At 42.1% G+C, this 121,896-nt stretch overlaps 1 protein-coding gene across 16 annotated transcripts; it reads left to right on the forward strand.

Moving 5' to 3' along the window:
* Nucleotides 1-67,872: 67,872 nt before the first annotated feature.
* On the forward strand, nucleotides 67,873-118,647 carry LOC148012971 (tRNA (Ile)-lysidine synthase). Of its 16 annotated transcripts, none has more exons than XM_087667745.1 (6): nucleotides 67,873-68,674; nucleotides 68,825-68,971; nucleotides 97,807-98,072; nucleotides 103,754-103,873; nucleotides 115,241-115,372; nucleotides 115,537-118,647. In XM_087667745.1, the coding sequence occupies exons 1-3, from the start codon at nucleotides 67,949-67,951 to the stop codon at nucleotides 98,065-98,067; spliced, it is 1,134 nt and encodes a 377-aa protein (XP_087523871.1). In that variant the 5' UTR covers nucleotides 67,873-67,948; the 3' UTR covers nucleotides 98,068-98,072; nucleotides 103,754-103,873; nucleotides 115,241-115,372; nucleotides 115,537-118,647. The 16 variants fall into 16 exon arrangements, with proteins under 16 accessions (XP_087523871.1, XP_087523879.1, XP_087523880.1 ...); XM_087667753.1 differs by having other exon boundaries at nucleotides 115,241-115,321; nucleotides 116,028-118,647; XM_087667754.1 differs by lacking the exon at nucleotides 115,241-115,372 and having other exon boundaries at nucleotides 116,028-118,647.
* Nucleotides 118,648-121,896: the final 3,249 nt, after the last annotated feature.

Genomic DNA, 121,896 nt, shown 5'->3' on the forward strand with positions numbered 1-121,896 from the left:
TGACTCATTCACATAGACTCTAGACTAGAAAGATTGAATATAAAGCTTGAGTAGTCATACTGATAGAGCTTCCACAGCATGAATGTGCCAAAAAGGGCCGCTACTAAAGATGAATATGCTTGATAAAGAATGAGGTGATGAAGAACTAGTACTGAAGACTAAGATGCCTCCGCTAATGTTGTAAATGATGTTCAAAAATTGAGGCTTACCAAGGGAAAATGATGGTAGTCAGAAGGATCAAGGAGAGATCCACTAAAGAAGAAATCATGAAATGGGGCGGAGGTAGAGGCCACAGATGTGGATGGTACTTCAGGTCTTCAAATGGCCTGTTGCAAGAACCTGCAAGATATCATGTGCTCTCCCTAAGGGGTGTGTCTAACATGTACATGTGCAAGTGCAATTTGGAGATGCATCGAAGTGTTGTCCCACACTTGAGGACCCAATTGGTGAACTATTATTATGTAGTGCAAAACTCAAGGTGATAGGTTGTCTGAGTAAGCCCAGGATGTCCTACCCTTGATGAGCCCTAAGATTGTGTAGTGAGGGAAGGACTAAGGGGTGAGATGCGGAGCTAGCTGATTGAAGCCACTAGATGCATCCAACTTAAGGACCCCTAGGTGCAATGAAATGTGAGTGCACCTAACTAATCATGGGTCTTTGCTCTCTTTTATTTTCTATTCTTTCCTGTTTTTTCATTCTTCTTCTTCTTTTGTTTTTTTTTCTCGTTTTAAAAAAATCATTTCTTCATGTGAATGTATAAGTGATTCACTTTGTAGGGAGTGGTAGTGAAAGACACGTTTTGCTCAAAAGATATGGCTTAAAAAAAGTGCAGAGATCACCCATTGATCTGCTATCCACCATATCCTCAAGTAAGGCTATACAATAAGACAAAATTAGTATTGCTTGAAGAGGAAGTCTTGCCATAGCAATGTGTCAAACCCTGTGTTGATGTCAAAGAATAAGAGTGGCAGGCCATCCTCATAAGGAATCAGTGGCTACTATATGAGCTTCACTACCAGGTGGACATAATTGCAAGTGACTATGAAGACCGGATCTAGGCATTTTGAGTATAGTTTAAGGAAACTATCAAATGAGGGTAGGAGGTCATGCAACTGAAAGTGATAGATTCTACTCTCATGCGGAGCATTGATATTGGGAATTTTGGGAAAGCTATGTTTGCCATGCTTCACAACATCATATTCTCTTCCATACCTTCTGGGATAAGGGCGAGGGAGCATATTTGTCTTCTCATTTGAGTAGCAAAAGGTAGAATGGGCCATTTCATTTGCTTCAAGGATAGGGCATCTCCATTCCAGTTGAAGCTTCCACACATTGCGTGGCTTCTCAGTGAGATATATCCTCTTATTCTTCTCCTTGGGAATCTTGCAAGCCACTTTCAAGGCCGACCTATCCTCTTTGTTCAACCATTTCTTGGCAATCTTCTCTCCCACTTTAATAAGCTTTTGTAAGAAGACACAAAGAAAACTAGGCTGAAGGGGAAGATGAAGGTAGGGTAGACAACCACCAAGTGTAAAAGTTGGGGTTATACTCCAATTCCTTAAAGACATCAAGGTCAAATGGGGGCAGAGCCAAACCACACAAATAAGTGGTAATATCGGTGAGTAGATAGGGGCCAACAAAGCGACTAGCCACATGGAGTTCCTCCTTGAGAAGAAACTTATTAAACAATGGATGGTGCTGCTGGTTGGATGGCACCTTGAGGTCACGAGCCAAAATGATGGCATGGAGTTAAACATGCAAATGATATGTAGGATTAGCCCAAAGGTTACTAATGGCACACCATTGCTCAGTAGTTTTCATAAGGCGACTACCAACACAAGTGATGTCAAGCCGATGGCACCATACTAGGTGTGTAAGAAAGGGCAAGAAGTGGTGTATTTGGCCGTAAGGTTCGCAATTGCAGTGGCATAATCACATTTGGTCACTAGAGCATAAGAAGAGATGAAACGGGAGGACTGCCCTTTACGCACAGTCATTCCGAATAATAGTTGCCCCCCGTCTTACCGCAACTATTGGCACGGAGTTAGTCGGGGCTTCTTCTTTAAGTTTTGTCACCGAGACACTTTTGAGGAAGAGTCTTGGCATACTCATCCTACATCAAGAGACTTTTGTAGAAGAGATGCTCATGCTCCTCCCACGTGGGATTCCATCGAGTAGCAAGTTCAAGCGTCTCAGTATTGGTAAGTGGTCAAGGTCAATCATAGTAAACAATTTCACAAAAGTAGTGAACATAGAGCCAAATTGGAGTAACCAACTAACTCGAAGGAGGTGTCCTTTGTGGCCAAGTTCATTGCCATACCGGGCTAAGAGAGCAATAGGTGAGCAAAGGTTATAAACTAGAAGGGGGAGGAGGGGCAGTGGAACTAGTTTGAAGATGAGGTAGAATCGGTTCTCCACGTTCATGTTGAAGTTGGAATTGGGTTGCCTAATCCAATTGGTGGACTAGTCGTGAGGGGTTTTCATCAGAGAGGCAGATGACGTAGATGAGGCTAAGGCAAGTGGTTGTGGGAAGAAGGTCAATAGGTGAATCTGGAACAAAATGAAGATGGGAAGTTAGTGGAACGTAGTAGAAGTGACTCCTTAGGCAGTGGGCAGGCAAGTGGGGAGAAGGGGGTGGAGAGTCGATCACAATACAAGATGGCAAGGTGGGGAGTGGAAACGGATGAGAAGCTCACGGATGGTAAGTTGAGCACTTGGAGTAGCCAAGAGCATTTGAGAACAAATCCCTAGGAGAAATGATGGATAAACATTTAGATCATTTGGGAATCCAAATGGAGGCATTACCTTTGTGATAGCCTTGGGCCTCCAAGAGAGCACAAGCCATCTAACACGAGGAAAGTTTGGGCTTGGGAAGAGTCTTACAACATCGAATTGGCCACCTATGCAATGGCTTTGAGGGTGGAGAAACTGGTGATGGAACTAGTAATGGGAGGCGAGGCCACCACTGGAAGTGAGTAGATTTCTGCAAGTGTGGGGTTTGAGGCTCAATTAACAAGAGTAACACGGTGATGGTGGGCATGGAGCAAGGGCATGGAGCAATTGACGAAATAAGGAGTTGCTGATTTGAGAAGGGGTGGGATGAGGAGGTGGCATTTGCCTTGCAGAAAGATCCTTAGATGACTGAAAGCAGAAAAAACATGGGCACCTAAAAATTGCAATACATAGTTGATGGTGCATGGAACTTGATACTAAAAAGATCGACCCAAGAGAAGGTACTTACCCACATCCTTGCGGTTTGGAAGAATGTAAAAAAGAAGAGGTATGCTCTCAGTTGCAACAATAAGAAAAAACTTACATTTACCCAATAGTGAGTAAGGTTGGCCACCATAGGGATGAAGTGTAGTGTGAGTGGGTGTTAAGGTGGGTTGGCCCAAATCCATCTAGAGGTTATATGGAAGGGTGCTGAAATTAGAACCTTCATCAATGAGAGAGTGAGTATAGTGACTTGCTTGGTAGCAGTCAATTGGATTTGAAGGAAGGCAGAGGGAGTGACAATGTCATCCTCAAGGTCAATTAAAGAGATGGAAATAGCTTGTACATGGAAAAATGAATAGGAGCTTTGTGTGGGGATAGGTGAAGCCAATTGATGAGTATTAGCCTATTGCTCAAGTCGCTCATACCATGTATGTTCAGCCACCATGACCGCATTGACAGGAACATCAGGAAGGTGCATGAGACATTTATGCAAGTAATGTCTTGGGGGGTAATACCTCTTAATGTGGTTGCCTTGAAGTGGCCAATGCCTTCCCCCTCTAGGGTTTCAAGCTCAACATAGCCCGTCCTGCTAATTTGACGAACGCGATACAGTCCTAGGCTGTGAAGTTTCTATTCTTGTTTATGACCCTTAAGAGAATACAAGAGCACTAGGTCACCTTTTCCAAAGGAATGCTATTGCATGAAAGGTGAGAAGGATCGAAGCTTGGACATGAGAGCTATGGCGGGAGAGCAAGAGCAAGAAAGAGAGAGAAAAGAAATGAAAACTCCAACAACCACACTGTGTGGGCAGGCCTTCCTTTATTCAAACTGTCACTAAAAGAATAAAGAATAAGTGACTGTGACGGACACCCACCACCTATAGTGTGTAGTGGTGGGTACTATCAGTGTAGTAATACACATGCGGCAGAGGCGCCTTTACCCCCAACAACCTCCCACTTAAAGGCAATTCTGCCCCAGTGAGAGAGAGAAAACAGAAAAGATAGTACAACATGTACACATGTACAACAAGATGAGGAAAAAGACATCATCTCATCCAATGCACATCAATCTCTTGAGGTAGGCAAAGTGCTCAATAGTGAGGCTCTTCGTGAGTAAGTCTGCAAGATTCTGCTCAATCGGAATCTTGACAAGGTCAACAGACCTGTCCTCAATGACCTCGCGAATGAAGTGATACCTCATCTCAATATGTTTCGTCTTTGCATGGAAGACCAGATTCTTGGCCAACTAAATGGCACTTATAGAATCCGAATGCAGTGTAGGCATAGCATCTGTCATACCAAGGTCTACAATCAAACGGCCTAACCAGATAGCCTCCTTGCAAGCCTCTATCGTTGCAATATACTCGGCCTCTGTAGTAGAAAGAGCCGTACACTTCTGCGCCCTGGACATCCAAGAGATAGCCCCTCCAGTATAAGTGAACACATAGCCAGAAGTGGACTTCCTACTATCTGCACGTCCTATAAATCAGAGTCAGTGTACCCCACGACTCTTGTATCTTGGCTGCCATAACAAATACACATATTTGCTATGCCCTTCAGGTACCTCATGATACCCTTCATGGCATCCCAATGTTTATTGCCAGGTGTAGCCATATAATGTGCCACAACCCCAACTGCAAAAGCAATATCTGGACGGGTGGCTATCATGGCATACATAAGACTACCCATGGCTGTGATCCATAGGGAATCTTGGCCATCTTGGCCCTCTGCTCATCTGTCTGCGGACAATCGGCCTGTGAAAGCTTCACATGAGAAGGTAATGGACAGCCAATAGGCTTAACATCCTGCATGCAGAAGCGCTCAAGGACTTAATGAATGTAGAGTAGTCCCTGAGATCTATCGCGCATAATGTGCATACCAAGTATATGAGAGGCATATCCCAGATCTTTCATCTCAAAGCTCTTCTTGAGCTGAGCCTTAAGAGCATCTAGCTCCTCATGATCTGTCCCTGCTGGAAGCATGTCGTCCACATAGAGTACCAAAATCAATAAAGAACCATCACGAGATTTCTTCGCGTACAAGTACGGATCCATAGCACTGCGGCTGTAGCCTTGTGACGGCATGAATGCATCAAACTTATGGTACCATTCCCTAGGTGCCTATTTCAAGACATATAGACTCTTCCTTAGTTTGCACACTAGGTGTTCCCTGCCAGGGTCTACAAAGCCCTTAGGCTGCTCCAAGTAAATCTCGTCATGCAAGTCCCCATGTAAAAAATCAGTCTTGACATCCATCTGGTACAAGTCCAGGTCAAGCTATGCAACCAAGGCCAAGACTAAGCGTAGGGTGGTCATCTTGACCATAGGAGAAAAGACTTCATCAAAGTCAACACCATGCTCCTTCTTAAGACCCTTAGCAACCAATCGAGACTTGTATGCTGGCTTGGGGTGTCCAGGGGTACTTTTCAATTTGTACACCCACTTGCATGGCAAAGCCTTCTTACCCTGAGGCAAGGAAACCAAATCCCAAGTCTGATTCTTATGCAATGAGTCAAGCTCAGACTACATAGCCCTCTCCCAAGAGTGACAATCACCTCGGCACATAACCTCATCAAAAGTGAGAGGCTCTCTTGCATTTGTAACCAGTACATAATCCATAGAGGGCGCAAAACGGTCAGGAGGTTGTCTATCTCTAGTAGAACACCTCAAGCCAGGCTCTACTGCCTGGCCGACATCCTATCTAACATCAGCCTATCTAACATCTGGGCCATGAGCTGGTGATGTTGCACGCTGTCTAGCTGGCCATGGAGCAGGCTGAACAGGAGCAGGTGGCTCCTCCTGAAAGATAACTCTGCATACCTCAACCACTTTTTCTGGTTGCATATGCATTTTGTCCTCATGCAAGATGACATCATGGATGCGGATCACTTTCCACGCCTGCAGATCCCATAGACGGTAACCCATCTCTCCTGCATCTCCATAGCCAATGAAAATGCATTTGACACTCTTAAGATCCAGCATATTGCGTTTGTCCTTGGGCACATAGTAGAAGTCCTCACAGCCAAAGACACGCAAATGATCATAAGAGGGGGGTTTGCCTGCCCATACCTCCCGTGCAACCTAAAAGTCAATGCCACTGCTAGGCGACGTGTTAATGAGATGCACTGTAGTAGTAACTGCCTCAGCCCAAAAATGCTGCAGTAAGCCAGCCTAGCTAAGCATGCTACGGAACCTTTCCTAAATGGTCATGTTCATGCGCTCAACCATACCATTCTGAGGTGGGGTGTAAGGGGCGGTCAACTGACACTTAATACCCCACTCATCACAAAACTGCTCAAAAGCACGTGATACATACTCACCCCCATTATCTGACCTTAGGCATTTGAGCCTTTTCCCATACTGGTTCTCTACCAATACAAGCCAACGCTGAAATGTGTCTAAGATATCGGATTTTCTCTTTATGGGATAAGCCCAAACCTTACGTGAGTAATCATCTATGGAAGTAACAAAGTACTTTGCCCCACCAAGTGACTGATAGGGCATGGGCCCACATACATCTGAGTGCACAAGAGCCAAGGGCTCACCCATGCGTTTCTTACCACACTTTTTATGCGCATTTCTAATCTGCCTGCCATACAAACAATGATCATAAGAATCAAAATGTGAAGAGTCGAAAAGGAGAAGATACTGCAAAGCACGGAGCATTTTCATTCCTTTAAGAGACATATGCCCCAAACGAGCACACCAAAGGGATACACGGGGAATAGAACCCACAGACAAAACATGATCCAATGTAGCTCCAAATACAAGTAAGGGATAGAGGCTGCTAGACTTGGCACCTCTTGCAAGTACAAGTCTACCACGAGTTATCTTCCATGCAGAGTCCCCAAAAGACACAAAATACCCTGCATCATCAAGCTGTCCAATTGACATAAGGCTATGAGTCAAAGCACATACATGACGTACATCATGCAAAACAAAAGAGCTACCAGAAGGAAATTGCAGCCTAACATCTCCAATGCCCACAATGTCAAGAGACCTGTCATCACCAAAGGCACACAGAATGAGACATAGTACAATAGGTATGAAAAAAATCTCTATAGGGTGTCACATGAAATTATGCACTCAAATCCAAGAGCCAGCACTCATATACATAGAGAATATCTCAGAAATCTATAAGGCATCGCATGAAGAAGCTGCAAGTATGTAATCGTCATCTGAATTAGTGGCATGCGTGACATTAACCTCTTCTATCTTCACACTAGACTTTCCAGGTACAATACTGCGCTCAGAAGACTTTTCTTACACTTTATCTTTTCTCTTTTCCTTACGCTTACCATCGCGCATTTTATGGCACTGCAGCCTAATATGTCCTGATTTCCCATAATAATGACAAGTAAGATCAGACTTCCATCCACGGGACTTACTGCAACCACGTGACTTGGACCTCAACTTCTGAGAGTCCCTGCCCTTATGATCATTATCATGCTTGCCATTTCTGCCACCTCTAACGGTCAATGCATGTGAAGAGCAGGAAGCATCATTGTTTCTCTTGTTGATTTCCTCAGTCAATATAGCACTCTCAACATCTTTGACTTTCAGCCCATCAAGCTTGCTCGTGCATATGGTGGTACGGAATACATCCCATGATTCAGGAAGGGTCCCAAGCAGAAATAACGGGTGCAAGTTATCGTTGAACTCAATACCCTGTGACAACAGAATCTGTGACGCTGGACTCTGTTGCGCATAAAGCTCCTGAATTTTCTCCTATAAGTCCCATGCACTCTAACTCTCATCTTCAACAACATTATGATGGACCTCTTCTGAGAGTGACAAAATAATGGTAGACTTGCATAGTTCATCAACTTCCATCCAAACATCATCATCCATATCCTCAAGTTTGACACCCTTGAAACCCAAGAGTTTAATCTGCAATTTCTGGACCAAAACCTGCCATATTTGGGACTTTCAATACCCATAGTTGGTACCATCCAACTTGGCAATGTTAAAGAGAGCTGTGTCTTTTAGATGACGAGCCATACTATCCCAAATCAATGCAAAAAGGCAAAATTGCAAGTTGCTGTAATTATCAGAAAATGCACTAAAACCACTGCTAAAACTAGCTAAAAGAGTAGATTTTACCAAGAGAAGCACCTATCCACCAAATATGACCAAGATAACATCAAATAGTAAGCATTACCCTCAAATAAGTGCTCAAAAACTACAAAATTCAACTTGCTGTAATAAATGACAGATTTCAATAAATGAGAGCTAGTTGTGCCAGAATCGGATCCCAAGTCAATCATATACTGCCAAGACCATAACCAACATCATGCGGGCATAACATAAGCATATCACAGTCAATAAGCATGAATCCAACACCCAAACATGTCATGAGATATCTCCCAGTGAGTAGGCACACCTCCCAGTCAACGGAGCAAAGTGTGCCTGCCACTACCAAGACTTGACACAAGTAGGTGTCAGCTCACAAGGAAAGGGACCCAAGTCAAAGAGTCAGCTCATAAGCATCGGAAGGAACCAAGACATATGAACCATGCATCATCCCAAAGGGTAAGAAATCCCAAATAGTCTCAAAAGCTCAAATAGCATAGACCGCTTGCTCAATGTTTGTCAAGCATCCAAAGATGCTCCCACTAGTACAAAATCCATAAATATCAAGCAAAAAAGCTTGAACAAAGCATGTACAAACACCAGTGACAAGTGTCCAAGATCAAGCATCAATGATACATCCCGAACATGTAGGTGGTAGAGCATCCATACGTAGCATCCATAGACATGAAGTATATCCCAAAATAAACTTTGGCAAGCCAATAAATAGCCCAAGTAATCTTCGAGAGTCAAAGTTAATCCAAGACAAAGCTCCAGTAGCAAGTGGCTCCAAACAATGTAACTAGCATGCATAGATGACATAACCCGTAATGGCGGTCAAGGCGATCAAGCATAGACCAAAGCATGCCATAAGTGCATCAAAGACGGAGCATCCAAATTCTTTCCAAAATCTAAGCTCAAGCTCAATCAATGATCCAGAGTGTAAGCCAAGCTCAAAGTCGGTCCCCAAATGTCAATACATCACTATGTATGCCCGAAACATAGCCCAAATAGCATAGGCATAACCAAGCATGAGTTAAATAGCTTCAGCCCAAGTGTGTACAGCAGAGATTCATTGTGCAAAACTAAATATTTTAGCATCAAAATCAGCTCTAAAATTGTGGCAAATCAATAGGCATGCATCCCCGAATCAATAGGCATCAACCGGGACCAACAACTGAGCATCAAATAGCAATGTCGGCCAAGCATAAACATCAAATGTCACTGTAGCACTATTATAAACTACCTATGGATTGTTATGACAGTCCCAAAACAGTGCCAAATTAGACCCAAGTCAATGTCAGTGTTCAAGGCTTCAATACCAAGCTCTAAGCATGTGTATAGGCATTAAATGAGACCCTTTTGAAGTGCCCAATGGCCTGGGGAAGAAGCTAGAGATGAAAAGTGTGGGGCTACTGTCAAGAACATGCTAAAAACTGGTGCATTTTCTCCTGTAGATGTTGTTGAACCACATGGGCTTAATGAGGTGGAAGGGGGGCTCAAATGGATGCCAAGGGTGGCCTACAATAGGCCTTAACAAACCTCAATAAACCAAGTGGAGAGAGAGAGCTTCAAACCTCCATGGGAAAGCTCAACAATGGCTGTCATGTTTCCTACAACCTATGAACTGAATTAAACCCTCAAAAGAATGCTTGAATACCTCTGAATGAAGGGCCTGAAGGTGCCTCAATAGGCCAGGAGAAAGCTCGGGAAGCTGGGGAGTGACGGGAGCTCAAGGGAATCGCCTATGGCTGCCGGGATGGAGATCCAATGCGAGTAGGGAGTCAATGGGAAGCTGAGAATGCCACGAGCCAAGCTCAAGAGTCGGGAAGCCAATCTTTGATACGAGTCAATGGGAAGCTGAGAATGCCACGAGCCAAGCTCAAGAGTCGGGAAGCCAATCTTTGATACCAATCAAAAGGTGAGAAGGATCGAATCTTACACGTGAGAGCTATGGCAGGAGAGCAAGAGCAAGAAAGAAAGAGACAAGAAATGGGAACTCCAACAACCATGCTGTGTGGTCGGGCCTTCCTTTATTCAAACTGTTACTAAAAGAATAAAGAATAAGTGACTGTGACGGGCACCCGCCACCTGTAGTATGCAATGGTGGGTACTATCAGTGTAGTAATACATGGGCAGCTAGGCAGAGGCGCCTTTACCCCCAACATTGCACATGTCTATCAAACCAAGCCTTGCATCGATGCTTTTTTAGCAAGGAGGGCATGTGTGGCCAAAAGGCTGTCAAGATTGTGGGAGAGAAGGAAGGAGTCTCGCTTGAAGCTTTCTTGCTTGCACAATGGGGGAAGACACACAAGGGTGGAGGCTGAAAACAGTTTTCCTCTTCTTAGTTGTGTAAGCCAAAAGAACTCAAGTACAAAGAAATAGAAGAACCCTCTATATGGGTCTCAAACCAAACTCAACTAACTAAGGTGGCATACTAACTGAGCCACGAACTAGAGTAGATAAGGATAGCTATCATGTAGCTATTATTCATGGGCGGTGTACCAACCGCATCTGCAACTGACAAGTCGGTGACATAAATACACAACGGTCACCCTGGCGTATCACGAGTGGAGCTCGATATCTCAACACTCCCCCTCGAGCTCAATCCCAATTCCGGCACACCAAGCAGGTCTCTGAACTTGCGCAGCTTCTCTGCGCCCAATGCCTTCGTGAATATGTCAGCTACCTGATCCTCTGTGCTGACATAAACTAGATCAATAAGACCTAGTAAAACCCTCTCTCGCACATAGTGATAATGCACCTCAATGTGCTTTGTTCTAGCATGATAGACTGGGTTATTTGCCAAGTGTATACTACTCATGTTGTCACAATAAATGACAACTGGTCCATCTGTAGACTGATGCATATCATAAAGTAGCTTATGCAACCAAGCTACCTCACATGCAGCCATTGCTGCACCCCTGTACTCAGCCTCTGTGCTCGACAAGGCAACTGTAGGCTGTTTCTTGCTGCTCCAAGTGACTGCAGCACTCCCAAAAGAGAACACATATCCACTGGTAGATCGTCTATCAGAAATACTACCAGCCCAATCAGCATCAGTGTATCCATGCAACTGTATCTGAACCCCAGTCTCATAAAATAGTCCATACTGCAATGTGGACTTCACATACCTGAGTATGCGTCTAGCCGCATCCAAATGTGGTTTCCTTGGAGCCTGCATAAACTGACTTACCAATCCAACAGCATAGCTCAAATCTGGCCTGGTAATAGTCATATAAATCAAACTTCCTACTATGCGTCTGTACATAGTAGGGTCTTCTAGAAGCTCACCTGCATCTGTGCTCAGCTTCACATTCTGCTCCAAAGGAACTGAAATAGGCTTACAACCTGTCATCCCATATTTGGACAGCATGTCCAATCCATATTGCCTCTGCAAGAGCTGTATCCCACTTGGTGATCTAATCACCTCAATGCCCAAGAAATAACGCAGCTCTCCCAAATCCTTCATCTCAAACTTCTGCTTCAATAGCATTTTCACATGAAGGATATCTACATCACTGTCACCTGTCATAATCAAATCATCAACATAAATGACAAGTGGCATAATACCTTTCTCTGTTTTTCTCACATAAAGTGAGAAATCTGCCTTGGAAATCTGAAAGCCAATACTGACAAGATATTGTCCTATCTTGTCAGACCATGCTCTAGGTGCTTGCTTCAAGCCATACAAGGCTTTCTTCAACCTGCAAACAAACTCAGGATGAACAGCATGCACATAACCTGGTGGCTGCTCCATATATACCTCTTCTTGCAAATCACCATGCAAGAAGGCATTCTTTACATCCATCTGATGTAAAGACCATCCCTTTGATGCAGCCATAGCAATGACTGCTCTTACGGTTGCCATCCTTGCAACCGGACTGAATGTTTCTTCATAGTCAATGCCATATGTTTGTGCATACCCCTTGACTACTAATCTTGCCTTGTATCTGTTCACAGAACCATCAGCATTGTGCTTCACCTTATAAACCCACTTACAGCCAATTGCATTCTTACCTTTAGGCAAAGGTACTAACTCCCATGTAGCATTTGCTTCCAATGCATCCATTTCTTCATCCATGGCTTTCTCCCATTTTTCTTTTCTCATGGCTTGCTCAAAAGATGTGGGTTCTGGTTCCTGTATCACTTTGACCATATATGCATAGTGAATGGCTGTAAATCCATCATATTTCAGCCTATCCACAGGATACCTAGCTCTCGTAGACCTGCGCAAAGTAGGTTCACTCCCAGGTGCTCTCAAAACATCCCTGGTCTTCCTTACTCCAGGTGTAACAATAGAAGGAATACCCAACTCATCATCAATGCTCTGTTCTGAGCCACTGGATTCACCATCCACATAAGAGTGACCTACATTCACATCAAACATGGACTGATCAACCTTCTCTTTTCCTTTTCGTGATACCTGCATACCACTATCTGCATTACTTTGAGAAGATTCTCCTGATCTCAATCTGCCTGTCCATGGTGAAGAATGTGAACCACTACTAGAGGACGCTCCAGGTCCACTAATATTTTGTGACTGATGCTGTGAATTCTGTGCAGCATTACCATTTTGTGCATCTACATCATCAATCACATTTACTGGTTTATACCAGCTACTCATCTCATCAAAAACAACATCTCTGCTCACTGTAAACTTAAGAGTAGAAGGGTTATAGCATCTATACCCTTTTTGCTGCAGAGAGTAACCAATAAAGATGCACTTCTCAGCTTTTGGATCCAACTTGGATCTCAACTCATCTGGCACATGTACATAGGCAATGCAACCAAAAATTTTTAAATGAGAAATATGTGGTTTCCTACCAGTATACCTCTCCTCTGGAGTCATTCCATGTATTGCTGCAGTGGGAGTCCTGTTCATTATGTAGACTGCTGTAGCAACTGCTTCAGCCCAATAAAAATCTGGCAAGTCTTTTTCATTGAGCATGGCACGAGATACCTCTCCAATATGTCTGTTTTTTCTTTCTGCAATTCCATTTTGTTGTGGGGTATGACTACATGAATATTGCTGCTTTATGCCATGCTCCTGCAGGAACCTTGCAAACTCATTTGAGAGGTACTCTCCCCCTCCATCTGACCTTAGGCATTTTATCTGCAAGCCTGTTTCTTTTTCAACCATAGCTTTAAGAGTTTTGAAATGCCCAAAAACTTCACTTTTCTTTTTCATAAAATACACCCAAACTTTTCTGCTATAGTCATCAATAAAACTGACAAAATAATGACAGCCTCCAAGAGATGCAGCTTTAGTTGTCCACACATCAGAGTGGATTAATTCCAATGGCTTCTTACTCTCTTGAACATGTCTAGGAAATGGTTTCCTTGCCTGTTTTCCAAACTGACAGGCTTCACATACCTTATGCATTTCTGCAACCTTGAATTTGGGCAATCCTGCAACAATATTTTGGGCCTGCATTGATTTAAGTCGCTGTACATTAACATGACCAATGCGTTTATGCCAGATATCAATATCTGCAACTACACCGGTCCCATGTGCAAACATTGCTGCACTCAATTCAGACATGTCTGCATCCAATGTAAACATTCTGCCCTTCTTCTTTCCTTTTGCTATCAAGCGACCTTTATTTTTCATATCCTCAACAAAGCATCCATGAGGATTAAATCTGACCTGCAAGCCCTGTTCAACCATTTGACCAACAGAAACCAGATTCTTGGTGATATTCGGGACATGAAATACATCGGACAGGTATTTCTTTTTCCCATCCTGCATAGACAAGGGAATTTTTCCAATCTGCACAATAGGATGTGCAGTATCATCACCAGTCTCCACAAATCCTGGTTTTTCCATTTTCCTTGCATCCTCCATCCATTCTGCATGACCTGTCATGTGGTTTGATGCACCTGAGTCAACATACCATACATCATTGCTTTCTTCTGCACTTGTCACAGAATTGTTCATGTGCTGCACCATAAACAGATGCTCATTTCTGTCATCACCCTGTCTACTAGAGGATGCATAATTTCCTTGTTGCAGTTTTCCATTCATGATGTCATTCTGCTTTTTATAGCAGTCTTTAGCCATATGACCCATTTTACCACAGTAGTAGCATTCAACATTACTGTTTGCATTTTGACCTCTTTGCCATCCACCACGACCTCTTTGGCTCCCCCTGCCTCTAGAGTTACCACGTCCTCCTCCATAGGACTGGTTTTCTTGAGTTTGCTGCATATTCTGATTTCTACCACGGCCTCCAAATCGGCCTCCTCTACCTCTGCCTCTACCTCTTCCAGCATTTGAGTAGAAGACAGCTTCTTTTGAAGTTCCTCCTGAAGAAGATGCACCACCATTTCTTTGCTCCTCAGAAATTAGAAGAGCAATCAGCTCCTCAAAATCAGGAAATCTTTCACGAACTGAAATGGATGTCCGAAACTGTGCATAATCCTTTCCTAGACCATTCAAGGTCACAGAAACTAAATCATCATCTTCCACTGGCGACCCAATGGAAGCAAGTGCATCTGCAATCTTCTTCACCTTCATGTGGTAGTCATTGATGCTCATATTTTCTCTTTGCACATTATGCAACTCTTGCTTGAGCTGCATTTTCCTGGCTTGCGTATTTGTGCTATACATTTTTGACAAAGTATCCCATGCCTCCTTTGGCGTACTTGCATCCTGAATATGCACAATCATAGAGTCTGAAATACTGATAGACAGCCAGTACATAACTTTCATGGCTCTCTCATGCCATGCTTTGAATGCCTGCATTTGCTGTTGATTGGGAACATCAGGAAGAACTGGTTCTTCTTCATTTCCTGCAACAAATTCCCAATATCCTTTTCCCATAAGGAAATTCGTCATTCTAAACTTCCATGCCTGGAAGTTGTTCTTGTCAAGCTTTTCAGTGACAATCTGTGAAAGAGAATCAGAGGCCATTACAGAATACTGCAAAAAATTCTGTCACTGCAAAAAACACAGCTTCACCCTCACAAGGGCAAATCTGCAAAACTGGCGAAAGTGGTATTTGACCACACAGTCACTTCCTAGTGACGATTTTGCATAAACAGGAACCAAGGATGATTCTGAAACTCCCAATGTCTCTGCGCACAAGCATACGATGCAATTTCTACAGTAACTTTTCACCGACCTGTAGAACAGTGGCTGCACAGCATAAACCTGAGCCTTTTCCTGAGTGCGTGCAGAAAACTTCCGTCTGCAAAATAGGCCCCGAAATGGCCTCAAATCAAAAAAACAAGGTCGCCAAGGGCTAAAGCCCTGTCCCGTAGCATATACTGCCCTCTTGCTTCACCGCGAAGGGCGTCTCAACCTGAGACAATGCACTCTTGCAATTTCCAGCTGTGCTACCTGCAGAGATCTGCTCCCAAAACAGAAAATGAAAGCAACACTGCTCCTCTTACCAGAACACCGCGAGCTTGGCTTGCTTTCTTGAGCTCCTTACCACGAACAAGGCTCTGATACCATGTCAAGATTGTGGGAGAGAAGGAAGGAGTCTCGCTTGAAGCTTTCTTGCTTGCACAATGGGGGAAGACACACAAGGGTGGAGGCTGAAAACAGTTTTCCTCTTCTTAGTTGTGTAAGCCAAAAGAACTCAAGTACAAAGAAATAGAAGAACCCTCTATATGGGTCTCAAACCAAACTCAACTAACTAAGGTGGCATACTAACTGAGCCACGAACTAGAGTAGATAAGGATAGCTATCATGTAGCTATTATTCATGGGCGGTGTACCAACCGCATCTGCAACTGACAAGTCGGTGACATAAATACACAACGGTCACCCTGGCGTATCACGAGTGGAGCTCGATATCTCAACAAAGGCAAGTTTCACTAAGGCATTCCAACTCCACAAGGCGGTTGGTGCAAGCAGGAGTGCCATCCCAACACTCCTATATTGCAATGTGAAGATTGGGAATGAGAAACGCAACTGGCATAATAGCACCAATGCCATAGGTGAGTTGGAATGGAGTCTGGCCAATTGCAGTCTTGAAAGTTGTGTGATAAGCCCAAAGCCCATGGGGATGTGAGACATATGGCTAGCCATATAATGCTGCTTTTCTTTACGCACAACCACGAAGAAGTCGAAAACAAGGTAGAGCGGGACTTGATGGTCAACAAAGAAGGTAAAAGACATAATCAGAAGATAATGCCGAAACTTCTTTACAAAAAATAGCATGGCTAAACCTTCTCTCTCCATTGTCGAATAATTCATTTCTGTATATGTGAGTTGTCTGCTGGGAAAGCTCACATGATAATCTAAGTTGTGTTCACTAGGCTGGCACAACACTGCTCCTACATCGAACTTGGAAGCGTCAATAGTCTGAGGCTCGTAGAATTGATGCAGTGGTTGGAGCCTTTTTCAACTACTCCCCGAAAACCCTAATTGGCCAACGGTCCAAAGTCTACTCGGCCCATTCGAGTGACGCACTCAGCCCCATTGACCAACTCGACCCTCGACCCAAGACCCGATTCAGCCCTCGGCCTGTCCGAGCGACCCCGTTCGAATGATAAGACTCAGCCCTCGGCCCACAAAAAGTTGGCCCTTGGACCAATGTGATCGGCGGTCCGAATCACCCACTCGGCCCTTGCAATTCGAACCAGCTGGGCAAAGTGTGAATTTGTCTCAAATTTTCATAAATTTGACCTGACTCAGCTAGAACTCAGCAGCGCAAACCGTTGCAAGTCCTCTTGACGCTCAGAACTTGATTCTGGCGCACGGAATAGACAAAATAGTAAGGCGCAGCACTTAGCAGCTTGAGTAGGCTGTCGCGAGACCTAGAGACCTAGAGGCAACCCGCTGAGCCATAAAACCCTGATTGGACCAAAAAATGAGCAAGGCAACGTAACAGAAAAACCCTAAACCCTGTCAAGATGGCCAGAGAATTGATCGACAAAGCCGATTAGGCCCAAAACAAAGCGAGAGTGCGTAAGACGCTTAGAGATTATTTGCCATACTCACCTAGAATTTTCGCACTTGAAGTACACTTAAGGAAAACTGAAAGCCTGATTGAGCACAAGTGCACTGGAAAGAACACACACACTGAGTGGAGATAAATCAAGAATTGTATTTAATAATTCAAGGAACTCACTTAGATAAACCACTCAAGGAACTCACCAATAGGAGAAGACCCAAAGACGTAGCCAAACCATCAACACGCGAAGTAGGACCAAGCAAGCAGTGCCAACAAAGTGGATTTAACAAACCTACTCAACCTGATCAATAGCTTGGTGGAGCACGAGAACTCAACTATGGCAGAAGAAAGCTCATCAGACCGCAGGTCTAACGAGGAACTCGACTTAGGCATCTTCCCAGAGGCTATTCAGTAGCTAGTCAATAGCTACGATGCGCACGCCCGGTATGAGCACCATAGCAGGACAACAAATGCTATCATCGCAGACTTAGAAGAAGAGAGAAAGCTAGCCCACAAGGCATTGCAAAGCATAGTCGAATACAATAGAGACCATCAGGCTAGCAGTCAAAAGCAAAGCATGGAGTTGCATGAGGTGCAGCGGGTGCTGAACTTAGCCGGTAGAAACCGAATGGATCACGAGAGAGCCCTAGAAGGAGACTTAATGCTGAGCGAGCTTCTCATGAAGCAATTGCTAAATAACACCGCAGTAGCATAGCAAAGTGCTCCAGCATTGGCGACATCATTGCTGGAAGGATTAGGAGCAACCCAAGGCTCTAAGAGCCAGTCTAAAATCCCAATAGTCGCAAAGCAGATCGACAAGTACCAACCCCACGACGATCCATACAACTTTGTAGAGCAGTTTGAGCAAGTCTGCCCACGGCCTCAGCGAGACTTAACTCAGCGCTCTCAAGCATTCGAGCTCTGCTTAGGTGACAAGGGTAGGCCTTGGTATACAATCTTAGATGCCGTAGAGTGAGCCAACTTCAATGCCCTCAAGAATCTCTTCATCAAGGGATTTAACGAGCCTGGATACTCCGACAATCTACTAGTACGACTAACGAATGTCAAGCAAAAAGAGAAGGAGGACATTCGCGATTACGTAGCCCGTGTGAGGAGTCTCTTCAAGAGAATCCCTACAGGCGAATGATCGACTAAAAGAGCAGTTTCAACTGTATTCATCAGCAAAATTCAAAACGAGGAATTGTATAAGGCTTTGGCAAGCAACTCGAGCTTGCAGCGAGACGTGCTAGCTAGGGTTTTTGAGGAAGCCATCAGAGTTGATGATCAGCTGAAAGAGTGGAGCTCCAAGAGCTCAAACTCAAAAGAAACCAACTCATGAAGTTCAGAGAGAGCGTTAGCCTCTAGTGAACAATCAGTCCCATCATCCCAAGATAAGGGGAAAGCCACTGAGACAAACCAAGACTTGGCTGATGTCAAGATGGAGATAGCCAAGCTGCAAGACATGTTGAGACGACCAACGTCCCCACACGTCCAATGCGTGTACTGTGGCAAAAACTACTTGCTAGCCGAGTGTCAAGAACCTAGGTCGAGACCTTGCACTAATTGTAGTAGGTTCTGTCATGACATCGTGCATTGCAGATTGCCGAGAAGACTTCCGTACTCGCAACCATACGGCCAGCCTTACCTAGCAAACAAGCCACATCCACTCTTCGGAAGGGGAGCCCCATTGGCCGAGTGTCAAGACCCTAGGTTGAGACCTTGTACTAATTGCGGTAGGTTCGGTCATGACGTCGCGCATTGCAGATTGCCGAAAAGACTTCCGTACTCGCAACCATATGGCCAGTCTTACCTAGCGAACAAGCTACAGCCACTCTTCGAAAGGGGAGCCCCATTTTCCCTTCCTGCTCCTAACGACATTAAGCCGGTTGTTCCTAGGATGGACATAAACCCTATAGGCATACCTAGACCGCCTGGTCCCTACGTGACCCATCCACTCAGTGACGCTCCAGTCCACTACGTGGAAGAGCCAAATGAGGAAGAGACTTACGTATACCCTTACGTCCCTCACGATGATGAGGGCAACATAGTCCTTATGGACCATCGACCAATACCGACGATGGCATTAGGGAGAGGACAAGGTAGAGGCCTAGGAGGGCAGACGTAGGATCCAATCATCTGTTGGACTTGTGGTCACCCAGGTCATGTCTCATCACATTGCCCTGAGAGGGAGCAGCAGAACAGAGACAAAGCTGACCTAAGGTGCGTTGAGTGTGGAATCACCCATCTCTTCGTCGATTGCCCAAAGCGAAAACCTTCTTCAAGTTCAGCCAACATACCATCTATCCCATTGGGACTGTTTGGTGTCGAGAACCTCGATGGGGAGGCCACACCTATCCCATTGCGGGTCATGTCCCATGCCCAGACGAAGTAAGCCAACATATCACTGCTAGGACCTAGCAACCTCGATATAGCCTTGACAGGGAAGAAGAGTCGCAGAAAGAAGAGGTCGGAAGCTAAGATTGCACTGAAAGCTGAGAGTGCTACAACTCTACCTGTTGGAAAGAAGGTCACGGACGCAGAGGTAGAAACTTCAGCCCCTAAGACGGCTGAAAAGGAAAGTGCCAAGGTAGGGGAATACCTGCATCCGAAGCACCAACTAGAGGCCATAGAGAAAGTGAAGGACTAGGTGAAAGAGGCCCAAGAGCACTTAAGGGACGCTGAGCCCATCCTAGAGGACAAGATCGATGATCTCCCCAGCATAAGCATGCTAGTCTCACCCCCTCGACCAAAGTTAGGAGATGCGACCGCACCACAAGCAGCACCGCTTAGGCCAAGCCTTGATGCTGCAGGCCAGCAAATCAGTCATCACGACCATTGGCCAAAACAATCTAGTTTAGGAGAGAGACAAGCAACCAACGACCTCCTTACCATGCTAGTGACCACCCCTGTGATTTTAAGCTTGGGAGACCTGCTTAAGCAACATCCCACTCTATAACAAGACTTGAAGCAGTGAGTTGAGGGGTCACGAGAACAAGCTGCTGATCTGCACAACCATGATGTAGAAACAAAAATATCGAGTCTAACATTGCACTCTGTGCCAAAATCCTTACACGTTAATGCTTTCTGGGAAGGCATCGAGATGCATGTAGTATTATCGGTCCTAGCCCCAGGTGATATGATGAGAAAGGGGATCGTAAACATGGGAGCTGGGGTTAGTGTGCTGAGCCATGCAGTACTTCAGACATGGGAAAACCCACCTATCGAGACCGCTCAGTTTAATGTCACATTAGCAAACGGCATGAGAGTGAAGCCATTCGGGGTACTTAAGAACTGGCCAATGAAAATCACAGGTGTCGAGTTCTCTGTCGACTTTATAGTCATGAAGGGAGTGGACTACGATATCCTATTAGGCCGACCCTGGATGTGCAATGCCAGAGTTATCAAAGATTGGGATAATGGCTTGATCTTCCTAGGCAACAGAACGGAAGCTGCGAGGGTAGAGATGGACACTTGAAAGACCTCACCGGTCGACTTAGATGCCATCTCTGTGATGCTCAAAGGTAACGCTCAAGTCAAGAAGTCTTATGGACCCTTGACCAAGTATATCCCATGCCCAGAGGATGAGTGAGATTGGATGCACGTCCTTGCTACAATTGACCTACCATTCTCAGATCATGAGGCATATGAGCAAGCCATCAAGATGATGGGCGAGTCTAACGACACACCCTCCGTACCAGTTTGCATGATGGCAGAAACCCTTCGTGGGAGACCTAATCCTGTCACCTTCCAAGTGCCAAACAACAAAAGAGAGCTCCAGGAGATTCTGGAATACTTAATGGACAAGCTAGCTGACAATCTAGTAGCAAACTTCAAACCACTCCAGGATCTCTTAGATGAATCCAAGTGGTAATGGACTAAGGTGCATGACTTAAACCTCATGTACAACTGAGCCCTAATCCCTGATCAACGATAAGAGATATACCAAGCCCTAGGAGACGACGAGCAGTCTGACGTAGAGGACTCTAATGAGGAGAACGAAGATTGCCAATCCTTGAGTGATGAAAGAGAGGGTAAGATAGATACCATAGAATACGACACTGAGGGCATGAAATAAAACAAATACGGGCATACTCCAAGCCACAGAAAAAGAGTGTCTTCAAGATAGAGCGAGGAGTCATGCGCATGGATTGTGATCACGCCTGGTTAGAACACGTAGGAGCCATAGACTTTGAGCAAGTAGGCCTAGCCCAACCGGGAACGACACCAGTGCTTTGGACAGAATCACCATCTGAACTGCGACCACCAGGGGAGACCACCTCTTCTAGCGAAGATGCGGAGTTTGACTCTAAGTCAGAGGTAAGTTCAGATAGCGACCCAAAAATACCTAGGCTGCCCAAGACCCGACGCACCAAGGGGGACCTACCCATCCACTTGAGGCGCAGACTATTGAAACAAGAAAGGGTGAAACAATCTAGGGACACACAAACAAACGAATAGCGAAAACCGCGGGACCTCCCTAAAAGATTTACGAAATTCAAGAAAGGAGATAGGGTAGTGATCCTGTTGGATGCCAAATGGCAAGGGAAAATGAGCAAACCAATCGAGGGACCAGCCAAGGTCAAGGAGGTGAACCTAGCCCAGGAAGGGGAGACACCCCAACCAACCTTCATTGCCGATGACTTGACTGAGGAAGAAGAAACGAGTCTTGTCGCTCTCTTACGAGAGTACGTAGACGTATTCATTTGGTCCTTGGAAAAGCTCAAAGGGGTAGATCCAAGTGTAGTGACTCATAATATACCCATGACACCAGACACAATGCCAGTGAAGCAATGGCCGTACCCAATGAATCCAAAACACGCTCATGCTGTCAAGGAAGAGATTGATAAGCTGATGAGAGCGGGATTCATTTATGAAATTGAGCACACGGACTGGGTATCACCCATAGTTATCATGATGAAGAAAAACAAAAAAATTAGAGTGTGTGTCAATTACAAGAAGGTGAACGTTGCTACTAAGAGGGACAATTACCCATTGCCATACACCAAGCACATGCTTGAAAGAGTGGTGGGCAAGGAGGCCTACAGTTTTCTAGATGGCTTCTCAGGATACAATCAGGTGCAAGTGCATCCTGCCGACATGCATAAGATTGCCTTCGCCACTGAGTGGGGCATCTTTGCGTACATAGTCATGCCTTTCGGGTTGACTAATGCCCCTACCACTTTCCAACACCTCATCTGCACCATATTTAAAGACATGCTTCGCAAAGAGTTGGAAGTCTTTGTTGATGACCTCTGCGTTCACTCAACCTGGATGGAACACTTAGACAAACTCCAAGTAATCTTTGAGCGGTGTCGCCTATATCGTCTCTCCTTGAACCCCTTAAAATACCAGTTTTGGGTGAAGCATGGATGTATCCTAGGCCACGTGGTGTCAAAGAACGGATTGCCACTAACTTCTCGAAAGTTAGGGTTATTGTTGACCTTCCACCCCCAATCAACTATAAGGGAGTCCAATGCTTCTTAGGCTATATGGGATACTATCAGTGGTTTGTGCTGAACTACGCGTTGATGGCCAGACCTTTATACAAGCTGTTGATTGTCTTTGAATGGACTGAAGCATACCAACGAGCATATGCAGAGTTCAAGAAGGCTCTAACCACAACACCAATTCTACGAGCCCCAGATTGGACCATTACCTTCCACATGCATATCGATACTTCTAAATTTGTTGTGGAGGCAGTGTTGTGCCAACCTGGCGAACACAACCTAGACTATCCACTAAGCTTTGCTAGCAAACAAATCACTGAGACGGAAATGAACTACTCGACGATAGAAAGAGAGGACTTGGCCATGGTGTTTGCTGTGAAGAAGTTCCGACATTATCTATTGGCTATACCCTTTACCTTTTTCATGGACCATCAAGCCTTGCTATATCTAGTAAATAAACATTGCGCTACAGGACACATAGCTCAATGGCTCCTTCTACTTTTGGAGTTTGACTTCTCTGTGGTTGTATGGAAGGAAAAACAGCACTACATGGCTGACCATATGTCACGCATCCCCACAGGAGAAGCCGCTGGAGAAGGCATTGCCGATGAATTACCAAACGCCCATCTCTTTAACCTTTCGAGCGAGAGATTTATTCAAGGCCGATCTAATGCCATATTGGGCAGATGACATAGTCCAAGTGCTTGAGATCGGACTACCTGAGCGACCAATAGAAAAGGTAAGACTTAGGCAACTCATTCTCAAGATCCAACCCTACCAGTTGATAGCACGCCAACTATATCGCCTAGGGCAAGATGGATTGCTGCGCAGATGCATGTGCGAGCATGAGATGCACAACGTGCTCTCAGAGGCACACAACGAAATTGTTGGTGGACACTTTAGCAAAGACACGACGGTCCACAAGGTGTTCCAGTCTCAACTATGATAGCCAATGTTGTTTCATGATGCAACACGATTTGTTAAGCATTGTGATGAGTGTCAGTGGACAAAGGTCCCGATTTGCAAGGATCAAATAAAGTTGACCCCAATCATTGCACGATAACCCTTTGAAAAATGGGGGAATCGACTTCATAGGACCCATCAGTCCTGCTGCACAGTATTTGTAGGCCACATACATCATTGTGGCCATAGACTACCTAATAAAATGGGCAGAGGCAAGAGCAACACAAAAGAACAATGCTCGAACGACTTCCAAGTTCTTGTGGGAGCAAGTAATCTCACGATTCAGCTGCCCCATCGAACTAGTTAGTGACCAAGACACACACTTCATCAATGAAGTGATAGCGCATCTCCTATCCACGTTCCTAATTATCCATCGAAAATCCTCTCCATACTACCCTCAAGCAAACGGCCAAGCAGAATCCACGAATAAGATTCTTGTCAATGTCCTGACCAAGGTAGTCTCTGCCTCGTGCAACAATTGGGATAACAAGCTGATGGCAGCCTTGTGGGCTTACCGCACAACTTATAAAATGGTTGTCGAGACGAGACCCCCTTTAGGTTGACCTACAGAATCGAAGCAATTCTCCCTATAGAATTCTTTGTGCCTAGCCTGAGAATAGCACTTCAGGAATGATGGGAAGGAAAGGAGACATGGACGCAACGCCTAGTTGAACTCAACTCGCCTTCTAGCCACTCATGCGCTTATATGTGAGAAGGCACGATGCAAGAGCTGGTTTGACAAGCACGTCAAGCAGTGCGACTTCGAACAGGGCGACTTAGTGCTCCTATACTGAGTTAAGGGGCATAAGCAAAAAATGAAGTTTAGAGGTCTTGGACCTTTCAAAGTTCATGCAATCAGTCGAACGAGCAACGTCGAGCTCGAGACTCTAGACGGCGAGGGAATAGGCTTCTTCAATGGAAGTCGTGTCAAGAAGTACTACCCTCGTACGCATCCTTTGCATGAGCCACCAATGTTGGAACCGCCTATCAAAGTACAAGTAGCCACAATCACTGAGATCAATGATGAGGATGAGGAAGCCGTAGAGCCGGCATACCTGCACATCACGGTCACTGCCAAGAGAACATGCGCCTTCAATGCCTTAATCGACGAGGGAGCAGACTTCAATGTCTTAACTCATGATCATTGGACCCAACTTGGCAAACCACCATTACCACCCACTAATGCCAAATTAAGCCCATACGGGGGCCGCTCATATGCACTTCTCGGCAAGTGCAGAGCTTCCATTTCTATCGAGTCTGAGATTGTACCAATGATCTTCTACATATTGCCAAACGCCAAAGACGCAGGCACAAAGTCGCTGCTAGGGCGAACCTTCAAAAAGCAAACTCATTGCAATGTTGATTATTAGTTGCAGCACATCCACCTCGCCATAGGCAATGTTCGCATTGTTACAGCTTTCAACAAGGGCTGCGCGACCTCATCACAGTCCACAAGGCCACCGGTAGAAGTATTAGCAGCCAAATCTAAGGAGGGGGGTAGTGCTCGGCCACCACCCACCAATTCTCAAGAACCGCTACTCATAGCAGCAAAAGATAAGGCCCAATAGCCTAGGTTTCAATGGAAGCCTAAGCAGCTGGAACTGCCGCCTAGGAGTCGACGCGCACATCCTCATAAGACCCGAAACTCTAAACCTAGGAAACCAAGGCGTAGTCACAAAAATCGACGCATGATCAAGAAAAGATGGGCCCCTAAATCCCTCTTGCACGTGCAAGGCTACTATGAGGAAAATGCCTAGATATGGATCCCTAAAGCCCACACGGCCAAAGGTACCACTCGTACGCCGCCCTCAAGCTTGATCACCCCAAGTCCCATAGAACCTCAAAACCATAAGCCGCAGTGCTTTCCAGACCCACATCCATCAAGCTCATCCACCCACATGCCCAAGAGAGTCGAACAAGCCTATCGGCCCAAACGACAGACATCGTCACATGAGTCATCACCCGATAGAGCCAATCCGACTACCCTGATCCCTTCTGAAGGCAGCAGTCTATCGAATATCGCTGCTACTTCCCCAACCCTAATCCAAGAGATCCAACCACAATCTCAAGAACACCCGCAACTGCAACTATTCATTGTCAAAGGCTCTAGTGCTATCAAACCCCAACCACCAGCACATCTTAAACCCTCCTATGAGCGAAAATCATTTTTGACATTGGCCTTAGATCTAGCCGAAGATACGGGGGATGACGTGGTTCATTACATTAGACAACTAGATGCCACTTTTAGAGAGCTAGCTCTGAGCTACGACCGCTTGGACTTGCGCTTGTTGCCTGAACCCTTTGCAATCGAAGTTCATACGATGCCTTGTTCTTGGGAGACGTTTGAACTTGCCTTCGCAAAAGCAGCTTACTCCGCTTGCTGAATTGCTCAACAGTGAGATCTCCAAAGAGCAAGCCCTCAAACAACGCCTCATCACGTCATATGATCAGCGAACCACTTCTACCATCACTAACCAAGAAATTGCAGAATTATCAAAACTTGATGATACTGAATCTCCGTCCTTGAGGCACTAGTATACTCTTAGGTTGCAATGGGAAGTTGAAGGGTGCCAAGTCATAACAAATGCTGAGCAGCGCCAGGCAATCAAAGCAGCGGAGTACGACCCCACTTACGTCGTGCCAACCTCGTATAGAATGTTAACCACTCTTCGTGGCCGACCCATGGAAGAGCACATCAAAGAAAACCCTTGCCTCGATCACCTATTGACTGAGAAAGAGTTACATATTTCTAGTCGCATCGCTTCCGGTGACTTTCTAACAGATGTTCTCACTTACATCACACACGTGGGCATTCGATCTTTTGATCTAGACCGCGAAGCTCAGTTAGAGTACAACCCCGATTTCTACACTTGGTTCCTACACCGGTAACTCCTAGACCCATTGCAGAATGCCCTTGACCTCCTAACCTTCAATCCTAGGAAGGATTCTTCTCGAGTTGGAAGGGGAGGGGGATGAGGTGAATCAAATTAAAACTAAGGAAAATCAAGCAAAATGCATAAACACGTAAACAACGAGCGAGGTAGGAAAAATGGCACAAGAACTTTGAAATAAAGGGCAAAAAGTTAAAGTCTAAAGGGAAGATTCTACATTGGATTGGATTTTAATGCTTTCATTCAATAAACATATAGAGTCTTTCTTTTCCAACAAATTATGACTTTTCCAGCATATTATTATTTTGATAGCACTAATCAAAACTTGGGATCATGACAGGAACAAAAGATGTCGCAGCAAGACCGCACCCACCGACTTCTGTTCACGAAGGAGGAAAGAACGCAATACCGCATCACCCTTGAAAACTGTGCCTACAACTAGCTTAAGTTCCAAACCATTCATAACATAGAGGGTGTGGTGGCCAAGGAGGAAGCGGTCAAGAGAGTCATCGAGCAGTGCAACCTCACCAAGTACCTTGAGAAATTTGTGCAAGAGCCTGACCACATGAAGTGTGTGGAGTTTCTCAGGACATACGACTCTGACTAAGAGTGTGGCACCGTGACGGTGAAAAGGGGAGAAAATGCTAAACAGGTGCAGGTTCACTTAAACCCAGCCTTGGTGGAGAAGGCATTGGGATTGGAGCCAAAGATAGAGAAAAAGCATAAGAGGGATGTTTATGCCATGCTGAAAATGAAAAGGGAGGATGTGCTAACTAATGACGGCATCAGCATCCAAGACATTCCTGATGTGGAAGCCAGACTACAAGCGAAGCTAGTGCACGCGCTCTTCTCTAGCCAGCGCTACAACTCCTTAATGCATCAAATCAGCGTGCTTGTGCTGGAGAATATATCAGCTCACACCTTGGATGAAGTGGACTGGAACAGATATGTACACAAAACCATTGACCAGGCGGCTAAAGCACTAGCTTTAGGAAGTACACCAACAAGTGGGGAGTCCCCAGCTTCCAAGGCCACAGAAAGAAAAAAGGCCTCATTCATTGGCTATGGAAGCATTTTGATTGCGCTCATCCAGGAGGCAGTGAAGGAGACACAAGGTGCAGAAGAAGGAGAAGGACAAATGCCTGACAGGTCACCCCCTCACAAGGACCAAGAGAGGTCCATTGACAGGACCGAGAATGATGAGAAAGGGCAGGAACAAGAAGAAAAATCGAGCAAAAAGCAGACCAAGAAACCTAAGAAAAAGATGGCACAAAAGAAAAAGAAGCAGGATGAAGGCTGCAAGAAGGAGAAAGAGGATTTGGAGATGGCAAAAAGAGAATCCCTCAAGGAGGCCGAGGAGAGGGAGAAGAAGAAGAAACAGGAAGAAGAAAAGGCAAATGAAGAAGTCAACAAGGCTAAAAAGGTGTTGAAAAAGGAGGCCGAGGAGAGAAAGAGGAAAGAAAAGGAAAAAAAAGAGAAATTGGAGGAAGAGTGCAGGAAAACTAAAGAAGAAAGGCAAAGAAGAGTTGCTGAGGAAGAAGAGGAACTGAGAAGGAATGAGGAGGAGGACTTGGTCAAAGCTACATGCTGGTCAATCGAGCAGCAAACCAGGGCCAATGATCTGGGAGCCTTGAGCCCGCTGAGGGAAGAAGGGCCTGGTTCCAGCATGCAGGTACCAGAAATCACACCGCCCGCCGTTGTTCCTTGAAGGTAAAGGCAAGGCCCTTATCCACCCTATCCCTACCCTCATGGTGCCTCCCATCGAACCAACCACCCTCACCCCTAGCATCCCCACCAGTGCAGATGTCTCCAACTTCGTGACATGGATGCGATATTTTATTAATAAAGAAATGGCCTAGGGAAAGAGCACGAAGACCATAGCCACAGGGCAAAAGAGACCAGCCATAGATGCTGAGTCGAGACAGGACCAGAAACGTCAAAAAGTGGAGGCCTCGACCACTCCAATCCACACAATAGTGACGCCACCGGCCAATTACAATGAGTACGTCACTGAGCTGCTCTCCCAACTGGAGAGGACTAAGGAGGAAAAGAAGATAGCTGTGGGCTGAGTTGGTGGCGGAAAAGGAGTCAGTAGCTACCTCGAAAAGATCTGCATAATAGCCATACAGCAAAGAGAGATCTTTGATCTCAAACAGGAATTGAAGGCCAAGGAGGACATGGAGGAGAGCTATAAGCAGCGGGCTGGAGGATGAAAATCGGGAATTGGTGCAGATGTAGAGAGAGTATAAGCTCCTCCTGATGCAACATGGGAAATTGGAGGCAAAAACTATCAACATCGAGCAAATGATGGAGGAATTGAATGCCAAAGAAGAAGAGAGAAAGTAGGAGATGGAGCAGCAGCAAAAGGAGATCGATGATCAAATACACTTGGGAAAGAAAGAGCAAGAGAACATGAGCACGGAACTGAAAGACCAAGAGCGGAAGCTCATAACGCTGGTATAGAAGCAGGGAGAGAGCATGGAAGGGATGAATAAGAAAGTAGAGGAATGGGCAGTGCAAAACGAAAAAAGGGTGAAGACACTGGCACGGCGCCTCGCTCTGGTAGAGAAAGAAAAGATCCTCGCAGAGAGTAAAGCAGAAGCCGTCCAGACAGCCTTCAGTGCCCAGCAAAAGGCCTTCATTAATACACTAATGGACACCACCTGCCCAGAATAAGGAGAGTCATTAGAGGTAGTACAGAAAAAACTCAGTATCGCACACAGAGCTCTGCACGCAAGGCTGTAGATGCCACCCCAACCTGTGGAGGTTAGGCTGAGCCTAGAAGAGCAACGAAAGTACCTACTACTGGTCGGTCTAACCCCCCAGGAAATTGATGCAATGGGCTTTGAAGAAGGAACACAACAAAGAGACCGGCAAGGGGAGGAGGCTGAGCTTGAATTTGATATGGGAAGATTCAGAGAAGAGGTGATCCCACAACCCCCCTCGCTGCATTCCTAAGAGCAACAACAGGTTGATCCATCTGCAGAGAGACAAGCCGCGCTCAGGGAAAGATAGAGAAAGTTAGTCGAAGAAACCATGAAGCAACTAAGGGCCAAGCCAATTGTGCAGCCGTCCGCACCCCTTCCACTGTGCCCTGATGACATTCCCATTGGATTCCACGCAAAGCTGGTAGTTTGGAAGCGGTAGGAAAGAGAAAAAGGCACATTCACCTTCAGCTTCCTCATGCCCAATAGCCTGCGGAGGGTCTTACTGCTCAAGGTGATGGAGGAGGTGATCGCGATTGGTAGCCGACTAGGACAGAAGTGGCTAGAGGAAAGGGAGAAGACCCCCACTCTTTGGGGAAATGAAGAAGTTGAGTTTTTGCAAAACAAAGTGTTTGAAGTACCACATACTGTACAGGGCTATAACTGCCAACCCCTATGGAGAAGGTGGGTGTGCGACATCAGCATGCTCGCCTGGATGGCTTTTTGCAACACCCTGCCCTACGAGAGGAACAACCCCATGTTCATGGCGTACCCTCGTAGGGTAGGTATGGATTTTGATGCCACCCTCCATGGGCGTTATGATTTTCCTATCATCTACAACTCTAATGTTGTCTCCTTCTAACATGCCCTCCTCTTCAACTCGGAAAGCTTGGATGACTCCATGATGCGTTTCCTCACAGATTTCTCTTCATGCCCCGATCCAGCTTCCGTAACTACATGTACTTATCCTAGGTTACTTAAATTATTACTTAAGCAAGACCCGACTCCACAAGAACGTGGCATGCCTCCCCTTTTTTTTGATCCTAACGCCATTGACAGCTGTGCCATGGCGCGTTTGATGATGAGGGCTAGCCTCCTCCCCTCTTTTTGCATAGCTCTCCTAGAAGACATGAACAAATTGATAGCTCATTCACTAGATGCAATCATCCTTTCCTCTCCACCACCTCCCTCCACGTCTGCATGAATTTGAAAGGATACATGCAAAGCTATCAATTTTTTAGCAAATCCATCTGACTCCCTTCTCCGCCTAATTCAGACAATGAGAATTAGGCACTGGCTGTCATTCTACTAGTCTAATACTATTATTTAAAAAAACAAAAAAAAACAAAAAAAGAAGAAAGAAAGAAAAAGAAAAGCATGAAAGGAAAAGCAAGAAGAACATTACACACGGAATGGACAAAATAACTCACTTGCAGAAGCACTTAGCACCACATAAAGCATGATCACTGCACCTAGGGGTCCTCAAGTTAGGCGTGCCCGGTGGCTTCAGTCGGCTGGCTCCGCTCCTAATCCCCTACCCCTTTTTGCTTCCCCACTTCACACTTAGGGCCCATCAAGGGCAACATGCCTAAGGAGGTAACACTCACCTAAGCTACTTGCACTGCACCTCCCTTTGCACGAATGGGATCCTCAAGTGTGGGACATCACCCAGGCTAGCCTGTGGTTAGACCCAACTCCCCATTCCACTAGCATGAGCACAATGCACTACACAATAAGGTAGACACCCCCCTTAGGTAGAGCATCGCACCTTTTCCTTTCAGGCATCACAAAGGCGACAAACCACCGACTTCGGAGGCCCCCGTCATCCACTTGCTATCAATTTGGCTTCTCCAACAAACATCATTACCAAGCTTCCACAAGCACCCGAGTTTACATGTGGCCCTACCCTCATACGACTACTTTGCCAACTGCCTATCAAACCCCAACAGCAGCCAAAAGTGCCATGGGACTGGCACCCGTCTCGGAGGGGGTAATGTTAACCCCAAGTCAAGAAGGCGAAAAAATGAATGAAAAAGCGGAAAAAGGATGGAAAAAGAGCAAAGACATGCAGGTGGCCTCTAAAGCTAAGCTGGGGCCAAAAGCATAGTTTTAAATGAAAGGCGCCTCAAAAAGCTCCAAAAACTCGTGTAAAAGAGCGCCAGGCTCCCTCCTGTGCCAATTGTAAAATATTAGACAGGTGTAGACTAGAGGCATAATGCTAGAAGAGGAAATAGAGAAAGGACCTTGCCACAACGGCAGATCATGTAAAAAAGGGATGGGTACCCATGGGATTTTAGGGCTTGTATATAAAGTTTAAAAAGTGAATGGAAGTTCATTTTTTGGTGTGTGGCTAACAAGAGTTCTCGTCTTCTCTTCTCCTTGCTTGTGTGTGCTCTTGAGAGAGGGAGTATGAGAGTGTGAGAGAGTGAGTGTGTGGGAGTGAGGGATCAAGAGGGTGAAGCTCTTCACCATCTCCTCTTCTCTTCTTCTCTTCTCTTCTCTTCTCTTTTCTCGCGTATGCGGCTATGGTGGATGGAGCTTGGAGATGGAGGATGCTTGAGCTAGCATCTAGGATCGTGGAGCTACCGGTGTGTGTGAGAGAGGAGGCAACTCATATCAACATCAAGGTAAGCTCACTGCACTCGAAGGATCGATGGCGCGTCTAGTAGGTGAGAGATAGCCATTAGAGCTCGCTTGAAATGCCTGAAACAATAAGTGGTCCATGGGTCTTGGCGGTTGAGTGTGAGCTCATGCTACAGAGAAGAAGTAGAACGTGGAATGCAAAGATAAAGGAAAGAATGAACAACACTAGAAAAGGAGATCGAGTGCCTAACAGAAGAAAAAGAGGACCTTGCACAAAAATGGAAAAGGTAGGAGTCGATGATATTGGCCCTATCACAAAGCCAAAGCGAGGGCTTGGAAGAGATGAAAAAGAAGGCAAGAGAATGAATCTTCCCCTTTCCAACCCCAACAAAGGGAGTATAGCACACACATAGGTGATCAACATCTCATTGCACATACATATAAAGCACCCCCCAACCAATTGTTGTGACTTCTATGACTCTCCTACACTCCAAGGATTGGCCCCAGGATTATGCGCTGTCTCAACATAAAACACAATCGTAAAAATGTATACTCTTTTGATAAAGTGTTCCAAGTGATAATTTTATTTCCTCACTTAATCAATCCCCAAAGAAAATCATACTAACATGTAGCTCAAGGATCCTCACACTCTCATCATTGGTCGACAATTTTAGCAACCAATTACAATGCATCCAAGAAACTTCCTCTTTCTTGATACCATGTATAAGAATGCAAATGCAAGTGTAATGCCATATAGTGCTCAAACAAACTAACCACAAATCACTCAACGTGTCGTGTGAAAACCATTCTTTCAATGATTTTCCTTTCTAATGTATTGTTGTGTTGTTTAAAAATAACACTAGACTAATCTATGTTATTGTCCCTTTAGAAATATTAAATGAACCATATATGCTTCGTTTCAATGCATAAACACTTACATTTCTATGTAAAATTCTTGGCATTTCAACTTCTTTATGTATTCATTTGTTATATAGGGTATTTCCTATGTTTCACGATATTTTTCCCATAAAAACACCCTCAAAATGACCATTTTAATATACAAATGGGTGTAGACTCAAACCAGCCTCATGCTCTATAATGACTATATACTCACGAACCTTCCCCTAATTTTTAGTAAATTTTCTCACCCTTAACTTAAAATTTTTACTAAAAATCCCATTTGAATGATTTTTCACCATTTATTTAACATTGATTACTATTTTTTAATTTTCAAATTTATGAATCTTATGTGGATTATGATTCAATATTACATTCAATATAACTCCATAGAAATATCTTTGAACCATAAAAAATCCATAAAATTATCATTTTTCTATTAACTCCTGCATTGCACTGCATTGCAGGTTTTACGATTTCAATTTTCATTATGCAAATTGCTAAAAATTAATGATTATTCTATAATTACAAACACATTCGTGCATGTTCAATCATTTCCAATCATTTTTCATCACAAGAACAAAAGATTCGTCATAAAAAGTCAATAAAAGACCGCTTACTCTACAATTTGTATATAGACACATTGTATTTAAAAAACGAGAAGTTGCTAATGCCTTTTTACAGCTATTGATGCCTCCTTTATGCTTCCTTGTTCCATTTTTCTCGCATCTCACTCACGGACTGTCATCCATTCCCCCTCATCCTCTTAGCCTATATGAACCATGTTTATGGCGAGAGAGATTGAAATCTAAAATTCTCTTGTATTGCATCAAATCTTGCGTAGTTTGGAGCGATGGGGGTGTGGAAATTCAACATCTTAGCCCTAGGAGGAGGGAGGATGATTCCAGTAGTCACAAACCTCAAACTTTTAAATCAAATTGAGGGGTCGGTGAAAAAATGGTTCCTCCCTTCTTCCCCCACCCCCCCCCCTCTCCCCTCTGCATCATGTTTCTTGTGTTTTGGCTCTTCTTAATCTACATTACTTACTCAATCTTTAACATAATTAGTTTACTTTCTTGTGTCACACTCTCCTGCAAGTGGCTTCGATCTGGCGAAGAGACAAACGACCTTGGATTCATGATTCGAATGGATGGGTGACTTTCTAGCATTGAAATCTATTAACCCTAGACTTTGTCACTTGCTTTTTGGCTTCTAGATCAGGTAGCTGCTTCATAATGTCAAACCTTATGACTATTAAATGGGGGGTCAAACGGACTTCAATCGACGAACGGACACTTACATTGGATTTCCAATGTTAAAATATATCTAGATAAACTCCATCTCCTTGATCTGTGATCATTCTATTTTTTACCTAAAACACCTCTTTTATAGATCTTGGACCACTTTTGCACTCTAAAATTCAACTCTCATTGGCAACCATGGGATAAGACAACTCATCCCATTGAACCCATGAACTAATTTGCACAAATATAAACCATCAAGAGTATTTAGCTACTTCAAATAAAATGAGAATAAAATACACAATAGAGCACAACACAACCCTCACCCTACCCCTTGATTAAAATTTAAGATATGAATTCCATAAGGGATAGGCCCAACATAGTTTGACAAATATCCAAAGCTAGTCGCTAACAAACTACTCCAACATAGATTGGCTAAAAAGAACTATCAAAGGAGTTATCCTAAGTAGTGGTCTGACCTGCTTACTTGACCTAGGATCGTTGGACTAGGAACTCCTACTAGGTGAGAACTCCTATAGCCTAAGCTATTGAAAACAATATATTTTTTATTTTACTACATTTTTTACTTCAATAGTTTATACTTGGACATGTAAAAAGAAGGGATCTCAGTGTATTGTGACCCAAGGAGAACAGGGCATCGCTCTTAGGTCCAGTCTCTCGGTACCCAATCTACCAAGCTCTCGCGAGGCAATACAATTTTTCTTTTTTGTTCCCGTTCACTTTTATTTTTGCTCCAACCATCCTTACTTCCTTTTCCGCAAAATGCCACCCCAAGTAGACAAGGCATCGGTCCTGGGTTATCCTAGGAATATACCAGGCCTTCACAAGGCAATGAACATCTCCTCTTTCTTTCTTCCTTTTCTTAATTTAGGGGTTAGAATCCATGTTTACATGCCTCCATATTATATATATTTAAGATATATTCATTGTTTTTCCTCTTTTATTTGGCATGCTTTCCTATTTGTCTCACAACTAATAGGGATTCTTAGAAATAGTTGCCTAGCAGGCTAGTAGAATAGGGTCACTAGGACTACCCTCTAAAATAGCTCTTAAAGTGTCTGATAATATATTTACAAGAGGTGAACAACTGCTCAAACCTCCCCAAATACATCTAACAGAACCCTGGAACCTCATGCCTTGAATGTCGGTCCCCAACAAAAGAAAAATGCCCCACATATATATACACATACAACCTAAAGGAAAAGAACTTGTAAAGGAAGGATATCACCTCGACTTAGTCAGAAGAAGCTTTTGTGTAGCAAGAGGCTCTCTCCAAGTGTCGAATCTATTTGGTGTAGCACTAAAATAAAACCCATTAAGTGCACCCGTACTAAATAAACAAATGGCCCTCTTGGCCTAATGAGATAAGCCATTTCACTACAAAATAAATAGCCCTCTTGACCTAACGAAATGTAACCATAAAGCACACCATTCAACAATCTACTACTAAAAGCAAACCCTTGGTCCCCACAAAAATCCTACTGAAGCATCAAGCTAGACCAAGGGGATGGCCATTCAGGCCCTACACTAAATGCATTAAATTGTTAGCTAGCCCCCTACATAAATAGCAAGGGGTGTCCAATGAATATGCCATTGAACGATCTGATGTGTCCATGATAGGATAGGAAGATGATCAATCGCTACCTGGCTCATAATCCATACTAACCATTGGCAACCAAAACATGCTATGTTAGCAAGCACTCCCCATGGTAGCCCTGGACTAATATTAGGAGGTAATTGTAAAAGCCCTGCAGGACGATAGTTAAGAAAGACATCTTCAACAAATGCATAATTGGCCAGGGAGTTTGCAAAGCGATTCCACTATCGGGGAATCAATTGGCAAGTCACTGCCTCAAAAATCTCAAGGGTGTCCAAGGTTCCATGATGGCGTACCCTTAGAATGGAATTCCTCACACTATAGGTCCCATTCAATTGGTTGATCACTAACTGAGAGTCCTCTTTCACCAATAATCGGCAAATACCACTGTGTCTAGCTAGATTCAGTCCCATAGGCAAGGCCTTGTATTCCACCATGTTATTTGTAAAAGCACTGCCTAAATACACCCATTTTTTAAACCACTTGACGATGGGGGTTATTTTATGAAAACCCCTACACTTGTATGCTTAGTAGGTCCTCGAGAAACTCCATCAAAATATAATGTATAAACCACCATTTTGTTGATGTAACCTGCTATGGAAATCAATCTATTCAACTTATTCGTACTTATGATAATCAAAATCTAATCGAGAGAGGGGGTGTAAGACATGTACAATCACTCCTTCCTCACTAAACTCTATAAGGACACTAGGAAGAACCCTTTGACAATGATGGCAATCGACACAAATATCCCACATGAAAGAGCCATCTTGCCGCTCAATAATGTGATAACTCTTACTCCACCAAATCACTTTGCCTTGGTGGTAACACTACTCTAAATATGGATGCTTAAGATAAGAAATGACTTTTTCCATCCAATATTCTTGGTACCCTTTGCAAATTTAAGCTAAATCCTGAAGGACTTGCAAAGGCACCAAGTCCAACATCTGTCCCTATACATAATAGGGCTTTAGTTTGTTGAAATTTACTTTAATCTTGAACCCTACCCCTTGTGAATTTGCTAAAGGGTTGTAGAGCCATTCCCACTTGGGTTCTAACTTGCCTAGGAATAGCTCACGACATGTAACATAATATAGGACTAATTGCCCCTTGGAAAATTTGTACTTCTTAGCTTGAAGGTCATGAAGCTCTTTCATTCTCTTCTTTCCTACTTCTTGATGTAACAAAGCTTGCAATTGAATCTTGTCAAGATGTGCAAGGGAAGTTAGCCTTTCTTGCAATGCTTCCTCTTCACCCAAAGAATGGTTTAGAGCAAACCTTACTATATGTAGTTTAATCTCCAAAGATAAAGCACACTCTTCTCCATATACTAATTTAAAAGGGATGTGGCATGTAGCTCTTTTGAATGTCATATTATAAGCCTAAACAACCACATAAAACTTCCTATCCCAATCACGTTTACCTTTGGATACAATCTTGGGATAAAATCCCCACATAGTGCTTATTGGTACTCTCTATATGTCCACTTCAATTCTTCTATCAAAGCCTCAATCATTTTATTCAAAAAAAGTGTCCCACAATCATACACAAAGCTCCTTAGGTTGACCAAAATGGCAAACAATTTGTTCCAAAATAAACTAGCCATTTCCTTGGCATTATCCTTCATTGCAGTGTGGACTTGAGACCACTTCGTGAAATCGTCTATTGCTATAATGATATAATGCTTTCGTGTAGTTGATGAAGGATGTATAGGTCCAATGAAATCGATGCCCCACTTCTCAAATGGTAGTATAGCCATGATAGGAGTCAGTGGATGCTTTCTATTCTCTCTATTGTCATTTCTCTGACATGTATCACATCTCTTGATATACACAAATGCATCCTGAAAAATGGATGGCCGCCAAAAAAATGCCCTCCACAAGTGGAGTCATGACACTCTTCCAAGATAAATGAAACCTCGTTAGGCATGACATATCGGTGATAAACATCATCAACCCCTTGTAGATACAGTGTTCTTGCAATCAAGGCAAATTTCAAGGCTTCCTGCCTAATTTTCCTCTTTTCAGCATTCCACAAAGTGGCTCCAACCTCTCCTATGGATAGATAGTGCATTATGGTAGCATACCAGGATGAAATGGAGGCCATATCAATTTTGAATAGACCCTCAAGGTCACTACCTTCAGCCAAGACTTCCTTTGACTCTGTGAAATCAACAAGACATTCAACGATGCCCTACAACTTCAGCGGCTTACTCCTAATTTTCATAGTCAAACTCTTGCAAAGTGATCAGCCACTTCACTCTAGGAAGTCAAGCGGCTGCATCTTATTCATCAATAGCCTCAGTCCCTCTTCATTTGTATAAAATACTATCTTTTCATAGAGGATGTAGTGCCTGAATATCTTTGTTACAAATACTATCCCAAGGCACAATTTCTCCATGTAGGTATAATTAATCTCGGACACTCCCAATTTGTGACTGGCAAATGCAATTGGATGATACTGCTTCTCCTCCCAAATCAGAGCTAAATAGTAGTTAATATTATATATGCTGAAAAAATATAAAATATATCATCCCTTTTAGGTACTTTCAAGATTGGCGCTTTTGACAATTTCTACTGCACATCCTCAAAGAATACTTGACACGGATCACTCCAAACAAATAGACAGAAAACAAGAGATTCGTCATGGCAATGTCCCCTTAGCTAGTGAATTAATAAATTGTCGATAATATCTGGTTGACGATAGAAAGCTATGCACTTCTTTAGGAGTACATGGTGCATATATCGGTCATCGTATGCGCGTGTAGTGAGCATCAAAAGGTTCCCAAGAACAAAATAACTCTACTTTTTACACAAAAACCAATGAAGAAAGCTTGCACGACGTGAACAAGAGACCAATTGGGTGCAATCTCCCCCCATGCCTTGTGTGAGCGCTCCACAAAGCATGTATTTTATATATTATTCATCTTCAAGCTCAAGAAATAGCCAAATTTACAAAATAGCACGCTTTAGCTTTTGTGTTTACTTTTGTGCCACTAAAGAATTAAAGCTATTGGGCGCCCAAGAAGTCAGGCGGTACCCAAATACAATGTCCAATACAAATATTTAAATCATGCGCCCATGCGCATACAAAAATAATAAATAAATATCAAGCGCTTTGATAAATAAGCGCGTCAAAATATGGATGCCATGCCTAAGATACGCGCCCATCAAAAATTGATGATAATTTGAATACACACTATCCTCCAATGCTTCCCAATGCCACCGCTGCTTGCTCTACACATCAACTGAAGCATTCACAATTGTTAGAAAAATAATACAATTAAACCGACAAAAGTGAATACCTAGTAGTCTTCAACTACAAAAATAAATTGGTTAGAAATCAATCCTAACCTTAATTTATTACGAGTGCGCACTCTAAACTCATAAACTTTTATTAATTTAAATATGTATTTTGCGGAATCACCCAACACATTAAATTAACAAAACGCCCGAAAAGGATAGGTGTCCCCATCGACTTTTCGCACAAAGAATCCACTTTGTGTATGAGCCCCGATAATAAAATTTTACGAAATCCACCGCAAAACCTCACGAAATCCACCGTGGAATATGCCTCATGGCATCAATAACCACATGGAACAACAACAATCCATAGGACATTTTCTTGCATTGAGAGCAATGTAGAGCTACCTCTACTGCTCAAAATATTTTCTCAAAATAATTAGTTGTCTCTTCCTTGTAGTGGATGCCCCTAGTCATTAATAAAGACTTTTTAGCTCCTCTAGGAAGATATCACCGAAAGTTTTATCAGTCGTACGTTGCCAAGAACATGGTGCATTTCATAATTCAAAATCCATAACATGATATGCAAAGGTGCCAAATACAGTGATAAATGTAGTTTTCAAATTATCTTTCTCTACAAGAGCCAGTTGGTTATAACCAACAAAGCAATTCGTAAACAAATAGATACCCCTACCCACTAACTGATCTAGAATCTAATCAATAAATGGTAGTGAATAGTAATCTTTGATCATCTATTTATTAAGATCCCTAAAATCTACACAAAGCTAGATTTGATTATTTTTATTTTTCTTGATAACTATACTGGCGAATACCACTTCGTGTATTGTACAGAAAATATCAGGCTAGCCTTTTGCAATTTTTGTAGCTTCTCAAATAGTTTGTCCCTTAGCTCAAAAGGCACATACCTCACTTATTGTTGAATAGGATGGCTACTTTCCCTTAGGGGAATAGTATACACAACCCAGACTAGGAGGAATACCCCTGAGCTCATTATAGCTCCAAGCAAAAATATCATGGAATTCTTAGATCAAGAACACGCAGTCCTTCCTTTCTTCTAGGCTAAGCATAGATCCTAATTTAATTAGTCGTGGCTCATCCAATGTATCGAGATCTAGCTCAATTACATCCACATTTTTTATTTTGTCTTGAGCTTCTGTCGACTCATTCATAGTCACTTGGTAGACATCTTCTACAATGGACCCCACTCTTGATTCATTGCTCATTGACAAAGTCTCATTGCTAGAAGGATCCTCTAATGCATCTAATTCTATCAAAGATAAGTGTACTCTCTCGCTTTGAGGAGATTTAGGATATGCATCCACTATTACGCATCTAACACCTCTACCAAAAATCAGACGACTAGTGTGTATATCAACTTGACAGTTGGATTGCAAGATCCATGGCCTTTCTAATAATACTTGATAGCTTGGCCACTTTACAAGGCCACTTTACAAACCTAATAATCCTAAAGTCCAAAATGCATTCCACATTAGCAATAGTCACATGGACTTTGGTAATGCAACCTTTCGGTTGCCTTAAATTATCATTAGCCCATTTGGAGAATTGAAGAGGCATCCTTTTGGATTTCCAGTCCCAGCTTTCCATCTATTTTGAACTCATAATGTTGATAAAGGATCATGTATCCACAATGATATGATCCACTAATATGCTATCAACATATGATGCCACTCTTGGACAATGCTTCTCAACATGTTCAAATGAGTCATCTTCCACATGGGCTATTCCCAAGGATTAGATGATATACCTAGTGTGAAGGATCTTCTTAAACTCTTTATGCACTCTTGGAGATAACTTGGTAGATTGTAGGAGATTCACATCAAGCTTTACCTCACAAAGAGCATTGGCTAAGTCAGATTCATGATAATTAGCAATGGTCTTCTTTTCCCGCTAGACCATTCTTTCTCTTGGTCATTGAATAGGCCTAGGTACCTCTTTCTTGGTTTTTATCTTCTTATTTGCGAGCTCCTCATTGGAGTTAGCTTTGCCATTAGCAGCTTTTACAGGATTGACTTCCACATTAGGGTTAAGAACTTGCATCCCTTATTATCCTGTTAAGGGTTTGCCTAAATAAGCTTTACATTATCCCTATCGCCTTATTTAACCTTTCGTCCTCTTGTAATGGCTTGTAAATTGGAAGCCTTAGTGATGTTGACACACACATCTTTGATAAGGCTGACACCACTACCACTAGACAGCTCTTCTACAATAGCTTTTCCTCTCTATAATATTTGCTCTGGTCCCTCATCCTGCTGAAGGTTATTTCCTTGTGCTTGATGATTAATTGGACATGGCTGCTTATCCCCTTGTTGAAGAGAGTTGATCAGCAAGTACTAGCTAGATGGCCGGACTTTCCACATATGTTGCATTTGGTGGTAGGGTAGTTTATCAGAAAGTGCTAACCATCACACCACTTACAGCTAAATCTTAATGGACCACCCTCTTCAAGTCATTGACTTCCTATCAAGTTTTGCTACTTCTTTAGGAAATTAACATCTATGGCTATTTGTCTATACTATTTGGTCATCATATCACTATAATGTTTCGTCATGTCCTTGACTTCTCCAAGAACATTTGATGCACTAAACTCATACCCACGATCATTTTCTTACTGTTTAGTAGGCCTAACCACTTGATTAGGGATCCAGTTGATTAGTTGGCATGACATTAAAGTTCATCATTTGGCTTCCATTATTTATTGGAACCATTTAGTTAGCCATCGGCATAGCAACATTAGGAGGAGCTAATGAAATCTCCAAAACTGGCTTAAAAAAGTAACTTACTTTTTTCATGCCACCCTATTCTAGAAGTTTCCATAGCTTTTTAGGATATTTATAAAAAATAATATTCAAAATATCAAAAATAGGCCAAATTTATCCAAAAATCTAATATTTTTGAACCATCCATGCCATGAACACTAGCACTTATGAATGAATATAAAAAGAGGACTATGTTTTGCATGTGCTTTATGTTAGAACGATGCATCATCCTAGGACTAATCCTTGGGGTGTAGGAGAGCTATAGTGGGGCCATAGCAATCAGCTAGGGGTGGCCCCTATGTACGTGATACAAGGTACTAGTCATTGTTATGTTTGGACACTCCAATTGCTTGGAATCGAGAAGGGAAACACATTGGACTATGATTTAGAAATAGTATCTATAAATGCATTCTTTGGTTAAATTAGTTCATAGTGTCTTCATGCTCTTGGCCGTGAGGCATGGGGTTTTTTCAGTGAGTTTAGGAGGCCTGGCTAGAGCCTTAGAGCCAGTGTCTTTTGGTCCTGACACTCAAATGAGCTTTCACCCTCTCCTTTCTATTCTAGTGTTGATATTACCTCAATAGTTTGGGGGCACTATGTGTCATAGAATGTGGGTACCAAATGGCGTTTCTCAACTTCCTCATTAGGGATGAGTCTCTTAAAAGGTCATTTATGTGGTCACTATATTGCCCATTGAGGTATTCTTGATTTTCCCATGATAGTGGGTATTCTAAGAATCCCTCAAATTTCATAGGTAGGATTCCAACATTAGCCTAGGCATACACTCGAATAAGGAACATGATTTTGTCACTCAATTCTTCAAGGTAGGTAGTCACTATTTGATTTTCATTTTGGGCAATTTCTAGTACAATGTCCTTTAATTCTCTCAGCCTCAAGTTAGGTTTCAACTAAGGTGGAGGCTTTGGTCAACTTGAGAGTTGCTAACTCACTTGAGCTTGTTGGTTTTGTGCTAGTACCACCCTAATCTAAGGCATTAGGAGTATGCTCCTTGGAAAAATTGGTGGGTTTAGTTGCAACTAGGAAGTATGATTGTTGTGTTTCCATATATTAATGGAAAGTAGTAATTACAGAGTTAGTGGGTTTGGTATTGGTAGCATTTGAGGGCAACTACTATTCTAGATTGTGGGTTTTTTTGGAAGGACTCGTGGGGTTAAGGGGTTCATGTGTATCTTTGGTCCCTTTGTGGACGTGTCTTTAAGGACTCGGGTTCTTCCCTTTGGAGTCTCTTTAAGGGTCTCTTCAAGAGGTATGGGCTCTTGGCTTAGATATTTAGGCTTATTACTCCTTTCTCCACTATCATTGTGAGGGAAGGTCATGGGCAATTCACTTGGCTTTGCATCATTAAATGAAGGAGTGGGTTGTGCTAGGGCAAAATCAAGAGATAGATTAGGTTTTGTGTCACACTACTATGGATTAAACCACTTGAAAAAGGTTAGGATTGTATTGAAGTGAAGCATAGATGTAGAGGCGACAACCGGCAAGACCCACGGACCGCTTATTGTTCAAGCATTTCAAGCAAGCACTAATGGCTATTTCGCACATAGTCAATGCGCTATCCCTCTCTACGAGTGTAGTGAGCTTACCTTGATGCCCGATTGAGTTGCTTCCTCTCTCAAGCACTCTGGGCCGATAACTCCACAATTTGTGATGCAAGCTCAAGCATCCTCAAGCCTCTTCCTCCAAGCTCCATCCTCCATAGCCATGTGTGAGATGAGAGAAGAGAAGAGAGGAGAAGGAGGAAGGCTTCTCCTCCAAGATCCCTCACCCTCACACACTCACTCCCTCACACTCCCTCCCTCAAGCACTCACAAGCAAGCAAGAGAAGAGAAGAAGAGAAGAAGAAGAGAGTCCACTTTGCCACACACCAAAGAATGAGCTTTCATTCACTTTTTGAACTTTATATATAAAACCCTAAATCCCTTTTGGGTGGTCATCCCCTCATCCCATTTTTCTTACATGGCCGAGCATGGCCTAGGTCCTTTTTCCCATTGTCCTCCTTTCTTTTTAGCTTAGTCCTACCACATGTTCATCGTTACAAATTGCATAGGAGGGAGCTTGGCACACTTTTACAGAGGTTTTGGCTACGCCTTTATATTTAAAGGTGCGCCTTCTTGCTTTTGGTTTCTTGCGGCTTCCATGGTTGCATCTTATACTCTTGGTGGGCCCACTCTCTTGTAGGGTGCCTTTTCCTTTTTTTTGCCTTGCACTTTTTCTCTTGATGCCTCGTTTTTCGCTTCCTTCACTTTGCAGTAAACATTACCCCCCTCCTAGTTGAGTGCCAGTCCCATGGCACTACTAGGTGGTGAGTCAGACAGTGTTGCAGGGGTAGCTAGGTGTCTTTTGGAGTTTGTATACAAGCCGAGTTAGAAGGTGTATTGGAGGGATTTATGGAGTTGGAAGGCCCTTGAGTTGGATATGAGCCCTGGTGTTGGAGGGATTTATGGACATATGGAGGGATTTATGGAATTGAAAGGCCCTTACATTGGATATGATCCCTAGTGTTGGAGGGATTTATGGAACTGAAAGGCCCTTGACTTTGGAATGAGCCCTAGTGCTAGAGGAATTTATGGAGCTGAAAGGCCCTTGTGTTTGGAATGAGCCTTGGTGCTGGAGGGATTTATGGACTTGCAATTGAAGATAAAGTTGGACAAATCCCTGCATGGAGAGAGGCTAATGGATGGATCCATTTTTAAAATTGAATATGGTGTTAGATGGATCCGTCTCCTAGCCCTCTGCGGTTGCCTTCTCTTGCGCTATTCCAAATGAGCTTCTTCATTCGCTTTTTGATTGGGGCTGCCTTAGTGTGCCCCTACTTTGTTTTGCCGACATGGTGACATTATCGCATAAGATGGGGAGTGCATTGCATGGATGATGGGGTCTCTGGAGTTGGTGGTTGGGGCCTCTGTTTGTACTTGAAAAGAAAAGAAGGTGCACTACCTAGGGGTGTGTTCCATTGTCATGTGATGCATTGTTCTCATGCTAGTGGAATTGGAAGCAAGCCTAGGTATTGTCCCTCACTTGAGGACTTAGTTTGTGCATAAGGGAGGTGCGGTGCTTGTAGCTTAGGATGACATGTCTAACCATAGGCGAGCGTTACCTCCCTAGGTGTGTCCTGCCCTTGATGTGCCCTAAGCGTGAAGTGGGGAAGCAAAATATGGCTAGGGGATTAGGGATGGGGCCAGCTGACCGAGGCCACCGGACGCACCTAACTTGAGAACCTCTAGGTGCAGTGACTATGATCTATGTGCAACTTGCAGTTTTTGCGTGGTATTTCTTCCCTTTTTTTTTCTTATTTCTCTTTTTTTTTTAATAAATAGTTTCTTGACTTTGATGAGGTAGTACAAGATGGAGGATTCATTCTTTGGGTTCGTGGGCGTGGGATGGGGAGGTTGGGGGCTTTAATGATTTACTACGGAAGTGCCTACTTAGCATATACCCTTTTTGGCCTATTCTAACATGGAGAGGGGTGGTGGACAAGAATGGATGTCTACAATTGGTGAATTGGCTGTTGTTCATGTCCTCAAGGAGGGCCGTGCAAAAGGATGGGAGTAAAGCAACATGCAGCATTAGTTGAGTCATGGTGCACCCATCTATTCCCACATTAATGTCAAAAAAGAGAGGCGGAATATGGTACTCTGTTGGTGCAGGGAGTTGCCTAAGGAGAGTCCTAAGTAATCTAATATAATTACATGTTGTTACAAAGGCGGGGTTTGGACAAAAGGAGAATTCCATCAAGCAATGGGCCATGGAGTCCCATAGATCTTGTTCTAAGAAGGTGAGTGCTTCCTCTGGTTTTGTGGCATCGATGTTATAGATCTTTGGAAAGTCGTATCGGCCATGGATGTTAGGGTCAAAATCTACTCCCATCCTCTGAGGATATGGTAGATAGGTCGAGTCATTCTATTTGAAGGGTAGGGAGCCACAAAATGACATCCATGTGTCCATGTTGTCGTTCCAGACTCTTCTCCTCCACTTAGGTTGTGATTCGTAGCCTTTCACCATGTGGGGTACCTCCTCAACCTTGTTTTCCCAGTAATTTGAGGATTATGTCCCCCAAGCCGTTGGATTTTTCTCTCTTTCAGCAAGCCATCGGTCACCTAGCCTTCTTCCCATGGTGATTACTTCCGTTACTGCTTCAGTGGATAGTGCTTTGCTCAAGGGTGGTGGGTAATCGGAAGGTGAAATCGAAGGGTCAGTGGCGATTTTCCCACTGCTTCCACACTGATAGCTCCATATTCTAGTTCATGGGTAAGTAGTCCCTTTTTAGTGGGATGGGCGGCTGTGGAATTGCAAGTAGTTGTGCTTGAGCTCTTTTGCATGCTTGATCCAACATTCTGGCCCTCTTCTTTTTCGCTTCTGTCTTCCTTTTCACTATGGCATCTTGTTCTTGAGGAGGCTTTGGTTATGGTGAGAGGGGTGGTGGAATCCACTCCTCATCCCGTTGCATTCCTTCATGGCTTGACCCTACCCGACAAGGCTCAAGGGTTGATGTGGTTGGTTCTTATGCAAGATGTTTTGCTAGCACATGGGTCAAGAGGAATTGTGACTTTTAGATGTAAACTATTTGTGTGTTAATGCCCATTAACTACCCATGATGGTCTAATGAGGTTGTTTCTTTTTATTTAGTCCCAATAGCACTAGTTTTGAAATGGTGGCACAAATTACGCTTGTTCTCAAGGCATTATTTGCATCAACAATATTGAGGATCCTTTAAAAGCTACAATGGACTTTTTGTCAAGCGTATGACAGTAAACCAAGCTCTCTTTGTCTCCAAACAAGGTGAATATGGAGTCAAATTGTGGGGTCTCTAGGCATAAGGCTCAACTAGTTGCAATGACTAAGAACATTTTTAGCTCATTCGATTGCAAACAATCCATAGGCTAATGTTGACCTTCCATGTAAGGAAGTGAAAGACATCATTACATGGTGCTTCTAGAGGAGTAACAATGATAAGGAACACACCTTGGCAGGAGGAAGATGCAATGACCTAAACATATGCCCTTGAGATGTCTACTTGGACTGTAACCAAGACTCAAGAGTGCCAAATTTGTTCCTTATTTATCATAGGCCTAAGTGGATCATGAAGCTCTCTTAGCCTATGGATTGTGGTTAGCAATCACACAAGCTTCAAGTGCATGGCATTTGATGAGTACATGAATTACTCAAGTAGTGTCCCAATGTAGCCCCTATCTCATCATTGTGAGGAGTCCCAAGTCGAGCACCTTGATGCGAAACAAACTCCCTTGACTATCATATAAGCCCGAATGGGGCAACCAAAATGGACCTCTCATGCATCCTTATGGGGATTTAGTGGCATGCAACTTGAGGCATGTAGCCTAAGGAATGCATTACAAACAATGTGGTAGTGTTGCAATTGTTAAATCAAGCATTCAACCCTTTTCAACTACCCTAGTGAGCTACCAACACTTTCAACTAGATATGTAGCAATTATCCTCAAGGTGGCTCAAGTGCCTTGATCTGAAGTGGCAATGTTGGTTGGTGATGTAAGACTCTTGTCCCACTTAATAGATATAATATGCTTCTTGCATCATGGAGGTGATCTACAAGTAGCTTGGTGGATAGCTCTAGTAAATGTTTGTGCTTAGCTTCAACTATGTTAGTGTTAGCCTAGGTGACTTGAGATTAGAATGATCATATTCAACCACATATAATTATTTTCACTCCTTGATTAGATGTGTCATCAACTCAAGGAATTCTATTTGTGTCCAGTAGAGCTCACCTATGTGAAACTACTCAATGTCATTGAGACACTTCTCACCATTAGGCCACTTGCTTGGGCTCTAACCATGAGACATCTTGTTATGCTCTAACTAGTGACCCTAAGACTAGGTAACGGACTTTGTAAATGATCTAGAGCACCTTGAGGTGTATCATGGCTCAAGTTGCCCTAATTTATGGTCCTTAAGAGATTGGATTCCTTCGTTGGGTTGTTAGCATTTAGACATGGACCAACCCTAGGAGATCACATGAACTCTCAAGATAAGGTGGGACTTTTGAGAAAATGTTGAAGGTATCATGGATATAGCACAATCACATCACATTATGAAAGACATGCCTTGTGCCCTTGTAATTTCAATCTCCAAATGGGCAAGAAAAATGCAAGGAGTGGAGTTCTCTAGTCATAGTTAGGAAAATTAGCAAGTGGTTCTCAAGCTTATCTCCTCTCAAGGTGATCTCATGTGACACCCAATCGTGTAGGTTCAAAGTCATGATGACATGGCCAATTGTGGATCCAGGTGATTATAATTGTGGCAACAATTGAATTGGCATCAATGGCTAAGAATGGTCATTGGGTTTGACTTCACTACAAGGGATATTGGCTTCGAAAAATAGAATAGACCTAGCACAACCTAAAGCAAAAAACATGAGAAATTCACCCTAGGCTTATGAGTCAAGGTTTGGGTTGGGGTATCAAAGGTGGAGCTAATGAGACCAGACATAGCAAAAGCATCATCCCTTACTTCAAATAATATTGGCATCCATGAAGTAGTTGGACACTATTATTGGAGCAATATGACCATCTTTAAGCCAAAGTAGTATGTTTCAAACAAAAATGAGTCTTGCTTCTTCTTGGCTACCTACTATGAATATTCATAAGGAGGCTTTTGACATGTTCGCACTAAGGATCCAAGGGGGTGGTTGAGAGGCTTAAGAGATTTTAAAAGAAATTTAATGAATGGGTTTGAGGTGTCAGTTGTGTGGACAAAGCATTGCCACTCACTTGAGTTTAACCTCCTACTTTGATGTAGCTTGACTTGATGGCCCATTGGCCTAATGGTCAAGCATTGAAAAGGAGCCATTGAGCAACTTATAATGGCCAAATGGTGGCCTAGACATGTGTGGAGGTGGCAAGGAAGGTTTCTAATTGAATCAATAGTGCCCCACTTTTTTGTTTTGGTTTTTTCCTTTTAAAAGGTAACATTTTAAAAATATATATTTAGAATTCAACCAACCATGTGGTGAATTGTGAGCTCAATTTGATCTCCTAGTTGAATTGGATTGATTGTGCCTTCAAATGCCTCTTTTACTTGAATGCTTCTCCCTAGATGCATTTGAAGGCCCTTGCTCAATCCTAATTAAGGCAATATGCCTACATTCTTGGGCTCTTGTTTGCATGTTGTTTGTGTTTGATTCCTCCTAGAGAGGCCACCTCCAATACTACCAAGTGCAACATTGAAAATCCATGCTTGAATGCCATGATTCACTCACATGCGATTGTTAAATTCGATTGCTTTGCCACATTTGAAAACTTTTATTTAAAATGCTAATATAACAAAGTGAAGCTTGAGTGCTTTCTTTATCAAATTTTTTTCTCAATTGCCAAAGGCATGCTCAAATCCACAAAGTACACTTGAGTGATTTGGATTCCAAGGGGCCATTGGCCCAATTCTCATCTAAATAAGCTGATGCAAAACAAGTAAGTTGATGTGCAAAGCAGTCGAATGCTATCGTATAGCGGTCAAGTCAACAACATCATATAGTGCCTTATCATAGCCATGATGAGCAATATGCTACCGGCTAATGCCTTATCATAGCCAAGTTGAAATTGATGAGCATCTTTATAAGGCACTTTGGACCTACAAAACTACGTATAAGTTAACAATGCAAAATACATCATTCAGCTTGGTTTATGAACCAACACTATCTTTCCTATCAGTGAAGAGCTCTCTACTCTACGAGTAGCTCTCCCGTTAAGGTTAGAAGTAGATAAATCATTGAAACGCAAGATTTTACAATTAGTGAAGTTAGATGAGGAGCAACTATTAGCTTAACAAAGTTTAGAAACAATAAAAAAACATCGCAAAGTTTGTCATGATAAAAAAATCAAAGTATGATAGTATAAAGAGTATGATTTAGTTTTACTTTAAGGCATCCGCTATTACAAATTCGATGGGAAGCTTAAAATTTGTTGTTTATGACCTTTTAAGGTTATTAAGGTTTCTAATAATGGATCTATAGGTGTGTAAGTTATTAATGCCAAAAATGATATTTTTAGGGTTAATGTTTGAGAGCGGAATTTAGGTGACGGGAAGTGCTTAAAAATAGCTAAAAAATTATGAATATCAAGGGAAAAATATTCACTGTCAAAGGCGGCGGCTCGATCTAAGACGATTTTAAGCGCCAAAGTGCTTTAAAGGCGCCCGAGTGACACTTGTTGATTTTTCATAATTTTTCAAACAGTCGTGCGGGTTGACACGAGCTACTGGCCAATGCGGGATGCTAAGCTGGACGCCCAGGATTTTTCAGAGCTCAATTCCGAGTCCGGACGGGGAAATGGCCAAGAAACCGGTCAAGATGCGAAGAGGTGGACAAAATTTGGCCAAAATGGGCAAGTGACCCTTGGGAGCCCAAAATTTAAATGTAGCATGACATTTCACATGAAAGAAGATGCATGAAATCGTGGAGAAGGCGTGAGCAGGAGGGCGCCGATTTTTGCGCCCTCTTGTTGATCATGCTTCTCCCTGGCTGTGAGCAACCCCCCCCAATGATCATGGGCATTCATTTCCCTCTGGATGCAGACTCTATCGCCGCCCTTTGCTCGCGCAATGATGCCCTCTTTGGAGAATTCTGATTTCAGTCTTTCTCTCTCCTCCCTCTCTCTCTTCTAAAGGCAAGTTCATATGGGGAGAAGAAGGAAGAAGAAAGAATGGTGGAGGCTTGTCCGGCATGGATCGGATTGCTCCACGGGCTGGAAATGGTGATTCGTGATTGTGCTGGACATGAAGTGCTGCTGGTTTCCAAATCTACAGCCATGGACATGAAACCCGAAACACGCAAATAAGCGGTAATTTAAAATTTTCAAAGGAAATTTGAGCATTGATGGGTTTTGATGGATGAAATGTTGTTATGTGGGATAAAAATTGTTCATGATACTGTTTTCTATGAGTTCTTGCTGGTCATGATCAAAAAATCAGAAAAATATGCATTTTGTGGTTCAAAATAATATGTTAAAACACGAAAAACATGAAAAAACAAAGGAAAATGAGGGTTTTTGGCATAAAAATGGGAAAGTGAATAGGAACATCAACTAAACTTTCATTTTTCTGCAAGAAGGAACTAAGGGCCATAGCCCATAACCTGTTCTTAATTTTCAGCAATTAAATAATGCATAAAAATAAGGGAAAATACAAGAAAATGGTGGAAAAACCCTAAAAAATAGGGAAAAAATACATTTTGGGTTCCGAAAAATAAGGATAAATAAGAGCAATGTTTGTGAATGCTTGTGGGGCCTGAAGCATGAGGATTTGCCTCAGTTCAACCCCACCTTCTTGTTCTAGTGTGTCTTTTTCTGTTTTTTCCACATAAAATGATGGTGAAATACCCTATAAATCTATCCAACGATGCAATACTTAAACGGGGAAGGGTAGAGAAGTTGAAATATGTCTAAATGCCGTGTGAAATGATGGGAAAGTTGCTGATTTCTATGCATAGCATTTAGGACGGATGATAATTAAAATTAAGAGCTTAGTAGCACGAGGATCACCTCGGTGCTAGGCCCATGCAACGAAGCACGAACGGTAGTTGGAAACCATTAAAAGAATGATTTGCACTTGTGCACGATACTGTTTTGCTAAATGTTTGAGCACTAGGCATCCACCAAATGCATAGAGCATGAAAAGAATTTAAAAGTGTCAGTGATCAGCTCCTGGACATGCATTGCAATTGGTTTATGAGGACACGACCTACGATGAGAGGCAGTGAGGTACCCATGTTGTAGGATAGTCGTGGGATCCTAAAGGGGAAAACAAGTGAGGACAATGGTACATTCCTGGACACGCTTATTTGGTACCTTGAGCGACGTTTGTGCGAAATGTCTAAATGTTGAGCGACGCATTGAGGGACCAATCCCCAAGGTGTAGGAGAGTCGCAGAGGGTTGACGGCATTTAGCTGTAGGAGGAACCCCATGTGTATGTGATTCGAGCCTTTTGGCTATGTGAAAGGGACTCCCTCTGAGGAGTAATATTGGGTTAGGATCAGTTGGACTACAACGTATTACAAACGCAATGTTTAGGAAGGCAGAGATTTTGATAGACGCTCCTGGCCGCGAGGCCGAGGGGTTGTCTTGTGCATAGTGACGAGGTCCGGCTAGTGCATGAGCCAGTGCCGGCCCGTTTTTAGGTCCATCAGTGGTGCGTCTGCCGGGAGCCGCTTAAAAGTGGCGGTTCTCGAATCCTGGTTGTTTAAGGACCAACTAGCAGTTTATGCCAGAGGATACTGAGATTGATCCGTTATTTATTGATAAGCATCGTCTAGCAGAAATCCAAAAGCAAGAAAGAGACGAAAGAGCTAGGCGACGTGCTGAAATTTTTAGGAGATATTCCCCTAAGCGTAGCGGTGCTGAACCCTTACGAGGGAGTGGATCTAGTGGTCTTAGGACCACAAGCAGTAAGTTAGGAGAAGGCGGAAGCTCTAGTGCTCCCCTTCCTTCTATAAGCCAGTCCACGTCAAGTACGGGAAGTGTAACCCCACCGTCCCCTATTCCTAGTGCAAATCCAATCCTCGTCATGGCGCAGCCTATTGCAATTCCAGCAGGAACGACGGATTTGCCGGCTCTAGGTTACCCGCTACCCATTTTTTATGGGTTAGTTGAGGAAGATGCGGAACTCCACATTAGGGAGTTTCAAAAGCTGATGTTTAACTGTCGCATTCAAGAGGAAGGACATTTGATGATGTTCTTCAATATGACTCTCAAAGGAAGAGCCGCTATATGGTATCATGGTTTAGAAGCCGGAACCATATTGAACATTGATGCATTTTATGGAGCTTTTCGAAGGGAGTTTGCCCCTGAAAGGGGTGGGCAATATTGGTTGCGTGTACTCAACGTGACCCGCCAAGAACCACACGAAGATATTGTGCTTATGCGAAGAAGATAAAAGAGGTTTTCCGTAAGTTGGACACCTCTATCCCTATCCGCGCAGCTGCCCAATTGCAATATTTCCTACATGGTTTGGACTTTAATATCCAATTGCAGTTGAGTAGTGTTCCCTTGGGGGATATAGATACTGCCATTACACGAGCACAAGAGGTGGAATCCCGACTACAAGCAGCCTATGCTTCTCGCGGCAATTCGAATATGGGTTTAGTATTGGGAAACAATGTGGCAATGACCAATGGCAGTAGTGGTCAAGGGATAGCGATGGCTAATCCTAATGGGAGAGGGCACATGATGCAGAATGTCCCTTTATTACCAGCTCCCCCTAGCATGTCGATGCCTGCGGGCAGTCAAATGGCTCCAAGTAGTGGAGGCCATGCGGTCAATTCTAACACCATGCCTGTAGCTCAACAGCCTGTGCCTAATCGAATTGTTAGGCCGATTGAACGACATGGTAATGACCAAGGCTATGAGTCGAGTTCTTCCAATGTTCTTGGCGAGGTTAAGGACATGATGAAGCATTATACCGACATGATTACGGAGCAGTATCGACAAATAGCTGTTGATGTCAACTTCCTAAAAAAACAACAAAATTTGATAGGAAGTAGATACCCGGAGGAGGGTGCACCTTCGAGGTTTAGTTGCAAATGGTGTGGTGGGCAGCACTATCCAAGGAATTGCCCAAATGTTAAGTGCGACATTTGTGGAAAATCTGGCCATTTAGCAGCTACTTGCTGGAGTAAGATCAGTTCCCTCCAGCGAGGAAGTCGGCAACCAGGGCCTGTTAATCATTGTGCCCAAGGAAATGACTCCCAGCCAAAAAATGGGCCTAAATAAATACTTCAACGACCAAAGACTACAGTGGAGGAGCTACCAAGTGGTAGTGGGGTTAGTTTGATTGAGGCTGTACGCGTTAATGATGCTGAAACCTCTAATCTGCGAGCTGTTCTTACAAGAGGTCAAAAGGGTAGAGGAGCCGACAGGGATAAGCCTGTCGACGGAAACCCTAAACAAGGCGACAAAGGAACGCAAGTTTTGGATCCTGCCATGGAAGGGGGACCTTTGAAGCCCGTGGAAAGTAAAGCCGATAAGGAACCACCAAAGAAGAAGGTGAAAGTTAAGAAAGAGGCAATAAAGCCGGTTCAGCGACCTAAAGAGCGGATGGTTTGGCGTGAAAAGCGAGCTCTATCGAACTATCATGAATTCGATTTGGCAAGCTCTCTTTGCGAAGTCAAGCCGGATGTGAATCTTTTACAGCTTATTAAGCTTTCCCCAGGAGTACGTAAGGAATTTAGAAAGATCCTACGTACCGGGTATATTGTAGAACCTTTGGGTATTGCGCGAGTTGGTGATGACTGGTTCGAGCATGCTGAGAAGCATTGCCCAAGGGTTGCAGCCTATGTCGATGGGATATTAGTAGATTATGCCATTGTCGACACGGGATCGTCTGTTAACATTATGAGTTCTGAACTGATGGAAAGGTTGGGTCTTGCGATTCAGAAAGATACCTCCACAATTCTCAGAATGGCAGATGATAGTTTGAGACAGCCAGAAGGCTGCATTACTAAGGTCCATGTCACTGTTGCAAATGTAGAATGCATGTTGGACTTTAGGGTGATTCGTTTTGCAGGGCGGCCAAGTTACCAAGTACTACTTGGACGACCTTGGATCTTGCAAGTAGACTGCCAAGTGGATATACCTGCCGGTCGACTGATATTCGGCAGAGGTGCCCAGCGTGTGGTGGTTGATGCTTATCCTGAGTCCCCGCAGAGTGAGAGAGCTCCTCTATCTTCTACAGAATTGGAGACATTAGAAGATTTATCTGGCAGTGAGACATCATCGAGTGATGAGTCCAAAGAGGGATCCACCACGGAGGACATCTATCAGATCACTTTGAATGAGCCGATAGAGGGCCAAGATCGTATAAGAGATGCAGATGTCATCGAGCTAGACCTTGGTACTCTTGGTGATTCACGGCCAATCAAATTAGGTTCTATGCTCAGCACAGCAGAAAGGGAGGACTATGTGGCCTTGATCCAGGAATTCCGTGATATTTTTGCCTAGAGTTATGATGAGTTGAGAGGCATTCCTCCTAGCCTTGCTGTTCATACAATTCCGTTGAAAGAGGGCAGTCGTCCTGTACAGCAGAAAGTAAGGCGTATGCCTTTCGAATTGAGGGACGGCCTGTTTGAAGAGTTACAGAAGCTTCGAGAAGCGGGTTTGATTTTTCCTGTGCAACACACGGAATGGTGTTCGCCAGTTGTGATTAGAAAGAAGAAGAATAATCAGATCCGTTTATGTGTAGACTTTAGGGAGCTGAATAAGCACACAGTTAAGGACTATTACCCGTTGCCATTTATTGACCAGATTTTGGATCAATTAGCGGGTAGGGAGATATATTCGTTTATGGATTGCTTTGCAGGATATAACCAAATGGCAATTGCAGAAGAGGATAAGTTGAAAACAACTTTCATCACTGTATTTGGTACTTTTGCGTACCATGTGATGGCCTTTGGTTTATGCAATGCGCCTGGTTCGTGGCAACGAACAGCAGATAAGACATTCGGTGACATATCCCCTGAAGAGTTGAAGGTGTTTATTGATGACTTAGGGGCTGCCACCGTGAGAGCAAGGCAGTTGATCATTTTAAGAAAATGCTTTGAGCGCTGTAGACAATTTTGCATCGCCCTAAACCCACGGAAGTGTGTTTTTAGAGTACCTTATGGGCTATTGCTGGGTCATGTGGTCAGTTCGGTAGGAATTGCGACAGACCCCGAGAAGGTCAAAGTTATAGTTGCCATGGGTCCACCACGCACTCCGAAAGAGGTTCATAGCTTTCTGTCTTCGGTTGGTTACTACCGTAGATTCATCAACGCCTTAGCAGAAAGAACGTTGCCACTTACAAATTTATTGTCCTTTAGCTGTTCGTTTGTATGGGGTGACCCTTGTAAGGTAGCATTCGAGGATGTGAAACAAGAGCTAGCAAGAGCGCCCGTTTTAAAAGCACCTAAAAGAGGTGAGGTGTTCTATATATTCTCAGCAGCCACCATGTATAGTATCAGCTGCTGTTTAGCCCAAATTTGGGAAGAGAAGTGGTACCACCCGATTGCTTTTGCTAGTCGGAAGCTGGGGGTATCCGAAATCAATTACACCTACATGGAGAAGCTGTGTCTGGCAATGGTCTTTGGGACCAAGAAGTTCAGGCATTACATTCTCTATGAGAAAGTCGTGCTTTATACGAAGGCGGAGGGACTTTGACTATTGATGAATAAGTTACAGCCGCCTGATCGTTTAGCGAAGTGGTTAATCACTTTGCAGGAATTTGATTATGAAATCAAGAGTAAGCCACCAAGGTTGCAAGGCATCGTGGAATGTCTTGTGGACTTTGGGGAGCCGAAAGAATCTGTGGCTGAAGGTAGTGATATGGAGTGGTTATTTAAAATAGATACGACATCTATTCCCTCCTGGTATGCTGCAATAACGCATTATTTATCAACGGGAGAGGTGGGATCCGAATTATCTAAGGCTGAGAAAAGGAAAATTAAGCAGCAAGCGTTAAAGTTTGCATTGATCGCAGGTACATTATATCGGCAAGGGGTTGATGACATCTATCGCCGGTGTGTGATGCCTGACGAGGTGCCATTCATTTTGGAAGAGTGCCATGATTCTGCTTGCGGTGGCCATTTTGCTGGACGGCTTACAGCACAGAAGGCTTTAAGAGCAGGTTATTGGTGGCCTGCCATCTTCTAGGATGTGTTTGCGTATGTTAAGCGATGCGATATTTGCCAACGACATGATAGTCAAGAGAATAGGAAACGACCACTCACCCCTATTATGGCGATACTTCCATTTGAGAAGTGGGGAATAGACTTTGTGGGTCCTATTACTCCGTCATCGACTACGCAAAAGCGGTACATCATTGTAGCAACTGACTACTTCACAAAGTGGTCAGAAGCACGTGCAACAAGGAAAGATGATGCTAAAGAAACTGCTAGTTTCCTTTTAGAGCAGATAATATGCCAGTTTGGTCCAACGAAAGAATTAGTGTCGGACCGCGGAACCCATTTCCTAAATAAGGTGATCAAAGGTTTGACAGAGTTGTGGCACATCAAGCATAACAAGACAACCCGATATAATCCGCAAGCCAATGGGCAAGTCGAAAGCACCAACAAGCAGCTTGTGGGCATCCTGTCCAAAATTGTTTCAGAAAAGAAACGGGATTGGGATAAAAAGTTATACGTGGCAGTGTGGGCTTATAATACGACTTTCAAACGAGCCACTGGCCATACCCCGTTCAAGTTAGTATATGGGGAGGAGTGTGTTTTGCCTTTAGAAATTGAGCTGCCGACTATTCGGTTTGCCATCAATCATTCTTTGAGCGGTGAAGATGCACTTTTTGAGCGCTTGACGACACTGGCACATTTAGATGAGCTTAAGTTGCAGAGCTTATTGCACCAAGAAGTGGCAAAGCGCCGAATGAAGCAGCTACATGACCTCAAAGCCAAGAAATACACCTTCAAGAAAGGACAGCTTGTTCTGTATTATGACGCACGACGAGAATTATTCCCAGGCAAGCTAGAACCCAAATGGAATGGGCCCTATAGGATCGTTAGAATAGGAAAGAATAATTCTACAGTGTTGTTAGCTGACCTTGAGGGGATAGAATTTAAAAATAAGGTTAATCTTAATAAGATTAAACCTTATTACTTCTGATTGTACTAATGCTATGACTGCCTTGCAGGTCTAGGCAAGATCGATCAAACATCTGCAAGGAAATCGTGATAGAGGTTGATGGGTCGTCTGATCCCTTATTTAGAACACCCATATTTAGAACAGAGGTATCATCAGGGGAAGCTCATTTGGTGGAGCAAAGGATACAAGGTGATTGAGCAAGAAGGCGGGACATTTATTTGGGAAATCAAGGTCTTCTGCCATTACTGCCTACAAATTTTGACGAGCATCCCTGTTGAATTCAATGATGATGGAGGGATGGAGCCTACAGTCCACCCGTTGAATATGCTGAATTTCGATTACCATAATTACGAGTAGAGTTCAGGATGGCGGGATATGTAAACCCTTTATGGACGTACACATTGTACTTTGATGGGGCGTCCAGGGGTGCATGTAAAAAAGGAAGTGTAAGAGTTGTCATCCGAGACCCCCGACGACGCATTGTCATGAAGTTAGCTGCTTATCTCGGGGCGAATTTTACTAATAATATGGCCGAATACAAAGCCCTGATCATGGGTTTGAATATTGCAAAGAAGGGTGGTATCCGCCAGTTGTTGGTAAAAGGGGACTCTCAGTTGGTTTTAAATCAACTCAATGGGACGTACATGGTACGAAACCCCATCCTTTGTATGTACCATCATACTGCCATAGCCCTGCTAGACGAATTCGATAGAGTGTCTTTTCAGCTGATTCCACGGAATTGGAATCAGTTTGCCGATTCATTGGCTAATTTTGCGTATGAAGAAGACCTCTTCTTTAATTGTGGCCCTTGTCCCGATATATCTATTGATGATGAGACAGGACCTGGTTGCTTGTGGGGTATGCTTTCTGAACATGCCCTCTTTGGCAGACGATGGTTGATCTGGGTGATGCAGAGGGTAAGCGAGACTCATCTGCCTTTATTATCTTGGACCCACAGACTGGTTAGACGACATGTGATGCGAACACCTCTTGCGATATATGCAGGGAGGATAGGTCATAATTTAATGCACTTAGTATAGGGCTACGAGCCTCTATTCCCCTGGGAATAGTATGCTTTGATGTCTATCATGGTTGTTCCCAGGTGGATGTTCTACATAGTATTGTTTTATTTCATTAGGCCAAGAGGGCCGATTCAGTTTTATAGCAAAGTCATGTCTGATTTCATTAGGCCAAGAGGGCCATTTCCCTGTCTAGTGCAGGAACGTTTAATTGGGTTTTTGTTTTAGTATTGTGCTGGACAGATTTCGTGGTTAGTGGAATTTGGTGGAGCCTGGAGGAGCCTTTGCTGCGATGGAAGCTTCTTGTGGTCAATCCAGGTGATATTTCTCCTTTACGACTACCTTTCCTTCCTGTTATATGTGTATTTGTACTTGTCGAGGGGACACATTTTTGTTGGGGACCGGCAACCAAGGCATGAAGTCCCAGGTTTAGGCTAAGTATGTTTGAGGGAGGTCGGAGTAGTCATTGCCTCCTGTAAAGACATTGTTAGACATTGAAAGACCTGTTTGAGAAGGAAGTCCTAGTGGCCCTGTTCTGCCAGCCTGCTAGGCAGCCGTCCTAGGCGTTCTTGTTAGTAGTGAGGCAGTTAGAGAAGCCTGCTAGAAGATAATAATAATGATGCCAAGAAATCCTGAATATCCTAAAAGATGAATATAAATACGAAGGTGTGTAAAAAGGGGTTCTAACCCCTCTCAAAGAAAAGCAAAGAAAAGAAATGAAATGAAAATATATAAGCCGTTGCTCATTGCCTTGCGAAGGCCTGGTAGGCTCCTGGGGACGAGTCAGACCCGGGGCCGATACCTTGTCTTCCTAGGGGTGGCTTCTTGCTGGATAAATAATACCAAAACAAGGAAGGGTGGAGCGAAAATAAAAGTGAGCGTTAGAAAAGGATTAAGTGTCGCCTTGCGAGGGCTTGGTAGGTTCTTGGGTGCCGAGACAGGTCCTGAGACCGATGCCCTGTTCTCCTTGGGTCACTACGCTCAGCTCCCTCCTTTTTACATGCCCAAGTATGTTCATCCAATACAAACCCCAAAAGAAGACATGTACTGGAAGAAAGTACACTTTGATCAGGCTATAGGAGTCCTCGCCTTGTAGGAGCTCCTAGTTGTGTTGTCTTTAGTTGGTCAGTAGTTCCGACTACCACTTAGGGCAACCTCTTTGACAGTTCTTTTTAGTTTGGCTGTGTTGGAGCAGCTGGTTAGTGACTCGCTTCGGATCTTCTATTAAATGATGCTAGGCCTACTCCTTGTGGATGTTATGCATTGGTTCTGCCAGGGGTAGGGGGAGCATTGTGCTGAGTTTTATGATGATAATTGTTTTGTATCAGTTTGATGCTTCTTTGGTTGTTTATGTGCAGATATGTTCGTAGATTCGACGGGCTGTGTCGCCCTATCCCGTGGTCGCCAATGAGAGCGGAATTAGGTGACGGGAAGTGCTTAAAAATAGCTAAAAATTATGAATATCAAGGGAAAAATATTCACTGTCAAAGGCGGCGGCTCGATCTAGGACGATTTTAAGCGCCAAAGTGCTTTAAAGGCGCCCGAGTGACACTTGTTGATTTTTCATAATTTTTCAGATAGTCGTGCGGGTTGACACGAGCTACTGGCCAATGCGGGATGCTAAGCCGGACGCCCAGGATTTTTCAGAGCTCGATTCCGAGTCCGGACGGGGAAATGGCCAAGAAACCGGTCAAGATGCGAAGAGGTGGACAAAATTTGGCCAAAATGGGCAAGTGACCCTTGGGAGCCCAAAATTTAAATGTAGCATGACATTTCACATGAAAGAAGATGCATGAAATCGTGGAGAAGGCGTGAGCAGGAGGGCGCCGATTTTTGCGCCCTCTTGTTGATCATGCTTCTCCCTGGCTGTGAGCAACCCCCCCCAATGATCATGGGCATTCATTTCCCTCTGGATGCAGACTCTATCGCCGCCCTTTGCTCGCGCAATGATGCCCTCTTTGGAGAATTCTGATTTCAGTCTTTCTCTCTCCTCCCTCTCTCTCTTCTAAAGGCAAGTTCATGTGGGGAGAAGAAGGAAGAAGAAAGAATGGTGGAGGCTTGTCCGGCATGGATCGGATTGCTCCACGGGCTGGAAATGGTGATTCGTGATTGTGCTGGACATGAAGTGCTGCTGGTTTCCAAATCTACAGCCATGGACATGAAACCTGAAACACGCAAATAAGCGGTAATTTAAAATTTTCAAAGGAAATTTGAGCATTGAGGGGTTTTGATGGATGAAATGTTGTTCATGTGGGATAAAAATTGTTCATGATACTGTTTTCTATGAGTTCTTGCTGGTCATGATCAAAAAATCAGAAAAATATGCATTTTGTGGTTCAAAATAATATGTTAAAACACGAAAAACATGAAAAAACAAAGGAAAATGAGGGTTTTTGGCATAAAAATGGGAAAGTGAATAGGAACATCAACTAAACTTTCATTTTTCTGCAAGAAGGAACTAAGGGCCACAGCCCATAACCTGTTCTTAATTTTCAGCAATTAAATAATGCATAAAAATAAGGGAAAATACAAGAAAATGGTGGAAAAACCCTAAAAAATAGGGAAAATTTACATTTTGGGTTCCGAAAAATAAGGATAAATAAGAGAAATGTTTGTGAATGCTTGTGGGGCCTGAAGCATAAGGATTTGCCTCAGTTCAACCCCACCTTCTTGTTCTAGTGTGTCTTTTTCTGTTTTTTCCACATAAAATGATGGTGAAATACCCTATAAATCTATCCAACGATGCAATACTTAACGGGGAAGGGTAGAGAAGTTGAAATATGTCTAAATGCCGTGTGAAATGATGGGAAAGTTGCTGATTTCTATGCATAGCATTTAGGACGGATGATAATTAAAATTAAGAGCTTAGTAGCACGAGGATCACCTCGGTGCTAGGCCCATGCAACGAAGCACGAACGGTAGTTGGAAACCTTTAAAAGAATGATTTGCACTTGTGCACGATACTGTTTTGCTAAATGTTTGAGCACTAGGCATCCACCAAATGCATAGAGCATGAAAAGAATTTAAAAGTATCAGTGATCAGCTCCTGGACATGCATTGCAATTGGTTTATGAGGACACGACCTACGATGAGAGGCAGTGAGGTACCCATGTTGTAGGATAGTCGTGGGATCCTAAAGGGGAAAACAAGTGAGGACAATGGTACATTCCTGGACACGCTTATTTGGTACCTTGAGCGACGTTTGTGCGAAATGTCTAAATGTTGAGCGACGCATCGAGGGGCCAATCCCCAAGGTGTAGGAGAGTCGCAGAGGGTTGACGGCATTCAGCTGTAGGAGGAACCCCATGTGTATGTGATTCGAGCCTTTTGGCTATGTGAAAGGGACTCCCTCTGAGGAGTAATATTGGGTTAGGATCAGTTGGACTACAACGTATTACAAACGCAATGTTTAGGAAGGCATAGATTTTGATAGACGCTCCTGGCCACGAGGCCGAGGGGTTGTCTTGTGCATAGTGACGAGGTCCGGCTAGTGCATGAGCTAGTGCCGGCCCGTTTTTAGGTCCATCAATGTTATATGACTTAAATAGTTTGTGATTTAGAATTAGCAAGCTATACTTATATTAGTGATAACCCTTGACTAATTTGACTTTTGGACTTCTTCTTCTTTTTTTAGGGGGGGTTCTTAATGGAATGCAAGTATGGATTTTTTGGGATGGAAATGGCTAGCATGGCAATCATGGGCAACATGGCTATAATGGATAGCATGGGATAAATACACCATATGCTATGTATGGGCAGTAAGGTATGTATGGACATCATGGAATGTACAAACAGCAAGGGTTTCATAGGTAGGAAGGCCCTCATGATATGCATGACAAGATTATTCTCACTAAGTACAATGGGCAATGTCCCTCACCATCAGACTTGGAAGAATGGATGTCCAAGTTGGAGTCCTACTTCAATATTTATCCCTGTCGAGGAGTGATGCATGTTTTGGTACTTATTTTGTGGTTATTTTTTTATTACAATATCATCCACCATTTAGTTGTAGACCTTGTTAGTGGCATCCTTATGTATGCATGCATGCATGGTTAGGTGATCCTTTTAGTGTTGTGGACTAGTGATAATTAAGCTCAGATAAGCATATGGCTATGTATGAGAGACTAGAAACAAGGTGAAGATGCATGATGCTCTATAAGGGAATAGTATAGCTGAAGAAAGCTCAGGATAGGAAGGCACATCAAGATTATGACGTGGGCATTTTTTTAATAAATTATTTATTAAAGTCTAACTTGTTAACAATGTAGTGTTGTCTCTAATTTGTATGTAGTTTTGCTATCATTTTCATTTGGGAGCTATTGAATGCTTATACCAACAATCCTTTGGAGTTGCAATGTTAGCATCCATATATAGGTCGTTTCATACCCAACTTAAATCATTGTTCTTTTGCAATTAAAAAAAAGAAACTTCTAATGTGATTATCTAGAATTATTTGGCATTCAAACATCAAATATTATCACAAAACCAAAAGAAAACATAATCGAAAGGCCATGTAAGTAACATAATTAAGACTATATGGGGTTCTACCCACATGGGATGGGACATTAGCACTAGGAAGTGATATTAGGGGATGGTGTGTGTGTATGACTTGGTGGATTTCAATGTATATGTGATTGATTGGGAATCCAATAAGGTTTAATCCCATATATTTGTTACTTTATTTGGCAATGTAAGGTAGCTGAGAGTACAAGGTTCTCTCTAGAAAACTTTGACGAATAGTGGGGTGATGAGAGTTGTTGACCTGGTGGGTATGTTTCTTTGCATTGGCCTAGGGAAGGTGATTGATATCGTGTGCTAGCAAAATTGTTAAGCTAAGATGCTTAAATACTCAACTTATGATTCTCTCTTAATCTTCTATTAATATCCTCTGAGTAAAGATACAAAAGTAAATAAAAATACATAAATTTATTTGGGGTGGGATATTTTGAGATGGAGAATAAATATATATACTCTTTTGTATCTACAAGGATAAGAAAGAAACAGTTCAAAGAAAGAGAAAAAAACACAAACAAGAAAGATTGGAGTTAGGGACCATTTGTTGATTGTTCTAGTAGGACATGGAGGGTTAGAAGTTAAACCATAGGAGTCCCATTTGGTATTGTGGTATTAGCTTGTCTTGTATGGGTTCTTTGATAGGCATTGTACTTATCAATGATGCTATTTCTAAACATTATTTCTAGTAGGAAAGTAGTGTGGCACTTTATTGCCTAGAGGGATTATTGTTACTTAGAGGCCCTAGAACACTTTCTAGTTGGTAAGTTCCATACATTGGATGATGCTATTTTATACACTATAGTGGGGAGAATGTGTAAGGGGAGTGCTAAATTGCACTAGTTTATACAACTCACAAATACATCTATCTATTTCATTTACTTATTTACAACAAATATATAGTGAGTTTTTTCTATCCTTTTCAAAGTCTACTAGGATTTGTTGTGATGTTTAGCAAATCTTGTAGTTGTGCTTACGAGAACATTTCACATTTAAGTGGGGGTAATTATATTTTCTTTATGAAGATGCGTAGTAATGCTTGTGGTAATAGTGCCACTAATGCTAGATGTTTATTGTAACTATATTCGTGAGGACACTTCACAATTAATTAGGGGGGAATAATAACCTAATAATGCCAAAAAGAAATGAAAATTTCCAAACAAATTTGTATCTACTTGATGCATAGGTTGTACTATGGCCGATGGCGTCAACATGAGTACCTTTGCTTGGGCCTCTAGGGGGTGCAATGTGTAAGAGTATGTACAGAGGCTTTTGGCATCCATTACTATTGTGTTGGTACACTAACATGGGGTTTTTTATGGGTGTGGTCTTTCAGGAGCTAGTTCACAATAATTATTATCGCAAGGTGCATGTTGATTATGGGGTATGGGTGCTGACTATGCCTCCTTGGAGCAAAAAGTCATTATCACACAAGTGTCTACAAATTGGAGGTGGATATGCTTGTCAACATAATTGACATGGCAGTTGGTGATAAAGTTGAATGTGCAATCTAGGAGGCCTTTGGTGCCAATGCCCTCGATGTTCGAAAGAATATAGAAGAGGAGCAGGATACTCTTAGTCTCAATAGTGACCATCAATTTGCACTTGGCTAGCAAGGAATAAGGGCATCCTCCATATGGGTTCAACTTTGCATCATTGGGCTACAATTGTGGTTGCCTAAATTGCTCCAACAATAATAGTAAGGATAGACGTTGCAATTGGAGTCCTCATTTATTAGTGCATCAACATAAGGGTTCTAGTTGCAATGAGGCAAAGACAAAGATATGCAATCAGGATAATAGGCTCATCATCCATTTCTAGACTACTAATAGTAATAGCTTTGACATGGATGGTGGTGGGGAATGTTTCAGATGGTAGTAAGGAAAGATAGTGTTATATTGCTCAAATGCTTGTAGAAAGTTTATTCTATTCGCAAGGGGCTCTTTGGATTCACCATGGGTGGTTCATACGAGGGATGACCTAGTGAATAGTATTTCTTTATCTTGTTGCCATTGAAATGGCCAATGGCCGACCACAGTTTCTAGCTCAACATTTCTTGTCCTTCACAGATGTGAAATGGTCTAAGGCCTCTTAATTTAAACTTTTGCTTATGATCTTTAATTGAATGGAGTAAAACAAGGTTCCCCTAATTGAAGGATCTTTGTTTGACATGCTTGTCAAACCAGGCCTTATGTCAAGCTTTTTTTGCAAGTAGGAAAGGAGTAGCTAGTAATCGAGTTTCTATTAAATGCTCAAGCTCTTTGAGGTAATGTTGCCATGCCTTAGTGCCTTCCCATCATTCTTCAACAGCGATTCATAGACTAGGGATCAAAACTTCTACTGACATGATGACATTAGTGCCATAGGTAATGCTTGGTATGTAGTAGTCTTATAAGCTATGTGATAGGGCCAAAAAGTTGCCATGAATTTGTGATCCCAATCTCAGCATCATTGTGATCCTAATCTGAGTGTGATATTGAGATGGTTTTTTTAAGTCACTAATAAGAACTTTGTTTGTAGCCTCAGCTTGGGCAACTGAAGGTAATATGAACTAGACTTTCTATGGATAACCAAGAACATGGATAGGAGGTGCTAAATTACTTTGTTAATGAAGTGGCTCCCTTGATCACTAACGATCTTGATGGGGCATCCAAAGCATGAAATCACTTGCTTCCAGATAAATCGAGCATTGGTTCTTGCATTACTTCTTCACCTAGCCTCTGCCCATTTAGTCATGTATATTGTGGCCACGATAATGTATCGAGCCTGCAAATATTGACAACTTGACTAATAGGTTCTATGAAGTTGATACCCCAGTTCTTGAAAGGTTGGTGGGCAATCACCAATGTGAGTTTCATTTTATCCTTTCTGATTGGTAGCTTTGTCCATCGGCACATCATAGTGTATTTGACAAATTGCATGGCATTATTGGCATCATGTGTGATGCCCTCATGGATTGGAGGGTCATTGGCATTTATATTTGATGGATGATTCACGAGAGGTTGGTTCTTATCATCGGGTGTAGGGCCATGGTAGAAAATAAGGCTACTTGCATCAATTGCCTCGTACATAGGGAAGGGGTTCACAGGCACTTTCTTAGAATAAACACTAGTAGCTTGGAAAGGCCAATAGTTTGTCTTGGTGGAATAGAGAGTCAAGTAGGGATGACATCATCTAGATGGATATCAGCTGGGCCAAATGTTTGTGGTAGGCTATAAACATATGTAGAACATTGAGATAGTTAGTATGGAATGGATGCAAATGAGAATATTGCTATGTAGATGAGTAATTATGATATAATGTTGAGTCCAATTTGTAAGTGTTTAGTTGAGAGCTAGGAATACATCCACACCATCCACATCTAGTTGTGCATTTAGGTCCACATGTGCCTGCACCCATGTCTTGCTTTGGTAAATAAAAGGAGTTGGAGGAATATAAGGAAAGCAACATCTAGTAGCGGTGGGGCAAATGGGATGAAGAAAGACATGATCTGCTCAACGGTACAAGAAGCATCCATAAAGGTCGATGCTAGTTCATGGACACACACATGTTTTTGTCCAAAACAAATGAATGACCAAGTAGCGAAAATGTTCCATTTAATTCTTTCATAAAAATGTTTTGAGTGACCATTTATGCAGATGTTAACCAATATGTTTTATAGTTAGATTCATTAGAGATGTAGTAGTGCATATCATGTTCGCTTGCATCTATTTGAAACAATGTAGCAGTGGCTCATCAAACCTACATTTAACATAACCTACACATAATGTAGTATAGGATAGTGCAATGTGAAGTGGTAGCCAATCAAACACCATTTGTACTTCTATGACCAAGCCACATTCCACATACATTTCTATTAGTATATTGCCTAAGGAAACATCAGGTTATAAAATACAATCTTATAATGCAAAGACGTTGTCCACTTGCATCTATTCTACATAGTTTAACATTTACACATCAAACCTTTCTTTAGCATAACTTGCAAACAATGTAGTCCAGGCGGGTGTGCTACATGTGGCAACCAATCAAGGAATGGCTATCCTTTCATGATTGAGTCACATACATGTCTACCAATATACAACTCAAAGAAAACATCCTCTTATGTAATGCAAACATGTTGTCCTAATTTCCAAATTACAAAATTTTAGCATTGCATCTCTTGACACATCAAGTAGAAGAGGTTATGTGACACCAAACGATCTCTCTTCATTCCCAAAGGCATTTGACAACACTATCCAAGCATAGAAGCATAAAGATAGCCCTTAAGAGGAAGCTCATATAAGGACCTGCTTTAATGTATATACCATTCCATGATCTTCTTCTCCATCTATTTTTACATTGATAATGCATTGTGTTTTGAAGAAACTTGAAAAGTATACGAGGGAATACATCATTGAGATAAAGAGCTACCATATCCCCAATGCTGAATCTATGGAGCTTTGTGGGAGATGGGAATCCTTCCTAAATCTATGCTATTGTGAGAAGTCTCTCAACAGGTTTAAGTGGCGCCCCCCCCTCCCCCCGCCCACCCCCCTTCCTTGACGAGAGAAGTCGGGACTTGCGCAAGCTACAAGGGCTAATGGTGTGGGCAACTTGCATCCCTTTGAAACAAAAATGTAGGATGAGAATGATCCTTTGACACGCTACCCATTCGTACCAATGTATCTTCATCATTGGGGGGCATGTGAGAAGCCATCAACCCCTTTCCAAAATGTGGTTGGACTTCTCATGTTCTAATAGTGCTTGTGTTTACTTGCATGGCTGAGAGAGAGAGAGAGAGAGAGAGAGAGAGAGAGAGAGAGAGAGAGAGAGAGAGAGAGAGAGAGAGAGAGAGAGAGAGAGAGAGAGAGAGAGAGAGAGAGAGAGAGAGAGAGAGAGAGAGAGAGATTACTGGTATTGTCATGAAGAGATCTTCATGATATGAATAGGAATCTACGTAGTTGTTCAACAAGTCAATTGCTGAGAGAACTAGTAATCACCGTCAATATACGAGGTAAAGGGTAAGTGGAGTCCTTGTTGTCAAACCTGATGCCATGTCTCAAGTCTTTAACCAATGTGACTTAGTGGAATCCTGTTGGTCCACGTGTGGCATCACTCTAAGGTTAAACATTAAGATGCAATAAATTGTATTGATTATTCATAGTGACGCATTCATGAAGGCTTCTGTGTTTCAGACGGAGCCTGGTAATTCGACTATCCTCCCTTCAGGCGAAGTAGAGTGCTTGCGTATGCATGTTTTTCTCCATTCTGTTACGGGAAGGCTTGCCAGCAGACCCCTTCTCTGTATTGGGCTCAGACTGGCTCTGGGAGGAGATGAACTTCTCTCTTTACAGAGGGAACCTTCACAAGGTGCCTGATGTCCCACGGCGATGGCCCTTTCCGAAGCCTTCCATGTCATTGCAAGTCTTCCAGAAAGCTATAGCGAAGCGGGACGAATCTTTGCACCGGCTAACGCAGATCGATAATGGCCAGAGAAGTGGTGAAGACGGCGGAAATCCACAGCTTCAGGGAGCTATTGACGATGGAGATGTTGACATGGATACGAGGGACGAAGAGGGTGCCGGATTAAGTGAGTCTCGGAAAAGGAAAAGGGACGATTCTGATATGCCAGATGCTACGCTGGATGATGCCGATGTGAAGACTGCCGAGAAGTCCTGTAAAACAGGAGATGTTGATGCCGATCTCTGTAAAACAGAAGCTATGATGATCGATAATGAAAAAATTGAGAGCATGGACACGGACCAGAAAACAGATACGCCATTGCTGCCTCATCCTGTGTTAGAAATAGCAGAAAATTGCGAGCAGGCTGAGGATCAAAATGCGAGCTCGGGTAAGAATGCTGAATCAATTAGTGTGAACGAAAACGGTGGCAGTATAGTGAGAGAATGCGAGAAGCTTGAAGATGGGTCTGGCAAGCTTGAGGACTGTGGAAAACGAACTGAGCAAGTAAATTTGCTTGTACTGGATACTAGCTCATATTGTATTCCTGATTTTTTCATTCATCTGCAGTTAATAGGATTCTTTGAAGCTAATTTCCACAAGTCTATTTTTCTATGATAAAACTGGTTCCTTCTAGTCTCGTTTCTTAGTTTTATTTAATTGGAATAGGCTATGCAAAAGCAGGAGGGCTGCATCACTGCCTTGACAGCTGAAGTACCAGGAGAGGATATTAAATCAAAGAAGAAGGCAGAGCTTGAATTAAAACTGAAGCAGCTTCAAGAAACAAAGCACCAGCTTGTTCAAATACTTAAACAGGTTAATGCCACTCATGTGATGTCAAACATGGCATGTCATTGCATGTTACTGTGTATCATTGAAATTTTTGTTTTTTCTTTCTGTTGAAGGGGGTGGGGGTGGGGGTGGGGGATTGATGGAAAGCTGTAACTCTATGGTGAATAAACAATCAACTTTGTGGTAAACCTCTTGCTTGTGACGTAGTGTCAACTTTGTTGAACCAGTGAATCAATGCTCATGCACAACTTCTTAATAGACGATGCATTATATTGAAGAGATCAAAATGGGATATGTTATTTGCACTAAGAGTATAAGGACAAGAGATTTCAGTGTTGTCTGTGCGTGGCTGCATTCAATCACATGTATCGCTTGCTTTATAGATAGGTTGGGCTCATGCTCGTAGCCTTTTGTGATAAATCCTTAGCATTTAGGAAGCTTTTATAGAGCTATGCCATATTAAGACTGCTTCACTTGAACAAATGCTTGATTTAGAATAAAACTATTTTCTTTATTTTAAGCCTTGTTATATGTAATATGTAGGGTTTCAAGTTTGCTTGGCTTTGGCTTGAAAATTTGATCTCCTATTGTGTGTCCATGTGGCATGTGGAAGCAACATTATGACACTATAGATGCTCGGTCATGTGCACAACCCTATGTTTGGTCATTGGGGCAAAGTGCAAGGCCCACCTAATTTATCATATTGTGGTACAAGTGATGTTTAGAAGAGGACTTGACTTGTTCTCACCTGAATGTGATTGTTATAGGTATGGGTAGGAGGGTTTGATTTGTCTGTAGATCTCTTATGCCCATAAGGTAAGATGAGGGGTGTGCTTTAATGTCCTTTGTTTTAATAGTCATGATCATCTCTTGGTTGTGAGCCAAACACTATACAATTAAGTCAAGGACATAAGGAGGTCTGTCCACATTATAAGATGCAAAAAGCACATTAGAATGTCAGGCAATTATTCCTTTTAGACTGATGTAGTAGACTATAAGGTGCCTATCATTCAAGTCAAGTACTCAAGCAAAAAGTTTGATGATGTTTTACTAGATGATGGATTAGAAGTTATCATTATCCACGAGGAACTTTATCTTGTTCTTAACTCGTAAGAATTAGTGCCAAAATCTTTTCAAGTCAAAATGGCTAACTAGAGTGTTGGAAAAGTAAACTGCTCGAGGAGTGAGCAGGTGAGTGAGAGTGACAAAGAGAGAGAGTACAATTCGATTTGGGTGTACCAACAATGTGTTGGTACACAAAGAATAAAATGTATTTATACTTAGGGCATGTAAGGGTGTATTCACATGTACAGATAAATAATACATGTGTACTGTACACGGAGGTGAATAAAGAGCCTTTATCCCAACAACCTCCCACTTAAAGGTCCGAAGTGAACCTCTAACCAACCACTAGTCGTATGCAATGCTCATGTTGAGCTTTGCTTAGAATTTTATTGAGAACATATGCAGGGTTGTCTTGTGTTTTGATCTTGGTCAATGTAATTAGACCATCTTCCAGAATCTGTCTAATAAAGTGATATTGCACATCTATATGCTTTGTGCGTGAATGATACATGGCATTCTTAGCTAGATACATAGCACTCTGGCTTTCACATCCCAACACTGTAGTACCCATAGACATGCCGAGATCCTCTGCAAGTCTGCTTAACCATATAGCTTCCTTAGAAGCTTCAATAGCTGATATGTATTCAGCTTCAATAGTACTCAGTGCTACGATGTTCTGCAACTTGGAACACCAAGAAACGGCCCCACCAGCAACTATAAAAACATACCCGCTAGTGGACCGACTAAGTGCACCCTGCCCATAGCAAATACACTTTCTTTGTGTACCCTTTAGGTATCAAAGAATACACTTAACAGCCTCCCAATGTGTTTTGCCAGGATTTGACATAAACCTGCTAACAACTCCCACTGCATGAGCAATGTTTGGACGAGTAGCAACCATAGGATACATAAGTGAGCCACAAGCTGATGCATAAGGGACTCCCTTCATAGCATTGGCTTCCACGTCATCTTTTGGGCTGTTGGCTTACTAAGCTTAAGATAGGGAGGTAAGGGTACCCCAAAAGGCTTAGCTTTAGCCATGTTAAATTTGTCCAGTACCTTTTCAATGTACTTTTCTTGAGATAAGAACAACAATTTCTGTGCTCTATCCTTGTGAATCCTCATGCCCAATATATGCTCTGCATTCCCCAAATCTTTCATGGAGAAAGCTGATATTAGCTGATCTTTGAGAGCATCCAAGCTAGTCTTTCTTTTCCTAGCTAGCAACATATCATCCACATACAAAACAAGTATGATGGGGCTGCCATCTGTATCCTTTTTCATGTACAAACAATGATCCGCATGGCTGCGTGTAAACCCATGAGAGAGCATAAAGGTGACAAAAACTTTTTGTACCACTGCTGTGATGCTTGCTTCAGTCCATAGAAGTTGCATTTTAGTTTACACACCAACTGCCCTTTTCCAGGAACTACAAACACCTTGGGCTGTTTCATGTAGATTTCCTCATCAACGTCACCATGCAAAAAAGCTGTTTTCACATCCATTTGGTACAGCTATAAGTCCAATACAGCAGTGAGAGCAAAAAGCACACGTAGAATGGTCATCTTCACAACAGGTGAGAAGACCTCTTGGAAGTCAATCCCTTTCTTGTGTGCATACCCTTTAGCAACCAGACTTGCCTTGTACTTGGGTTTTCCATCAACTCTCTTTACTTTGTAAACCCATTTGTTTGGAAGAGGCTTTCTTCCTTTGGGCAACGATACAAGATCCCAAGTATCATTAGCATACAGAGATTTAATATCTTCCTGCATAGCTAGCTCCCACTTACAGCTGAATTTACATGACTTGGCCTCTTTATATGTAAGAGGCTCACCCTCATTTGTAAGCATCACATAATGCAAAGAGTGGTTATACCTATGTGGCTGCCTTTTTAAATGTGTAGACTTGTGTACCCAATGATCTATATTTTCAGGAATTGGGTCTACATCTTGATGTATGTTATTTTCAGCATTTATTGGCTGTTGTAAGCCATTTTCAGCATGCTGTTCATGCTGCACAGCACATTCATTTTCATTACCAGCACTTGCATTTTCATAATTAGCGAGTCTATCTTGCTGTCCATGACTGCCTTGTGCTTTTATTTGTTGTCCATCATCATCTGGCTCAAAAATAACCGGCTGATCATGCTTTTATTTTCTGTCCATCATCATCTGGCTTAAAAATAACTGGCTGATCATCATTTCAGCCTGTGGTAAAGCATCATCAGGTTCATCATTTGAAGTAATAGGTGGCTGCAAATTTAAAAATTTGACCTTTTTCATATCTTCACTAGAGGTTAAAGTACCTTTTAGCAATTTTGCCTCATTAAACACAACATTATGGTTGCGAATAATTTTCTTGGACTGAGGTAACCACACTCTGTAGCCAAATTCACCTAGCCCATGAAAATGCCTTTGGTGGATTTCGGGTCAAGTTTACTTCTTAGCTTATCTCTAACATGCACAAAGGCATCACAATCAAAGATCCGTAAATGGTCATGTGAGGCTGATTTGCCTGACCAAACCTCCTCAGGGATGCCATTATATAAGGACTTGTTTGGAGAGTGGTTGCAAATATGAACCGCGGTTTTAAGTGCCTCTCCTCAAAATTCATGAGGGAGATTAGTAGTGGACAGTATGCACCGCACTCTTTCACATAAAGTCCTATAATGTCTTTCAGTCACCCCATTTGAAGAAGGATTGTAAGGAGCTGTAAGCTCCCTCTTAATTCCATGTAAGTCACAAAAAGACTTGAACTCAGTAGATGTGAACTCACCCCCATTATCAGTTTTCAAGCATTTCAGCTTTCTACTTGTCTGAGTAGTCACAAGTGCATGAAAAGTTTTAAAAACAGCAAACATTTCACTTTTCTTTTTCAACAGATAAACCCAAATCTTCGTGGAATAATCATCAATAAAAGAAACAAAATATGCAGCACCACCCAACGATATCACGAGCATACTACATACATCAAAATGCACTAAGTCCAAGACATTGGACTTACGAGAGACACTAGAGTAAAATGAAATTTTCATTTGCTTTCCAAACTGACACTCATTACAAAAGTCAAGTTTAAAACATTTTCCATCAACCCTCTTCAAAGAGGTAAGGACATCAAGTCCTTTCTAGCTCATATGGCCTAATCTCTTATGCCACAACTCCAAATGACCATTAATTTCAGCAATTGCAAGAAACTTGCCATTCAAAGCTTTACATTGCAAACAATACAAAGTTCCCTTCTTGGTTTCTTTTGCAATCAGCATGAAACCCTTTTTCAATTTCCACAAACCACCACCAAACAGTATAGTGTAACCATGCTAGTCAAGCTGACCAATAGATAGTAAAATCTTTTTGATGCGAGGCACATATCTAACATCTTTCAACACTAGCTCTTGCCCATTATCTAAAGACAAGTGTACAGTGCCAATCCCATCAATGCTGCAAGCATGGTTATTTCCAAGATATACTTTTCCATAATTACGTATATTGAACACAACGAAAGACTCCAAGCAAGGAGTTATATGGAAAGAGGCACCAGAGTCTACAATCCAAGTTTGAGTGACACCATCATCAATTGACAAAAGTGCATCAATCACATCAGCCTTGGTAATTTGCATATCTTGCATGTGACATACAAGGGCATCATAATCAACTGCACATAATACATCAGCCTCCGTATCTGAGAGCTCCTCTATGACTACACTGGAGGCCACATTGGCCTTTTCCTTGCCTTTGGTTGCCTCAGATGCATGTCTTATTCTCTTTCTTCTTTTTCTCTGGTGAATTCTTCTTTCTCTCTTGTTTCTTCTTGTAATACCTGCAATCAGGCTTCTTGTGGCCCTTACGACCACACTGATAGCAAGTAATATTACTCTTTTCCTTTCCTTTGCTCTTGCTTTTGTTTCTCTGTCTAGCATTGCATTTTTATTTTCAGCCATGCCTCTAATTATAACCTGAGTTGCTGCCTTCTCCACTAGACTTACGTCTAATTTCTTCATTCAAGATTGAACCCCTCATACCATCATATGAGAGATTGGGGTTATTGCTGAGAGAAACCACCAAGGTCTCCCAAGAATCAGACAGTGTCATGATTAGAAAGATCGCCCTCAACTTATCATCAAAATTCAAATTTGCATCCTTGAGTTAATATAAAATACCAATAAATGCACTCAAGTGCTCAGCTGCAGGCTTGGACTCATCCAATCGCTTATTCACCAACTTGCACATTAAATGCACTTGATTAACAGGTGTGGTGATCTCATAGGGTTTTAGCTTCTCCTATATTGCATAACCTGTATCTAAGCCCTTAATGTTTGTCAAAATGTTATCGGTGACACCCATCTTTATGCAAGCCACAGCCTTTTTATTAACTCTAGCCCAATTTGCATTAGACATTTGTGTGGGTTTGTGAAACCAACCTTCCTCCTTGGATAGGGTGGTAAATCCCTGATTACAACTTAATTATAGCAACAAACAATAATTGCAAATCTGAAAATACAAATTTACCTACTGATCTTGGACAATGCACACCCGATTGGCCCCAAAATTGGCGCCCTTTTCGGTATTTCTTTAGCTTTATTGAAGAATAAGTTGATTTACAATGGGATTCTCCCAATCCCTTTCAGTATTCCAACTCCCCTTGTTGTGAAAAATCACCAACAAGTCTTTAATCCGATTTGCCCCTTGATTTGGGCAATCAATTGGCCTTCACTCGCTTTGATGGAAACAAAAAATGCCCCAAATTCGATTATTTGTTGGTCCCTCCACTTGAATAGGCTAAAAACAGATTCAGGCCTATTCAATCAAAGTCTTGGAGCTTCCAATTTTTGGCACGATTCTTGAGGCTGTTGCTAACTCCTAATTTTTGCTGCTATTAGGGTTTACAGCAGAAAAATCTGAAATTTCTTAGCCTCCAAGGGTCCAAATATTGAGATCTTCAGCTCAAGGCTGTGAAATGGCTGGGAGATAAGAGGGAAAGTTGTATAGAGAGAAAATTTAGAGTTTTGTCGCGAAGAATGACAGAAAATCAGTCATTTACAGTTGCTACCTTGTCTCAATAGCCTGTAGATGCTGCCTCTTGCTGTTGATTGGTCTTCTTTTGCCCTTGGCAGCCTCAGAGGGTCCTACAATGGCTGCAAATCAGACCAGTAGCCTCCCCCTACTCTCTCTTGCAGGCTGAATTTATAAAAATGCTTCTCTCCAGCCTCTAAAGACGTTTTTCAGTCTTGCATGTGCATTTTTGACAAGTGGCAACATTCCCAAATGGTTTTTCCAGCATTTTTCATAATTAAATATTAATTTTCAGCCTTAAAGTTTTGAAAATTAGTCTAATAATTATTTCGGTGCCCTGAAAAATAATGACTGGCCAATAATTAAATTGGCTAGGTAACTTCCATTCTCGAGTATCTTTGTGCCATCTTTGACCATCAGATTGACGTTAGGTTACCATTAAACGCCACTTCTCTAGTGTCACCAATTGACGCTTACGGCCAAATGAATGACTTAGGCCAACTATTGGCATCGGATACCACCAAGTACTTATGCGGCATAACTTATAGCAACTTTTGTCTTTGACATCCCGTGATTTCTTCGGGTCTCGGGCTTGTAAATTTACTTTAACCCTAGTTGCACCTCACATGTGCAACATTTACTTAATCATGTGATTAAAAATTAATCCACATGTTAAGTGAGTTTTCAAAAATACATGTCCTCATGACAGTTTATCTTCCTGCAAAGCATCCTCACAATCCTTTAAGAACAATGTGCCCTGCATATGGTCTTTCCAAATGTCAAAGCCTTGACCATCAAACCATTTGATTTCCATCAAACTCTTAATGTCAGAACTGGAAGAAGCTGCAGCCATTTTTATCATGAACACAATAGTAGATGCAATGAACTGCAGAAGCACAAGCTGAACCAGCAAATTCACTGCTGTTCTTCCCCAAACAGTAATAAATCTTTGCTGTTTATACATAAACCAGCCATGCCATGGGCAAATACTGCAGAAATTTACCAAATTCTGCACAAAATGCCACAATTCCAGGTCCGACAGTGCATAAATGTCAATCAGTTTGACCAGCTGAGCAAAACTTCAGCAAAACATGAAAAGCCCCAATTTTTTCGGATCCAATGCTAGGAAATTTTAGTTGAATGAGCAAAATTCCGTTTGACAAAATCCCCAATTTGATTGAGGTCAACATGCACAATGTTTGCAATTTCTGACATGAATGTCACTGCCAGGCACAAACATGATCAAATGTGGGAAAAGCCCTAAATTTTCGGGCTTAAATTTGCATAGATTTGAAGACTGTGCTTCCAATGCGTGAATCTCGTCAAACGAAGGGAATAATTGAGGTTATGAGAAATTCCAAAAAAAAAGAAGGGACGGGGAGGGGGAGGTTCATTGACCTCGCGTGATTGACGGCTCGCTAGCATCCGTCCCACGTGCGCTAGTCTCACACTCGTTCGTTGGTCGGCAGTTCGCCACAATGGTCCCCTTCGTCACGATCGCCACGCATGTTGGTTTTCTGCCTTGCTGTCGCGTCCTGCAGCCGGTTGACGTCACGATGCCTCCCTGCCCGTCACGTTGGTTGCCTCGAGTCTTGCCTGCACGCAGTAATTGGCGCTTGGTCCACGCCCGTTGCCCAGTCATGAGCAGCTGCCGCCTGGTCCACGTTCCCAACCCGCCGTCGCCCAGCTCTTGTCACATCTTCTACCTCCCGTCAGCCTCATTAGCTGATTCCATCAGGTTAGACCAAACTTGTAAGGGATTCCATACCGTATTTTGTCTAATCTTGAGAAGCATGCACAACTTGTGCTCTGATACCAATTGTTGGAAATGTGAACCGCTTGAGGAGTGAGCAGGTGAGTGAGGGTGACAACGAGAGAGAGAGAGAGAGTACGATTCGATTTGGGTGTACCAACAATGTGTTGGTACACAAAGAATAAAATGTATTTAAACTTGGGGCACATAAGGGTGCATTCACATGTACAAATAAATAATACATGTGTACTATACACGGAGGTGAATAAAGGGCCTTTATCCGAACAACCTCCTCCTTTAAGGTACTATACATGGAGGTGAATAAAGGGCCTTTATCCCAACATTAGAGAAGACTTCAACCTTTGGGATTTTTGAAGAATCAATTGATTAGGGTGACAAGTTTGAGATTTATGTGAGATGGAGAGAGGATCAAAGCTCAGCTTAGAGCGTAGTAGACAGTGTGGAGAGTGAAGCACGACACCCAATGCAATAGACTGAAAGAGTAATCAGAAAGTACAAAGTACAACCCTTAAACCTTAGTGTTGTAGGGGGGTGTTCACACCCGAATATGATAAGTGCCCGCAAGTGTTTGACATAAGCACATATGAAAGAAGACAATAAGTCTGGGGGAAAAAACCTCTCGTACCAAGAGTAAAAAGTGCCCTAGTGTCCTACTGATCACTGACACTCCTCTGTGAGCGTAGGTGTGAGTGAAAACCCAACAAACCCCCTTGGAGTGAAGAGTGATCAAAAGTAGAAGGTTTATCCGCCACCAAAGGAGATCAAATTTAAAGCATTGCGAAATGCTTCAAATTTGTCAAGAGGAAGAGCTTTGGTGAAGATGTCTACCACATTATTGGTGGTAGGACAATAGACAAGGCTGATATTACTTGCATGTAGCTTCTCTCTGACAAAGTGATAATGTATCTCAATGTGTTTTGCGTGTGCATGAAACTTTGGGTTCTGTGCCATTGCAATGGCACTTTGACTGTCAGTGAACAAAAGAGTAGGCTCCGTAAAAACAGATACATCCAAATCAGCTAGCAAGTGTCTAATCCATACGCATTCAACTGTGGTAGTGAAAGCTGCCTTGTATTCAGCTTCACATGACGATGTGGCAATATTTGATTGTTTCTTGCTAAGCCAAGATATGCAAGACGAGCCAAGAAAAAAACAATTGCTACTAGTGGAGTGACGTGAATCATAATCACCAGCCCAATTAGAATCACTGTAAGAATGTAACTTCAGTGGTCCCCCCTTGGCATAAAGCAATCCAAGAGATCTAGTATCCTGCAAGTAATGGCAGACACGCTTAACAACTTGCCAATGTGACATGCGTGGCTGATGCATATATCTGCTCAGGGCTAAAACTGCAAACTGTATGTCTGGCCTAGTGTTGCATAGGTAAATAGGACATCCAATTGCTGGAGCATATGTATGTATATTAAACAAATTACTATCATCATGTGATGACAGCTTTAGTCCAGGTTCCATTGGTGTATAAACTGGCTTGCAATCCTGTAAGCCAAACTTCTCAAGAAGTTTACCAATGTATCTTGACTGTGATAAATCAATACCTCTAGCATCATGTATGAATTGAATGCCCAAGTAATAATGCAAAGACCCCAAGTTTGACATCTCAAAAGTTTGCTGCAAATTTTGTTTGAATGCTGAAATTTGATTAGCATGTGTCCCTGTAAGCAAAAGATCATCAACATATAGACAAATGATCAGCATGGATCCCCCCTCTTTATATACGTGAAGGGTAGACTCAGATGAGCTGTTTATAAACCCTTGGCTGAGCAAAAAGGCATCTATCTTTGCATACCAAGCTCTAGGAGCTTGTTTCAAACCATATAAAGCCTTTTTCAGCTTGCAAACCAAGTGTTTGGATCCCTCCATTGCAAAACCAATGGGCTACTGTACATATACTTCCTCATGAAGTTCCCCATGTAAAAATGTAGTTTTAATATCCAACTGATGCATAGTCCATAATGGGCAGCCAAAGCAATGATAGACCTGATGGTCGTCATCCGGGAGATAGGAGCAAATGTCTCCTCATAGTCAATGCCTTTTTTTGTGTCCATAGCCTTTAGCTACAAGCCTTGCCTTATATTTGTCAGTGGATCCATTTGCATTTTGTTTCAGCTTGTAGACCCATTTTGTTCCAATGGCTTTCTTCCCAAAGGGCAAAGACACTAAATCCTATATTTGATTCTTAGTGATAGAATCCAATTTAGCTTGCATTGCTGCCATCCAATGCACACTTTGTTGTGCATCCTCAAAACATTTAGGCTTCTCATCATCAACTGTGCTTGCTACCATAACAAACTCCATGGTATGTGCAGTATCATGCATACGAGCTTGCATTCTAGTACGACTAGCCATGGGTGCATTAAGATGACTATCTTTCATAGTCTGTGAATACCATCTTGAAGGAATCGATTAGGCACGGAGATTTGAGACAGACAATCATTATGCGCAGTGAGAGAGATAGAGCGAGTGCGAGAGAGTAGAGTATAGAGTGAATATGTTTTTTAGGTACAATGACGAGTGTACCACTTTAGGTTTTAGATAGATATATGTATGAAAGTACAATGTGCCTAAGGGTGTGATCACACCCGTGCACATATAAAAGGCACGATGGCCCTTTATTCCCAACAACCTCCCACCTAAAGGCAATGTGCCTTAAGAGTTAAAAAAAAAGAATCAGCTAAGTCTAAGTATGTACAAAGCTGAAGTAAATATATCTATCCAACTCCCATCATTTGTCGGCAATGAGCAAACCGCTCTGCTGGAAGGCCCTTCGTGAGAAGGTCTGCAGGATTATCATCTATATACACTTTGACAAGCTCAATGCTCTTGCTGTCAAGTACATCTCTAATGAAGTGATACTTCACCTGTATGTGCTTTGTCTTTGCATGAAAAACAAGATTCCGTGCTAGCATGATAGCACTCTGACTATGACAATGGAGAACAGGTAACTCTGTGATTCCAAGCTCTCCCACTAGACGTGAAAGCCATAAAGCCTCCTTGCATGCCTCAGTGGCAGCTACATGCTTTGCCTCTGTAGTAGATAATGCAACACACTTTTGTAGCCTAGAGATTCAAGAGACCGCTCCTCCTGTGAAAGTAAACACATACCCAGAAGTGGACTTCCTGTAGTCCGCATGACCAGCATAGTCTGCATCCGTAAAGCCAACAACAGATGCCTTCGGCTTTCCAAAGTAGATGCACAACTCCTTTGTGCCTTTGAGGTATCTCATAATACCTTTCATTGCATCCCAATGCCTCTTACCAAGGGTTGCCATGTATCTGCTAACCACTCCCACTGCAAAAGCAATGTCAGGACGTGTAGCAACCATAGCATACATCAAACTGCCAACAGCTGAAGCATATGGTATCTTGGCCATTTCAGCCTTCTTATCATCAGATGTAGGGCTGTCCTTTGCACTGAGTTTTACATATGGAAGCAATGGAACCCCAATTGTTTTCCCCCCTCCATATTGAAATTTTGCAAAACTTTGGAGATATACTCCTGCTGAGATAGATAGAGTAAACCTTTAGATCTATCTCTGAGTATGCGCATGCCAAGAATGTGATTTGCATCACCTAGATCCTTCATGTCAAAGCTGCCATGAAGACTTTGCTTCAATGAATCCAAGGCATGAGTATCCTTGCCAGCAATCAGCATGTCATCAACATATAAACCAAGATAATCAGGCTGCCATCTGCTGCCTTCTTGGTGTACAAGCAGTGATCCATTTGACTTCTATGAAAGCCTAGGGACTGCATGAATGTATCAAACTTATGATACCATTCTCTTGGTGCTTGTTTCAGCCCATACAAAGTCCTTTTGAGTTTACATACCATTTGTTCTTTCCCTTGTTCAACAAATCCTTCAGGTTGCTGCATATATATGTCTTCATGCAGATCACCATGTAAAAACGCAGTCTTTACATCCATCTGTATGAGCTCCATATCCTCAACTGCAACTAAGCCCAAAATGGTTCTCAATGTAGTCATTTTGACTACATGAGAGAAAATCTCATCAAAGTCAATTCCATGCTCTTGCTTGTACCCCTTTGCAACCAATCTTGCTTTGTACTTTGGTGAGGAACCAGAAGCGACTTTCATTTTGCAAACCCATTTGCATGGAAGGGTTTTCTGCCCTTTAGGCAACTGTACCAAGTCCCAAGTGCCATTTTTTTCAAGAGATTCCATCTTTGACAGCCTGGCTTTATACCATTTCCTGCTATCCTGTCTATCCATTGCTTCCTTGAAGCAAGACGGTTCACCGCAATTTGTCAACATAACATACTCAGTAACATTAATTGCACTAGGAACAAATCTATCAGCTTGTCTAGTAGCCCTAGACGATCTCCTAACCCAATGGTCATTGTTTGCTGGCTGTTCATGCAAATTTCCATTTTCAGCATGCTCTCCTGGCATTTCAGCCTGTAAATCAGCATTTACAGCTTGCTGTCCTGGCTGTTCCTGCACATGTAATGGCACATTTTCATGGGCAATAGCTGGCTAATCATTTCCAGCATCATTTCCTACATTTATAGGTTCGTTTACAGCAGGTACTTGCTGCTGTACAGGGGGCACATTTTGCTGTCCAAAAGGTATTTCTTCCCGGAATACAACCCTATGGACCTCCTCAGTCTTTTCGGGTTGTTTGTGCATGCAATCTTCCCGGAAGATAACATCATTGCTACGTACTATTTTCTTTTCTCGGGATCCCACAATTTATACCCCATTTCACCCTCGTCACCATATCCTAGGAAAATGCATTTACAGGACTTTGGCCCAAGTTTGCTGCGTTTTTCTTTACGAATGTGCACAAAAGCCTTGCAACCAAACACTTTTAAATGAGCATATAAAGGTGGCTTGCCTGACTACGCTTCTTGGGGAACTCCCCCCTCCCAAAGATCTGTTTGGTGACCGATTAATCAAGTGAACGGCTATCATAACAGCCTTTACCCAAAAACCATGGGGTAATGTAGCATGAGACAGCATCGTACGGACCTTATCTTGGATGGTTCGATTCATACGCTCTACAACTCCATTTTGGGGCGGATTATGAAGGGCAGTGAGCTCCCTCTTTATTCCTTTGCTGTCACAAAATGCTTGAAAGGCTTTGGACACATATTCCCCACCATTGTCAGAGCGAAGACACTTAAGTGTCTTATTTGTCTGATAATCAGAGTGCTCAAAATCAGCATAACGAAGACAAGGCAAGTAACCCAAACGAGAAAGCACTTTCATTCCTGTTTCACTCATATGTCCCAACCGGCCATACCACAAAGAAACACTTGGCTACTCGGTCACGGCAACAACATGGTCACGCACACTAGATACATGAAGTGGATACAACGTATCACTCTTGCAACCTCTAGCAATAACCCTAGATCCCTTACAGATCTTCCATTTTCCATCACCAAAGGTGGTATGAAAACCATCATCATCTAGCTGCCCTGTGCTGATCAAGCTCTTCTTTAACTAATGTACATACCGTACATGCTGAAGTGTAAAGACAGAGCCATGTTGAAACTGTAACTGCACACTGCTAATACCTGCAATCTTACATGCATAGTTGTCCCCTAATTTTTAGCATATGTTGAACATATGGAATGGTTGAACAACAGTGCGCAATGTTGTGTTGACTATGATGCCCTATGGAAAATTCCAGTGTAGTACTTTGCTTTTGATGCATTTGACAGTGTAATCAAGGACGATTACTAGGGTTTCAAGGGGGAGGGGAGGTTGTTATGAGAACATATATTTTTGAAACCTTACTTAACATGTGGATTAACTTTTAATCACATGATTAAGTAAATGTTACACATGTGAGGTGCAGCTAGGGTTAGAGTAAATTTACGAGCCTGGGACCTGAGGAAATCACGGGATGTCAAAGGCAAAAGTTGCTACAAGTTATGCTGCACAGATACTTGGGGGTATCTGGTGCCAATTGTTGGCCTAGGTCATTCATTTGGCCATAAGTGTCAGTTGGTGACACTAGAGAAGTGACGTTTAATGGTACCTAATCCAAATCTTATGGTCAAAGATGACACAAAGACACTCGGGAATGAAGTTTCCTAGCCAATTTAATGTTAGATTATTTTTCAGGGCACTGAAATAATTGTTAGATTAATTTTCAGTATTTAAAGACTGAAAATTAATATTTAATTATGGATAATGCTGGAAAAACCATTTGGGAAGGTTGCCACTTGTCAAAAAATGCCCATGCAAGACTGAAAAACATCTTTAGAGGCTGGAGAGAGGCATTTTTAGTGTATTTAGCCTGCAAGAGAGAGGGAGGAGATGCTGCTGGTCTGATTTGCAGCCATTGGAGGACCTTTTGAGGCAGCCAGGGGCTAGAGAAGACCAATCAACAGCAGGTGACAGCATCTACAGGCTGTTGAGACAAGGCAGCAGCAATAAATGACTGATTTTCTTCAGTACTTTGCATCTACAAGCTGTTGAGATAGGGCAGCAGCAGTAAATGACAGATTTTCTTCAGTTCTTCGTGAAGAAACTTTGAATTTTCTCTCTCTACTTAGCTTTAGACATTTCAGACATATATTCTTTTTATTGTACTTATGAACATTTGTAACTTCGGCCACAATGTTAGGATGACATGATTTTAAAAGGACATTGGGACAAGTGAACAGTTACCTTGCGAGGGCATTGTCCAGTGGCACAGTTGCATCACATTCTGCATGAGGATGAAATCTTGCATGCTTCTTTGGACTACCCCATGCATTGGCATTCTATTCATGTAAACATGCATTTGTGCTCATTATCCCTCTTCGGTCTTTCATGAGTGGTTGTCTCTGGATCCACCATATTCATGGCGTTGCACATGGTAGTTCTCCCGGATAATTTCCCCGTGCTTGCTTGCTTGCTTCTCTTGTCTTGCTAAGCTCACCATCATCCTTTTTTCCTCTCCACATACTTCCCATATGATTGGCACACACACACTTCCATAATCCTTAGGCACTTATTCTAGTAAAGTGTGGGATAGGTTTACTTGTTTTATGAAGGACTTGGGTTTGTTTCCTATTTGATACTGAATCGGCTGCTGCCTCTTCATTACTCATGTATTCACAAAGAGAAAAAAAGGAAAAAAACAAAACAAAACAGAAGCCCATTGTTGATTCCAACTGCCTTTGTAAGACTTGATAGGCCCTTGGATAGCCGACAAGCACCCTTGGTCTGATGCCTTGGCCTCTTTCGGGTGATCCCTTGGTAAGATAACCATCGTCTCTACAGTCTTGGTACACCACTAGGCAGCCAATGTGCACGTTGATGCCTTGATTGCTTTGGGATGTGATGCCTTGGAGTAACCAAAATTTTAGGCCGATCCACTTTTCTAGCTCAGTTTTGGGCTTGAGAGGGGATGTTGAGCTACGAAATGTTATTAGGCACTTAAACAACCCCAAAACAGCTTATTTAATGTCTATTTTAGGGTTATTTTACTTAAAACCCCAAAATGGGGCTTAGTTCGAGAGGGTTAAGTGGGGACTCCCAAACTTTCTATAAATAGGCAATCTGCCCTCCACTCTTTCTCAATCTCGTTTTTGCAGATTTTAGGTCTTTTAGCTTGCCACTTTGACCGTGAACGCGGAGGACATCGCGATCCAAGTTGGCCATTGCTGTCTACAACAGTCTGGCACTTGTTTCCAGGCTACCACACATTGTTTGAAGTTGATTTTAGCTTGCTGATTGCTACTGCTGTTTTTCCCTGGTATTGCTAGCCTACCACATCATCAATTAGCTTGCATTTGCTATTTGGAGTTGCCGCTTGCACAATTTCTGTCTTGTCCACTGTCGCCTTTTCCTACAGGCTATCGACCAATCTTTGCTGGTTGTGTTTGGTAGTTTTCTCTCCTTGCATCTGTCGCCTAGCCTAAATAGACTGTGTTTTGTTTTCTCTCTCCTCACCTGGATTTTTAGTCTCTCTCTCTCTTGCATTGTTGTTTGCATAAGATCTAGCCTTTCTTGCTTGCTTTTGTTAGTGTTTGACATCTGGAGGTTGCCTTGTTGCATTTCGGGATCCGTTCGGAGTACGATAAAATTTTCAGCTCATTACCCTTGCCTTGATCCTCAAGATAATGGAGTTTGTGGTATAGTATTCACTCTCTACACAGTGTGTTTGTTGCATGGGCATCGTATATTCAACATTCATTCATTTTATTATTATCTTTTTTCATTGTCTCCGAGTTATCCTAATCCTAACTATGTTTTGTGTGTCGTGAAGGTATGGTTGTGAACTGAGATGAGAGTGTAGGGAGTTGAGAGCAGTAGAGAGAGAGAGAGAGAGAGAGAGAGAGAGAGAGAGAGAGAGAGAGAGTGTGTGTGTGAGCACGACACAGTGAGTATATGGTACAAGGACTAGTGTACCACATTTTAGGTTTTGAATATATATAAAGTACAAAGTGTAAGGGTGCATTCACACCCAAACACAATAAAAGGCACGATGACCCTTTATTCCCAACATTGTGTTATCAATTTGTGCTTTGTCGTATGATTGGTATTGTGTTTTTGTGTTTAGAGCATCTCGTCACATGGTATTAGAGCGAAGTTCTAACTTCTCTTTGAGAATGCTTGGACTTGATCGAAGAGCTCATCCACAGAAGCAAGAACAATAGAAGGTTCATATGACTTCGTATATCGACACATCACTCCAGCCTTCACAACCAAGCATGTCAAGAAACGAGTAGGAGTGGGCCTCCTAGCCTACCCCTACTAGATTTGGCATGGGTGGAGAAACTTCGGACTACCGTGGAGTCCATCGACCGTATGAGATTTCAGCCGTTGAGTACGATCGCATCCTTACACATAGGGCTCAGTAGCAGATTGAAGGTAAGCTTGAGTTTTCTCCTTTAGAATCAGTGTACAAAACTATTGACTATGCAGGTATAATGGAATCTTCACTTTGGACTGGACATTCTCAAGTGGAAATTGGCACGGATTACATACCACTTCCATCTTATTTTTTTTCTGTAGTGCTAGGTATGCACAATATTGTTTTTGATTTTATGCTATCTGATTCTTCTATTCCTCATGGTTTCGGAGATCCTCTTGAAGAAGTGGTAATACGTAACATTTTTTGGTTTGGAAGTAATGAGGAAGATTAGATATTTCTTTGAAACTTCGAGATAAGGTAGGAAAAAGAAGCAAAAACTTGTATCCCTTCTCTTTCTTTTCCTTTAAATAATTTTATTTCTCATGGTCATATTGGAGTAGGTACATCTCATTTTGTTGCATTTAATGGACAAAAGCCTGCATGGTTTGTTGGTACTAGCGAGCCAATGGGTCTTGGGGAGGGGGGCCTAGGAGCAAAAGAATTTGCAAAGAGGTCAGGAGTGGGCAATAGACCCGGTTGAGAAGGCACAAGGTTTGATGATGCGGGCTAAGGTAAGGACTTAGGGTCCTATGCATAAGATTACACGATGTCCCTCTCATCAAAGACAACATCCCACCTAAGGATTACCTTGTTTGCGTGGGGATCAAACAAACAATAGGCTTTTGCTTTAGAAGACCCACAAAGATCAACAAATCAGCTTGGGAAGTGAGCTTTTCTATCTTGTCGTCAGGTGTGTGCATGTATACACGACTCCTGAAGACTTTGAAGTGGGAAATAGCAAGGCTTGCCAAAGAATGCCTCGTAGAAAGTCTGTTAAGGGACTGCTGCGGTCGGGCATCCGTTGAGGATGTATAATGGCAGTGCTAACAGCCTTAACCCATAGACGATTGGGAAGCTTTGTGCGAACAACATAGAGCGTGCTTTGTTCAAGACTGTTCGGTTCCTATGTTCTACGACTCTGTTTTGGGAAGGGGAGTTGGTCCTTGGCCATGGCTTCCATTTCTTGGTCAAGCATAAGGAGAAGACGGTGGCGGCTTCCACGACGGAGGTTGGATATAGGTCTCTCTTTGATGGTACCACTGAGGCCATGTATTTGAGGAGCTTGCTAGTTGTGCTTCAGTTTCCCTGTGATTCTCCTACAGTTGTCTATTGCAACAACTAGAGTGCCTTTGTGCTTGAGGGCAACCGGATCATCAATCCTCGGATGCGACATGTGGGAGTCCACTTCCACTTCACCAGGGAGCAGGTCAAGCTAGGCACTATTCGCCTAGAGTTGGTATTGTCAAGCGACAATTTTGCAGACATTTTGACCAAAGCTATCAATCAGCCGATCCTTGAGTACATCCTACCTCGGATTGGCTTGAGTCCACCCTTGTCTGCTTCTTCAGATTGATGGGGAGAGGGTGCTTCCCTCTTGTTTGAGAGGGGGGTGTTTCTTCTCTTGATCAGTGACAGTGATGATGTTTACAATTTAGCTTTAGACATTTCAAACATTTATTCTTTGTGTTCTACTTATGAACATTTGTAACTTTGGCAGAATGACATGATTGTAAAAGGACACTAGAACAAGTGAACAATTTCCCTACGAGGGCATTGTCTAGTGGCACAATTGCATCACACTCTACATGAGAATGAAATCTTGCATGCTTCTTTGGACTACCCCATGCATTAGCATTCCATTCATGTAAACATGGATCTGCGCGTGTTTATCCCTTTTCGGTCTTTCATGAGTGGTCGCCTCTAGATCCACCATATTCATGGCATTGCACATGGTAGTTCTCCTTGGTAGTTTCCCCATGCTTGCTTGCTTGCTTTGCATGTCTTGCTAAGCTCACCATCATCCTGTTTGTCTCCCCATATACTTCCCATATGATTGGCGCACATACAATTCCATTATCCTTAGGCACTTATCCAAGCAAAGTGTGGGATAGGTTTGCTTGTTTTTTGAAGGACATGGGTTTGTTTCCTATCTGATACTGAATCGGCTGCCGCCCTTTCATTACTTATGTATAAAAAAAAAACGAAAAAAAACTAAACAAAAGCCCATTGTTGATTCCATCCATCTTTGTAGGACTTGGTAGGTATTTGGGTAGCTAACGAGCACCCTTGGTCCGATGCCCTAGTCTCTTTGGGGTGATCCCTTGGTAAGATAACCATTGCCTTTCTGGTCTTGGTAGGCCACTGAGCAACCGATGTGTATCCTTTCTCCGATGCCTTGGTTGCTTTGGGGTCGGATGATTTGGGGTAACTAAAATTTTAGGGTGGTCCACTTCTCTAGCCCTATTTTGGGTGTGAGAGGGGGTGTCTGGAGGTGGCACCTATAGAGTTTTTTCTTTCCTTAGCTGTTGCCTTCTCCTGCAGGCTGTCGCCCAACCTTTATTGGATGCGTCTGGCAGTTTTACATCCTTGCAGTTGTTGCCCAGTAATAGGTTGTGTTTTGTTGTTTTCTCTCTCCCCATTTGTGTTCATTGTCTTTCTGTACTGCTGTCTATATTAGGTCCAACCTCTCTTGGTTGTGTTTGTTAGTGTTGGACATCCAGAGGCTGCCTTGCTATGTTTCAGGATCTGTTCGAAGTACGACACACTCTTCAACTTATTACCCTTTCACTAATCCTCGAGATAAAGGAGTTTGTGGTATAATAGTCACTCTCTGCCTAACGTGTTTGCTGCATGAGCATTGTATATTCAGCAGTCATTCATTTCATTATTATCTGTGTTCATTGTCTTTGAGTTACTCTAACCCTAACTGTGTTCTGTGTTATCAGTTTGTGCTTTGTCGTACGATTGGTATTGTGTTTTTGTGTTAGAGTATATCATCACATATGTATGGAGTTGTCTGATCATTGTGTACCATGAGACATGTGTGCATCCATGTATCTTGGTAGACAACAAAGCCACTGGGTGATGTGTGTAGAAGATGCTTTACATAGAAAGCCATCTATGAGAGAGAGAGAGAGAGAGAGAGAGAGAGAGAGAGAGAGCCTACAAAAGGCCAAATCGGCATATGAGACCAAAATGTTATATATGAGAAGTTTGGGAATTTCCATGTCCCAAAAAGGTGTCATCTAATGCTATAACCAACTAAATGGACAATAAGTATGGGACAATGTATAGCTGACGAGTATAAAATGATGTCTAAGCTAGATATAATGTGGAATTGCTCAGGAAGCACTCATAGAGGGGGTGAAGCAGTGATGTAGGGTCCATGGGTGGTGTAGTATGCTATGTATTTGCAGATAATGCCTCTTGCAAGGGCGTGGACCATGGGCGATGGGCTCTACAGCTCTCTATGGTTGTCTAGGGTGGTTCCCCGTGGTGGGGGTGTTGGTCGCTGATGAGGGCTGTGTAGTGGAGTGAGTGGTCAGTGCTTTGTAGAACTCTGTGAGTACATGGTGGTGTTTGGCTTGGTGTCTCTACTACTAGGTCCGTAAGATATGCTCTTTGTGGTGGCATAGCTCTAGTTAGTGTTGGGAATAAAGGGCCATCGTGCCTTTTATATATGCACGTGTGTGAACACACCCTTAGCACATTGTACTTTCATACATATATCTATCTAAAACCTAAAGTGGTACACTCGTCATCGTACCGAAAAACGTGTTCACTCTATACTCTGCTCACTCGCACTCTCTCTGTCTCCCTCACTGAGCGTAAGGTCTGTCTACCTCGATCTCCGTGCCTAATAGATTCCTTCAAACTGGTATGACAGCGTAAGGTGCTGCGCATGCTGAGCACAATCGTCAGTCAGGCTGAGGCAGTCGTGAGCTGCAGAAAGCAGACAGGCCGTGGAGAGTGTGCACTTGGCCCCCACCGTGGAGTGGCGGGAACTATAGCTGTGTGGCCCCCAGCGTGGAGTGACGGGCGACAACTAGTCGAGCAGGTCTGCAGTATCGCAGTGTGGTGGAACGGTAGACGCGCTGCCTTGAGGTGGCAATGAGGCCACTCGTCATCGGGTGAGCGTGATGGGACCAGCAGGACAAGCAAGGACATGCCTGACGGGGCATGTGATGCCAGCGGGCAAGGATAGGCCTGACAGGGCGTGCGACGCGTGACGGGACCAGCGGGACAAGCAAGGACAGGCCTGACGGGTCAACGGATCCGTCATTCAAATTTTTTATAAAATCTTAAAAAAAAAAACTCCTCTCCTCCGGGCATTCACGCACGCAAGCATAGTGTGCAGATTTGTGCAAAATTGAGCCAGAGATTTGGGGCTTTTCCCAGGTTTGGGGAATTCGATGCAGGACAAGCAAATCTGTCTCAGAAATTGCAGGAATTTGTGACATTTTTCCCCGACATTTGGGGCTTTTAATGTACATGTGCAATTTGGGGTGAAATTAACTCAATTTCTCGACATTGAGGCACATTAGACCTTGTGCAATTTGGGGCTTTTGCGATTTGGGCAAAATTTGTGCAGCATTTGGTCATTTTATGTACATGCAGGTTGAAATTTGGGGGTTTTGCTGAAATTACTTTATTTTGGCGAAATTGGACAGTCATATGCATGACAGAGGAAATGCAGACGTGTGTTTGATGCTTTTGAGCACAAAATTTTGGGGCTTTTGACCGTTCGTGTCAAATTTTATGGCCGTGGATACACGTACAATAGAAATTGCAGCTGAAATTTTGGGATTTCTCATGTAATGTGATGCACATGCCCTTTGGAACAGTTGTAATCAGTTGGATAATGCCGTAGCACTTGGTTTGATGTTTCTGAAATCTGTACTTCTGCGTGGTCATTTATTGCTGACCCTTGGTCACTTGGGTGACAATTTGGGCCTGCATTTACTGGTTTTTTGGTCACTTTTGAGCTGAAAACCATGGCTGGCAGCAATGATAGTAGTAATTTGATGCATATATAGAAACTTGAAGGCGCACATAATTTTGCAGTGTGGCAAAAATAGTGCTACAATATCCTATTACAAAAGAAGCAGGCAAAGCCGATCAAAATCAAAGGGACAAAGCTTCTTTAAACGTGACTGCTACAAATGGAAGAAGGGTCACTTTAAACGTGACTACTACAAATGAAAGAAACAGAAAGGAAAAGGCAAGAAGACAAATGATTGCAAGGAAGAGAAGAAGGACAATCAGCCTAAGAAGAGCAGTGTAAAAATTGAAGAGGTGAATGTAATCACTCATGACAGTGACAGTGGGAGTGATGTACTCTTTGTCTCTTCACATTTTGGTGCACATGCTCTACTTGCAGATATAGATAATGACATGCATACATGAATTCTTGATTTAGGTGCTTTCTTTCATGTCACCCCTCATCGTGAGTGGTTTTCCGCATATATAGGGGGTCGACTTGGTGTTGTTCATCTTGGGGACAACTATGCATGTGAGATTGCAGGTATTGGCAGTGTGCAGTTACAGTTTCAGCATAGCTCTGTCTTTACACTTCAGCATATACGGCATGTACATTAGTTGAAGAAGAGCTTGATCAGCACAGGGCAGCTAGATGATGATGGTTTTCATACCACCTTTGGTGATGGAAAATGGAAGATTTGTAAGGGATCTAGGGTTATTGCTAGAGGTTGCAAGAGTGATACGTTGTATCCACTTCATGTATCTAGTGTGCGTGACCATGTTGTTGCTGTGACCGAGCAGCCAAGTGTTTCTTTGTGGTATGGCCGGTTGGGACACATGAGTGAAACATGAATGAAAGTGCTTTCTCGTTTGGGTTACTTGCCTTGTCTTCGTTATGCTGATTTTGAGCACTCTGATTATTATATTTATGGCAAACATGGACAGACTTCTCACAAAAAGTCTCTTTCTTTGAAATGTTCTTCTCTAGAGTTAGTACATTCGGATGTATGTCACATGCCAGGATTATCTTTAGGGGGAAAGAAATATTTTGTCACCTTTGTCGATGATGCTACATGGAAAGTATGGGTTTACCCTATTCATAGCAAGGATGAAGTGCTTGACAAGTTTAAAAAATTCTTGGCATTGGCTGAAAATCAGACAGATAAGACACTTAAGTGTCTTCGCTCTGACAATGGTGGGGAATATGTGTCCAAAGCCTTTCAGGCATTTTGTGACAGCAAAGGGATAAAGAGGGAGCTCACTGCCCCTCATAATCCACCCCAAAATGGAGTTGCAGAGTGTATGAATCGGACCATACAGGATAAGGTCCGTACGATGCTGTCTCATGCTGCATTACCCCCATGGTTTTTGGGCAGAGGCTGTTATGAGAGCCGTTCACTTGATTAATCGGTCACCAAACAGGTCTTTTGGGGGGGGGGGGGGGGGAGTTCCCCAAGAAGCGTGGTCGGGCACCTTCATATGCTCATCTGAAAGTGTTTTGCTGCGAGGCTTTTGTGCACATTCGTAAAGAAAAATGCAGCAAACTTGAGCCAAAGTCCTGTAAATGCATTTTCCTAGGATATGGTGACGAGGGTGAAATGGGTTTTAAATTGTGGGATTCCGAGAAAAGGAAAATAGTACATAACAATGACGTTATCTTTCGGGAAGATCGCATGCACAAACAACCCGAAAAGATTGAGAAGGTCCGTAGGGTTGTATTCCGGGAAGAAATACCTTTTAGACAGCAAAATGTGCCTGCTGTACAACAGCAAATAGTTGCTGTAAATGAACCTGTAAATGCAAGAAATGATGCTGGAAATGATCAGCCAGCTATTGCCCATGAAAATGAGCCATTACATGTGCAGGAACAGCCAGGACATCAAGCTGTTAATGCTGATTTGCAGGTTGAAATGCCAAGACAGCATGCTGAAAATGGAAATTTGTAGGAACAGCCAACAAAAAATAACCATTGGGTTAGGAGATCATCTAGGGCTACTAGGCAACCTGACAGATTTGTTCCTAGTGCAATTAATGTGGCTGAGTATGTCATGTCGACAGACTGTGGCGAACCGTCTCGCTTCAAGGAAGCAATGGATAGATAGGACAGCAAGAAATGGTATAAAGCCATGCTGTCAGAGATGGAATCTCTTGAAAAAATTGGCACTTGGGACTTGGTGCAGTTGCCTAAAGGGCAGAAAACCCTTCCATGCAAATGGGTTTACAAAATGATCACTTCTTTTTTCTCACCAAAGCACAAAGCAAGATTGGTTGCAAAGGGGTACAAGCAGGAGCATGGAATTGACTTTGATGAGATTTTCTCTCCTGTAGTCAAGATGACTACATTGAGAACCATTTTGGGCTTGGTTGCAGTTGAGGATATGGAGCTCATATAGATGGATGTTAAGACTGCGTTTTTACATGGTGATCTGCATGAAGACATATATATGCAGCAGGCTGAAGGGTTTGTTGAACAAGGGAAAGAACAAATGGTATGTAAACTAAAAAGGAGTTTGTATGGGCTAAAAGAAGCACCAAGAGAATGGTATCATAAGTTTGATACATTCATGCAGTCCCAAGGTTTTCATAGAAGTCAAGTGGATCCCTGCTTGTACACCAAGAAGGCAGCAGATGGCAACCTGATTATCTTGGTTTTGTATGTTGATGACATGCTGATTGCTGGCAGGGATAGTCATACTTTGGATTCATTGAAGCAAAGTCCTCATGGTAGCTTTGAGATAAAGGACCTGGGTGATGCAAATCACATTCTTGGCATGCGAATACTCAGATAGATCTAAAGGTTTACTCTATCTATCTCAGTAGGCGTATATCTTCAAAGTTTTTGCAGCGTTTCAATATGGGGGGGAGGGGAAACAATTGGGGTTCCATTGCCTCCATATGTAAAACTCAGTGCAGAGGACAGCTCTACATTTGATGATGGGAAGGCTGAAATGGCCAAGATACCATATGGTTGAGTTGTTGGCAGTTTGATGTATGCTATGGTTGCTACACGTCCTGACATTGCTTTTGCAGTGGGAGTGGTTAGCAGATACATGGTAACCCTTGGTAAGAGGCATTGGGATGCAGTGAAAGGTATTATGAGATACCTCAAAGGCACAAAGGAGTTGTGCATCTACTTTGGAAAGCCGAAGGCATCTGTTGTTGGCTTTACGGATGCAGACTATGCTGGTCATGCGGACTACAGGAAGTCCACTTCTGGGTATGTGTTTACTTTCATAGAAGGAGCGGTCTCTTGGATCTCCAGGCTACAAAGGTGTGTTGCATTGTCTACTACAGAGGCAGAGTATGTAGCTGCCACTGAGGCATGTAAGGAGGCTTTATGGCTTTCGTGTCTGGTGGGAGAGCTTGGCATCATAGAGTTACCTGTTCTCCATTGTGATAGTCAGAGTGCTATCATGCTAGCACGGAATCCTGTCTTTCATGCAAAGACAAAGCACATATAGGTGAAGTATTACTTCATTAGAGATGTACTTGACAGCAAGAGCATTGAACTTGTCAAAGTGCATATAGATGATAATCCTGCAGACCTTCTCACGAAGGGTTTTCCAGCAGAGCGGTTTGCTCATTGTCGACAGATGATGGGAGTTGGATATATATATTTATTTCAGCTTTATACATACTTAGACTTAGCTGATTCTTTTCTCCTCTTATGGCACATTGCCTTTAGGTGGGAGGTTATTGGGAATAAAGGGCCATCGTGCCTTTTATATGTGCACGGGTGTGAACACCCTTAGCTCATTGTACTTGCATACATATATCTATCTAAAACCTAAAGTGGTACACTCATCATTGTATCGAAAAACGTGTTGACTCTATACTCTGCTCACTCGCACTGTCTCTGTCTCCCTCACTGAGCGTAAGGTTTGTCTACCTCGATCTCCGTGCCTAATCGATTCCTTTAGTTAGAAGAGCCCGAGACATCTTTGGTTCGGGAAATCCATAACCCTAGATGGTTGCCTAAATTCCTCTTTGAGCAAGCAATGGAAGCGCCCTTGGATCTTGTAGTTTTTTGGGCATCTGTATAAGTAGGTTTTCTTTATCTGTGGCTTGAGCTAATAAAGTTGGCAAATCTTGTCCTCTGGGGGGGAGGGGAGAGGAGGGAAGTTTGCATCGTATTCACTTGTCTTGGTGGGAAGGAAGTGTAAGGATGTACGAAGTTGTCTAATGGTGCATTGTATACCATGAGATAGGTGTGCATCCATGTAGCTTGGGTGCACAACAAATCCATCAGGCGATATTTGTGGAAGATGCTTTCGATAGAAATCCATCTTCATTCCCAGATCCCTAGTAGGTGTCACCCATGTCGTGGCTATGTGTATTTGAATAATGTCCATCCCAATGATGTAGTTTAGCTCCTCTCAGTTGAGCTCCAAGTGAGGGCAATCCAAATTGTAGTAGTGGGAGGTGATCCATGTGTAATCCATGTAATTGTAACATGGCTCTATTCGGGCATAGCAGCACTTAGTATCCCCCTGTAATGCTAGCGGTCTGCATAACTCTAGTGCGAGCTGGGAGTATCTCTTTCTAAGCACGGTCCAAAGCGTATGGAGGAAAGTCACCACTTGGAAGAGGGCCTCTACCACTATGGGTGGTGCTCCTATCTTTGCTTTGATAATCTCATGTGGTACTGAGGGTTTACTTCAAATCATATGTGAAATCATCTGTACAGGGATTCTCTCCATTTGCTTTCACCCCTCATATATCTGTTTCCCCTTGGATAGCGTCTGATTGTGTGTCTCTCTCCTCATGTGGTAGAGGCTTAATCCCCATATGGGGGTCCCATACAGAAGTGCTTGTGTGACCAAAGTGCGAAATGGCCAAAGCTTCATCGGAGGCTCTTGAAATTGTATGCATGCACACAAGCTCTCCATTGACCCTAGAGCCGTATAGCCTTGTGTCAATCTATCTTGTGCTCCTCTTCTCAAAGTGAATCTTCACCTTGAAAAAGTAATTCCTAAGTAAATATATCTCTGGACCACCTACACTATCTCCTTTCCATATGTGAAATGGAGTATTGATCGCTGAATTCACTGGAAGTGCTGAACACCATAACCTTGGTTTTCCCAGGTTCACTGGGAGACCTGCGTCCTGACAAAAGGCTTGTAGTGCATCTAGGTGACGTTGCAATCCCTCCAGTGTGCTGGAGATGAGGATTAAGTCATCGGCATACAGTAGTGTGGGTATCAATGCTCCCCCAAGACTAGTTCCCTTCCCTTCGGTCCATCAATGTAGTCTAATATCTCATTAATATAAAGGCCAAAAAGAGTAGGTGAAAGTGGGCATCCTTGTTTCACACCAATGGTGTTGGTGATCTCCTCCAATAGCCCTCCCCCCCTTTGCCCCAAAGAAAAAAAAAGTAGGAACCTTCACGTCGTCCCTCATGGGTTTAGGCCATGTGCTTCATAGCGAGGTAGACCTTGGGCCGCCCAGTCAGGACCAAAGTCCGATTATTATTCCTATGGAGTGTGGATGGTGGCAAGTGGGGTTTAGACCGTGGACAACTACCAAACGTTACGTTAGCTTTTGCAATTAAGTGGGGGTACGTTACATGTAGAGCATTGACTGTTGCATGACGCAAACAAGTAGGCGGTAGATCAGACACAATAGTGGGCAAGAAAGATGCTACGGGGTCGGCAAGTAGCAGGATAACAGAGCTGCAAGTACATGATATGATTACAGAATGGTGAGAACGTAAATTGGGAAGAAGCGGCAATTCACGTTTTAGGACGGCAACGGATCACCACACCAAGGGGGCAACAGATGGGGCGACGATGGTGGCACGCAGTGCAAGTGCTGATAAGTGTCAAGCCGGTGTGAGGGCAATGGCTTGCAGGGCAGCCGATGGAGTGCGAGGAGTTCAATGGCAATGGCTGGTGGTGTATGATCACGAGTGATGGCGAGGGTGATGAAGGTAAGTGGCCCTGATACCACTGTTGGCCTAGGCGTGAAGTAATTGCACGATTAATTGATAGAGAATGAAATATAATAAATGAATTAATCGATGCTCAATAATTCAATCACAAAATGAGAGGTGATGTATTAATGAGTGAGAGAGAATAGAACGCCCAAGCTGATCAAAATGAATAATGCTACACTAATGTGCTAATGAGGCACAAAGTGTCATTTTATAATAAAATAAAACCCTAACGACTTAACAATCATAGGAAACCGTAAACATAGTGTCACTCAGGAGTCAATGCCTAGGACACTAGTGGCAACAACTACATTTTAATGATAGTTTAAATGCATAGGGAGCCCGGATCATGGATCAAAGGGCATCCTAGCTAAGTGTTTTATCGAACCAAGTAAATCTTCATGGGGCATGCATGGTGGCAATCCTTGCTAAAAAGAAGGATGGCACGATGTGCTTCTGTGTAGATTTTAAAGGTTTCAATAAGGTGACCATCAAGAACAAGTATCTGTTACTTCAGATGGATGACCTTATAGATCGACTTAGTGGTATGTAGTATTTCACCAAGATTGATCTTAGGTGTGGTTACCTTCTGTGTAGATTATAAAGGTCTCAATAAGGTGATCATCAAGAACAAGTATCTGTTACTTCAGACGGATGACCTTATAGATCGACTTAGTGGTATGTAGTATTTCACCAAGATTGATCTTAGGTGTGGTTACCATTAAATACGGATAGCTTCAAAGGATGTCTTGAAAACTGCATTTCAGACATGGTATGGACATTTATCAATATTGTTGAAAAATTGCATATTTAGGCTCTTTGTTGTAAAGGGAAGGTTCTTTGGCCACCAGGATTCTCTATTAACTAAGATTGGTTAGGGAAATTCTGTTAGCTTGCTTTAGGATGTGCTGGAACTTTGTATCCTCTCTCTCTTATTTTACTACTGGCAACAAATTTTTTTAATGTTTCAATTTTGCTATAAATGCCTAGCTGCATATTGAGTGGCTAGGCTATTTGTGATCGCCTTTTCTTGAGAAACATTATTTATTTTCATGAAGCGAGAATTTATTATTCGATTCTGATGTTCCTTATTGCCACTGATTTACTGTAGCTGAGATTTGCGATGTTGAAACTTGAATCTAGTTTTTTATGTTTGAAAATTTCAAGGTTTCTTTCTGCAAACTGGATCTGTACAGATTAAATACAACTTTATCCTGGAAAATGTTAGAAAGCGAGGTCTGATACCAACCATCATTCTCCCTTTCTTTGCATATACATAGCACCCATTAAAATGTGTAGGAGTTGCAACATGATTGCTTGCTTGGTTATTTTCTGATGCATATGCATTCTTGTCGGTTAATGCAGTGAGCAAAATTTTAACTACACATAACACTGTTGAATTCAGTAGTTTGTACCATACTTTAGGTGCTTATGAATGAAGAGGAGTCCAAGAGGAGAGGTCAGAATGTGTCTCAGGTTTCAGCACCCTATTTGATCGTTGGAATGCCTGATCAATCAGTGGAGCAAAGAGTAGCATCTGATCTGGAGGAAGGTGAATTGGAATACACACGTAATAATGGATCTCTGTTGAGTCCTCCTAGCCATGCACCTGTAGGCCATGCTCCACTGATGGGCACTGTTGGAGTTGGAAGGCAATCAACCATCTTGCAGCACCAGCGCAACTGAATAAGGTAGAAGCTTTATACCAGTAAACTTTAAGGTCTCTCTCACATTCTCACATGCATGCTCACACATTTTTTCATAAAGGTTCTTGCATAAAGAAAAATCAGATGTATGAGAGGCTGTCTAGCCAGCATGAAAAGCCATGTGCATAGAGTGTCTTGCATCATCACACACATAGATTGATTGTAGTTGTGTGAATAACCTCTAATGATGGAGCAGCCACATCATGGATACCACCATCTGTTGATATCATAGAGCCACCCGCCACAAACAAGTCTCTTGTGTGACCAGTAATAATTTCTCTAGCGACTAAGTAGGAAACAGAAAGACAAGATGCAGTCTTCACACTTGTAGTACAAAATACATGATGGCGACTACACAATCTTGCATCATGGATGGCACCATCTCACCATTATGGAGGCCCCTGAGAACAACTCTCCGGACAAAAGCCTTACCTTTTTATGGGATCTTTGACCTACATAGTTGGAACAATCTATCTTGTGGTTCTATATGGCAATCTCTATATGACAATACCTTATTGGCCTATTTTGTAAGTCATCTTTTATTCTATATCATCTTAAAATTTGTTGTATTTACTGAAAGCACAAATCAGTTGGATTGGCGAATCTCCAATCTTGATGATGAATGGAATATGTTGTCCATCTTTCTCCTACTGCAAGGAGATCAGCTTCAGCTTATGTTTTTTGATATGTAGAACTAGGAGGAATAGGGGAATCTCCTATAGTCTTTAAATGTAAACCCCCCTTTATTTTTGGGAGAGAAGAAATTGTGATATCTCAAGAAAAATCCTAAGTTAATGGCAAGGTACAAGGAAGGCCCAATAAAGAGAGTAAATCATAAATACATTGGTTGTGTGAACAACCAATCTAGTGTGTCATACTATGAGACCTTATGAGGGGCTAGGTGAAAGATGTGGAAAAATCCCATGACCACAAAATGCATCGCTTTCTCTCCTCATTTTCTCAAAACCACCATGCAACTTCTCCCACCTCCCACGAAGAGTATGAATGATTTGTGAGAGTGCGTAATGGAAGAGGAACACAACCACGGAGAGAAAAGAAGAAGAGGGAAGACAACAAGAGGAGAGGAGAAATCTGCACTTAGTCTAAAATGAATGCTGAATACAATGGAGGACTGATTGGTCCCTGCACGCAGCTCAAAGTGTCAGTGAGGTTTCCGGATCAGGGTGGAAAATGATGACAGCACCAGAGATGGTGACAGAGACAGTGATGGTGATGGTGATGGAGATGGAGACTGTACAGCCAGTAGTCCTCAACGGTGGCGAATAAGAATGCTGCAATCTGTCACAGCACCTATAGAAGACAAAGAAGAATAACCTGCCTATGCTTGACAGTGGCTATAAATAGCCACAAAATGCTGAATCTGGCCAAGCGACTGATTGTATGGATGCAGTCCAACTGCATTTAATGCAGCGTGCAATGATAACGTGGCAGATCTGGGGCTGATTGCAGCCATCTGGTACAAAATCACTGATAGATAGGCTGCACAGCCTCTGTAGGGCATAGGAAATGGCTGCAAATAGTGTATGAACACCGTGACATTGGCTAGGAAAAGAAATGCATACAAAACTGAATGGAAAACATAGTCAAAGCTCCAATTTCTCCACCAGAATTTGATGGAGCTCATGACCAGGAGATGATAGATTGACAAAAGAAAATGGCAACCTAACATCCCCTCTCAGATTCTTAGTGTGTGTGAACACCCAACAACCTCATGTGATGAATTGTGGAAGCCTTGGGCAAAGGCTTCATGAAGAGATCTGCTGCATTGTCCTCCGTCAGGGACAAGTAGGCTATCGCTAACTCGGAATCCATGATTTGCTCCTGTACATAATGATGTTGAATCTCAATGTGCTTCATGCGAGCATGAAACACATCGTTCTTGGTCAGAGCTAAGGCACTTTGGTTATCCATGCGCAGTTGTGTGGGTCCTATTTGTGGAAAGCCAATCTTCGCCAACATCCGATGGAGCCAAACTGCCTCCATAGTTGTAGAACAAAGTGCTTGGTACTTTGCCTTCGTAGAGAATAAGGCCATGGTAGGTTGCCTCTTACTACAATTTGCTCCATGAGATAGCTCCCAATCCAAGGGAGAAAGCATAACCTATAGTGGATTGTCTCAACTCCACATCACTAGCCCAATCTAAGTCACTTCATCTAGAAAGAATGGACCTCTCTCCATATATGATCCCATAGGATCGAGTCCTTGTAAGTAGTGCAATGCACAAAGCAGCTCACTAGTGATCTTGAGTAGGAGTTTTCATGATAGAAGACAACAATGCCACCACAAAGGAGAAGGATCCCTAGGTCCGTCATGTCAAAATCTTGCCGCAAGAGCTCATGAGTCCAATCAATCTCTTGTGAGTTACTCCTAGTGATTATGAGGTCATCCACATACAAGATGACTAAAACACACTTGTCACCTACAACCTTGTAATAAAGGTTGGGATTATGATTTGATCGATGGAAGCCACTGTCAAAAGATGACGCACTAGCGAGACAGTAGGGTTTGCGAGGAGGAACACGGAGTGAACTCGGCAAACATGGAGAAGAGAAGAGATGAGAGAAGAAACTATGATGAATGAAATGATAAAGACCTGAATTATGGAGTGAATGTGATACAAGGGAACAAGGATGCCATAACACAAGGAAGATGATGAAGACAACCACGAACCACAAATGGCAATGTCCTCTTGAAGGGGTGTGAGGGTAGTGGAGAGGCTGGAGAGAAGAGGTGACGGATTGAATGAATCAGCCGTAAGGAATGAATAAGAGAGTGGCCTATGAATAGGCACAGTTAGTCTGGGATGGCGCCCCTTTTTTGGGGTTGCAAATCCTAAACACAAAATGCAGAATCGCAAAAAACGCAAACTGTGGGTGAAGGGTTTCTCAACACCCCCTCTCAGGCCTCAAAAGGGAAACAAGAGAAGAGTGAGGTGGAGATGGAATGAAGAATGCTCATGCAGCAGGTGCCACTCGGACAGTGTCCCTCGTGGGGAAATTGTTCACTTGCCCAAGTGCCCTAGTACAAAGATGATGAAAACATGGAATGGATAGGAGGAATGTTGGACTTTGTGTGGTGCTAAGAACCATAAGGATATACCCACACTCGATCTTGGAAGGGGGCTCCATGCTAACCAAGTAACCAAGGCAAGAAGAAAGAGGAGGAAGAAGATGTAGAGGATCCCTAAGATCCAAGATTTCTATCGGAAAGGTAACGTGTAGTAAAGAATAGTAGACAGAGTGAACTGGAGAACCCGAAACTCAATCGCGGGAGAGAAGCCACTAGCTCTGTGCATCCATGCTAGAAGGAATACAAAGGCCTCGTCACCAAGTCATGGCTGAACCTCTGAGGTCCTGACCTAGGTGGTACCTAACGATCCTGGGTATCAGTAGAAGAGATGACTGGTTGAAGACAGCCACCCCAAGAAAGTAGAGGATGGGTGAAGAACTTCATGTGGAGTAGGTTCCCCCTCTGAGATGGGAGGTGGAAGGGCTCTTGTTGAAGTCGAAGAAGGAGTAGATGCCTCCTTTGAGGGCAAATAAATAACATCCCTCTCTGAAGTAGATAGGGAATCCAAAAAATCATGGATCACGGACTTTGAAATGTTTGATGACGAAGGAAGTGTCGCCGATCGTGTTGAAGAAGGTATTTGGGGTGCCAAAGAGCTCCCAGAGGTAGCCTCTTGAACTTGAGTAGTCGAGGGTGGGAAAGGGTGAGGCGCAGAATGAGCAAGAGGTGGGCAACAATCGCTGCCTCTCAGTGGAGCGGATTAGGTAGTTGAAGAAGAGGAAGGAGTCGAGCAGCCACTGTCTCTTGAAGGAGCAGACTGACGAGGAGATGGTATCAAACAATCACTGTCTCTCGATGGAGTGGACTGCAGATTCGTAGGTCGTGGAAGCCTCTATACCTGAAAATAAGTGAGAGAAGACTTCTGCTGGCATTTCGACGATCTCCAGGAGGTCGTAGCGCCAATCGATCCTCCATGTGCTCGAAAGGACTTAGTGTGCATCGGATATTGCCTTGAGCACAGTACTCTGATAGCGGATGCAGAACGTTCTCTGTGTCCCAGAAAGGAGAGGTGGCACAAGGTGTGCCTAGTGGAAGATGCATATACTCCGGGGGGTGGGGAGCAAAGGTCGAAGTCGACAAGCATCTGTGGTGTGTTCGGTGATGCCACAATAGGAGCACCCAATAGTCTGGTCATCTGTTGGTAAAGAAGCCACGGATACCAGTGTGCCTTGTTGAAGATGGAAGAGGTCAGCCACAAACCATGAACTACAATGTCCGCCTCAAGGGCTAGGAGGACAGTGGAAAAGTGAGCTCTCAGTGAGAGGAGGATGCGACCAGCAGTAAGAGGTTGCAACCAATAGAAAAACCTGTGAGGAGAGAGAAATACTAAAAATGCAAGAAAAAATAGCAGCAACAATCAATATGCTGAAATTAGCCCCAAACAGTGTGTGATAGGCTGGAAATAGGTGCCAGATTGTTGTAGACAGCAATGGCCAGCTTGGACCGCGATGTCCTTTGCATTTGGGGTGTGGGCATTAAATTGAAATACCTGAAATCTGCAAAAACGAGGTTGTTTTCTGAATGGAGAGTGATCAGCAACAGTCGTTTTGCTGTAAACAGCTGCAAACTGCGGGTGGAAGGTTGGAAATAGGTGCCAGAGGGATTGCTGAGATTGCAACGGAAGAAGAAGAGATGTGGATAGCAAGCCCGCCGCTGGTCTTTGCCTTCACTGGAGTGGAGGATCTTTACCACTGTTTGAGCAGATCTAGCTCTGATAACATGTCAAAAGATGACGTACCTGTGAGACAGTAGGGTTTGCGGGGAGGAACACAGAGTGAACTCGGCGAACATGGAGAGGAGAAGAGAAGAGAAGAGAGAAGAAACTTTGATGAATGGAATGATGAAGACCTGAATCATGGAGTGAATGTGATACAAGGGAACAAGGGGAAGAAGAGAAATGGATAGCAAACCCGCCACCGGTCTTTGCCTTCACTAGAGCGGAGGATCTTTGCTGCTGTTTGAGCAAATCCAGCTCTGATACCATGTCAAAAGATGACATATCAGCAAGATAGTAGGGTTTGCGATGTCATGGGATTCTTTGCCCATGGTCTAAACATACAACTTTTATCCTTTACATATATTACTTAGTCACTTGTCATCTAGACATGCTACATAGAGACTTGCCTAGTGCAATAAGTCTTAAAAACCTAAGTCCACCAGCATATGGCATGGTGTAATAAAGAAGAGGCTCTGCCTTAAAATACAATAAATTTATCATGGGTTCTTGACAAGATGATCGATTTTGGTTACTAACTCTTATCCATCCTTGCATTGCTTACATGAAGATGCTACAAGTTCTGTAAGTCATGGAACATTAAACAAGAGAAATATGGTTAAGAGCAGATGACTTGGTAGGTTCCCTTGGATTATATTTTTCAGAAGCCAATGATGTGGTTGTGTACTTATGATATTCAAAAGTTTTAAGTGTATTCACAAGCCAAGTCACAAGGAAGATGGAGTTATGTAAGTTGACTAAGCATAGGACATTGTATATGTCTTGTACCTTGCTTGTGTGACTAATAAAAAAGTCAAGAAAAGAAGAGGGCAGCGTGATCAGTGCCGCATTTTTCGGGCAGATCTCTAGACTGAACAGTGCGCCATGGATGGAGGAGTGATTGAGGTATCCAAGCCACCACACAAAGGGGAAAGCTCAAGCCATGCAACTACAAGTAACTATAGAAGACTCCACTTGACATGTAAGTGTCTCTCTTCCCATGCATTAACGAAAATGGAAGGCCACTCTTGGCTGAGTAAAACAGGGTAAATATGTATAAAAAGGAGGGCAGCAGCCCATTCAGGGATTATTATTCATTCTCATGAAAGAAGAAAGAAGGAAGCTTTGAACATTGCTTGTGTCTCTATCTATGGAGTAGCAACTCTCTCCTTTCAAGTGAGCCTCTTGTTCCACTTCTTGATCTTTAATATCAAGACTTGTGGGCTGAACTGAAAGGCCCAAGAATGCTCTTTAATGGACTGAATTTCTGTTTACAATGCATCTCTTGCATGGTTCAAGAGGTACTTGCATTTGTGAAGAAAAAGAGAAGGGCACTGTCTTATGCACCTACCTCTTGATGAAATCTCTCTTCTCTATCAAGAGGAGATCTTGGGAACATTAAGCTTAGATTTGGACTGTTATATGCAGCCCATTACTCTCTTTGTGGGCTGATTCTTGTCACACTAATGCTCCATTTCTGTTCTCTTATGGTTTATGAAGAGAACATTCTCTACTTTCACTTGTAATTGCTGTATCAAAACACTCTTGCCTTGAAAGGACATTGTAGATACTCTTTGGGAGAATATTGGTCTTATCTTGGATTATCATTGGCTGCCCAAAACAGGGAATTCATGGGCTGAAACCTGTAAACAAAGGTTCTACTTCATCTCCAAACAGTGCAAGTACAAACTAGACTTGAAATTCTCTCTACATAGTTTCCTGCTTCCTCTTCATTCAAGGGCGGTTTTAAAGAAGTCTTTTGGTGATTTCTTGCCATACTTTGAAATTATTCTTGGCTGTCCATAACAGTCAATCCATAAGCTGAAGCTTTTATGCAGCTGCTTAATTCAAGCTACATTGATGTAAGTCATGAAACTCATGAACTTTTCATGAAAACCCAACAACAGTGATGCTAGTTCAATAACCTTGATTTATTCAAAGGCTGATATAGGCGGTCTTCTTCTTGATCCTCTATCTTCATTGTACTAATCAGTTGAAAAGAGAAAGTTTCTTGAAGATCTTCTTCATGCCTAGGTTGAAATAGGCAGCTATACTCATAGGCAAGGAAAGGCAAGACTCTTCTTGTATCAATTGAAGTTGTACTCCTGTTTACAATTCATCCATCTTTGTGATCATGAATTTCAAGTTCTTAACCCATTTATTCGATCGTCGTATGTATAAATCTGTTTTCCCAAGTTAAGTCAAAGTAAATGGTGAGCTGAAGGTTGTGAAGTTCCTCTCGAACCCACAAACATTCGCTTGTATCTACCTATCTCTTGAAGATACATCTCCATCCATCTTGTCCAGTTTTCTTGCCAAACCCCTGTGGTGACCTTCGATCCTATGCACTGCGACAACACGGAAGAACACGGAGTGAACTTGGCTAACATGGAGAAGAGAAGAGAAGAGAGAAGAAACTCTGATGAATGGAATGATGAAGACTTGAATCATGAAGTGAATGTGATACAAGGAAACAAGGGTGCCATAGCACAAGGAAGCTGATGAAGACAACCGTTAACCACAAACCGCAATGCCCTCTTGAAGGGGTGTGAGGGTAGTGGAGAGGCTAGAGAGAAGAGGTGACAGATTGAATGACTCAGCTGTAAGGAATGAATGAGAGAGTGGCCTATAAATAGGCAGATTCAGTCTAGGATGGCCCCCTTTTTGGGGCTGCAAACCCTAAACGCAAAACGCAGAAACATAAAAACGCAAACTAGGGGTGAAGGGTTTCTCAATAGCCACTCTATAAGAAGAATCAATCAATTCTTTGGTAGCAATCCCTAAGAGCTTGCTTTAGGCCATAGAGGACCTTCCACGATTTATAGACATGATTCTCCTTTCCCTATACATGCCAATTGATATGGGCTGTGAGAGCCAAGATAGCTTCAACAATAGACTTTTTAGCTGTAGGTATGAAAGTCTTTGAATAATCCAATCCTACCCTTTGTGCAAAACCCTTGGCAACAAGCCTAGCTCTGTACTTGTCCCAGGATCCATAAGCTAGGTATTTGGTCTTAAAGAGCCACTTCGTACCAATTACCTTCCACTTTTGGGGATGTGGAACTAACTTCCAACTTTGATTGCGCTTGATAGAATCGAGCTTGTCTTGCATAGTATGACGTTGGGTATCCTGTGTAGGAGCCTCATCAACTGTAGTAGGCTCATGATCTTGAAGAATTTTAGTCACGAGGGTGTAGTTCACACAAAGCAAACTATCCTACTGGGTTTGTATTCTCACTGATTTGTGTGGCGTGAAGGAGTTATAGGAAAGGGAAGGACACTTGCATTCTCCATGAGCTATTGACACCATTGAGAAATGGTAATAGGCTCATCTTGTTGTGAGGGAGATTGAGAGGCCTTTAGGACCTGTAATGCATCTGTCTAGGAAAGGGGCTCCCCCTCATTGGGTAATGGTATATCTCTATCATCAGAAGAAGAGGGCTTCTTCTTAGATGGCTCGAGTCCCTCAAGAGATACGAGCGGATGGGGAAGTAGTAGAAAAACTCGATGAAGAAGGAATAGGAGCTGTCAAGGATAGAAGAGGACGGGAAGAGAGAGAAGGGGATGGAGGAGAGAGAATTGAAGACGAAGTAGGGGTGCTAATAGATAACCAAGAAGAAAGGGGTGGAGCTGATGGTGGGGGGGAGGGGTTACTCGATGACGAAGGAAGAACCACCTGCACATGAGTCACCATTGATGGGATCATAAGATGTTGAAGCCTCATCAAAGATAACATTCCTGCTTACAATAACCTTTTGTGTCAAAGGGTTCTACAGCTTGTAGCCCTTGTGGTTGTGCTATAGCCCTCGAAGATAAGCTTCTTTGATATGGGGTTGAGTTTGCTCCCTCTCTTCTTTTTGTCTACATGAACAAAAGCATTGCACCCAAAGATGCAAAAGTGGGAAACAAAAGGCTTCTTACCAAAGAAACCAAGGTAGGGAGTCATATCATGTAATGCAGAGATAGGACATCGGTGGAGAATGTGAATTGCAGTAGCCACTATCTCACCCCAAAGGGAGCGAGGAAGACTTCTATACTCCAATATCGATTGGGCCATCTCCAAAATGGATTGACACACTCCACCACACCATTCTTAAATGGTGTGTTCGGATGGGAGTACTCCACATGAATGCCATTATCATTGTAAAAGTTAGAAAAATGTGTAGAACAAAACTCACTGCCATGGTTGGCTCGAACATCTCAAACCGTGAAAGACATTTGCATTTCAGCAAACACCTTTCACTCACAGAAGTTGGAGTACATCTCATTGCTATACTCCGAAAATAAGGCTGCACATAATGGTTGAAGTCATCAACAATCAGTATCAAACACTTGGCCTTTTCAAGGGAGGCTGTGTCTATAGGACCGCATAGGTCGGTGTGGACCAATTCGAGTGGTTTAGAAGCCCTCGGAGAACCAACTTGTGGATTTGCCTAATGATTTAATTTGTAACGCTCTGACAATCATTGGGCAATTCTACGATCATTGTGGATGAGTCACAACCAAGCTCTAAATAGATACTTCCAGAGATAGGTGTAGCACACATCTCTGGTGAGAACCAGTTGTTTAAATTCCGAGCTTCTATGATATACATAGAAGACTAAGGTATATTAACTGTTGGTGATACTCTCGCTGAGGATCAACATGTAAAATTGTTAGCTCTTGTACTACCTAAAATACAGAAGCATCAACATAAAAAAGATTATCCTTATCTTCAATTGGGCTATATTGCAATAGGTATAATGCCCCTATTTCGCAAAGGTCTTAATGTCTCTTGTATGACAGCTGTGTTAGATACTAGACATCTCCAATTACATGATATGATTGTCAGAGCTGCTGCATCCCCACTCTCAAATGGTCCACCAATTTTTTTTGAACATTGCCCAAACTATGTAATAGCAATGGGTGATCCTTACTTAGCTGAATTACTTATGCTCCATGTTAGGACAGTGGGATTACAAATGAAAGCATCATCTGCTCATTTAGCTATCCAGTATAGAATGGTCTTTAGATGTATGTCTTTAGCAATTCCTAGAGTAGTAGGAGTTAATTCCTCAAAAGAAAAATGCCAGAGAATTATTATGCAATCAGATGAAAGGACATAACGCTTTCTTCGTGACTGTGTTAGGTGGTCAGCATTAGAACTTCCCCATGAATGGCAGATGGATATATCTTTTTTAAAGAAGAAAGAACTTTTGGCTCCCAAGATTATTAAGGTCCAGAATATTAAGGAAAAAAACACTTCTCTTGTCTCAATTTCAAGCTCCCGAGCCCCCTACTGCTGATATAGTGTTACCTCGAACCTTTCTACAACCACAATTAAAGGTCTCCCCTTCTCAATGAGCTAATGTTCTGAAGTTTCATACACAACCGTGTTCACATAATCAGGTTGTACATGGTATTTGCCAGCACTGCAAGAAACTTATTGAACATGCTTCTTCCTCTAATTCTTTTGTTATCAATGTTAAGAATTTGAGTTTGAAAACAAGTATAAAGCTGCCCCATACTTGAGGCCACAAGATGCTACTTCATGGACTGCTGAACTGCAGACTCTGAACTACAGACTGGACATATTTGGCTCTCATAGGTTTGATAGACAAAATGGATACTTTGCAACAACTTACTGAACAAATCATTGTGCTATGCCAACAGATGACTAAAGCCCCAAAATCCAGTACCAGTACTCCTACAACCCTACCAGTAAGCACAGTTTCTTCATTATTACCAACTACAATTACTGCTATTGAGTGGGCTAATTTCTCGACAAAGAAACTCCAGAAAGGATGGAGTTTCCACTTTGCTTCTCCATCATTAGGAACACTGAATGTACATCAAATCTCCCCCAATAGCAAAGGTGAAGAAAAAATGATTATTCCTATAGGTAAAGGTACTTCAAAAACACAAACAACCTCTCCTTCTAATATGGATCTATATTGTTATGAAGACCTGGATACTTCTTTTGATGATCAGGATTCAGAAAATATATTAAAAGAGAGACAACATATCTACTGTCCTGCTTTGTCTTAAGTCATGAATGATCCCCCACCAAGTTTATATCAAAAAACTCTACAGCTGGGAAATACTACTGAAGGATTGGCAGAATATCTAGAATTAATGTTCTCAGACTGGTTTGATAATGATTATCATATTGCATTTGATACAATTGACTCATATGATCTTGATTGTGTATCAAAAGGCAAAGGGAAGCAAACCAAGTCCTAGATCATATGCCTTTGTGCATTGATCTTGAGAACCTTCAGAAGAGTGCTTTACAACGCCATGTTGAAGTCCGAATTGACTCAAGAATGATGGGAGAAAGTATTGAGCAACACCCTCCTCACATTCCTCCAAATGAACTCCCTACATGGTATTTTAGAGACCAGTCCTCTTTCCAAAGACAAGCTTCTTACACACTCTCCTCTTTTGATGAAGATAGTGATAGTGTAGTCGATGAGGATTTTGTTCCTATCAATCCTCACAGAGCAAACACTTGTCCGGATTTTGTTCTTTGTGCTTTTCTCAATGTACATGCTGTAAGTAAATCCACTCTAATTCATCTTGTAAATAACTCTACAATTCCTTTGAATGCAACTTCTTTGCATTCTAGACCTTCATATACCAATTTCTATAAGAAGATTGGTGTACCAGGGAAAGTAGGGCCATTCCCTATTTGGTTTATAGATGGAAAGTCCCCAGAAGAAATTAAACTTCTTATTTATATGATGTATGTCTATGTTGGTCAAAAAATTGTGGAGAAACCCCAAACTAAGAGGATTGACATCCTAAATGCAATGACTCATGGCGGCGTTGGTGGATTGAAACAATGGTGGATATCTATCCATCCCCAGGTTAAAATGGCAATTGTACAACATGCCGACCCAGTTCAACTGTTTTTCGAATTGGTCGGAAACAAATTAGATGATGTTCTGGAAGCCCGAGAAGCATTTTTTAAATCAAAGCTTTGTGACCCAAGGCTCTATAAAGAGTATCTCATTAATATGAGGGATCTACACTATGAAGGTTTAGGCGCACATGATAACTCTATGAAGGAACATTTGGTATGTTATTTTCCAGAGTCTATCCCTTTCTATTGCAAGCAAAGAATGAAGGTAGAAAACTGAAACTTTACAAATAGTGTGGGTCGGATAATACAAATAACTAAAGAGGTTTGTCACCACTAGAAAATGACCCCATTAAATAAAAAATTTCCTTCGTCAATTTGCAAATCTATCTCTAAATATGATGCTGACTTTGGTTGCAAGCAATGCAATTGTGGTTCTACCAGTTACAATGGCTCCAAATATCGATATCATTTGCATTGCCATTCTAAAAGCTACAAGCCATATTTCAACAGGCAAGACTACAATTCCTACTCTAAAAAATCCTCTAGACACTCACAACGCCATAGACATGGTAAGTCTCATCAAAAGACTGACCCTGGTAAATCACAAAATCATGACAAGGAATACAAAAAACAGCTGAAATGCTACATTTGTGGTAGCTCTTCACACCTACCCAATAAGTGTACGAAGAAAGGAAAGTCACAAACCAATGCTGCTAAGGTTAATACGCATTATCTTAGTAATTGCTCTTCCTCTTGTAGAAATCAATTAGGCACAAAGATCGAGGTAGACTGTCGTATGCGCACACACACAGAGAGAGAGAGAGAGAGAGAGAGAGAGAGAGAGAGAGAGAGAGAGCATTTACGAAAAAAAAAGAGAGAGAGAGAGAGCAAAAGCAAGCAATGTAGAGTGTGAGCACGTTTTTGGTACAATGACAAGTGTACCTTTAGATTTTTTAGATATATATAAGTACAATGTGCTAAAGGTGTGTTCACACTCGTACACATATAAAAGGCACGATGGCCCTTTATTCCCAACAACCTCCCACCTAAAGGCAATGTGCCTTAGGAGGAGAAAAGAATCAACCGCCTTTGAGCTGTCTCTTGCCAGCTCCGGTCTTCTATCTTAGCTTGACGATCGTCTGCAGCACCTTACGCTCGGATACTAGTTTGTAGGAATCGATTAGGCACGAAGATTGATGCAGATTGTCATATGCGCACACAGAGAGAGAGAGAGAGAGAGAGAGAGAGAGAGAGAGAGAGAGAGAGAGAGAGAGAGAGAGAGCAAGCAGTGTAGAGTATGAGCACGTTTTTGGTACAATGACGAGTGTACCTTTAGGTTATATATATATATATGTGTGTGTGTGTGTGTGTGTGTGTGTGTGAAAGTACAATGTGCTAAGGGTGTGTTCACACCCGTACACGTAAAAAAGGCATGATGGCCATTTATTCCTAACATCTCTAATAAGTATTTTTTCTATTTTGAAAGTGAAGACTATTCTTCTGACTCCAGTGACGCCAGTGATAGCAATACTCCTGGTACACTGCTCATACAGATGCCTCTACACCTACACAGACGGATACAGAATCAACAAGTGATATCTCTGAAGATTTTGAAGATGATACTGTGCACCTAGAAAGACTTGAACCGGTAAATGCACACTCAGTTCATTTCCCTGGCAGAAAGGACAAAGTGGATAAATTATTCCTCCGAGCTACCTCTACTGTTAAAGGTGAATCCTCCAGAAAATACAAAGGCAAACAAGTAAAAGAAAGCTCGTTGGAATCTGATGACTCTGACACTTTTACAAGCTTCTCTTCAAAACAACATAAAAATAAGATGCGTCTAAAAATTTTCTCTAACCCGTATGATCTCCCTAAACTAGGTACTCTTGGCCCAGAAACAAAAGGACAAGTCAATATGTTTGTCCCATATACCCTTGAGAAAATGCATCAGTCCTGTAGAGCAACACAACCAATGCAATCTCTCTCTTCTGCAACTACTAGTACTCAACAAGCAGGTGCTGATATGATTCAAGCCTTTACTCTCATGCAACAGGAATTACACTCCCTCTGCAAAGTCTATAGAAGTATTCTTAGAGGACAAAAAGAATTAGTACAAGGTATGATTGCTATTCTACAATAATTGCATAACTCCTCCTTATCCATGGAAATTCCTATTAAACCCGTAAATCAAATCAAATTGTCACAACCATAGGTACATAAGATCAATGCTATGACCATTGGTGGTTCAATTCCTATGATATGCGTTCAATTAAAGAACATGCCACAGTTTTCATTATATGCGGATGCTTTGTTAGACACAAGATCTAGTCTAACTATCGCCCCTTTTGAACTCTTCCCTTCATATTGTATAAAATCTTCATGTTCAATTATAGTGGAACTCTCCAACAATAAGAAGGTTACATTGATCCATGTAATATAAGCTTTTCTCCAGCTTGGCCATATCAAGGTTCCTATTGAGGTTTAATTGATGAAGCAAATGAGATATGATTTGTTTATAGGAATTGATATCTTACAACATCTGGTTCCATACATTTTTTGGAGTGATCACTTTACAATCTTCTATGAGGGCAAATAGGCAAAAATGCCCTTGCTACCCAAAATAGGCCGAATTGTTTATTCCATTACAAAATCTTTACCCCAACAAAAGACTACTGCTAGAGAACATTGGATTAAAGGAGAAATGCAATTGCATGCCCCAAAAATTCAGAAGATCAAAGATCATCTTACCTCCCTTATGCATGATGACCGAGTTATGTACAAAGAAAAAAGAGTTTTCTATGCAGTCTCTCTTCCCAGTCAACCCAATGCAATACCCACAAGGCTGTTCATTCTAGAAGGAAAGAAAAAGACCTAATTCTATGCAAAGAAGAGATTCAGACTCTTCTCGATAAAGGCTTGATTGAGTCAACTACTTCTCCATGGGTATGGCAAGCGTTCTATGTGAACAAATATTCAAAGCAAAAAGGAGGGAAAAAAAGGATGATAATCAATTATAAACCTTTGAATAAATATCTTATAGGTTATGGCCATCCCATACCACTAAAAGATTTGCTGATAAAAAACTAAAAAAAAACAATATTTTTAGTAAATTTGATCTTAAATCAGCTTTCTGGCAAGTGTCCATCAAGCTCGAAAATCGGTATAAAACCGGTTTTTGTGTTTCCCATGGTCATTATCAATGGATGTTTTAGCCTTTGGCATCAAAACTGCTCCCACTCAATTTTAAGGATGGGCAAATCTAGTATTTACCAAATACCTTTTTGTTTAGTGTATATTGATAATATATTAGTCTTTTTAGAGACCATCAAAGAGCATATTGAGCATCTTTCTCAATTTGCTAAAGTAGTGGAGGATGCTAGAATAGTTTTATCACCCACAAAATCCGTAATGTTTCAAACTTCTGTGGAATTTCTAGGTTTGGAAATCCAGCAAGGCACTAAATTACAGGATCATGTTTTGACCAAAATTCTTGATATGCCAGAAGAATTTTCTAGCGTAAAACAACTACAACAGTTTTTAGGGTGCTTAAATTGGATTAATTCTTCCACATCCAACATTGCCACTTATTCCAAAGACCTTTAAACACTTCTCCGCAAAGATGAGTTCAAATGGAAACCTCTTCACACACTGGCTGTCCAAAATATAAAGAATTTGATCAGTCATCTATCTCCTCTGCGCCTATCCACTGGCCTACCTTTGATTCTCTACACTGATGCATCTGATTCCGGATGGGGTGCTTGTTTATGTGAAGAAGAACAAACTACCTCCCTAACAACTCTTCACCCATTTAGATATGCATCAAGGATTTTCAATAGTACACAACAAAATTCTCTCTCCTACCAAAAAGAGATTTTAGCAATGATCAAGGCCATCAAAACTTTCAGGCTTTTTGTTGAATTTGTTCCCTTTACCATCCGAACAGATCTTAAGCATGTCCCTAGTTATTTGACAAAAAAGGTCCCTAATGAAATAGGGAATAAACGCCTTTTACAGTGGTCTCTCTTTTTGGATGCCCTTGATGTGACATTTCAACATGTTCCAGGCATCCAAAACACTGTAGCTGATCTTTTGTCTCGACAACCACCCTGACACATGCGTAAAGATCATGTACAATATTCCCTAGCACTATTGATTGTACAATATTCCTCCACTATCCTTTGATAGTGCGCCAAATCCCATAAATGCTCTTTCGTCAGCATCCACCACAAAGATGCTTGCTTATCTCTACTCTCATGAGTATGTCCACTACCGAAGCCTATAGATTTCTCCATTGTAATTCAGAGGGAGAGAGCAACCATGTTTTCTTAAATGTGCACGAACATTCCATTTTTGGCCATATACATTGCATTTTGTTCCCTTCAAACTTCAAACCTCAACCATTTTCCAAAACACTTAAGGTTGGGTCTAAATGCCACATGGTACCATTTCGGGATAATGAAACATTTGGGTCCAAGAAGTGCGTTTCAAGAGAGTTTGACCTTGTTTCAACGTTTTGCCCCTTCCTAATTGTTGTTTCTCCATATAGTAGTGTGGATGTGACTAGTGTATCAAAGAGCCACAACTTGGTACGGGATTCTTGGAACTGTACCTGTGAGCACATCCTCTCCAGACCACCTAGTGCTGTCTATCCACGAGTCAGTCTAGTGTGCTGCCTCTTGCATAAAAAAGGTGGGCCTTGTGAATAAGACCCAAGTATGTATAAGAATCCACATTCTCCAACTGCTATCCATATGTGAGTTTAGGTGTCGATCTCCTAACCCACTATGGTGTAATATTAAATACCATCACCTTGGTTTCACCAAGGTTCACACCATTGTCCAACGCATAGGAGTGTAAGCATTCAAGTGTCTTTGTAGCCCCTTTGGAGAGTCAGCTATCTATACAATGTCATCTGCATACAGTAGGAGAGGTATCCAGGTGCCAGCTAGTGGAGCTCCTTTGTCTCCTCCCTGTGAGATATAATCAGCAATCCCATCAATGTACATGCTAAATAATGTTGGAGAGAGGGGGCATCCCTGCTTCATCCCAATGGTGGAGTGAATAGGTGCTGAAAGGCCTTCACGTGTCCATATTCTTCCCGCAACCCTCTCATACAGCACCAAAGCACCCCAACTGAGCTCTTTTGGTACTCCCATTGCATGCAGTCTGTGTATCAACCTGTCAACCAGAACCTCATTGTCATAACCTGAAGCCCTAATCTTTTATAATTTTAATATGTATCTATTTTTTATGACTCTATGCTATGGCGTGACTTAAACCAGAACCTTGCAGTCATAACCTCAAGGCCCTAAACTTATATGCATTTTGAGACGAGTATCTATTTTTTATGACTCTACTACTATGATAACACAACATTTCACCTTGTGATACATGGTTTGCTTTGTAAAATTGTTGTATGTATGCATTTTCCTAACAAGAAAGATAAAACAAACATTTGGAGATTGGCAAAACTCATCAAGATTGCCTCGCTCTGTTACACAGATTGAAAAGAAAAAAGAAGGGATTTGCTTTCTGCCCGCTTTTGTGCAACTCTTCTCTACTCTCTTGGCAGGCCTAAATGATGTAAGGTGCAAGTGTGATTAAGGTGGTCTACAGTCTGAAACGTCCTGTAAAGTAAGTGGTGGTGCTATGGATGCTGTATGTATGATTTGTGTTTAAATTTATGTTTTTGGTTATGGCAAGAGCATCTGATGTTGCATAAAACTTGCGAAGTTACTGCTGTTTGAAGTATATATGTTTGCTAGGACTGACAAGGCAATCTTTTTATGTTTCTCAAGATTTCCAGAGGACTTTGGAGCTACAAAGCAAAAATTGGCTTGCCTAGCTCTCCATAGCACAACACTTACTTTAGCTGAGGAAAGTTGTCCTAGTGTAACTCGTTGTGCTCATTTGTTCCATCAATGCTTACTCTGCTCACTGGTCGCAACTCCTGATTATATATTTCCTCCAGATTGTTGTCGCACATCGAATAGATAATTCTTTTTGGTCATGAATTAGATTTAGTGTGGATGGATTAGCAGTAAATTTTACTTGAAATGAGAAGCTGAAATGTTGTTTAAAAATCTAGGATTGGTGACCATAGAAATATCTTGCTCATGGATTGGCAGGACTTATAGATTTATCTACCTTTTGCTGTGGTGCTAGATGTAGAAACTTCTGATGATCATGATTTAAACTGTGGATGGGATTTTCCTTTGTACTTTTACAATCAGAGCTACACATTTCTTGGCAACAAGATCTGAGAAAGGCTGTTGCAAACAAATTGCAGGGTGCAACAGAAGTTTCCTTTCTTGGCAACAAAGACAAGATCTGAGAAAGGCTGTTGCAAACCAATTGCAGAGTGCAACAGTAGTTTACTTTCATGTAAGTGGAAAAACCATCTGCCAGGGAGTGCCCGTGCCCATTTGTTATTTATATGTTCTGTGGACATTTGGTTGTAGCACGACACATGGTGAAATCTCTTTTAGTTTGAGTTTGGTTCATAGTGACAGAATCTGCTATTCAGCATTATAGAGAGAGGTGCAGTGTAAGAATGTCTTGCAAAGAGAACTTAAATGTGCAAGTGAGAAGGAATATGTGAAAGTAAGTAAAAGCAGGTGAAATAAGAAGACAGAACCAGACTTTTACATGTAAGAGCATTTAATGGATAGAAGCTTTGCAAGGGTAGCCATCCTGTCAAATGGTGGGTTAAACAGAACCATAAGACCCAAAATCTAGATTTGTTAGTATATACCTCAACCAACTAGTCTTGTGTTGTAAGTGCTTAGCATTAGTCTCTATTATCTTGCGTTGTATTAACATCCTTTTTGACACCTCAAAGGTGTGCGTGCATGTGTGTGTGTGCACATAAGAGTTAGATGAACCGTTTGCATGAGTAATAGATTTTTGTAATGCCTTTCCATACAGAACTCCAAAGTACAGCTAGAGAAGCATTTTGATAGTTACACCTTCATGTGAGGGCATTGCCAACCTTGACAAAAAGCCAATGTTTAAGCAATCTCTTTGCAATAAATGAAGCTTGTCTAGATTTGGGATACATCATTCATCCTCAACACTAAGATAATCAAGTTTACACTAAATGGATGTGGTTTCTCTATATGTCATTCATACTAAAGCATCTCACCAATTCGTAGGTTGGTGAGTGGCTCATCTAAGTGCTCCACACTCTCCTTGAATTATTGAAGCTGAATGATAGTGTTTCTAAGGGGTGTATCATTGTTAAAAGAATAGCAAGCATTCCTTGAAGCATAGTGAGCTTAGCAAGCAAGCATACCTTGAATCATAGCTAGCATAGCAAAGGTAACATTTCCTTAACAATGGCTTAGGATATCTCCATCATTGCGTTTATTAAATTTATGATATAATCTTTTGTACTATTGCAAGGTATGAGTCCTCTAATAAATCTGTTGTGAAATATGCTTCTCCAACATGGATACGCCAGTAGCAGCAAATAAGTAAGGAAATATTGCCAATTGATAAATAATTAAGAGCATGTGATCTCATTTGTAAACAAGAATAGATTATGCGAATGGTCAAAGGAGAACTAGATCCATCATAGAGTATTTAGCCTTAATGCATTGCAATACACAAGGTGGATTTTTACTTTTTCAATTTAAAAGGTTTATGATCATAGAAAGAGATGCACTTAATTATACAGAGTAGGAAGGTAAAAAAGATAACTTGTTATTGAAGGCATCATGAGAACCATCCATAATTGACAACAATGAGAAATAAATTTGTATTAGGAACTTAGGAGATAGATGAAGGGTAGCTATTATCGACACATGAACCCTTTCATCATTGATATGTTATACCAAGTCTTATCCTTGTGCCAACTCTTTGCATCCATGTTGCTTGCAAATGTATGTGTTCTTTTAGCAAGCCATATATCCTTTATATAAGCTTGTAAAGAGTAATCCTCAGGGATTAATAGTGGGGATGTAATATTGTAAAAGGCTAGGATGCCATTATTTTTCGTATGTATGCAATGCTACTCCTTTTCATTGTCAAACCTCCCCTCTTTAGTACATTATTTGAGACTTAGCTTGATAATAGCAATATTTCATTTGTACTTATAAGATGTCAACCATCCTTGATATAAGGGAAAAAACTTATAGTTGCAAAAGGCTAATCAAAATGATAGAAATTTTATAACATCAAGTGGAAGATAGGGGTTCATTCTTCACAAACTTGCTACAAAAGCAATCTTGGGTGTACATTGAGGGTTGATGAATGCATGTTTCATATGGACTATCCTTGGCTCACTTTCCTTGTAATCTTCATCAACAAACATCCTTGAGTAATGTGATGGTTTTGTCCATAAGTAAAACATCTTACTTAGTTTTGGTGTTTTGCTCTTGTTAGAAATGGGACCAAGAAATTTGAGCTTCATTGCTAATGTCTCTCTTCACCATTTCACTTCATAGGGAAGCTATAAAGGGCAATAATTTTAATCAAAAGTGCTATTTGAATTTGTTACATGTTGAGGAGATCTCTCACTATGGCATGTAGATTCAACTAGCATAATCGTATCATAGAGTATACACCAAAAGTAAGTACTCTATATTTAGCGTGTTCTAGCACATTATATATTCTTCGCTTGCATACTCTTCTCTATGTTGATCTCTCAACTCTTTCGATTTATGCTCTCCTCGATGTTGATTTCTTTGGATACTACTATTTATAACATCTTCATGCTCATGGCCATCCTAGCCATGGCAAGTCATTTGATGGATAGATCCAAAAGGCTTTGTTCATCTATAGTTTCTTATAGAACTTGTTTGGTAGTTGATGTTTTATTACTAGCAATTCTTTTGTACATATCGTCTTAGAGGTTTGAAATTTATAATTAACTCTAGACCTTGTTTGTAGTCTTATATACACATTATATTAAAAGACGTAGTTTGTGAGGATATTTTTAAAGAGAGGTTTGTTCTAGCTTGACATTATCAACTAGGGATGAATTAAATGTATTTTTAAATAAATGGTGTGAAGATCTAAATCCGTAGATAGAGATTATTCAAATGACAAGTTGGATTAAAGGGTTTGGCAATATTTTATTATTATTGTATTTTTGTAGTGGTGTGTGAATACATTTGGATTGTTGGGGCACTTTTTTGTCCCTTTTAGAGGGGTTTTTCATCTCTCTGCCTTGTATATATGCCCATTCACTTTAGGGCAATGCTTAGTTTTATCAATTTTCTCTATTGAAACTTCTCAATACACTTTGAGTTGTACTCCCTCAAGCTTCTTTTCCTCTAAGTTGTTTGTGTGTATTCTTGCAACACTAAATTTACCCATTGGTATTATAATAGACTCGATCTCTTGGGTAGAGTCATCAATCCTCTTCACTTGATTACGTTAGATTGGGATGAGATTTCATGAGTGTTTGTAAGTCAATAAACATTACAAATATTGAGTAGAGTCATCAATCCTCTCCACTTGATTACATTACATTGGGATCAGATTTCATGAGTGTTTGTAAGTCTATAAATAGTACAAATAAGACCCTAAGGGGTTAACATTGTTAGATTTTTTATTCAAGTTTGCTTCAGTCTCCATTTGCACTTTTACTAGTATTATATAAGTTGTTTTTTTAATTTTGTGTATAATTTGTAATAACAATTAATTTTGCATGTGAAAGCTCTTAAGAGTGTCCTTTATACTTTGCTACATAGCATAGTTTGGTTTTGTGTATGTTTGTCTCCATACAATCAACGTTTACTTCAAGTATAATCAATGGCCATGGTTGGTAACAATTATGTATTGTATATGCTGGCTATTGAGGGTAAGTTGGATGGAACCAACTATTTGTTATGGACTTACTTGACACATCGTGTATTAATTGAAAAGAGGCTTTGGAACATTATGTATGGAATCAAAACACATCTTGGTGGTGACTTGAAAGTTGCAAGCGTAGTAGAAACCATGAAAACAAGTATTGTTGAGGATGCTACAAGCTCTCACTTTTCGCTAATGTTAAAGCACTATTACCACTTACACTTGAGCAAATTCTTTGGAATAGAAGAGATGTAGAGGCTCATGCCTATGATTGCATTGTTGATTGAATGTACCATGATCTCTACATATTCATGCAAGTAAGCTAACAATGCTTGGGATATACTTGTATGTTTGCATCAGGAAAGAAATGAGATCTGTGTTGCTTGTCTATATAAGCAGTTGTAGAAAACATGTGGATGAAGGTGACTCCATGGGCAATTTTTGACAAAAATAAAAGATGTTAAGGTGTAGTTGGTTGTTGCCTTTGAGCTTTTTTCAAACAGTTCACTTTATACGTATAGAGACTATGGAACTTTTTTGAGGTTTTTTTGGATAGTTCACTTGTGTAGAGACATATACTTCTATTTGGAGAGCAAGGAGAGATGACTTTCTTGACAAATATCAAACTTGAATCTTCATTAAAGCTCAATGATAGCAACTATGAAACTTGGAAGCAATGTGTATGGAGACAATCCTTTTGCATGATTGCTAGAATATGGTGGAAGATATAGACAAAATACTTGAAGTTGCTAGTTAAGCTCAAAGTAAATGGGATAGAAAGGCCATGCTTTGTGTCCATTTAATAAGACAATGTGAAGGATAAGGTTTTAAGTCAATTCAATGATGTGAAGGCCCTTAAGGATGCATGGGAGCGGTAAAAGAAATTAGTTGAAGCCAAAAGCACTTAAAGCAATTGATGATTAAAAAAGAGAGAACAAGTAGCCATTCTAGCAAACAACAAACTTCTACATCATATGTTTTGAAGATCAAAGAGCCCCATAAGAAGCTAGTGGCCATAGGAGACAAGATATTAGATAATGAGATCCCATAGCGATTGGATTGGGCGAAGAATACGATGGCATTGCAAGGGTTGATCATCCAAAAATAAAAGCCTTCTTTGGATGAACTTCAATAGACTCTCCTTGATGATGATTAAAAAAAAGAAGCTATTAAGAGTAGAAAACAAGAAGTGAAGTTTCTTATGATGGAGCTTTTACTAGAAGAGTAAATGGAAGATCAAATGCAACTAGATGGAGAGACGGAGAAGGCTACTACAACTACAATATCAACTAAAATCATATTGGGTACTCTTAGCCCTACTATGAAAAAGAATATGGCAATGCTAGAGGTGGATATACTCATGGAAGAGGAAGAGGCTATTCTAGATAAAATGTAGAGTGCATTATGAAAGAGAAGGGAAAACATGGAAACTTCATGGAAGAAAGAACCTCTCATTTTGGGGAGGGAAATTTTTTGTCTATATCTTAATATGATGTTGCTAACAACAGAGAGATTGAAAATTAGGATGTTTTACAAGAATCTTGGTGGATTGATAGTAGTAGGGTAAGCTTCCATTGACCTCTCACAAAGAATACTTTCTCTCTCTATTTATAAATGATGGTCGAATGGTGTACACTAGTGAATAATACTCCAAATGTAATTGTAGGAAAATGAGATATCCAAAAGATGTCTAAGGGTAAGAAGACCAATATAAATGATATGGTTGAAAGGGATTAGAAAGTTGAATTTGAGGAAAATAGATGTCTCACAAAGGATTGAAAAAGAAGTTTTAAGGTGATATAAAATCATCTTGGTGTATATGAAGCTCTATAAAATCATCTTGGTGTATATTGAAAAAGATGTTTCAAGCTCTATAAAATCATCTTGGTGTATATGAAGCTTGTTGTTATGGAAAGAAAGTAAGACAAATATTTGATAGAAGCTCCACAATAACTTTTGGTGGAGCCGTTGATATCATTCATATTGATGTATGGGGTCCGTCTCAAACCCCTTTATATTGATGTATGGGGTCCTTCTCAAACCTCTTTATTGAATGCTTCAATCTATTTTGTTGTCTTCATTTATTGCTACTCAATTTATACTGAGGTATACTTTCTCAAACAAAATTATGAAGTTCTCTACTTTATTGGAATTCAAAGCCATGGTTGAGAATGAAATATGGAGAAAAATGAGAATGAAAAATCGTAATTCTCAGATCTAACCAAGGTGATATCTTTCTAATAAGTTTGATGGTTTCTCTACTAGGAAATGGAATTAAGAGACAACTAACTTCTAGTGGAACACCTCATTAAAACGATGTTGTTGAGCAGAAGAACAAAATATTGGTAAAAGCAATG

Source organism: Lygodium microphyllum, chromosome 26, assembly GCF_053477565.2.
Source record: "Lygodium microphyllum isolate KBCC chromosome 26, Lygodium_microphyllum_v1.1.10, whole genome shotgun sequence".
Taxonomy (NCBI): Eukaryota; Viridiplantae; Streptophyta; class Polypodiopsida; order Schizaeales; family Lygodiaceae; genus Lygodium; species Lygodium microphyllum.

Excerpts from the sequence above, each read along its gene's own strand:
- LOC148012971 (XM_087667745.1), top strand. The coding sequence starts at position 67,949 with ATGTTTTTCTCCATTCTGTTACGGGAAGGCTTGCCAGCAGACCCCTTC. Across the intron at positions 68,675-68,824 it reads CTGAGCAAGTAAATTTGCTT|GCTATGCAAAAGCAGGAGGG; the intron begins GTACTGGATACT and ends TAATTGGAATAG. Across the intron at positions 68,972-97,806 it reads TTGTTCAAATACTTAAACAG|GTGCTTATGAATGAAGAGGA; the intron begins GTTAATGCCACT and ends ACCATACTTTAG.